This window comes from Cricetulus griseus, chromosome 2 (assembly GCF_003668045.3).
Source record: "Cricetulus griseus strain 17A/GY chromosome 2, alternate assembly CriGri-PICRH-1.0, whole genome shotgun sequence".
NCBI classification, from domain to species: domain Eukaryota; kingdom Metazoa; phylum Chordata; class Mammalia; order Rodentia; family Cricetidae; genus Cricetulus; species Cricetulus griseus.
In genome coordinates, this window is record NC_048595.1 from 33864210 (window position 1) to 34003574 (window position 139365).

General features: G+C 47.1%; 6 protein-coding genes across 17 annotated transcripts in view; 3 read left to right on the forward strand and 3 right to left on the reverse strand.

The window, feature by feature from the left end:
- Mpl (MPL proto-oncogene, thrombopoietin receptor) overlaps window positions 1-10215 on the forward strand; it is an 11371-nt gene extending 1156 nt beyond the window's left edge. Inside the window, exons 4-12 of one of the 3 annotated variants that reach the window (XM_027399055.2) lie at window positions 239-537; window positions 920-1082; window positions 1308-1434; window positions 3133-3317; window positions 3531-3673; window positions 5798-5957; window positions 6165-6261; window positions 8276-8363; window positions 8747-10215. In XM_027399055.2, the coding sequence (XP_027254856.1) occupies window positions 239-537; window positions 920-1082; window positions 1308-1434; window positions 3133-3317; window positions 3531-3673; window positions 5798-5957; window positions 6165-6261; window positions 8276-8363; window positions 8747-8998 (1514 nt within the window). In that variant the 3' untranslated portion in view covers window positions 8999-10215. Of the gene's footprint in view, window positions 1-238; window positions 538-919; window positions 1083-1307; window positions 1435-3132; window positions 3318-3530; window positions 3674-5797; window positions 5958-6164; window positions 6262-8275; window positions 8503-8746 lie in introns of those variants that run through there. The other 2 variants (XM_027399056.2, XM_035439672.1) reach the window with 2 other exon arrangements.
- Window positions 10216-14101: 3886 nt separating this feature from the next.
- On the forward strand, window positions 14102-17947 carry Cdc20 (cell division cycle 20). Of its 5 annotated transcripts, none has more exons than XM_027399046.2 (11): window positions 14102-14256; window positions 14384-14572; window positions 14648-14827; window positions 14917-15013; window positions 15121-15249; window positions 15350-15546; window positions 15665-15759; window positions 15896-16124; window positions 16270-16395; window positions 17300-17417; window positions 17704-17947. In XM_027399046.2, exons 2-11 carry the CDS (start codon window positions 14456-14458, stop codon window positions 17880-17882), a joined length of 1467 nt encoding a protein of 488 aa, XP_027254847.1. In that variant the 5' UTR covers window positions 14102-14256; window positions 14384-14455; the 3' UTR covers window positions 17883-17947. The 5 variants fall into 5 exon arrangements, with proteins under 5 accessions (XP_027254847.1, XP_027254844.1, XP_027254849.1 ...); XM_027399043.2 differs by having other exon boundaries at window positions 14679-14827; XM_027399045.2 differs by having other exon boundaries at window positions 14255-14270; window positions 14679-14827.
- Window positions 17948-18215: 268 nt separating this feature from the next.
- Window positions 18216-22790, reverse strand: Elovl1 (ELOVL fatty acid elongase 1). Of its 3 annotated transcripts, none has more exons than XM_027399049.2 (8): window positions 22642-22790; window positions 20289-20346; window positions 19920-20110; window positions 19675-19755; window positions 19489-19545; window positions 19304-19409; window positions 19084-19220; window positions 18216-18931 (listed from the first exon to the last, which is right to left on the reverse strand). In XM_027399049.2, the coding sequence occupies exons 1-8, from the start codon at window positions 22729-22731 to the stop codon at window positions 18710-18712; spliced, it is 942 nt and encodes a 313-aa protein (XP_027254850.1). In that variant the 5' UTR covers window positions 22732-22790; the 3' UTR covers window positions 18216-18709. The 3 variants fall into 3 exon arrangements, with proteins under 3 accessions (XP_027254850.1, XP_027254851.1, XP_027254852.1); XM_027399050.2 differs by lacking the exon at window positions 22642-22790 and adding an exon at window positions 21062-21207 and having other exon boundaries at window positions 18710-18931; XM_027399051.2 differs by lacking the exon at window positions 22642-22790 and adding an exon at window positions 21095-21188 and having other exon boundaries at window positions 18710-18931.
- A 2203-nt stretch (window positions 22791-24993) lies between these two features.
- Med8 (mediator complex subunit 8) lies at window positions 24994-42363 on the reverse strand. Of its 3 annotated transcripts, XM_035439675.1 has the most exons (8): window positions 41362-41409; window positions 40612-40730; window positions 39615-39759; window positions 38901-39041; window positions 38639-38720; window positions 37870-38118; window positions 37017-37107; window positions 24994-25207 (listed from the first exon to the last, which is right to left on the reverse strand). In XM_035439675.1, the coding sequence occupies exons 1-7, from the start codon at window positions 41392-41394 to the stop codon at window positions 37043-37045; spliced, it is 834 nt and encodes a 277-aa protein (XP_035295566.1). In that variant the 5' UTR covers window positions 41395-41409; the 3' UTR covers window positions 24994-25207; window positions 37017-37042. The 3 variants fall into 3 exon arrangements, with proteins under 3 accessions (XP_035295566.1, XP_027254854.1, XP_035295565.1); XM_027399053.2 differs by lacking the exons at window positions 24994-25207; window positions 41362-41409 and adding an exon at window positions 42238-42363 and having other exon boundaries at window positions 36046-37107; XM_035439674.1 differs by lacking the exon at window positions 24994-25207 and having other exon boundaries at window positions 36046-37107.
- On the forward strand, window positions 42337-87850 carry Szt2 (SZT2 subunit of KICSTOR complex). 2 transcript variants are annotated; one of them, XM_027399040.2, is made up of 72 exons: window positions 42337-42461; window positions 45993-46118; window positions 46798-46971; window positions 47206-47376; window positions 51163-51294; window positions 52087-52228; window positions 52604-52710; window positions 56165-56375; window positions 56568-56738; window positions 57163-57397; window positions 57562-57691; window positions 58434-58576; window positions 58753-58905; window positions 58992-59106; window positions 59325-59542; window positions 59629-59844; window positions 60181-60259; window positions 60448-60542; window positions 60782-60950; window positions 61088-61202; window positions 61294-61407; window positions 61609-61779; window positions 61942-62036; window positions 62256-62379; window positions 62484-62648; window positions 62736-62940; window positions 63190-63305; window positions 63430-63676; window positions 64656-64797; window positions 64954-65046; window positions 65186-65264; window positions 65358-65651; window positions 65819-65960; window positions 66072-66179; window positions 66265-66328; window positions 66543-66728; window positions 67056-67223; window positions 67300-67387; window positions 67507-67578; window positions 67768-67969; window positions 69034-69133; window positions 70239-70368; window positions 72941-73093; window positions 73174-73276; window positions 73366-73471; window positions 73559-73670; window positions 74621-74739; window positions 74843-75007; window positions 75194-75278; window positions 75427-75591; window positions 75686-75853; window positions 76252-76385; window positions 76797-76963; window positions 77150-77247; window positions 77331-77463; window positions 77649-77779; window positions 77892-77992; window positions 78069-78245; window positions 78417-78684; window positions 78796-78875; window positions 78961-79086; window positions 79191-79390; window positions 81329-81419; window positions 81620-81700; window positions 81780-81854; window positions 84067-84280; window positions 84621-84774; window positions 84929-85051; window positions 85162-85567; window positions 85691-85807; window positions 86829-86897; window positions 87047-87850. In XM_027399040.2, exons 1-72 carry the CDS (start codon window positions 42435-42437, stop codon window positions 87188-87190), a joined length of 10299 nt encoding a protein of 3432 aa, XP_027254841.1. In that variant the 5' UTR covers window positions 42337-42434; the 3' UTR covers window positions 87191-87850. The 2 variants fall into 2 exon arrangements, with proteins under 2 accessions (XP_027254841.1, XP_035295564.1); XM_035439673.1 differs by lacking the exons at window positions 84067-84280; window positions 84621-84774; window positions 84929-85051; ... (2 more) ...; window positions 86829-86897; window positions 87047-87850 and adding an exon at window positions 82361-84044.
- On the reverse strand, window positions 87845-90643 carry Hyi (hydroxypyruvate isomerase (putative)). The gene is made up of 8 exons (XM_027399052.2): window positions 90413-90643; window positions 90230-90341; window positions 88906-89020; window positions 88655-88733; window positions 88517-88566; window positions 88351-88420; window positions 88116-88250; window positions 87845-88007 (listed from the first exon to the last, which is right to left on the reverse strand). Exons 1-8 carry the CDS (start codon window positions 90609-90611, stop codon window positions 87934-87936), a joined length of 834 nt encoding a protein of 277 aa, XP_027254853.1. The 5' UTR covers window positions 90612-90643; the 3' UTR covers window positions 87845-87933.
- Window positions 90644-139365: the final 48722 nt, after the last annotated feature.

Consider the following 139365-nt stretch of genomic DNA (forward strand, 5'->3'; position numbering starts at 1 on the left):
GCTTATTAAGAAGCACAAATCTAACAACCATTACACCATAGTGGGCTCGTTGTTCTCAAGAGGGTAGGAGAACAGGACAGGCAGCCTCCCTCCCCAACCCTCCCCTCCATGGAATGAGAATCAGTGTCTTTTTAAATCCAGGGTTGCTCTATTCAGCCTTCAGCGTCCCTCTCTGCAGTCCATGGGTTGAACCATAGACTGGCACTCAGTGATTTGGTGTGCCTTGTCTTGCCCTCAGGCCTGCCAGCTCCCCCCAGTATCATCAAGGCCAGGGGTGGGAGCCAACCGGGGGAACTTCAGATCCACTGGAAGGCCCCCGCTCCTGAAATCAGTGATTTCCTGAGACATGAACTCCGCTATGGCCCCACGGACCCCAGCAACTCCTCTGGCCCCTCAATCATTCAGCTGCTCTCCACAGAAACCTGCTGCCCTACGTTGTGGATGCTGAATCCAGTTCCTGTTCTTGGCCAGCCTCCTTGTGTTCAGCCTACAGTGCCCCAACAGCGTGGACCAATGAGGACCTCCCCAACTGGAGAAGTATTTTACCTTTCTACTCCTCCTTCTATCTCCTACCCCAACATGGAAAAGAAAGGTCATACTTAGGGAATCCTGGTCTGGGTTGGTCTTTGAGGAGCCAGTGTAGATTCTGACTAGTTTGAGTCTAGCAGTGTAGACTCAGGAGCCCTATCTAGGGATCTCCCACAGGGGAACATTCACACTAACATAATTGAAGACTTTCAGACCTCGAAATTGAGACTTTATAAAAATCCCTAAACACAACCCCAAATTTGTCAATATAGCCCCTGCTCCATGTGTGTATCTACCTATCCAGCAAGGAGCCGAGTTTTGCACAGTGGTTCAAATATGAGGTATCTGGGCTATCTTAGCTGAGAAGCAAGCCTAGGATTTTTCTTCCCAGACTCCATCTCTGACAGTGAAGGGTGGAAGCTGTCTCATCTCGGGGCTCCAGCCTGGCATCTCCTACTGGCTCCAGCTACGCAGCCAACCAGATGGGGTCTCCCTTCGTGGCTCCTGGGGGCCCTGGTCCTTTCCTGTGACTGTGGACCTTCCAGGAGACGCAGGTGGGTCAGTAAAGGAATGAAGAGATGGGGAAGGAGTTAAGAAAGATATCCATGGAGGCTTAGTCTGGGAACCATGGTCATTCCTGATAACCTCAAACCTGTCATTGCACAGGACAACTATGTTCAGGAAGAGAAGAAAAAATAAGTGAGGATTCTGCTATGTGTGTAGAGACAATTTAGGGACTCTCCTGAATAAGCGCACATGGGCCTCTCCTTTGACTGCAGTGGCAATTGGACTTCAGTGTTTTACCTTGGATCTAAAGAAGGTTATCTGCCAGTGGCAGCATCAAGACCACACTAGCTCCAAAGGCTTCTTCCACCACAGCAGGACACGGTGCTGCCCCACGCACAGGTAAAACTGGAACCTGCTGGTTGAGTCTGAACCTGCATAAAGTCAGCGTCACTGATGGTTCTCTTCACATTATCCTCTCCAGGCACTGTCTCTTCTCCCATTCTCCAATGAGTGTTTTTACTGTCTCATCCTCTCTTCATTTCTGCAGAGAATGGCTTAATTTCATCAGACTTAATTACCTCATCTGGACTCTTGAGACAGCCTAGCAGGCATGTCCAACATAGATAGGGCCCAAAGGCCACATGTGGTCAAGGACAGCTATGACTGTGGCCCAACACAATATCGTAAACTTACTTTTATTAAAACATGCAGTTTTTGGTAACCCAGTTGTGTGGTGTTAAGTTTAAACTTTATATATAACAACATATATATATATATATATATATATAATCAAAAGGTTGGACACCCTTGGCAATTCTATCCACCTTCAGTTTGTTCCCTATGATGCTAACCTCCCACATTTGCAAGATATTTGTGAAACTGGTTGATCATGACATTCTACTACTTAAGTAGTAGAATGCCTTATGATCCCTGATCCTTTGTCCTTTCTGAATTCAGTCTGTTACATGTTTCTGGTTTTACACACTAAGTGTGCCTAGATCTGCCCAGAGTTGCGCCGCTGCCAGTGCCCTGTTACAATCCATCAGGTTGGGGAGATAAATTATTTGGTAAAGGGCTTGCCTGACATGCATAAGGCCATGGGTTCAATCCCCAGTATGGGAAGGTATCTCCCACTTGCTCTCTAAAAAAGAGTTCTTCACACAGGAACTGGAGAGATCTAGAAGTTTGGAAATGAACAGAACACCCCCTGCTTTAAAACCCTTGATAAGTTCCCACTGATCTTAACAAAGTCTACTGTAGTGTTGTAAGTCTTAGAATACCTGACTGTTACATGTGGCTTCACAGATTTTCATAATGTGGAGGTCTAATCCATGCGTGCTTAAAAGGTGACAAAATCAAATCCAAGCCAGGCTTAGAAATGCATGCCTTTAATTTCAGCACTGGGGAGGCAGAGGCAGGCAGATGCCTGGTCTACAGAATGAATTCCAGGACAGCCAAGGCTACACAGTGAACCCTGTCTCAAAAAACAAAAAATAAAAAATAATTTAAAAAAAAAACAAAAATAGAATTTTCCCCATAGCACAATACTCCATTTATGTCTGCACAGTATGTGCCTGTAATAAGTTGTCCATCTACCTAACCTATTTATAGCCACAGTGTAAACCCTATCTCTGCCAGGAAGCATTCCCTGACCCTTCCTCCCAGCTAGCTGCTCTGCTATGATCTCCCCAGTCAACCTGTGCTCAACACAGAAAAACATGGCTCTTGTTTTTTTGGACTTGCCCATTGATGTGAGGGCTCCTTCAAGATTTTGTTTTGTTTTGTTTTGTTTTTCAAGACAGGGTTTCTCTGTGTAACAGCTCTGGCTGTCCTAGAACTCGCTCTGTAGATCAGGCTGATCTCAAACTCACAGAGATTCGCCTGCCTCTGCCTCTACCTCCCAAGTGCCTGCCCTTTACTCAAGAGAAAGAAGCTAGACCTCATGGAATAAAGGCAGAGAGAGCCCTTGAGGCCCAAAGCAAAGAAGGAGGACTTCACTTACAATCCATGCAGGTCACCGTGCCTGTGTGTTGGGGAGGATGAGGAGTGGTATCTGGGGCAAGCCTGATTCAATGACTCTCTTGGGTTGATTTTTAGGGATCCTACCTGGGAGAAATGCGAAGAGGAAGAGGAAACAGACCCAGGATCACAGTCTGCTCTGTTCTCCCGATGCCACTTCAAGTCACAGAATGACAGTGTTATTCATGTCCTTGTGGAGGTGACCACAGCTCAAGGCGACATTCACAGCTACCTGGGCTCACCTTTCTGGATCCATCAGGCTGGTAAGAACCTTCCTTCCCCTATCTACATGATTCCCACCTTCACCAAATCTGACAGGCTGAGACTTGAACTCTACAAACTCCGTTCTTTCATCTTGGCTTGTGTCTTTGTTGTTCTTATTATATCATCTCTGACACTTCTGACCCATGGCCCTGATGGCATGATTCCTAATGCACAAAAGGGCTTAGCACAGTTCCTGTTGAAACCCCCTGCAGTGCTCCTTCCCACCCCGAGCCTGCACTGGAGAGAGGTCTCCAGCGGGAGGCTGGAATTGGAGTGGCAGCACCAGTCATCCTGGGCAGCTCAAGAGACCTGCTACCAGCTCCGATACACTGGAGAAGGCCATGAGGACTGGAAGGTACCAGAGCAACAGATGCCACTGCACATGGCATTCCCCATGCCAACACTGCCTCTGCCTCAGTATCTAGGCTTGTACATCTGTGCTTATCTGATTCAACTGGCGTCTAAATCCCTCTTGGGCATATGGCACCATGGGCTACTCCATTTGAACTGTTCTCTCCCCATGCTGGAGGTGTATCTCAGTGGCAAAGCGTGCAAGCAGCCCTAGTTCCATCCCAGAACCAATAAATTAAAAGGTGTTTTTTTTTCCTTTGCCTATGAGATGGAGGCCTCTCCTCTCCTACCTACCTCTCTAATTGAGTTTTATCTCTTCTTCCCTGCCTCCTCCTTCCCGACTTTCATGAGATGTTGTTCTTACTAGCACCCCATCCAAAACACTCTCTCCTAGATAAATATATCTGCTCTGCCTAGGTGAGTAACTCAGCCCTATGGTTTTAACGACTATACACATTAACAACCCCATTTTTTTCTTTCTTTCTTTCTTTCTTTTTTTTTTTTTTTTTTTTTTTTTTTTTTTTTTTTTTTTGGTTTTTCGAGACAGAGCTTCTCTGTGGCTTTGGCGCCTGTCCTGGAACTAGCTCTTGTAGACCAGGCTGGTCTCGAACTCACAAAGATCCTCCTGCCTCAGTCTCCCGAGTGCTGAGATTAAAGGCATGAGCCACCACTGCCCAGCAACAACCCCAATTTTATCATTCTAGAGCCCACATGAAAAGAGATTTAAGCACCACATGCAAATTACCTAAATTTTTGAAGTCTCCTCCTTAGTGAAATGAGAAGAAAGCCTCCTGCCTTAGAGTTGGGTAAAAATTAAATATAAGGGCTGGAGAGATAGCTCAGAAGTTTGCAGGACTTGTTTCTGCAGAGAACCCAGGGTCATGTCCCAGCACCCACACAGTGGTTTACAACCATCTGTAACTCCAATTTCTCCTCAGGGAATTTGAGAGCACCAGACACACATCTGATGCACATATGTACTGCAGACAAAACACTCATACACATAAACCTAAATTTTTAATATGTAAATTCCAGGCATATAGAAAAGTAACCCATACACAAACATTGTTTTTATTCTCACTTAACATATATATATATATATATATATATATATATATATATCAGACAACTCTGGTAAACAGCTTCAACCCCAGCAGATCAGATCCAATGTAGCTGAAGCTAAATTCATTTTCCTCCTCGGTTGTACTGCTTTTACCAGATATAGCTCATATACAATACTATATACAAACCTTAAGTATAGAATTAATTTTTCATGTACATGCCATACATTTAGCCAATTTGTCAGTTACCCAGATCTACATATAGCATATACAAAACTCCATTAGATCCCTGTGCCTCCTACAGTCACCCTGCATAGTAACCAAAACTGACCACTATCTTGGCATTACTCCTCTGGCTGTAGTTAAACTTTATAAAGTAGACCCATATGCTATTTTTATTTTCAAGCTTACTCCTTTCAACTGTTTGACAATGGCTCCACCTCTTACCCAAGACCTGAGCCTGGAAGCATCCTTTATTCCTCCTCTCACTTTCCCTTCCCCTATTTATCAACAAGTAATTTGAATAATGTTTTAAACACTCCTCACTCCCAGCTTTCCCTTTGACCACCCGTGCTCTTGGCACACTAAACTAGGCAGTATTAATTGTTTCATTGTGCTCCCATGGTGTCTTGCATTAATTGATTATCTGCCTAATTCTTCAGATGAAACTGTATTTCATTTACCTTTGTCTGTAGCGTCTGGCTCAATGCTTGACATATCCTAAGCAACTCAGATGTTTGCTAAGTGTATAATAGCATCCCTGCTTGCGCAAAATAGTGTTTGTGGCCCCAGCACCTAGCGCAAATCTGGCGTCCTCTGCGCTGTATAGTACTTGTGGTATGGTCCGTGTGGCTCTGAGCATGTCTGTAAGAGCATCCAAGGCCTGAACAGTAGGGGTGGTGAGCGCCTGTAGCCGGGTCCCCACATCTTGTGGCAGGATACACAGCTTTGTAAGTGCCAGGGTGTGTTCCCAGGCGTGATCTCAGGCAGGGCTTTCGATCCTGCACGCCTCTGCCGATGAGGCTCTTTGTGCCGATCCCCGACCCATCCATGCTTTCTCCTCGCAGGTGCTGGAGCCATCTATCGGGGCCCGGGGAGGGACCCTGGAGCTGCGCCCCCGAGCTCGCTACAGCTTACAGCTGCGCGCCAGGCTCAACGGCCCCACCTACCAAGGTCCCTGGAGCGCCTGGTCTCCTCCAGCTAGGGTGGACACGGGCTCGGAGACTGGTGAGGATGGGCGGGGCCGAAGCTGGTCAACGCTGCCTAAAGGGCGTGGTTATATTATGGGCGGGACGATGGGCGGGCCTCGGAGCTCCCTGAGTCTCAATGCAATGTTGGGTGTTTGGGAGACTAAGGGTGGAGCCAGGGCTGGGGCCGGCACGCCCCCGGGCGGGGCCGAGGATCTGCCGAGGTCTTAAGCTTTTTGTCCCCTAGCTTGGATCTCCTTGGTGACCGCTCTGTTCCTGGTGCTGTGCCTCAGTGTCCTCCTTGGCCTGCTGCTGCTGAAGTGGCAGTTTCCTGCGCACTACAGGTACCGCCCCTGCCAAGAGGGTGATGGGGTGTGGTCTCTGCAAGGCCAGTGGCCTCTGAACAAGTATTCCAGGGTCCACGGAACATCCACACCTACCACTTCAGCTGCTTCCTGCACTCCTCTGGGAGTGGCACCTTCTCCTTACACTCTAGCCTGCCCACTCGGTGGACACCCCTAACACGCCCACCTCCTGGATGCTCACTTAGTGACAGGGTTACTGTTCAACCTTGACCCAAATCAGCATTCTTCCGGTTCCCACCCCACCCAATTGGCCTTGAGGTCTGGTCATTCCACCTCAGGAAAGGATCGAACAATGCTTTCTTTCTCTGGCCCCCGCATATAACCTGACTCATTGAAATAGTGCCTCCTCTCTCCCCTTCCTCACAAACTTCTCTAAATGCATGAAAACCTATGGTGGTGACCTGCCTGACTCCTTCAGTAGCTCCCCAGGATAGAATCCAGCAGGGCTCTAAGTTGTGGGAATTCATTCCGCACCGTTTACGCTGTATAATAAGCCTTGCCGAAGTCCTGACTTAGCCACAGTCAGGCTGTTTTACTGCTCCATGCCTTTGCACAAAGTGTCCCTGCCGCCTGGAATATCCTCTTTGGCTGACTACCCATTCGTCTTTAAATAACTTTCTTCACTAACTCTTAACCTTTCCTGATCTCCCCTCATTGGCTGCTCCTTTGTGCCCCATAGCGTTTTCCTGCATTAATTATGTTTTTGGTGTAGGGAGTGTTGAACCCAGGGCTCACACCTGCCTAGCAGGTGCTTTGCCATGGTCCTACCCTCACAGCCCAGCATTTATTCCTTTACATGTCTTCTTCGCCATACCTTACTTGGTCATTTTTAAATCCTCAGCATGGTGCCTTGCCAAGTAGAAGGCCCTTAAATAAATGTAATAATGAATGACTCATTTATGTGAGGGCTGAGGAGAAATTATAAACCTAAAGATAAAATCCGCACCACTTCAGTCATTCGGTTGGTACTATCTGCTGATTCTTTTTACACTAGTTCAGAAGTCAAAGTGTAGAGTGTGCGTGTTTTGGTTATAGGTTAGGCCAGGTGCCCCTCTCCTGGATTCCATACCTCACTTTGAATGTGCTTTTTTAAAAAAAAAAAAAACAAAAAAAAAACAGGCTCTTACTTGTATCCCAGGCTGTCCTGGAGCTCACTGTATGGTCCAGGGCAACCTCAAGCTCATTGCAATCCTCAGCTCTCTCCCGACACCCTGCCCCACCCTGAGTCCTAGGATTACAGGCATGAGCCATCATGCTTGACTTTCTTTGAACTTTTAATCTGCCTTTGTGTAAGAGCAAACTGCAATGGAGCCTCTATTCAAGGTAGCCATATCTGACCTTCCCCCCCCCAAAAAAAAAAACATGGACAGAGAAGAGGAAGTAGTATTGCTAGCTAACAGGCATACAGGGGTCTTTTCTGAGAAGGGCCTTTTCAGATCGGAAAGCTAATTCTCCTCCCAGGAGATGGGGGTGAAGGTCATGGAAGAGTCAGACACCTTTGGCTGAAGCTCTTTAACATGAAAATCTAGGGCCAAGAAGTTGGACATTTCCCCAATGTACCTTAATTTGTACTCTTCCCAGACAATCTTCTGCAGTAACATAGTAAGAAGCTCTGTTTTTCTTCCTTCGTTCTTGCAATTTCTTAAGCACCAACTGTGGGTTCAAGGCTGAGGATAGAGAAGTAGAAGATAGACAGTCTTCAAGCTCTCACGAAGCTTGTGTTCTGGTGGAGTGATATAAAGACAAACCAACATAACAATACAACGAATATACAGTAAATTAAAAACAACAGACCATGACATACAGGGTGATGGGGAAGGAAGATGGCACTGGTTTGGGCAGTGCTCAGGGAAGGCCAACATGCTTTGACTATGCCCCTGTCTCTTCGAACTTACTTCCTGAATTCACTGCCTCCCCTACTGTCCCACTTTGGTGCCCTCATCACTCCCAATTCAATCCCAAGTCATATTCCTCTCTCTTCCTTCTCTGATAGAAGACTGAGGCATACTGTGTGGCCCTCCCTTCCAGACCTACACCGGGTCCTGGGCCAGTACCTCAGAGACACTGCAGCCCTAAGTCCTGTGAGTACACCCCACGCTCCCCTCCTCCAGTCATTCCACCACCAATGACTCTTGTTCCCACAATGCAACTTGTTCATAGTCTTCGCCTAGACATTTACTATTCCTAGGTGTTACTCCCTAGCCTATTGCTGTATAATCCAGCAACTCAGCTCTTCTTGTTTTGCTTTTTTGGTTTTTTGTTGTTGTTCTGTTCTGTTTTGTTGAGATAGAGTTCTCTCTGTGTGGTCCTGGGTCTCCCAGAAGTTGATATTTAGACCAGGCTGGCCTCAAACTCACAGATATCCTCCTGCCTCTGCCTCCAGCCTTCCCCTTTGTAAATGTGCTGGGATTAAAAGCATGCACCATGCTTGGCTAAGCTAGCTCCTGTTGCTCATCTCTCTCAGCCCAAGGCCACAGTTACTGATAGCTGTGAAGAAGTGGAACCCAGCCTCCTGGAAATCCTACCTAAGTCCTCAGAGAGGATGCCTTTGCCCTTGTGTTCCTCCCAGCCTCAGATGGACTACCGAGGACTGCAACCTTGCCTGAGAACCATGCCCCTGTCTGTGTGCCCACGCATGGCTGAGTCGGGGTCCTGCTGCACCACCCATATCGCCAACCATTCCTACCTACCACTAAGCTACTGGCAGCAGCCCTGAATGCAGCTCCTTGCTACCACAGATCTAGGGCTCCCTACATACTGCCTTATCCATCCGTATCCTCCACCATCCACTCTGTTTCCCCATCTCCTTGGGCTCTATAACTCTGATCTCTCCATGCTGCTGCTGATAAATCCAAAGCCCTTTTTCCACAGCCACTATATTAGGGTCCACTGGCTTTTTTTGAGACAGGGTTTTATTATATAGTCCTGATGGCCTATAAGTAGCTATATAGAAAAGACTGGCCTCAAACTCACAGAGATCTGCCTGCTGGAACTAAAATTTCTATGCCCTGTAATTCCTCTTTGGGGAAAAAGTCTCTACTTCCCCATCTCCTATTGACCCTTTACACTGCAAATGAAGCTGTGCAGGCTAAGTTCACTTCAAGCCTTTTAATTATGAGATCCATAGGGTCTTGTTAATCATCTATTTATTTGATCTGTCGGCATTTTCCTCCACCCTGATTTTGCTCCTGCCTCTCTGAGCATACCAGCAATAGAACCAACTCTGGAGTTAGATGGAGCCAGGTTGTATGCCTGTCTTTCACACCTGCTAGCTGTGCAAACTTAAGCAAATAGCTGAAAGCCTTTGAGCCCTTCCCTCTAATCTACAGAACATGAACAATAACAGAAACCCACAATGGCAAAGATATATGTTTAATGTACCTCAACTAGTGTCCTAGGTATTTCTTCTCCATCTATGCTGGCCTTTATTATATGATGACCATTAGAAAGTACACTTCTACTATAGCACCCATGTGGCTTTGTGTGACTTTTTACATGAGTGTTTCTTGCTACTGAATAGTGAGTCATGAGGGCAAGGATTTGTTCTTTTCCCCGGCACCTTGAGTACTGTTTGGGGCATGAAAGGTAATAGACCTTCAATAGATGTTATCTAAATTAATGAAATCTTTCTGAATGATATTCCCTTAATTCCATGCAAACTTCCTTCATATTTCAAGCCATTCCTATGCAATGGTAAATAAACTCAAACCACTCAAGAAGCTATGGATTCCTCTAAGCCATTCATTTCTCGATCAAATATTATCATGTTTGGGTCTTTCCTAGCTCCAAATATATCCATTTTGTTAGTCAGGATCTTAGCAGAGACAGATGGGACAAATTGGGTAATTTGACAAGCTTATTTAATTTTGGGGGTTTTTTTTTGTTTTATTTTGGTTTTTTCAAAACAGGGTTTCTCACTGGGCGTTGGTGGCACACCCCTTTAATCCCAGCACTAGGGAGGCAGAGGCAGGCGGATCTCTGTGAGTTCGAGGACAGCCTGGTCTCCAGAGCGAGTGCCAGGATAGGCTCCAAAGCTACACAGAGAAACCCTGTCTCGAAAAACCAAAACCAAAACCAAAAAAACAGGGTTTCTCTGTGTAGCTTTGGAGCCTATCCTGGAACTCTCTCTGTAGACCAGGCTGGCCTTGAAATCACATAGATCTGACTGCCTCTGCCTTCTGAGTGCTGGAATCAAAGGCATGCGCCACCACTGCCCAGATTTGCTTTTTGTTTTTGTGTGTGTGTGTGTGTGTGTTTTGTTGTTTTTGCTTTTGGGTTTTCAAGACAGGGTTTCTCTGTGTAACAACCCTGGCCGTCCTGGAACTTGATTTGTAGACCAGGCTGGAGTGGAGATCCACCTACCTCTCTCTCCCCAGTGCTGGGATTAAAGGTGTGTGCCACCACTCCCAGCCAATTTGACAAGCTTAATACCAGGTGCATTTCCAAAGGGGAAGGTGAGATTTTGGAAAACCATCAAGGAATAGTCCTTTGTACCATGGGGCTAATAACAAAGTTGGCACCAGCCCTAGGCATCAAGCAGAAATGGAGACATCAGATCTAGAGGGAATAACTACAAGACAGGTCTGCCTTCGGTAGGAGGAAGCAGAGGAATAAATAGTTCAAATGCTTCATTTTGAGTCTCTTGAAATAGAGATTCATTGTAAATGGCAGGGGGGATGAATTATGAATATACTGTATTCCATCTGTTTGCCACACTTCATCCTTCTCTACCTCAATCCACAGAGTTGTTTCACAGAGTATGTATCAGATGATTTCCCAGAGCTTAGGTTTCTGTCTGGGATCTATGGGAGGATATTGGTAAATTGTGTCCCCTGTCTCCAAAATCCAGATGTTGAAGTTTCAAACTCAAGTACCTCAAATGTGATTTTTTTCAAACATGCTTATTACACACAAAATTAGTCAAAAATGGATCAGTATAGTTGGTACTCTGGGTGAGGAGGAATTTAGACTTAGACAGTGGAATGAGTAAGCTAAAGAAGATGGCAAGGACTCCAAAACAACACCTTCAAACCACCAGAAACCAGGAGAAACACAAGACAGACTCCTCCAAAAAAACCATTCCTGCCAACATTTTGGCCTGGCACTTCTAACCTCAGAAGTGTGAGGCAATAAGTCATCTAAGACTTATTTGTGGTAATCTGTTATGGAAGTTTTAGCACACTCAGAGGCTGGGCTCATAGCTGAGCCTGCAGATGTCAGTCTGCCTTGCTTTCTGCAATCTCTTTTAAATGGACCCCAAGCACTCACTTCCCTTATCCTCTCCCCAGAATCTCCAGTGACTTGTTTCTGAAGTGGCCAGATCTTTCCCTCACCTAGTTTATATCATAATTGTAAGGTTCGTGGGTTTGGTTTTTTGTTTTGTTTTGTTTGGTTGGTTGGTTTGATTTTTCAAGATAGGCTCTCTCTGTGTAGTTCTGACTGTCCTAGAAGTCACCTGTAGACCAGGATGGCCTCCAACTCAGAGATCTGCCTGCCTCTGCCTCCTGAGTACTGGGATTAAAGGTGTGCACCACCAATGCCCAATTTAGGCTACCTTTTCTACATTTTTTGAGGTTCAGGAACTCACCACTTGGAACTTTGGGGCATTAAATCTCTAGTTTTTCCATGGTAATTAGAATGAGGAAAAACAAGTACTTCAGAGTACTTGACAACAGTAAGTTTAGACTAACAGCTGAATATTCTTCTGCCATCATCAGGGTGACCTTAGGCTAAGGACCAAACTCTGTCTTTTCTGACTTCTTCCTTAGGCAGCATGTTGCTGGAATTGCAAAGGGGTGTCTTTGTTAACATCTCTTACCTCATTCTCACCTAATTTCTTAACCTTTGGTTTTTGGAGACAGGGTCTCTCTATTACCTAACCCCTACCTGTCCTGGAACTCACAGAGAGCCACCTGCCTCTTCTTCCAAGTGCTGGGATTAACCTGTAAAAGGTATATGCCACCATACCTAACTCTCTGACCTAATTTTTTATATATAAAATGAAGACAGTTGATTTACCTGCCTTAAGAGCTCAGTGAATTTGCCAGATGTGGGGGCACATGCCTTTAATCCCAGTACTCCAGAGGCAGAGGCATCTGAATTTTATACCAGCCTGGTTTAGAGTGAGTTCCAGGACAGTCAGGGCTACACAGAAACCTTGTGTGGCGAGTGTTTAATGGGAGCTCAAAGTCATCCTTAACACATGGAGTTCAAGGCCAACCTGGGCTATATGAGAACATGGTTTCCAAAAAAAATATGTAAGCTGTTTTAATGCAATAGTTAGCAGATGCTCAATCAGTGGCATTCATTATTATTTTTATTAATGCTGTTTTACCTATGAGCATATCCATTCATTAGAGCCCTGAACTAAATGGGAGTCAGACTTGGATCCTGGATTTTTTGTTTGTTTGGTTTTCGAGACAGTGTTTCCTGTGTAGCTCTGTATGTCCTGGCACTTGCTCTGTAGACCAGACTGGCCTCCAACTCACAGAGATCTGCCTGCCTCTGCCTTGCTGGGATTAAAGGCGTGTTCCACCACTCCCTGGCCTGGATTTTTTAAATAAGTTCTTAAGTTATTACTGGAGGAAAGGGGTGCAGTATGTCATGGGTATGGAGATCCGAAGACTTTTTTTTTTTTTTTTAAATGTGCATAGGTGTTTTGCTTGCATGTTTGTTTGTGCATCTCATGCCTGCCTGGTGCTGGTGGAGGCCAGAAGAGGGCATTGGATCCCCTGGGACTAGAGTTATAGATGGTTGTGAACCGCTATATGGGTGCCAGGAACTGAAACCTGGAGTCCTCTGGAAGAGCATTCAGTGTTCTTAACAGCTAAGCCATCTCCTCCCCTTAAAAGATTTTATTTTTATGCATGCGTGTGTCTGCATGAGTATATGCCACCTGTGTGCTGGGTCCCTGTGGAGCCTACAAGAAGAGCGAGTTGGATGCTCAGGAGCTGGAATTACAGGAAGTTGTGTGCTGCCTGACAAACCAAATTCTGGTCCTATGGAAGGGCAGCATGTAGCTCTTAGCCACCGAACTCTCTCTCTAGGTCCCAGACCTGGATTCTTGCCAACTTCTCTTTATGGCCTTGGGCAAATTCCTTGCTTTGGGCCTTAGTTTTACCATCAACATAACCTGGTTCTGGACCGGGTGTGGTGGCACACGCCTTAAATCCAGGGTATCTGAGTTCCAGGCCTGGATTGCATAGGGAGACCCTCATCTCAAACAAACGAAATAGTTGTTGCTCACTGGCAGGTAGCATGCAACCCGAGTTAAGGCAGAATCTCTTAAAATTCTCAAGAATCCAAAGCCACAGGATGTCCCCAAGAGCAGCCTAACTTAATTTTCACGACAGAAAGGCTGGAATCCTGACACACACACACACACCCCACACACTTCCCCTCCGTCAGCCTCACTTTGTGTTTGTTAAGCAACACACACTCACCCTTCCTTCCTAGCAGGGTTGCTGGCTAGCGGGCTGCACGCCTACAAGCTCCCGCCCTCCCCATTCAGACTGCCACCTGCCCCAGGTCTCGAACCGTTGGGATCCTCGGGGTCGAGTTTACCCTTGTGTGTATAACCTAAGTACCACCCACACGCAGGCTTTCTCAAGACTCTCTGAGCCCCGACTGCTGGATCCCAGCGGGAGAGACGGATGCCGAGGAGTGACCGGCAGTGCGGGCCCCGCCCCGCCCCGGCCCGCCCCGCCCCCGCGCTCAGCTTCGGTCTAAGACTTGGGCTCCGGGAGGTGGGTTCGGGATTTACTCCAAACGCTGGGCCACCGGACTCTCGTGAGACTTGCCCCCGGAAGACTCGCCCCTTTCCAGCGTAGCGACCAATGGGCGAGGGCGACGGTTAAGACGGTTGAGTTTTGAAGGAGCCAATGATTGCTCGCAGCGGAGAGTTTAAGAATAACAGCCCGGCGTGCCTTTAGCTGGTCGGGGAAAGAAGGCGTTCGGCAGACTCACGCACCAACTGTGAGGAGCCGGGGGTTTGTGCCTGGGAAGGCCGCGTACCGGGAGGTGCCCGACTGGTGGGAGCTGTGGCCGGCGGAGCCCAGAAGCCCGGCGCAGTCCCGAACTCGGTCGCCTCTTGCCCCTGTAGGCACTGTCATGGCGCAGTTCGTGTTCGAGAGCGACTTGCACTCTCTCCTTAAACTGGACGCGCCCATCCCCAATGCACCCGTTGCGCGCTGGCAGCGCAAAGCGAAGGAAGCCACCGGCCCAGCTCCCTCGCCCATGCGGGCCGCCAACAGATCTCACAGCGCCGGCCGGACCCCGGGCCGAACTCCTGGTGAGTTGGGGGCCGGGAGTGGGAGATAGAATCTCTGAGAGTTGAACTCGGAGCTCCCTCCAGCAGCCTCGACAGACTGTCTTCTCTCTCTCTCCCCCTGCCCCAGGCAAATCTAATTCCAAGGTTCAGAGCACCCCTAGCAAACCTGGAGGTGACCGCTATATCCCCCATCGCAGTGCTTCTCAAATGGAGGTGGCCAGCTTCCTCTTGAGCAAGGAGAACCAGCCAGAAGACGGGGAGACGCCCACCAAGAAGGTATGATTCCACAGGGGTCATGAGGCATGAGGCCTTAATGTGTCCCTTGAACGATGGCGGTATGCCTCACCATCACCTCTCTATGCCAGGAGCATCAGAAAGCCTGGGCTCTGAACCTGAACGGTTTCGATGTAGAGGAAGCCAAGATCCTCAGGCTCAGTGGAAAACCTCAGAATGCCCCAGAAGGTTGGTGTCAGCCCCTCCTAAGGGAGACATGTGCCTGCTTCGCCCGAGTAAAGACGAGGGCATGGGTGCTATCAGTTTCAAGGTCTAGACCCACTCTGTTGCCACAGGCTACCAGAACAGACTGAAAGTGCTCTACAGCCAGAAAGCCACGCCTGGGTCCAGCCGGAAGACTTGCAGATATATTCCTTCGCTACCAGACAGGATACTTGATGCCCCTGAAATCCGAAATGACTACTGTAAGTGTTGCATCATTGTCTTTGTGGATGGAGAAAGATGGCCTGGGAACGGGCCAGTCCGACAAAGGACCTCATGTTCCTTTCTTTCTGCCTCTGGCAGACTTGAACCTTGTTGATTGGAGCTCTGGAAATGTACTGGCTGTGGCACTGGACAACAGTGTGTACTTATGGAATGCTGGTTCTGGTGACATCCTGCAGCTGTTGCAAATGGAGCAGCCTGGGGACTACATATCCTCTGTGGCCTGGATCAAAGAGGGCAACTACCTGGCTGTGGGCACCAGTAACGCTGAAGTGCAGGTGAGACTGGTACCTGTGTTGTGGCTCTGTTGTCATCAGCCCCAGGGAGGAGGTAGCCCAGCTGGAAGGATGTTGATGCCCAGCTCCAGTCTCTGATCCCATGGCCCTGCCTCTGCAGCTCTGGGATGTGCAGCAGCAGAAACGGCTTCGGAACATGGCCAGTCACTCGGCTCGAGTAAGCTCTCTAAGTTGGAACAGCTATATTCTGTCCAGGTCAGTGGTTTTTGCTAGTCCGTGGCCATCTGGTTTCTGTCTGCCTCTTACCACTGAGGGCACATCCAGAACTGAAGTGGCTCTGACTTGATTTTGTGCTGCCTCAGAACTCTAAATCTCTTTCCTTCTCTCTCAGTGGTTCACGTTCTGGCCACATTCACCACCATGATGTTCGGGTAGCAGAACACCATGTAGCCACACTGAGTGGCCATAGCCAGGAAGTATGTGGGTTGCGCTGGGCCCCAGATGGACGGCATCTGGCAAGCGGTGGCAATGATAACGTGGTCAATGTGTGGCCCAGTGGTCCTGGAGAAAGTGGCTGGGCTCCCCTGCAAACATTCACTCAACATCAAGGTGCTGTCAAGGTGAGAACTGCATTTAAACTGAGGTCTCTGAAGACCCTCAGCTATCAGCTAGGGACTGTGAAGGGGGAGATGACATGGTAGGGATAAACGGGTTTAACTGTGACATTTAAAGCTTCTTGACCCAGCCTTTGTCCATCCTGTCTAGGCTGTTGCATGGTGTCCCTGGCAGTCCAATATTCTGGCAACAGGAGGAGGCACCAGTGACCGACACATCCGAATTTGGAACGTCTGCTCTGGGGCCTGTCTGAGTGCTGTGGATGCCCATTCCCAGGTAGTTTTTGTGGTGACTGATGTTGTAACCTAGTCCAGCTTCTGTTTCTAGGTGTGTTCTATGTGACCTTTCTGAGCAACCAATTCCATTCCGTCTCTATACCCAATGATTTCTGAGTTTCTAACTCAGCCCTCATTCTCCAGTTACCATTTTCCAAGTTTGGCCTACCTCCAACTCTAGGTCCTCTAAGTATCACCTCCTCCATATGTGCCAAATTAAGCTTGTCACTTCACCTTGCCTTCCTGAAGAGTATTGTTGTTCAGAGTGGCAGATCCTACTTAGAACCTCCTAGTTCATTGTTCATCTTCATCAAGAGAATTGTTTTATCTTGGAATATCATTCATATCTGTCCCTCATCACTGGGTCTCATCATTTATTTTTTGAGACAGTCTTGCCCTGGCTGGCCTCAGACTTGCAGTGATCCTCCTGCTTCAGCATCCCAAGTGCTGAGATTATAAGTGCAACTACCATGCCCAGGCTCCCAAGCATTTCATTCTCTTCCAGTCTTCCCTCTCTATTTCTCAGTCTGAGTGGTATCTTACTGTTAAAACTGTGACTCCCACAACCTACAACATGACCCAAACCCATTAGAACATTTGAGGCTCTAGCTGTTGGTGTTTGCCTTGCTGTAAACACTCCAGTTTCCCCTCTGTTCATTTCCCTCACTGCAGGCATGGGCTCTAAAGTCAGATAGTTGGAGTAATTTTTGGGCAACTTATGAAACTTCCTACTGGTGGATTTATCTTCCATAAAATAGATATATTTATCTTAAGGGACTTCATTAATGACTGTGAACCATTAAGTTTGAATCTGTAGCACCTGGTAAAGTTCCTAATACTAGAATGAACTCAGTTCTGAGTAGCCCAGGCTATATGTCATGCCCACAACAACTCTTTTTCCACAGGTGTGTTCCATCCTCTGGTCTCCCCACTATAAGGAGCTTATCTCAGGCCATGGCTTTGCCCAGAACCAGCTGGTTATTTGGAAGTACCCAACCATGGCCAAGGTGGCTGAGCTCAAAGGTAGGTGGCTAAGGCAAGCCAGGCAGAAAGGCTACATAGTGTATGATTTTATTTATATGAAATGATGAGAATAGGTAAATGTGGATACAGGGTTTGCTAGTGGCTTTGGAGAGGATGGGAAGTATGATTTAGAATGTCATGATACTAGTTGCACAGCCTTATAAATACAGTAAAACCACAGAATTATTTAAGAGGATAAATTTACGGTATTCAAATTTTATTTCAAGGTGACTAACAAAATTAGAGGGCTGTGTGTCTCTCTACTCATGCACTGCTCTTACCCTAGGTCACACAGCCCGAGTCCTGAGTCTTACCATGAGTCCAGATGGGGCCACAGTGGCATCAGCAGCAGCTGATGAGACTCTACGGCTGTGGCGTTGCTTTGAGTTGGACCCTGCCCTGCGTAAGGAGAGGGAGAAAGCCAGTGTAGCTAAAAGTAGCCTTATCCACCAAGGAATCCGTTGAAAACAGACCCCTCTTGTTTTTTTGTTTTTGTTTTTTATTTTTCTAATAAAGCTATTTCTTCCTTTTTTGTGTCCCAAGCATCCTTCCAAGAGGCTGCCCCTACTCTAACTAGAGCTAGAAGTCTAAGGGAACATGTTGTTGTTGTTGTGATACTGGGGATTGAACCCAGAACCTTACCACTGAGCTTCATTTTTATTTTGAGACAGGGTCTAGGCTAACCTTAAGTTCGTGAGCTTCCTGCTTCAGCAACCCTCAACAACTAGAATTACTGCCTGCACCACTATCCCTTCTATAAGCTGTGTGCCCCACCTCCATTTATGCATACACACGATCTCAGTGGTTTCCTCTGTCACTTTAATTAAGACAAATGAGTACACAGCCTGTATTGTCAGGCCTGCTGCCCATCCTGACCTTTGGCCCAGAAGCTCATGCTTCAGTGTGGAGTGAAAAAGGGAGCCTGAGTCCATTGTGACAGATTATTGCTGACCTCTTCAGTGTGAGGAGAAAGGCCACAAGACCCTGATTGGGGCCAGCCCTGAGTGTTCCTCTCCCAAGTTTAAGGCAGGGAGGGGGAAGTAAGTGTCCAGCCCTTTCAGCCTCCAGTTCTGGTGGCAGACAGCAGTGAGGCCACATCCCTGGAGCTGGCTGGGAGAAGGGATGGGAACAGTGGTCCCTGTAGACCAGCTGTGGGAGGGGAGAGCCAGTCCTCCTACTCAGTCCTGACCACCTGAGCCCTGGTCATAGGTGTAGGTGGAGAGGACACTGGTGGATGCTGCCCAAGGTGCAGTCCTGAGGCACTTAGGTGGGCAATATCTAGGCCATGCTTCTCAGTTGGCCTTGACCTTGGTGATAGCTGGAGTTCCATTTTGCTGAACAGCACGGGGCAGCCGCTTTCCCTTAGTGTAAGAGTGATACCAGAAATTGGAGAAGAGCACAAAGAAGATGGTGCCATACATCCAGATGAGGTGGATAATGACGGGATACTGGTAGTTGCAGCTGGGCATGAAGTAGTATTGGCTGATGTGCAGTGAGACCAGGACAAACTGGATCTGGGATAGAAAAAGGAAAGGGTCATAAACAGGTTTGGGAGGGAGGGAGATTAGAAATAGGTAAAGGCTTTCAGGAAGGATAGGGTGAAACTGGTTGATCCAAAGACTAAGGAATATTGGGGGTTTGGTTTTAGGCCCACCAGGCCCCTCACCAGCTGGATGGCTGTCATATGTTTTTTCCACCAAAGGTAAGGCTGAGCCACAGGACCAAGGGCAGACAATCCATAGTACAGGTACATGACAACATGTACAGAGGAATTTATCATGGCATGGAAAGAGCCCATTCCTCCTAAGATGGAAAGAAAACTGCGTCAGGAGATAAGCCTCTGCCCCCAGTGGCCACCCTCCTCTCCACTGGCCCTGACTGCTCACCTGGAGCAATCTTTATCCCCCACCACCAGCTCCAGGGAAGCACTGAGTGATGGAAGACATGTAGGAAGGTCACCTGCCCGTCTTTCTTCCGGAGAATAAATATCACCTGAGAAAAGAGTGGAGGAAAGGTTGAGTGCCAGTGCCTTCCTTTCTACCCCCAAGTTCTAGGATCTGTAATTACTCACAGTGTCCATCAGCTCAATGACCTTGGAAAGCATGAAGAGCCAGGCCACTCGAACCATCTGTGAGAAGTTAGATCAGTCTTAATACTTTTTACACAGTACCCAAAGAGTCTGGCCAATCATACATAGGTCTTTTCTGACGGCTCCCTTATCTAGGTTGCTTATGACTTACCCTAAGGCCCTACTTACCCGAAGTGCCTCAGGACTATTGGAATAATCCACAGGGTCACAGCGCCAGGTGTAGGTACTCAGCCAACCAGACATTAAGAACTAAGAAAAAGAATGTGGCTTAGACCAGCGTTCCCCTCTCCCAGCAACCCCTCCCCTTCTCTAAACGAACCTCTGGAAAGTAGGCATGCCATACACTGTCCCATGCCCTATGCCCTAACTCTTATCCTGCAGTCAGAAACTACAACCTAGGCATTCCAGCCTACCTCATAGACAATGTAGAGGGAGAGTGTCACCAGTGAGAAATTGTAGACAATCATGAAGCCACGAAGTTGGAAGGGCTTCCGATTAGCCATGATTCGAGGCCCAAGTGAGAGGACAAAGTACACATAGGTCAGAAGGATGGATGTAATTAACAAGGGTGACCCCATCAGAGGGTAGTTCTGGATCCGGGGATCTGTGAATAGGAGGTCAAAGGAGTTAGGGTCACAGGGTTCAAGATGCCTTTCTAGGTCTAGCCATGAGATCAGGTCACAAAAGGGGTGAAGTAGTTCATAAAGACTTCATTAGGACATAACCCTAGATCCTGGGATCCCAGGGAAGTTGGGAAGGTATGGCTATGGAGGGCAGCTTACCTGCATGCTTCATCAATTCCTGATACAAGTTCGTAACAGCCTCCATCCTGGCTAAGGACTGAGGAGAGATGGAGAGTAGACATCAGATAGGGATCACTGCATGCCCCCATCCCACACTTGGCCCACAGAGACAAGATACAGAATCAAACAACTCTTGATGCCTCGCTGATAAATGGATAGGACTGTGAATATAGCTCAGTGCTAGAGAACTTTCCTAGTATGCACAAGACCCAACCATGGGGAGCCGGAGATATACTGGGAGAAAAGGCAGTCTGGATGGAGCATCTGCTCCCCAAGCATCCTGTCTGTCTAGAGAGAGCTGTCCCACCCTTCCTCTCCACTCCTTCCCCTCCTCTCTACTCCTGAGTTTTCCTTCCTGGCTCCCTCCCTTCCTCTATGCGGGAACTCTGAAACTCTGAAGGTAATGAGACCTCCTGGAGCCTTATCCTCACAGCACAGCTCATCTTCCCAGTGAACCGCCTCATGCTTCCTGGCAAGCAGTCCCATGTCGTCCCCCCCCCCCCCCCCCCCCGGCTGTGAGAGGTCACTCCTCTCCAGCGACTCTCCCTTCAGTCTCTCCACTCTTACTCCCCCTTCTCCCAAGTAAAGTCCTCTGGTTTCTTCCCAAGACTCCCATCTCCCCTCTGTCCCCTGCCAGGACTCCCACCTCCACGGTCTTTTCTGTTCCAGGACCTGGACAAACCTAGGGTTCCACTTCTCCCTTGCTAAATGTAAGTCTCCCAGGCGTCCCCTCTGCCTTCTGGGTCTCTCACCTCCAGCCTCCTCCTGCCGTCCAGTGCTCTCACCTCCAATGCTCTCTCCTCTCTCTCTTCCACTCCAGGAGCCTGGCTCTTTGAGACTCCTGCCCTGGCGGCTCCACCTGTCTGACTAGCTCTTGCAGCAGCCCCGCCCTCTGCCCGCCCCCGCTACTTTGGGCATGGGGTGGAGGGTGGGTCCAGGCCACAGGTCAATGCCTAGAGGAGCAGGACCCACCAGAATTGAGAAAGCCAAGAAAGGCCCCAGACTCGCCGCTTAGATAGGCCAGATAAGCTGTTGTAGGTTCTCCGGAAACTTCTAGGCAGGACTTTGGTCAGAGGAATTGCTAAAAATCCACACCCAGTATTCTCTCCCAAACCAGCCACGAATTCTTAGTTTGTCCTACTTGAGAATGGGCATCACCCTGCCCTTCCAGGGAGGGGTAAGGAGAGTGGTATGTGAGGAGGTGGGAGAGTGGGGGAGGTCTCAGGAACCCTCCCTCCTCTGGAAGGGATCCTCATGGGCTAGGCCACCTCCTCAAAGTTGGAAGGAATGTCAGAGGAAGGCTTACAGGGATACAGAAACAGCCTAGATCCAGGAAAGCCTAGGACTCTGTCCCTGAGGGATCAGGCAATTACCCAACAATCGAAGTGCTCCAGGTGCCCTCCATCACTCTTTCTCAGGGCTCACATCTGCACGCTCACACTTAGACACACTTGCCTCACACAGTTCTCAACCACCCCTGACACACACGCACTATACCAGGGGCTAGCACTAAGGGCTAGCAGACAGCCCATGCATATCTTGGGGACTACACAACCAAAACAAGCCTCCCAACTTTACAATGACATGCCAGGCTCCTAAATCTTACCCCTGGTGGGGACTGCACTCACAGTGGCACTCACACTTAACCAGGCATGGACACATGGAGGGGTGAGGGCACATTGCCTCACTCACCTCCCTCCTTCACAAGCTCTTGGTGAGCGACACTAATCATTTCTGCACACACAGTCACACTTTTGTTGGTGGCTTATGTTGTAATGGGGCCTAGCACTTAAGCATGTGCTCTCACACACAGTTCCTCTCTGACACATGTGAGCTTGCCAGTTCTTATCTCCCTCAACCACCTCCTCCAGTTTACTCCCCCCTCACCACCACATACACCGGTACCCTGGAGAACAGGAGGGAGTCAGACTTCTGGGAAGGATCTCTCCCTAGGCTTGAGGGAAACCCGGGTGTGTCGTGTGTCCCCCCCCCCCCCCCCGCGGTGGAACACGGCCAGTTCCTTTAAGGATGGAAATGAAAAAGGGCACCGGCAAAGGGAATGAAGGAAAAGGGAAAGGAGGGGGCATAGTGGGCACGGCCAGGAGGGACTGGAAAAGGTGTGAGCAAATGGGGGTCAGGGGCCAAGGTGTCGGGGGAGGGAGCATGCTGGGCTGGCCCGGCCCCAGTAGCTGGGACCTCCCACCCACTCGCCCTAAGAACAGCCTCGCCCACAGCCTGGGCAGGGCAGGGCGGGCTGGGCAGGGCAGGGCTAGCCCGGCCAGCCAGGTAGGGGGCGCTGGCACGTGGGGAGCCATGGAAGGTTCACACTCACCAGTGGGAACCAGGCGGGTAGCAGTGGAGGGTTCGGAGGGATCAGGGCCAGAGAGAAGTCCCCAGGGCCGCCTGCCGGCCACTTCCTCATCTGCTGGGCCGACTTTCTGTCACCAGAGGGGGAGGGGGCGGGTCGGGCGGGGGGCGCCTGCTGATTGGGCGGCTGGCCGAGGCAGGAGGGGCCGTCCAGCACCCGCCAGGCCGCCAGGGCGGGAGTAGGGGCGGATCGCCAGATCCCCGGGCAGGAAGCACACCCAGCCTCAGCTCTCCACCCCTTCCTTCGCATCTCTTAGCCTGCCCTGCTGATGACTGCCTTGGCCCGCACCCAGCTCCTTCTAGACGTCCAGCCTGCATGGTCGGTCTCATTCGCGGTGCTCTGTCCAGTCCAGCATTAGGACCCACTCATCTGCTGTCTGCGACAGGCGCGGCTTAAGACTTCAGGGAAATTCCAGGGTTCAACCATCCCCTCAAGGCTTCTCCAGCAGGGGCAGAGAAGGGCCAGCTGTGCCTGCTTAGTGCTGATTGGGGTGGCGGGAGGCCTTAGCGGGAAGCAGCAGCTTGCCACCTCCATGTCTCTCAGAGCCTATAAACTTGGATGAGTCCTGGCTTTAGGAGCCACAGAGAGGATTTCCTGGAATGGAGATGGGAGAATACAAGTGGCCCCAGGCAAAAACTATGAATCATTGTCTAAACTAGCCTTCAAGGTAGTGGGTGGGGGTGAGGGGAAGGCAAGTGAAATTGGATGTGGTTCAATATAGTAGATCCCGAAGGCCACATGAGGCTGACTTTTATTCTAGAAGCAGAAGAAAACAGGATTTTTGAAGCGGCTCATCTCAGACATTTACCTTCCGTCTACAGTGTGCAAAACCACATTAAGCTCTGGTTCTGGACTTAACATAATTTACAGTCCTGGTACAAGTAGAGAAACCAGGTGAGAGAAAACCTGGACCTGAACAGGAAACTGATGGGATTCAGAAAGACAGATGTGGGTGTTTCTATTTAGTTGTCAATTCAAAACTACCTGGCTCCTCACCCGGTAGCCCAAATTATAGGACCAGGTTTCAGTGATATGAAATCTCTATCTGTTTTGCTTATAATAATCCGATTACAGCCTGGACAACTGGATGCTGTACATACATATCGAGTCGGATTCAGAAGAGGCAGTGACTAAGAGGGATAATACGTTGATAACTGGTGGACATAGCTACCTAGGCAGGGTCATCTTAGAGTTTGGTAAGAGGCAAAAGCCAGAGTACAGTTTTGAGCATACCTTAGATTATCTGTTAGTGCCTACTCTTGACAAGAACAGCAAAGCATTTACTTCCAAATCCAGTCTCCTTAGCACTGTACCCTAAACCCCTAATCTCTCTGATCGTCTATGTCATTCTCAAGCCACAGCCTGCACTTCAGCCATCAAATAATGTCAGCATCCTTCCAGTCAACATCCATGATGGATCTTATCCAAAACTTTCCAGTGGAGCATTCAGGATGATGCTCTGCATGTATGCTTAGGAAAGACTTGATAAGTAAATGTTCACAAATTCACATACAAACATATATTGATCTATGGGCCTGCCTCCAACTCTCTGGCCTTTCCCTTGGCTCAGCACAACAAACAGTCGATCTCCAGGCAGCAAATCACTCCTGACTCTGGTTTATTATCATGCAGTTTTCTGTACCTCTCCCAACTCCAAGATCCTTTCAGCAGAAGCTCATATTTTAGTCATGTCTCTATCTCCATAAATGGACCCATTGCCTGTTATTCAGTTAGTTGCTCCTACACAGTGTGTTGATTGGATGTTAGAATGAACAGGAGAATGGAAGGGAAGAGGGAGAAACCAAGAGATCCAGAGTCAAGAGAGGAGGAATAGTAAGACTCCACATATTTACATTTCTCTGGAGAGCAGTATTGTTGAGTTAATATTCACTGAGGTCCTAATGTCTTTCGTGTTTACTTGAACAGCTTTGAGGCCATTCCTGACTCTGAAGCTGAGTTTAAATGTCCCAGTTAATATGTGTGTGATCATAGATATACAGTGGTGCCTCCTAAAATTGAGAACAAATAGTACCTAGCTGATAGGATTACCAGCTAGGTTAAAGGAGATAACCCATGTAAAGTGCTTATCACTGTATCTCGCCACTGATAGACAAGGTAAGAAGCAGTCCAACACAGCAGCCAAGCATGTGTTTGTATATGAATTGATGGGTGCTCCTTTAACAGGTCTTTCCTAAACAATGTACAAATACATAAGCTTCTCTGAAAGTCCTACTCAGAGATTTGGAACTACATATCCATTATGAAATTGCAATGGGAAGATGATGACGCTGTTCCAAAGTTAAACAAACAGGAAACTTCAAATATGTACGTATTTATTTGGGTCACATTGATAAATGAGTATGGTAATGTCTCAATAAATGTTGTCTGACTACATGAATGAATGAATTCAAAGACTCAGTTCTTAACCTGTTACTGACAGAAAGCGTCTTCCAATATCTGATGCAGTCCATGTCTACCAAATTACCAAATGGCATCTCCTTGACCAATGGATTCTTGCAAAGCCTCCAGCCTAGGAGAGCAGACATACATAAAAATGAACAACACATAGTGCCTTGTGAATCTTCCCAAAGAAAGAGACCCAGTGGCTTATGAAGGCTCTGGGGAAAGGGGAACATAGTCAAAGTGGGGGGTGGCAGTTCTTAAAGGCTTCTTGGAAATGACACCTGAGTTGAGCACTAAGGAACACTTACTAGCAGTCAGGGAGAGCCTTTGAGACACAGAGAAGCATGTAATGGCCTAGAAGCAAAAGATGCAGGTGTTGGAAACCCTTAAGTAGTTTGGTATGGCTCCAGCTCAGAGAGCCACCCCAGACTCCCCTATGCTACCCGCCCCCCCCCCCCCCCCGTGTGTGTGTGTGTGTGTGTGTGTGTGTGTGGTGTGTGTGTGTGTGTGTGTAGCTTCTAAATTGATGCTAATGGATATTTTTATTAGGAAAGGGCTGGAATTTGTTTATAGGCTGTATGGAAAGAGACAATGGGACCCACCAGGAACACACACACACATACACACACACACACACACACACACACACACACTGATTGGTCTTGGCTAAGAAAATCACCTCACAGATTGAAATGCAGACTGTCAGTAGTTGGGATGAAATTGAGGGAGTTTCTTTTTTTTTTTTTTTTTTTTTTTTTTTTTTTTTTTTTTGGTTTTTCAAGACAGGGTTTCTCTGTGGCTTTGGAGGCTGTCCAGGAACTAGCTGTTGTAGACCAGGCTGGTCTCAAACTCACAGAGATCCACCTGCCTCTGCCTCCCGAGTGCTGGGATTAAAGGCATGCGCCATCACCGCCCGGCAAATTGAGGGAGTTTCTTAAAGGAGCCTATCTTCCTTTCAGCAGAAGGCGAGGCATTCAGTGAGCACAAGTGGCAATAAGATTAGAGGTTTTGGGAAATGATAAAAAGTCTGATAAAACTGATGGCAGGCATTGGACAGGCTTCCTGGGCACAGATGATGACCCCACCCACTGGAGACCATGCATGGTCTACAGACTTAGGTTTAGGGTTTTTGTTTTGTTTCTTTTATAAAGGGGTGTATGTGTGTGTGTGTGTGTGTGTGTGTGTGTGTGTGTGTGTGTGTGTGTGTGGTGGGGTAATAACACCAATCTATTCCATTGGTGCTAGGAATCAAACTCAAGTCCTTTTGAGTGGCAAGCACTTTCTCAGCTGAGGCATCTTCCTAGCACTGCCCCTCTGCCCTTTAAAGGCAGGATCTTACTTTATAGTCTAGGTTTAGCTTGAAATTCTCTGTTTTCCTGCCTCAGCTTCCCGAGTGTTGAGACTGCAGGTGTCCATGAGCTCCCAGTGAACTTAGGAGGTTAGGAGAGTGGACATAAACAGGACAGGTTGGGATATGCAGGAAAGCTACACACAAGACCTTGGAGGTGAGAGGGAAAGAAAACCAAACCACAGTAGGTTGACAAACTGGAGGAAGTGAACTCACAAGATAGATAGGAAGGAAATCCCAACAGAGTGGGGAAGCCTGCCCAGTCCAATAGCTACAGTACCTTCTCCTCAAAGGAGTCTTTCCAACACCCGGGAAGGGAAATGACAGCTTCCCTCTCCATCCCACCCTAATAGACTCACTCCTTACTCACTGTTCTTGAAGGGAATGTTCTCTGTTCTCTTTCCCTAAAGCAGTGGTTCTTAACCTGTGTGTCATTACCCCTTTGGGGGTCACATATCATATATTTACATTATGATTCATAAGAGTAGCAAAATTACAGTTCTAAAGTCCCAACAAAATAATTTTCTGCTTGGGGGTCACCACAGCATGAGGAAGTGTATTGAAGGGTCACAGCTTTAGGAAGGTTGGGAACCAATGCCCTAAAGGGGAAAAAGAAAACCAATAATGTTTTCCTTATGGTTCAGCCTGAAAGCCAACCAACTGTATGAATTCTACCAACTCTAATATGTGATTGAAGCTGTTTGGGCACAAAAATAAAACCCAACAAAGATCAGAGAAGCAGGAATGACAGTGCTGAACAGGAAAAGGTATACCATATGTTTATGAGTGAGTGTAACAGTGGAGGAAGACTGTGTGGGATTCATGTCTCTAAGGCAGCCTCTTGAGAACTATGTCAAGCTCCTACCTACCCCATCTTGTGAAAGACAAAGGGCACTTCAGACAGAGAAGCAGAGAGGGGTTGCACATGTGAGGACATGGGTACAAAGATATGGGTGAAGGTTGTTTCAGTTAATCATTCTGCAGGCCCCCTGGGCCACAGCCAGATTTCTGGTTCCTTCTAGAGGAAACTAGAATGGTGGTTAAGGTGGCTGAGACTAGAATGACATCTGGATGACAAAAGGGAGAGACTGCACGAAAACACTCATCTTCACCTATAATCTGAAAGCATTCTTGAGGCCCTGAGGTCAGGGATGAGGTCTGATCTCTAGATGGGCAGCCAGTGACATGCACTATGGGTATCATTCAGTGTCCATGGAATTGAAGAGACTGAGGAGAAAGGAGAGGCTTTTTATTAGGGAGCAAACCAAGCAGGCTATTAGGATGGAAGAAAAAGAATTAGCAAGATTTGTGAGAAGGATCCAGAATGGCAAAGAGAAATTCCCTTTTTATGCAGTGGTTTCTCTGGACAGCCCGAGGCCAGGTGCCTTTCCTGTGCACCTGTGGTTGATTTCCTGTAATGTTGGCACTGCCATCTGCTCTTAGATGGAAATGGGGAATTAGAAAGGCTGAAGACATAGCTCAAGGTTGTGTAGTAAGCAAGGCAGGGGAAACCTTCCAGACAAAGGAATGGACCTAGGAAAGCATAGGACAAGCATAGGGGCTGCAAAGGACACCCTTTGTCTAAAAGATGGTGAGTAAAAGGTCTTCATATGACATAATTTAGAAAGGAGGTTGGCCTGAAGTCATGAAGTGACTGGGATTTAAAATAATAAAATGAAGACTTATTTGTGTAGAGATGCCCTTGAAGATTTTTGAGTAGAAGGCTGACATGATCCATCTAGTACTTGGATGGATACCCTGCCACAGTAAGTGTGTTATTAAAAAGAAAGCAGAAGAAGGGAGACCAGACAGGGACCCATTCAAAGGCACAGATGTGGCACATGTCTGACCTACATCAGTGGTGGAGAGAACAGAGAGAACCCAGGCCTGATGCAAGCTCTATAACATGGGTGGGGTGGATGGAACATGAATGCAGTTTGGGACATTCCAAGGCTGAGGTGAAAAAACATACAGCTCAGGCAATCTGAAGCCCAGTACTGTGAATTCAAAAGAACAAGGTCCAAGGATTTCTCTACAGAGGTGGCACCGCACGGAGCAAACAATGGCAGCTCTAGTTTGGGGCTGTCCCTTCTCTCAAGGCATTCCTCACCTACTACTTCTATGTCTTCCCTGACCAAGCCCAGATCCAAGCTCCTAATAGCATTCAATCCAGCAAACCCAGAATTTTTCCATGAGAGGAATCCTAATGAAACAGAATGGAGAGTCGCAGAGGCAGAGAACAAACTGGGAGACCCTAAGCCCATCTAAAAACCACACACAGCCCGAGTACAGGTGGGTCTCCTTTCTTTTCTTTTTGTGGATTTGTGTGCACACATGTGTATGCACATATGTGGGTGCATGGTCCTATGGGTGTACATGTGGAGGCAAGAGGTCAAGGACTGGTATGGCTATTTTTTAATTTTTTTTTTTTTACTGTGTGTGTTGCTTGCACATATGTATGTGCACCATGTACAGATCCCTGAGACTGAGTTACAGACAGTTGTGAGATGCTTTATGGGTACCAGGAATTCAACCCAGGTCCTCTGCAAAAGCAACAAGTGCTCTTAACCACTGAGCCAACTCTTTAGTCCTCTACCTTACTTTTTGGGAAGGGTATCTCACTGAACCCGGAGCTCACTGAATGACTAAACTGGCTCACTAGCAAGCTCCAGGGACCTTCTTATGTTCACCTCACAACCTTGATATTACATATGACTCAGGACATTGGAAATCCAAGCTCATATCCTCATGTTTGCACAGTTAGCACTCTGCCCACTTTATCCACCGAGTTATGCCCCCACCTCTCTCTTTTTCTTAAGTTAAAATAGCTTAATTGAAATGTTGTAATCAAAAATTGTCTAATTAGGTAAAATTGACTTCTTAGAAGAGAGAATAAGAGAATAATAGCATTTGAGTGCTATTTGCCTTAAGGAGTTTGTATGCACTTGTAAGAAGCTTGGCCTGTATCCTGTTGAAAATTATAGCTACTTAAAGGGTTAACTTAAATATGCTTGGCTGAAAAAGTATCCTTTGAAATCAGCTCCTTTCTACAGAGGTGGCAACTGAAGTTCTTCAAAATGAAATAACTTGTCTAAGATTATACAAGGGGCAAGTGTCTAGGCCAGGATTTGAACTTAAAAGAATAAACTGTATTAAAATAAAAACTGTTCTCGGCTGGGCATTGGTGGTGCACGTCTTTAATCCCAGCACTTGGGAAGCAGAGGCAGGCGATCTCTGTGAGTTCGAGGCCAGCATGGTCTCCAGAGCGAGTGCCAGGATAGGCTCCAAAGCTACACAGAGAAACCCTGTCTTGAAAAAAACTGCTCTCATGGAATTGTGTAGAGGATACAGGAGAGGCTGCTTAAGGATGGTCAGATGTTCAGGGAGGACACACTAAAAACTTTCAGGACTGGTGACACTTGAACTGCAAGGATGAATTGCTCACTGGCAGGAAGGAGGATGGCATTCTGAATGGGCAGAGCACGTTAAGTCATGGCTACAGCGCCCATCCCGGGTGTCTGGATGGCTGCAGCTGGGAGCATTTACAGCGAAGTGAGGAGGCATGAACTGAAGTCTGAAGAACAGTGTGCTCTGGCTCTGATACAGAGTAACTCACGTCAGCCCAACCTGTGTTCAGAAGCACACAACTGAAGCAGGGGCTTGTCTCAGCTGCACCGAGAGTAATCTGAGAGGTGACAGCCCTCTTTAGGGGCAGGAGACTGAAACTGAGTTGTTAGCTGGTTAGGACAGGGAGGAGACATTATTGAGAAACCATGAAAAAGGACATCTTAGGTGAGAGAGCTTTTCCAATGATACAATTAAGACCAAATTGGAGCTTAGGGCATAAGCAACAGGTAAGTGGGAGAAATAAGTAACACAAAACAAGATACAAAATTGATTCACATTATCAGGCAACTCAGTGTAAAAAAAAAAAAGTTCCTAGCTCTGTAGAGTTGCTAAGGAGACCCTGGGAATGAAATTCATCCAACTCTCAGCTCTCCAAGCATACACATCGGGAGTGGCAGGAGGAAGAGTTTATGGCCTCTTAGAGGGATTGGTCAATCATTTATTCAAGTAACTTCAGGGAGCAGATTTCTAGCTAGGAACAGCTAACATGTATCAAGGTTCTCCTATTGTCAGGCACTGTTTTAAACAACCCTCTAGAGTGTATACCAGGAATAAGGAAATGGAGCACAAATATTCTGATGTCCCAGCACCATATAGCTAGTAAGCAACTAGGCTAGGATTAAATCCAAGCAACATGACATTACAAATATATACACATGCACAAATATATATATATATATATATATATATATATATATATATATATGTAGTTCTTATTTGTTTGTTTAAAACAGTCTTGTTATGTAGCTCTGCCTGGTCTACAATTTACAGCAATCCTCCTGCCTCTGCCTCCCAAGTGCTATAATTATTGGCATGCACCCCAAAGTTATTTCATATCACCACTCCAAAAAACGAATAAAAATAATAGCAACACTTCTGTAGGTAGTGTTTATGATGGGTCACAGGCTATGGGATACCAGAAATACATTATCTTCCCAAAGACCACACATTCTCACATGGAAAAAACTGTGACTCAAACTCTGACAAATTCAGGGTGCTTGAACTTGAAGGGCAATAAAGTGAAGCAGGAGCCGGAAGACATTTGTACAAGATACAGACATAGAGCAGAAAAGAGTAGGCAGCTGGCCTTTCTTGATGGGAATGGCACTGAATTGTGGACAGGCTGGGATGCTGGAAGGCCTCACGGAGCAGTAACATGGGAGCTCAGTTTTTAAAATTGATTGGGAGTAAGAGGAGAAGAGGAGGGTAGAGGAGGACATGAGAGAGCAGGAAGATTTAGTCAGGGGAAGAATAGAGGAGAGCAAGAAAAGAGATTCCATAATAAAGGGAGCCATTATAGGTTTAAAGAGAATTCTGACACTAGGGAAATGTCCAGAGACCTACAAGTTTGACCCCTACTAACAATCTAAGCTACCTTAAATGCCCTTCTCCGATAATGATATTGATGACTATATGCTATCCTAAAGCCTTCATTCAGTAGCTGATGGAAGCCGAAGCAGACACCCACAGCTAAACCCTGAACACAACCCCTGGAATCCAGTTGCAGAGAGGGAGGAGTGATGAGCAAAGGGGTCAAGACCAGGCTGGAGAAACCCACAGAAACAGCTGACCTGAACAAGGGGTTGCTCACGGACCCCAGACTGATGTCCGGGAAACCAGCATAGGACTGTTCCAGGCCCCCTGAACGAGGATGTCAATTTGGAGGTCTGGGCAATCCATGGGGCCTCTGGTAGTGGATCAGTATTTATCCCTAGTACACGAATGGACTTTGGGAGCCCACTCCACATAGAGGGATACTCTCTCAGCCTAGATACACAGGGGAAGGTCTAGGCCCTGCTCCAAATATGACAGACTTTGAAGATCTCCCATGGAAGGCCTCACCCTTCCTGGGGAGCAGATAGGGGTTAGGATGTGGGGGCAGGGGAGGAGGGGAGAGAGAGGAAACTGAGATTGACATATAAAAGAAGCTTGTTTCAAATATATAAATACATATATATTTGATTGGGAGTCTGGCATGGTGATTAGAGGGCTGATGCAGGACTGCTAAGAGTTCTAAACCAGCCTAGATTAGATGAGAACCTGTTTAACCCCCTCCTCCAAAAGAAATATGGTTGACTTTTTATCAGACAGGATGATAAAGCAAAGTAGTAGGAAAAAATGGAGGCCTGAAAGAACTATTTAAAAGGGGCTCATATTTTATGGAAAGGCAAGTAAGTCTTTGACCTAGTTGCCTGTCTTCTGGCTTATCTTGTTGAATTGCTACCTACTTAATCTAAAAAGAGGGCTGAGAGCTGAGTGGTAGTGGTAGCAGCGGCGGCAGCAGCACACACCTTTAATACCAGCACTCTGGAGGCAGAGGCAGGCAGATCTCTGTGAGTTCGAGGCCAGCCTGGTCTACAAAGCAAGTGCCAGTATAGGCTCCAAAGCTACACAGAGAAACCCTGTCTCCAAAAAGAGGGCTGTAAATGTAAATCATCACAGAACACTTGCCTATTATGCGTGAGGCACTGGGCTCAATTTCTAGTGTTTTTTGTCTGTCTGTCTGTCTGTCTCTCTCTCTCTCTCTACTCTCTCTATCACACACACACACACACACACACACACACACACACACACACACACACACACACACGTGTACTGGATTTGCATTTCATTTTCAATCACCCTCAAGTAAAATGAAAATCCCAGGTTGATTTTATCCTATGGCTTTTATGCCTGGAACACTGTCCCTACCAACTCGCTAGTGACTCCCACTTTGAGAAATATAAGAAGTGAACTGTCAAAAAGATTTTGAGCAAGGGAGTAATAGGATCAGATCTGCAGTCTAGAAAGATCTGGCAGCTTTGGGAAGAGAAGCTGGAGTTTCCAGATGTAGATGTAGGGATACTGTCTGAATAATATTTTCACTGAGGGTGGCCAAAAGTGCAACTTAGTGCAGATGGGTTAGGTGTTGGGGAGACACACTAACAGAGCTTGGCAGTGATACAGGGGAGGTAGCTGGGAACATATAAGAAAAATAGTTAGGATGCTCCCATATTCCTGGCTTAGATTATTTCCAGGAAAACCAGAGAACAGGTATGAAGGGAAGGATGACTGGGTTTAGACATCCAGAAGCTGTAGTAACTATGGGCCACATAGGCAGGGATTTCAGAGTTACACAAAGTATAATTTTCTGGACCGGAAAAATCTTTCCATACATTTATCTTGTTCAAAGGAGACAGATGTTTGAGAGTGGGAGGTAACTTCAAATCCACAGCTACTTCACCACCTCCTTTTTGTTTGATTGTCTGTTCCAAGCCAGGGTCTCACTATGTAGCTCTGGCTATCCTAGAACTTACTATGTAGACCAGGCTGGACTCAAGTCATAGAGAGCCACCTGCCTAGGATTAAAGGCATGTGCTAACAATCGGCTACCTCACACCTCTTTGATTCATCTTCATGAGAAAGGCACAGAAGCTAGGAAACAGTGCCGGGGCATAGTCTAGAGCAGCAGTTCTCAACCCCTGGCGGGTCAAGACCCCTTTGAGAGTCAAACAAGTCTTCCACAGGGATCACTTAAGATCATTAGAAAACAGTATTTACATGATTCTTAACACTAGCAAAATTACAGTTACAAAGTAGCAACAAAAATATTTTGATGGTTGGAGTCACCACAACATGAGGGACTGTATTAAAGGGTCACTGTATTAAGAAGGTTGGGAACTGCTACTCTAGAAGGCTCATGACAGAGAATGTTAGGAAGAGCTGTTAGAGGTTTGAGGAATTTAGGAAATTGGCCCTATTCAAGTAACAAAGCTATGCAGCAAGGAAAAAAAAAAAAAAAAAAAGACAAAGCCCATACAGGTGGCCTTGGGAGTCAACATCAGACTGCCAGACTAGAAAGATCACTGGGATCATTCAGGTGAGGTAAGGGAGGCCCAAGGAACTCAACAGCCTTGGTCTATGCCATACTCAGGAAGTGTAAGTGTCCAAGTAGTGGCTCACATTCTGAGTGTATGAGAGTCATAACAAGAGACATTAGAGGAACCCAGGGTCTGCCTCAGTGACACCTGGGAGACAGGAACAAGAGAGACATACTGTTAAAGAAATTTGTCCTGTGGGATAGAGTACATGTCGCTGTCCAAGTGGCACGATGGAGCACCATGGCCTGCCAGGCAAGTCACCTGGGGTCCTATCAGTTTCTAAATGCTAGCCTCTGCACATTCCAGACTTTGAGGAAAGATTCACATCAAACCTTTCTCTACAAGTTGGTGCTTAACACTCAGGGCACAATTCTTGGTCATTCTACTGGCCAGTGACAAGCCACAAAAGGCTCTGCTGCAGCTCCAATCTGGAGCACACAGGAAAAATGTCCAACCCTTAGTAGTTCCACTGGACATCAATCAGGAGCTGAGCAGGGTGGGCGTTTGGAAGACTTCAGCCTCCGTCCTGCCTAGTGCTGGGATCAGCACACACGGCTCCTGTGTCCACAGGACACAGAGAATACATTGTCCATAAGGAGGATTATTCTGTACAAGAAACTCAGACAAAGGGAGAGGTTGTTTCCAGCTGCTTGGGGGAGGTTTGGAGGGGGGTGGAAAAGAGCTCGGCCTCACATCGGGGCATTCCTGCTGAGTTCAGCTTCTTCCTTTCAGCAGCAGGGTCAGAGGTGGACAACCACATCCTCTCTAGCCTGTACCTAGCTAGTGTTGGCTCTCTACAGAGCTACAAGGAACATTTGCCTACAACCTACCTAGCTTAGCTATCTTAGCATAGTTGAGCATGGTGAAGCAGTTAAATAGGACAGCAATTCACACTGGAAGAAGAGAAAGAACAGGTGACCAGGGCAATCAGCAATGGCTGAATCCCAGCCTCAGGGCAGAACTAGAGAGAGAGGTCTTAGGCAACCTCCTTGGGCTTAACATTGATTCCATAAGCTTCCACCTTCAGTGGGATGAACTGCTGTGGGAAGACTTGACGTTTCACGCCTGCTGCTGCTTTCTCCATCCCAGAACAAACCTGGGAGACAATGGAGCAGACCTTTGTCCATCTGATCCCCTTGTCCAAGGGCCCCAAATGCAGCAGAAAGTACATTCCCCAAGCAGAAGACAATGGTCAGAAATAGGAATGCTAGAGTAGTGCAAGTCATCTACAAAACCCAAGTCTGAGCAAGTAAATAGTTTTGCCTTTTTCATGGGCAACTCCATATACACTCCTGAGAGACCAAGTAGTAGGGGTTCCATACTTTCCATTGTGGGGGAACTGGCATATGAGCCCCAAAGTGGGAGATCAGCAGGTCTGTATGCTGAGATGTCTGGAGCTTTGAGGAGAGGAGGTGGTGGAAATGACAGCAAATAACAGAAGTGTGGGTGCCTCTACCACCAAAGTGTTTGCTTAAGAGATGTAGGTGAGACCTGAATGTTCCTCCTGCAGCAGGAAGATATTGCTGTTCTTGGAGGACAAGACAGTCGTTTCAATAGTATGGTGGGAATGAAGTCAGTTCAGCTGGTACAATGAAGACGCCCAGGGTTGGTTACAGGTGGAGTAAAGGCTAGCAGTAACCAAAAGATACTCTGAGAGTCTGGAAATGTCCAGCTAAATTCTATTCAATACCCCAGTTAGCTTTGATGTTTAGTGGGAAGGGAAAAGATGAGAAAATAAACAACACCTGGACGGGCTAATGGGCCAGCCAACTTAAGTGGGGAAAAGATTTGGCATTGCTCAGAGCAGTTAACAGGATTCTCCTGGTGTAGTGTGTTGTGGTCAATTAGCTTTGTCAACACCACCTATGTCTCCACAGACCAGCAACAGAGGACCACTTTTCCAGGCCTTTGCTGCCACAGCCTGGTAGAATGCTGTTTAACAAAGACCAAAGACCAGAGCGCTAGTGTGTGACAGAACAGAACACAAATAGTGCAGCTGGAAGGAAGTCTTTGTGTTTTTAAATACAAGAAAAATTAAAAATAAGGGAATACTTTAAGGAGAACAAATTAGAATTGCCTGGTAGATCATTCATAAATTTCAGTCAGACAACCCTGAGCCAGTGAACATTAATTTAAATAACTTTATTGAACGAAGAAACCTTTTGGTCCACTTCTGCTGACTCAATCTTTGCCCTTGCCCACAAAAGAACGCTGAGGAAGGCAACATGGCTGCCTGTTCAGTTCAACTCTACAAAAGCAGGCAAGGTGAATGGGGCTGTTGCCCTTCCCACTTTCAATCTGGATCTTATCTGAGCCACATGTTTAGTGAAATGGAAGAGGACAGAAACAGGGAGTAGTTGTTACTGTGAGGACAAACAAACCCTGATAAATGACAGTGTTAAGCCCAATTCCTTTCAAAGGCGGAAGACGGTATTTTATGTGTGTTATTGCCTGACAGGGCCATCTCCTAGGAAATCTCCCACCTATTGGTCCCTAGACATCTTCATAAGCAGAGCAGGGTAAAAGATGGGCACTTTTATCCATTTCCCAGATAAAAACTGAACTGGTTTCATCAGATCTGTAGGTGGACAGTGTCCCAGCCCAGAAACCTCTTTGCATGCAGCCTGGATGGAGCCAGCAGGATGGAACCTAGGCAGGAGAGCCTACAGAAATAATACACCTCCAAAACATGCAGGCTACCCTGGTTCCTGGATTACTTGATCCTGCATCCATTAGCTCGCCAATGTCATGGAGCTGTGTAAATCACAGCAAGTTCTGTTTGCAGGACAGAGAATAGCAGGGTGGAAAAGTAAGAAACTATCATTTATTCAAGGCCCAGTAATTCATATACCATGCTAAGTGTTTTACATTCATTTTCTCATTTTAATCCTCACAACAACCCTATGAGGTAGGTATTATCACCATTTACAAATGAGAACACAGGCTCAGAAAAATTAGGTCACTTTCCCCAGGTCGCATAGCTATTCACAGTGGAGCTGAGATTTGTCTCTTGCTGAAAGCCTGTGTTCTTTTTATTGTACCCATCTAGGTAAGTCTGAGCAAAAGATAATTTCATTCCTCAACTCAGCACAGATCACCTGAGAGTGGAGGCTGCTGTCCACATTCACCGCTGATAGGGATGCATTGAAGCTGACTTGATGTTCGTTTTTATTCCACTTGGCATTTTCCCTAAAATTAACACAAAGAAAGGCATCTGAAACAAGGTAAACTTTCACAATAAATCAGAAATGCAGCCTCTCAGATTCCTGTCAACTCCTATATCTCAGAATCTCTGCAGCCTCTGATTCTGGATGGCAGAGATTATAGGCTGTGGCTCTTCAGCCAGGTCCCTCACTGAAGATATCTAGAAGGAAAGGGGTGATCTGAAAGAAGACAGAAGGGGTCTGAAGAGTCCCTTCTCCCCTCCTCCCATGGGCTTCTGCTCATCTACTTCTGGAAAAGACAGGCATGTGGCCTATGTGGCCCCTGTTTAGTGTCACAGGTAAAGAGTACTGTGTTCTCTGTTATTTTAGTTGTCCTTTTCTCTAGACAGCCTGCAGAGACACCTTTGCAGCTGCTCCTGCGCAGCCCTCCAGACTGCTCTCACAGTAAGTAAAAATGTGTGTGAGCAATGCTAGGAAGTCAAGACCAAGGGACAGGATGCAAGGAAAAAAATCCCAGGAAACTGCCAGGTGTTGATTCTTGATTAAGGTCTGGTCACTTATTTCTCTATCTAAGAGAAACATACTAACATCCAGAATAAACAGGACAGTTGAGACAAAAATCTGAGATGGAAGTAAAGGTCCTTCTTCACTCTCTGGTACCCGTTGCAGAGCTTCTAACTGTCTTCTGAGTGGCAATGGAAGGAGGAAAATCTCCAAGGCTGGAGTTGAAGGAGGCTTAATCTAGCTCATTCCCACACTGCTGCACAGTTAGCCCACATCACCCTACCTGGTTGACCTGCTTGAGCCATCTGGACTCCACTGAGCATTGTCTGCTGCTGGTTCGGAGCACCTGCCATCTGAACTTGCTGTAATCCTGAGGCTCCTGCAAGGATTGTACCAGCTCCTGGCTGGCCGGGTTGGCCAGGACCACTGCTACCTGAAGGTCTCCAATTAGACAGCCCCTTCCCAAAGGCAACAGCTGCCACTAAGGCATTGGTGTCTGCAGGGTTGAAAGTCTGCTTGTTTGGCCGGAGACCTTAAAAAAAAAAAAAAAAACAAGAACCCTGAAGTGTGTGTTCCACTCTCAACCAAACCCAGCAGCTGTGAGGCCAATGATGACCACCAGGGCTTACAGTTGTGACTGCAGAAACACCTGGAATCAATCCCTCCAGCCCATCAAAGAGCTCAAAATCCCCAAACCTATCTTTAATTTTCACTTTGTCCATTTCTTTCATTTGCTTTAAGGCTAGTCTTAAACACAAAACACTAACAGGGTACAGACCCTTTCCTTGCCAGTTCATTCTTCTGTTTTAAAATTGGATTTACTTATTTTGTGTGTGGTGGTCAGGGGACAATTTGCTGGTTCTTGCCTCTACCATACAGATCCCAGGCATTAAACTTAGGTCAAGCTGGCAACTGGTGCATTTGCCTACTGAGCCATCTTGCCAGCCCAGCAGTTCATTCTTATGTCCTCACTTCACTATTACACAGACTATCATTCCTATCATAGTGGTCGTATACAGTTCTCACTCTGTTCTGCCAACCAGCCTCCTTACCTCCACTCTCTGATTCTCGTTCCTCTTTGCTAATTTTCTCCAAAAGGTTTGAGCACATTTTATTCAAGCTCTGGATCTGCTTCTGCAACACACAGGAATTGATGTAGTGATTAGAAATGACTCTGGGAAAGCATCTTCCTTGTGCTCTTCCAAAGGCAGCCTAGCTGTAACCAACCACAGACTCCTACTACCCAGGCTTGGTAAAGTCTTGCTTCTTATGAAGGGATGGGGATGGGGCAGCAGGGCAGTGACTCAGTCCAACCTGAGCTGCATCAGCACCAATTCTGGCAGCATCTGTTGTCAGCTGCTTCTCCTGCTCTTCAACTTCAGGGTCAGGCTTGGTTCTCAAATGGTCAGGGACGACCTCATGGCTGAAAACAGGCACTCGTCCTTCAGTCTGACGCTGTAACACAGATTGTATTGATCCTATTGTGCTATCCAAGTAAGCCGATTCTAACCCAGTTTCTCTTCCGTGGGAAACTGCATTTTTAGAGACAACACAACCTGAGACACAAATGTAGCTTTCTGTGGCTTTGTCTTTTCACATACACTCTATCAGAACTAGGACAAAATAAATTCCACCCTCCACAACCGCACTGTAATTTTCTTTTTGTTGTTGTTTCTATTTTGTTTTGGTCTTTCGTGATTCCCCACCCCCATTCTGGGGACCAAACCAGGACTTTTTTCTACCACTGAGCTAAATTCCTAACCCCACATTTTAAAGACTGATTGGACAAAGTTACAGGCAAGCAGAACAGACTTTTTTTTGGAAAAGAAAGGTCATGGACTTAGTTGACATGGCCTTGGCTTTCACAACATTATTTAAGAGTGACTCCTGACTCCAGAAGGACAAAAAAGCAAGTCTTCCAGATAGCAGCCCCTACTTTTCATTGCTATACAGAGGGTCCAATCAACAACTGTGCTCCAGACTTTCATTTAAGGACCTGATTTCCCTGGTTCAATCCTTTCTTCTTACCATGAGGTCTTCATCTCGATCTGGGGACAGCACCAAAGGGATGATGACCTGGTTACGGAACAGTGGTGTCTTCTCATGCTTTAAGACCTTGTTCAGAGTGTTCAACTGTCCAGAGAGCAATGCAAAGCTATCCAGGACAGAGGGCCTGCGGGTGGTAGGAAGTCATCAGAACTACTTTTCCCTATAAAGTAATCTCTAAAGTTCTAATGCTGGAACACCCAGACTCACCCCCAGAAGACTCACAGCCCTATGACTAGCCTAGGCAAGAACCAGATTTTCTAGCAGAGATGATGGAGTTGGGAAAGAGGAGCACACTGTCAATTTCCAACACGGACACACAGACGTAGAAAAAAAGCAACTCTTTTCCTTTTGGGGGGGTGAGGGGGCAGGGTTTCTCTGTGTAGCCCTGGATGTCCTGGAACTCACTCTGTAGACCAGAATGGCCTCAAAATCACAGAAATCCACCTGCCTTTGCCTCCTGAGTGCTGGAATTAAAGGTGTGTGCCACCACTGCCAGTCGTAACTCATTGTTTGAATGGGATTGGAGGTAGTGGAAAACAGAAACTGTGGTTACACTGTGGTAACTAAAAATTCTTTAAGTGGATAAAAGCCTCCTTTCTAGCCTAGTTAACAGAATCCATCATTCCAGAGTAGGGTGGATCTCAGATTCAGCCACATCTGTGGAAGGAGATCCAGCATGAATATAGCTTTAATGGTTCCCCACTGGGGGAACACCTCCTCACCAAAGAAGTCAAAGCGTAAGAATTAAAACCTCGAAACAGCCTACGTTGGGAAACTGGGCATTTCTCTACTTCCTTGCCATGGAGGCTTTAAGCCAAACTATACTTGTCAATGTTGGGCAACCTAGTTCTTGCCAAATCAAAAAGGATATTTGCAAACTGATAAATAGTTACATCATTGGAGATGTCCTGTCAGCCCGGGGGCTTGGCCCCACCACCCATGGATTCCCTCCCCGGCTTGCCCTGGCAATCCTTACCAAGTCAGCCGGTCATACTCGTTTTCCAACTTGTAAATGAAACTCCCCAGTGAATTCTTCAGATCGGCCACTTGATTCAGCAGTGCATCTAAGGATGCCTCAAGCTGCTTCTCCTCCCTCTGCATCAACAGTATGCTTGGTTACTCAGATACGAGCGATCGTGGCACATACAGAAAAGCTAAATTGGTTTCTATCTTGGTATTTGGGTTACAGACAGCATCAACCCTTAGACCTTTCAACCTGTTCACCTGGCCTGAAGTCCTCTTACCAATTGATTCCTTCTATCAACCTCCTACACTATGGCCCTTCAAAAGGAACATTACACCAGACCTAATTCCCTTCTGCTTATGACCTCACCATTTTGTCTTCATAACAAAACTGGCTTAGAACTGTTTATCACTTAGCCCTTCATCTTTTCACTTCGATTCTCTTCTCCTCCCAGCTCAAAAGACTGCCTCTCTTAAAAGCCAACATTCTCTTAATCTGCAGATGCTCAAGCCAAAGCACAATCTTCTTTGTTAAGTCTAGCCTTTTCTGGAAAACAGTCTGCCTACCACGCAGCTGCTTGATGTCCTAACTCTGCTTTCCTTGGGCATATAGAGAATCCTTGTATTGTGTCATTCTGTGGAGTTGGTATTGCCACATTTCTTTCAGAAAGTTCAGTACATGTTAGAAAGGTTTGCCAAGGTAACAGGGGTGCTGTCGGCATATAAGGCCAGAAGGCACACCTGAGGTTCATTATCTCATTACCTCATGGGTGCCTCTATAGTACATGCAAGCCATTATCCTCTGCCCTGTGAGTGCAGCTACTCTCAACACAATCTGGAGAATCTCACATTTTGCCCGTATCTGAGGCTGTCTCTGAACACCAGCTCTGCAGCTCCCCTCCCCAACTGGTCCTTTGCTGAGTCAATGTGTACTCCTGCATCTCTGTGCCAGTATTCCAGTGTCTCTTTCGTAAACTCGGGTGACCCATAAACAGTCACTGTAGGAATACCAGGTGCAACAAACTGAGTAATGGAAGACAAAGGCGAGGAAACCAACACATTCTTTCTGGACGTTAGACAATTTTAAATGCTGTGTTGGCAGAGGGTTTCCGTTTGACCATCTGTGGTCTATTTACTCCACTTCTGCGCCCTAAGCAACGGGGTACAAGGCGGGAAGAATGACACAAAGCTGATTTGCAAACCCGAGAATGTGAAGGATGAGGTTGGATACTAGGTTCCACCCACAGCCTCGGATTACAAACTGCTTAGTTTTCGTCCTTGGCGGCCCACAATCCCTTCAGCCTTCTGAAGCCTTGTTGCGCCTGTGCCCAACAGTCGAGGTCGAGGGCTGTCCCAGCCCACTTCTTTCTCTAGCCTTCCCAAATGCCAATTCGATCCTTTCACACAGTCAAGCAAGTCGGCCGTGCCTTTCCCCCTAACCCACGCCTCTGACCCTCTGGCGTTAGCGCGCTAAATCCCCGCGCCCCCCGCAGCTGTCCTCGTCCCTTCCGGCTTCGCCGCCTTTCCCCAAACAGCCGAGGCCTCTGCCCTATCCTCACAGCTCCAACTTCCCAGAGTCCTCGGCCCGCCCACCCTCCAGCCGGTGGCTAGCGGCTGGGAGGCCCAACCGGCTTCTCACCTGCATTGCCACGGCCCGGTTGGCGCAACCACTTCCTCTTCCGGTTTCTCGCGCCGCCGTCTGTGCCCACCAATCAAAAAACTCAGAACGCGGCCATCCCTACGACTTCCGGTTCCTGCCCGGTACCGAGCTAGCTGGGTCAGAGGTCAGGAGTGGAGCATCCTCCCTGGCCCGGGCCGGCGCGGGAGGGCTGTGTGATGGCCTCGGAGCGCCCGGAGCCAGAGGTGAGGGGCGGGCGGGCGCGGGACCGAGGCCCAGAGGGCAGGCGCGTAGCAGCCTCCACCCTCCGGAGCCTCGAGGAGGCCGTAGCTGTTTTGTTTACTCAGATGTCATCCTGATCCTCATCTCCCACCCACAGATCTAGAGATGGTTGTAATGACAAAACTTCGTGTTTGGGGTATTAGTTGCGATTTTCATTGGGCCACGCTGAAGCTGACCGACTTTGCGGGTTTTTGTAGCTCATCAACTGGAATGTAATCAATAGCATGAGTTGATTTCGCTTTAGCGTCCATGCTTTTTGGAAAAGCCCTGCAACCGTCACAGCAGTCTTAACTTCCCAGATCCTGTCTCCTTCTTTATAAAAATGTTTGTTCTGGCCGGGCGGTGGTGGCCCACGCCTTTAACCCCAGCACTTGGGAGGCAGAGGCACTCGGATCTCTGTGAGTTCGAGACCAGCCTGGTCTACAAGAGCTAGTTCCAGGACAGCCTCCAAAGCCACAGAGAAACCCTGTCTCTGAAAAAAAAAATGTTCTGTGGTGTGGCTTGGGGATCACTAAGTGAGATGAGGCACCTCTTAGATGTGAAGAACTCGTGTAGGGAATCTGGCAGTATTTAATTCTCGTGCGCAGAGCAGAAAACTGAAAAGTCCAGCAGGCGAGGTGCCTTATGCTAAGATACCTTCCGAATTCGAGGGTCTGAGAAGGAAACAAGACTTTTGGTTTGGCTGGAATGTCCAGGACCACACAGGAAAACTTAGGAGGGAAGGGTGACGGACTGGACATGTATAAGGATACAAATAGGAATGGCCGCTTGCTGAGTTCTCCCGGCATGCCAGCCACCATTCTGAGCAAATAGCTGTTACCAGTGTTTTCAACCCTATAAGGTAAACACCATTATCACCCCCCTTTTCAGGAAACTGGGGTGCAGCTATTAAAAGAAACACAGTTGCACAGCTAGTATTAGGGCTAGAACTCCCAGATGGGTAACTAGCCCTAGACATACAGGTTGTCCTCTGTGTTCGTACACTCACAAAGTACATATATATGTATACATGTGTATGAGTACACAATGTGTATGTCTGGATGTGAATGTGATAAATTACGCATGTGAAAACTCAGCGAGTAGTGTAGAAACAATACCAAGAATAAAAAAGTGATGTTTGGAGATGTTAGGCTCCCAACAGAGAAAAATGAGTGCTGCTCTGGGCCCAAAGTTGTGCCGCACATTACGGTGGGTGCAGAGTGTAAGGCTGACACACTCCTTAGCTTTGAGGGATAAGCGGACGTTGGGTTATAATAGGTGCAGACGAGCAAATGAGGATATTTAAGGTTTAGTGGGACATTTAACTTTCTTCTTCCATAAGCTGTTACGTGGAACTCGGGAAGTTTAAGTTCTCTGAGTATCTAGTGCAGGTACAATCCTCATGAAATAGCCACTCTTGTTATCCCTGTTCACAAATGAAGAAACTCACAGAGCCAGCCTTTGGTCCACGGTGTTCTTAACACTCAAATGCCTGCTTTTACTGTAGTGGTGGGTGAGGGGGCTGAGCCTGGGGAGAGAGACGGTTCAACATGAGGTCATACTAGAAGTTCAGGTTTATAATGGTGAGGGGCTTCAGACAGAAGGGGTGATATCTACAGTATTTTGTAGTTTAGAAAAGGCTCAGAGAATAATTTGGCCCTTAATCTGAAAGACCCGAGAACAAAACCCAGAAAAAAAGGAAGCGCAGTGCCTGGCAGCACTTTATTCAGCTTGGCATAAATGGTATGTAGGCCTTGATGAATATCTTAAACAATGATAGCCTTCCTCTGCCATTGTACCTGCCTCCCTTGTTTAACTCCAATAACCCTACAAAGATACCCGTATCTTCCTTTTACAATAAAGAGATTGATGTCTGGAACAAAACTTCAGTAACCTGTAAGATCACAAGGGTAACCTATAATGGAACACATTAGAATCTGGGTCTCTGACTTCAAAAGCCTGCTTTGTCTTGTTTATCAGACTGCTTCAAAAGTTAGGCACATCAGACTCAAGGGAAGTTAGGATTAAGGTCTTGAAGCTCCATATGAATGTGCATGCTATGAAACGTAATTAATTAAAAAATCTTCAAACAGTAATATGGAAAAATCCCCAGGGGAGCTAGTTAGGATGTAAATTCTTGATCTCTGTCAGCTCTTCATCCATTTGGTTTCTGATGGTACCCAGGAATCAAATGCGCATTTTAATAACTCAGGTGATTCTGATGCAGCTGTTGCTTGAATCCCACCTTGAAAAACATTCCAGCTGCTTAAAATATATTAAACCAGCCTTCTGGTTCTGATAAAGTACATCTGGAATGTAATGCAACTTAGGAGGTTTAGAAAATGTTTGAATCAGACAATCACAGATAAAGGGGAGTTTTTCCCAGAAAGCTAGGCAAACATTCCTGGTTTCAAGATGATTCTGTAAGAACTGACGGGTGAGCCAGACTTCAGTTTGGCCTTGGAGAAATCAGTCATTCAAAATGGCATTGAAACCAAGAGAAAGGGAAAGAAATGGAAGCTGTACATTGTGAAACTGGATTCTCAAATGTAGGCCTTCAGTAATGCAGTGGCTGGTCTCTACCCTCTGTCTGGGTCATCTCATGTATGAAGGCTCTGCTGGGTCTTCATGACGGCATCCTCCTAAGACCCGAGACAGGACCAGGCTACTTTGTCCCTGCTGTCATAAAACCACATTCTTACCCATTAGCATGTATATTCGGTTTGTAATGACATAATAACTAGGGTAATTATTCAGTTTTTGTGAAAGGTAAGTTGGTCTGTTGGGAACACAGGCTTGGGGTGGTGGTGGCAAAACCTGGGGAAAATCAGAAAAGCTGCTAACCCAGAAGTCAAGCCTGTTAAGACTTACCGCTTTTACAAAATGGCAGGTTTCTTCCTGTGAAAGTACAGTTGCCATCATATTTGTGTGGACAGATAATATGTCCTGAGACATCTTTGGCCCGGGTTTGTATAGAATAATGAGGATGCTATTGAACTGACCACCTCTGAAGGGTCAGGGAAAAGAACTAAAGCATCGGACAGTTGATAGACTCATGAGTGGAGAATGTGACCCAAGGAGCTTGATATAATATCTAGGAGGCTTCATTCACTCAGGACCCTTAAACGCACTCAACGAAGGTTTCTTTAATATCTTCTGTGGGTAAGGCGGAGGCAGTTACTGGCAAGTGTTCATGTAACAGATTGGATACTTACTGGGTCTCTTGTAAATCAGTTTGCCATGCACAAGGGCACAAAAGCAGAACAAAGCCCCTCTCCTACCTTTGGAAGCTTATTGTTTTTAAGATAAACTCTTGTGGAAACACACCATAAGAAGATAAGTTCCCTTCATCTATGTGGGGGTCTGTGTTGGGAGCAGTTTTCATAATACAAAGTTAGATGTCACCTCTGCTACCTTTTCTCACTGTCCTGGCTCCTTGGGCAAGCCTCTTGCATGGGATGTGTATGTACTGGGATCTCAGTGTCTTCTCCCCTCCCCCCCTTTTATCTCATTAGGTAGAAGAAGCTGGGCAGGTGTTCCTGTTAATGAAAAAAGATTATCGAATCTCCCGAAATGTTCGCCTGGCTTGGTTCCTTAATCATCTACATCAAACTGTTCAGGCCACACCCCAAGAGTTCTTGGTATGTCCTAGTGACAGGTGGGAGGTGGGGCCATGGCCCAGAAGGATCTCCCCCCCCTCTCTCTTTCTCTCTCTCTCTCTCTCTCTCAAGATCTCTAACTCTGGGAGGAATAGTGACTCTACCTGCAAAGTGTTTCCTTATGGGAAATTTGCTCATCCTTTTCCTAGCTAGTGAGGCAAAGGATGTGTGGTTGGTTTATTGAAGTTGGGCCAGTGGAGGGTCACATTGGATATAGGGGGCAGGTCTAGGGAGTACTTCATATTCAGGATTCCCTTGGACTGCACGGCAGCACTTCAGGTTGGTGTTCCTTTTACAGGTGAGGACACTGATGCTAAAGAGATTGAATGCTTTTTCTGCAGCCTCACAGCTATGACCTGGCTAAACTGGGATTCAGAGAAGAAAGAAAACTCTTCTCAACTTTCTTCTTTTAACTTTTTTCTAATGTGTCCATGTGTGTGTCACGTGTGTATCTCTGTGTGTGTGTGTGAGTGTATGTCACATGTGTGTCTATGTGTGAGTATGTGTCACATATGTGTAGATGCCCACAGAGGGCAGAAGAGGGCATCGGGTGCCCTGGAGATGGAGTTACAGTTGCTCTCTCTGAGAGCAAAAGCTTTCTTAAGCACTGAGCCATCAGATCTCCTGCCCATGACCCTTTCTTTCTCTTCCATCTTGTCAGCTTCAGTCTGAGCAAGAGTTGGAAGTCCTCAGTGTTTTGCCCCCTGGTTGGCAGCCAGATGAACCAGTGGCCCCAAGGCCATTCCTTCTTGTCCCTTCCACCCGGGTCACCTTCCTGGCTTGGCAGTATCGTTTTGTTATTGAGCTGGACCTCAGCCCATCTACTGGCATTGTGGTAAGTGATTTGAGGGAATGACACAGATAGATGGGAATAAGGAGGAGAGAGAGCTGGGAAAAAAGACAAGGGAATGAGTGAATGCTGTGCATTCAGAAGCAGCCTGTTTGTGTCCATGGCACAGTCAACCATAAGAAAGAGGTCCTGCTGGCCCCAGAAACCTGCTTGTTTCTGTACTCTGCTTAGAGCTTTGCTTTGGACACCTTGTCAGATCTCTCTCTTCCTTGCCCTCAGGATGATTCCACAGGGGAGATCTTGTTCGATGAAGTTTTCCATGCTCTGTCCCGTTGTCTGGGTGGGCTGCTTCGGCCCTTCCGAGTGCCTGGATCCTGCATCAACTTCCAGCCTGAGATCTATGTAACAATCCAGGCCTATTCCTCCATTATTGGCCTGCAGTCCCACCAGGTAGTGTATCTTTTCTCCAAGCTTGTACCTGCAGTCTGAATTTCTGGCAGCCCATTAAAACAAAGCCCTTATCCTGTCTCTACTGTTTGTACCCAGGTACCAGGTCTTCAGTGTTTCTGTCTTCTCTCTCTCTCTCTCCTTCTCATTACATTTAGTGTGTCTGTGTCTGTGTGTCTGTGTGACTACACCTTGCTGGTGAAAGTCAAGACAGCTTGTGGGAGTCAGTTCTCTCCTACCATGTGAGTTCCAGGGATGGAACTCAGGTCATCAGACTTGGTAGCAAGCATCTACCTTCTGAGCCATCTCGATGTCTGTGTCTCCCACTCCCTAACCCCTTGACAGAGTTCCATGCCACTCAAACTGACCTTGAGTTTGCTGTGTAGCCAAAGATGACCTTGAACTTCTTCTACTTCTCAAAAGCTGAGATTACAGGTGTGAGCCACTCAGGGCTTCATGCATGCTCAGATGTACTTTATCAGTAGAGCTCCACCTCCAGCCTCTTCTGGCTTCATGAGCATGCATCATATCTACTCCTGCAAGTCTCTCCCCTAGATTTGTTGCTTGGTCTTGGAAGAGCTTTTCTCTGGTTAGTTGACATTGGTTAGGCCATGCTTCTCTACCCATCCTGTAAATGTCTTTGGTATCTGGTCCTTGATTATTTTCTTTGCCTTTACCCCCTACACACACACACACACACACACACACACACACACACACACACACCTGGTGAGGATCCGAACCCTCACCCACACACAACTCCTTTAGTTCTGTGATGTGATTTCTGTTGTGCTGACTCCTGTCAGTAGCCCAGGACACAATCTTTTAGGATACTTTTGTGACTTGTGAGCTATTACAATCCCCAGAAACATAATTTATTTTAACGACAGAGAGGGGTCATTTTCTGAGGACTCTGTGCACTGCTGCAGGTACACAGTCAGGTGCAATGCTGACTGCACAATTAATTAAAGGTTTCTCCACCAGCAGAGCAGCCTATCACAAAGCACTCCTTTTGGAAAATGTTCAAGTCTGTTACTGAAATACTTGGTTTTGGCTTAGATAAACATTGGCCAAGTTTCCCCTCATCTACTCTTAACCACCCTCAACTCACTAAAACTGTCCCTCATGGGTATAGTGTCACCCTCCACAGTCAGATTTTCTTTGAGAGTCAGATGCCAAGAATAGCACCTAAAGGTCTGAAGCACTAACAGAACAGTTGATACTTGCCAGGTCTCAAGGCAGGAGTGCCAGCCCTCTGCCCGAGTTTCAGGTGTCTTCTAACATGGCCGTTAACTGGTGGTTGTAGGTCGTATCTCCAGATAGAGGCCTGCAAAGCCAGGTGATCACTCAAATACTATTCCTCTTAGTAAATACTGACTAGAGAGCTTGAGCTACGCCATGTCCAGGCTAAGTCCTAGGGGCACAGATAAACCAGATACTGTCTCTGTCCTAATGGAGTAATTAAGAGTTAGGAGGGGAGACAGATATTAAATGAGACAATTTCAGCTGAGTATGGTAAGGGCATTGATAGGTTTTGACATAGATACTATGAGAACATCAATAGAGAATGTCCAATAAAACCCATTTAAACTGTCTTTTTTTTTTTTTTTTTTTTTTTTTGAGACGACCTGGCTGGCCTGGGACTCTTATTTTCTGCCTCAGCTTTCCACATACTAAGATTACAGACATGTGCCACCATACCTGGCTCATATGTATTTACGATCCTGCTTTGAAGTGGTTCTATACCTCTCACCTCGTGTACAATCCTACTTCTACCTCAGTCTTCCAAATGCCTAGGACTGTAAGCCTGCACCACTAGTCCTGGAGCATGAACTGAGGCAGGAGGGAAAAATAAAGTTAATGATTCAAACAAGGAGAAGAGGGCTTTTCAGTCAGAGGGACCAGTAGTTAAAACGGTTAGCCATAGGTAGAAGGGAACCACAAAAGTTTTGGTTTGTACTAAAGGAAAAGTCACTTGTTGTGGCCAGTATAGAAGACAGATTGGGGGAGAGCCTGAAAGAGGGGAGAACAGGCTGTGGAGATAGCTGAAGTGTGGGAAAGAGGGCAAGGCTTGAACAGAGACAGCAACTGTAGGCAAGGAGAGGATTTTTCTCTCTCTAGTTGCTGCAAACAGTATCCTGATACCCCAAAAGAAAAAATCATTAAGGACCAATAAGGTAGCTCTGGTTAAATGATCCTTGCCACTGTGCCTGAAGACCTTACTTTCATCCCCAGGACCTATAGGCTAGGAGAGAGCCAGCTTCTGTGACTCCACCTCCCAAAAAGATTAAATACATAAAATTTTTTTAAAAAAGTTAGATCACATTTCTAATGTGTCCTCTGAAGGTGATTTGAAAGTTACCAAAAAAAAAAAAAAGTTACTTTAAGAGGAATAACAAAACCTAGCCGTAATATAATACTCAAAAGGTATTGTTAATGTTTTATAGACTTCTTTTGTGGTCTGAGTGGGTTAATCCTCCCTCCCCATATCTCTTCATCCAGAAGAGGAGGAAAAACCATCATGTTCCTTCAAAATAGATGGCTCGTGTCCTATGTTGTATAATAAGAACATTATTCCATGTTTAAAAAAAATAGGATTTTTAATGACAACTTTATTTTGAGGGGGTATCTTTTGAGCAAGATCTCAGCCCAAGGTGGCCCAGTGCTCAGCACCTAGCCCAGGCTGGCCTCAAACTCTTGATCAGGTTGCCTTGTCTTCCTGCTGGGATTATAGGTGTATACAACTTTTTCCAGCTGTGAAAACATACTATTTTATCAAGATGTCTTTCAGTCTCATATTTCTATGGTTCCAGGTTCTGACATTTCTCCTTCTGTTTGCTAACTCACAGACCTGGAGAACTGTCATCCCTAGTCCCTTACCCAGTCAAGAACAGGGAACAAAGAAGTAGAAGTAGTTATTTGACAGGAGGGCAAGGAAGGATGAGGGCAAAGGTATGCTGAGGGCCACCTTAGGGACTGCAGGCCATATGCAAGAGACGGCTACTCATGGTTCAACTAGGAACAGAGGAGCCACAGAGAGTGAGTGAGACATAAAAGGTTCGAGGTAGGGGCTTGGAGGGGAAAGGAGAAGGAAGAGGAAGTTTCTCTTCAGGGCCTTAAGGAAGAAAGAGCAAGGGCATGGGCAGGTGTACACAGTGACTGTCCAAAGTGACTGTCCAAAGTGACTGTCCAAAGTGACTGTCAGAGGTGTGGAGAGTAGCACGTCCTCTATAGTGGGAGTTCCTAGTGGCTGACTTCCTTTCTTCCTACAGAAGAGTGGGAATTATCTGCTAAGGGTAAAAGGAAGGAAAGGATTTTCATTTGAAGGGATTTCAAATAAGGATTTTGAACTTTAAGCAGAGAAAGGGTCCAGAATAGCTTGTGTGGGAAGTAAGTCCAAGAAGAAAAAGGAATAGGAGGGCATGGATTGAAACAAGACTTTGCCAGGCAGAGAAGTAGAAGTTTACAGATAGCATTCTGTAGCCAAACATGGGGCTGGCTTAAAGGAAGGGGTGGGGGGTAAGATCCCCAGAGTATAGGACTATAGACAGAGGGACATTGTGACCCTAAATTAAGGTGGATAGTGACCTGAGCTCCTGAGCAGGAGTGCAGTGTTCCTGGGTTCAGGGTATTAAAGAGGACTGAGGAGGTGGATCTGGATGTGAAGTTAGATTTGGGGTGCCTGTTGAGTGAGAAGTCAGAACTCCCTGAAGGGAGATGTGCAAAAGAATAGAGGTATAGTGCCCCGCTCCCTGCCCACCCCGTCAGCCTGTCCCTTGTGTTTCTCAGGTTCTGGTACAGGGCTGCCTTTTGGACCCTTCTCAGCGGGAGGCCTTTCTGCAGCAGGTATATGAGCAGCTCTGCCTCTTTGAGGATAAGGTGGCCACCATGCTGCAGCAGCAGTATGAGCCCCAGAGCCAGGTAAGTGGGAAAGAACAGAGGGCAAGGAGGAGCCATAAGCCCACTAGACGGGAGAGAGCAGAAAAGGGTGAAGAACAAAGGCTAGAGCACTGGTGAACAGTCAAGACCGGCTTCTTGCTGAACAAAGGCAGCTCAGATACAATGCCCACACCACAAATCCATGCTGGGAGAAAGGCTGAAGGTCATTTGCCTGTAGAGTTTTGTTTGTTTGCCTTTTTTTGTTTGTTTTCTCCAGTCCTGAATCTGGACATTATCATGGGCAGCTTAGGTCTCTCTTTAGTGTTTTACACAATCAGGGTAAAGCTGTTTGGCTTGCGGGGGTGTTCTGCCTCATTACTTTGGAGACGTAGAAGTGGCTGTGAAAATAGTGTCTGATGACTGCTGTGTATGTGGCTGGTTATGAAATACTTGTGAACAGTGATGGGGAAATATGGAAGGGGGCCTTTCTTGGTGAAAGGTAGAGAGACTGCCTCAGTAGAGTCTGGCACTTGATTGGGTGCTTTGCTCCCTTCCCATCTGAGGGTCTACATTTTAGCATATGCTGGGCATGAGGACACAGCAGAGCTTAGCTGAAGAGTCTAGAACTTGGGGTACTTAGGATTGATTATCTGTCTCACTTGGGTGGTCCTGGGCTCTGAGTTCCAGTTTGAGGGCTGGCACATGTGAAGCCCCAGGTTCAGTCTCCTGCACCAAACACGAGAGACAGAGGGAAATCTGACTTTGCTGTAGTGCCATCCACAGGGGCAGCAGGGCCATCTCTCCCATTCCTTCTTTTCTGTACTTTTGGGCCAGGCAGAAGACCAGTCCCCAGAATCAGGGGAGTCCTTGGGCCGGAAGGTAGGAGTCTCCATGGTGACAGCTGATCTTGGGCTGGTCAGTATGATTCGTCAGGGCATCTTGGCGCTGCAGTTACTGCCCTCAAATTCTAGTGCAGGTTAGTAGAAGACACGTTGGTGTAAGTGGGAAATGTGTTCAGAAAGGGTAGAGGGTTGTTGACAAAGATTGAGGTTTCCCCAGAACTAATGAACCCCAGACTTTGTTTCCTTGTTTGCAAACTGCAAGTCCTTACTAATGTGTATTCCCAGTACCCTCAACACCAATAGAGACCTGGTAGGAAGGACACCATCCAGGAAATCTGTGAAGTAGGAGCACCTAAGGGAGGGCAGGAGGACAGGGGAAGAATAAAGGTTCTTGGAGTTTGTAAACTGTGCTGGTGGGCGAACACTGAGGTCTTCAGGGCACTGTCGTTTGGGCCTCCCTTTGATTAGTATAGCCATTGTCTTCAGGGCTGACTTATTTCCTGTCTCAGGTATCATCGTGATCACAGACGGGGTTACCAGTGTCCCTGATGTTGCTGTGTGTGAGACACTACTGAACCAGCTCCGCAGTGGCACTGTGGCTTGTTCCTTTGTGCAGGTGAGGACTCTCTAGGAAGGAGGAGTGGGAAACAGGGTATCTCACAAAGTCAGGAATGGCCGGTTACTTTTTTACAGGCGAGATTACCCAAGTGAAGATGATGACATGGTTTCCTGGGGAGAAGGTGCCAGGTCTAGAGCAGGGTAGGTGACAGTGGTGGGAGAGGACTCTCGTTGTTGTCGGGTTTCCTCAGGATTTGTCCCCTTTTCTTACCATTGTGGGAAAAAGAATGGAAACTTGGAAATCTGTGACAAGTGTAATTCCATCTGCCCACTTAGTTATTGCTTTAGTTGCACGGGTCAGAAAACCCAGCTTAGACTAGCTTAACCAAAGTAGGAAGGGAAGGCCTATTCAGGACACTACCACTAATTTGGATGGATGGACTTGCAGGGCAGGGAACAAGAGCTATGAGAAGCAAGGCCTGAGGGTAGGCATAACCAGGGTGTGAAAAACTGATTCTGTTATGTAAAGAAGTTAAAGTATAATTCACTGAGTGATGAAGGTATGTGGAAGGAAAGTTGGGCTTATGTTTTACAAGGATATTTTACTGCTCGGTTGATTAAAGACAAGATGACCAATTCAGACTTGTGCATGTAATTCAGTACTGTATGGCAGTGAGGTACTTTGCCAGGTTGAACCTTGGCATTGCTTATTAGCTCTGTGACATTGGGCATGGCTTTCTGTTTCGGTGGGATTCATCTGTGAAAGGAGAGTACCTATCCCATGGGCGAGATGATGCATTCAAAGTGCATGAGGCACACATACTTGGTACTGAAAGGCTGCTCTTCATGGCCATAGACAGTTGGGGACACAGATCCTGGTACTGAGGAAATAGCAGGAGTTAAGAGGTAGAGTTTAGATTTGTCAGGCTGCAGATGCTAATTGAGAAGAGAGGAGGGTCTCAGAAGAGCACCAGGGAACACCAGCAAGGAACGAAGGGCCGAGCGATGTCAGAGAAGTCAGGTTTGGAAGGAAGGGGTTAGTTAACTTAGGAATGAAAAGTGCCCTTTGTACTTGTTGATTCGGAAGTCACATGGAACGTTCTAGAGCCATTTCAGTGAAGAGGTGGTGCGGGAAGTGTGGATTGCAGTGGGCAGGAGAGAAGGAGGTGAAGACAAATGTTGACGTGAGAAATTTGGCTGAAGTGAGGAACAAGAGTGAATAGCAGTCAAAAAGAATTGGAAGGTGGAAGAAGGGTGTTTTCTCTGTTTGGTTTAGTTTGCTTTTTAAGGTAGACACTTACAGATCTTTCATCTAACTGGCATATGTTCATTGCATCATGATAGGTTTCATAGACGTTGTCATTCAGGCAGATATTCCATATGCCTTGGCTATATTCACTCCTGTACCCTCACCTTTCTCCTACCTCTCACTTATCCTTTGTTTCCCCAGTGTCATTTCTCCTTGATGTTATCATAGAGATATGCAAATGATTTCATTTACCTGCATAGAATCTAGGATCCACACATGAGGGAATTGAAATATTTGTCTTTCTGAGTCTGGCTTTTATTTCACTTACTGTAGATCAGTGTACCTTCAGGTAGATCAGTGTTCCTCCTACAAGCAACATAATTTAGTTCTTTATCTCTGAATAAAGCTCCATTGTGGGGACTGGAGAGATGGCTCAGTGGTTAAGAGGACCCAGGTTTGATTCCCAGCATCCAATGGCAACTCACAACTTTCCGTAACTCCAGTTCCAGGGGATCTGATACCCTCCCACAGACGTAACTGCCAGCAAACACCAATGCATGCTAAACAAACAAACATCCCGTTGTGTGTACAGGCCACATTTTTTATTCATGTTTCATCGGGCACCTAGGCTGATCATCTGACTTGGCTTTTGTGAATATGGCTGCGGTGATCATAGTTACACAGGCATCTCTGGTGTGCTGACTTACAGTTCTTGGGGAACATACCCTGTAGTTGTCAAGCTGGGTCATATGGAAGTGTTTTGAAGACTTTCCATGCTGATTTCCATAGTGTATAAGGGCTCCTTCTCTCAAGGTCCTTACTGGGATTTGAGATTTTCTAAACAATAGCCTTTCTAACTGGGAAAGAGAAAATTTCCCTGTATTTTAATTAGCTTTTTTGTTTGCTTGTTCATAGTTGTAAGGGATCATGGTGTCTGTGAAGGATTTAAGAATTAGGGAGAGAACAGAAAAAGGATCTGACAGTCTAAAGTCCCTAAACTGACAGGGAAACATTTGCTCTAGAAACAGATGGGATGATTCTTTATGAACAAGTGTCATTTTTCGCTTTGAGACTGAAGCTTAGAAGTTAAAGTGCAGACAAATTCTGCTTCCTCTCAGAAATAGAAGGTGACAATAAATACATCAGGAGGGGAAGCCAGCCTTGGGAAGAAGGGACTGTTTTGAGGACAGCCCTGAAGAAGTAGCTGGGTGGTGTGTTGTGTTTTGATATGGAGCAGCCTACACAGTTTCCTTCACTAAGGCATCAGTGTAGACATTGTGATCCTGGTTGGGGTTCTGAGGTAGGAACAGAAGAAAATAGAGGGTCAGATATTTGACAGTGATGTTTTCAGAGTTGTTTGATTATAGGGCCCAGGCTGGGTTGGGAAATGAGGGTCGGGATGGTGTTGATAAACTTGCAGACAGTAGAGGCCAAAGACCTGGCAGACAATCACAATGAGGTCAAAGCACAGCAGGAAGAGGGTGGAAGGAAGCTAAAGGAGTATTGTACCATGTGGCAATTTACAATTGCAAAGATGAATTCATTCCAAGTGAAGCCAAGGGCCAGTGTGTAGACAGCTGACAGGTGCGTGGAATAGAGATGAAGGTTGGGAACTGAATGGCCAGGGAATTAAATGAGTCATGTAGAGCAGGTCTGTAAGCATTTTCTACAGAGCTCAGGCAGTAAATGTTTAAGCTTTGTGGGCCCTCTGTTCCATAGCTCCATTGGCTTTGCTGTAGTAGTGTGAAAGTGGCCACAGACAAAATGCAAAGTGAATAGGCATGGCTGTTCACAAATCCTCATTACAAAAATAGGTTGACTTGGCCTATAGATTAGAGGTGGTTTGACCTACAGCTATGTTGTTGGTATTACCAAAAGCTTACTTTCAGTGCAGGCTCTCAGGCCTCACACCAGACATGCTTTAACAAAATCCCAAAGGGTGATTTATGCACCTTAAAGTTTAAGAAGCACTTTGTTAGAAGTATACTGACAGAAAGCCAGAGAACAGTTGCCAAAATGTGTAGAGAAGGGAGAAGAAGAGTGTTTGGCCTGGAGGAAGGAGGGCAGAGGATGGTCTGGCCATCTGGCATGGGTTTAGTTAGAAGGACTAAAGGAGAGGTGCAGGTTTGGTGGTCTATCCTGGGAGTACTGTGGCCCACTGCCTCTCAGTGTCTGGGATGCAGGAGCAGTAGTTTCCTCCCCTCTGTTTGCCCTTTCCTGGTCCTCTGGTGGAATAGGGTCTTCACTTGCTCACTCTCTCCAGGTCGGAGGAGTTTACTCTTACGATTGTAGTTTTGGCCATGTGCCCAATGTGGAATTGATGAAGTTCATTGCAATGGCAACATTTGGCTCCTACCTGTCCACTTGTCCTGAGCCTGAGCCAGGCAACCTGGGTCTGACTGTCTACCACCGGGCATTTCTGCTCTACTCCTTTCTGCGCAGTGGTGAAGCCCTGAACCCTGAATACTACTGCGGTAAGAGGCAGGCCTGTGGGTTTGGGAAGGGGTATATATAGAATGGCCTTGGAGATGGTATGGCCTTGACTCTGGGAAGACTGGGGCTGGCTTCTCTGGGACTTTCTCTCATAGTGATTTCAGTGTAGCACCCACCCCCATATATCCATCAGCTGACAGATCACCACTTTCTCCTTCCCCATCTTCATCCAGGCTCTCAGCACCGCTTGTTTAATGAGCACCTGGTCTCTGCAAGCAGCAACCCTGCCCTGGCCTTGCGCAGAAAGAAGCACACTGAGAAAGAAGTGCCGGCTGACTTGGTCAGCACTGTGTCTGTACGCCTTCGAGAGGGCTACAGTGTCCGAGAGGTTACGCTAGCCAAAGGTAAGAGTCACTAGACCCTGCTACAGTTTCACAGATTTCTGGTCACTTATGTGTGTGCAGACCTGCCAGGTAGGGACACCTGCCTACCACTCATTTAAGTGTCCCCATGAGATACTCTGCTGGTCAAGAAAGACAAGGGCCTCTGAGGTGCTTTCAGGCTGAGTTCTCTTAGCATGGAGTCCCTGGCTCCATCTCCTGCCCAGGGTAGACAGCTGAGGGCATACGGTGTCCTGGGCTTGGTTCTCACATTCCTTCTGCAAACTTTCCTCTGCATTGGTTGTCAGGCTGTGGCTCTGAAATGGATAGAATTGTGTTTGGAACTTTGGCCAGGCTCGAGTTCCATGAGAGAGGTGAGGCTTTGAATAGGACTCGGGCCTAGAGTCCTGCTCCTTCTAACCCACACTTGCCCTCCTGCCCCCTGCAGGAGGGTCCCAGCTGGAGGTGAAGCTTGTGCTGCTGTGGAAACACAATATGCGCATTGAGTATGTGGCGATGGCACCCTGGCCCCTAGAGCCCGAGGGCCCTCGAGTGACACGGGTAGAAGTGACGATGGAAGGCGGCTATGACATTTTGCATGATGTGTCCTGTGCACTAAGACAACCTATTCGTTCACTGTATCGTACTCATGTTATCCGCCGTTTTTGGAACACGCTACAGAGGTAAGTAAGGTTACCCCTTAATGAGTAATACCCCACTTGTGTGGAAGGACACATTTGTGGGTCTGGGAGCTGTGGGGAGGGACCCAGTGGACTGAATTCCTGTCCAGGGTTCTCTGAAGCCCCCAGCAGTTTGCTGTAGCTCAGGCTTGTTGCTTGTTCTTCAGCATTAACCAGACAGATCAGATGCTTGCCCACCTTCAGTCCTTCTCCTCAGTGCCGGAACACTTCACACTTCCAGACAGCACCAAGAGTGGGGTGCCACTCTTTTACATTCCTCCTGGCTCCACCACCCCGGTGAGTAGTCCTGAAACTCTAGACCCTTTCATGCCTTCTAGACTGGAGGCCAGAACCACCCCTGTTCCTTCTCTCTCAAGTCTGAGCTACCCAAACCAGCTTTAGCCTTGAAAGCATCTCTCCTCTTCCTGCATCCTAAGTCCCTAGAAAAACTAATAGAAAAAGAGGACCTGAACAGACCATCCTAGCAGATCGACATTCTGCAGGATGTTTAGGTGATGATACCCTAGCAAGCTGCCATCGTCCTTGCCCATGTCCATGTGGCATACTTGGCCCTCCCCCATCTACCCATTACCTCTTTTTCAACCACCACCAGCCATGAGATCTGGGTACTTCCTGAAGACCACAACTTCAGTTCTGGGCTCTCTCCACTTAGCCTACAGCTGATAGCCTGGTACAGTGAACACATGGACCATGGGAGTGTGCAGTGGCCTCATCATTAGATCTTGCCAGCTCTCAGCAGTTTTCCTCTAAAGTCAGCAATATAAGTGAGGCAGGTTCCATCCTCCTGCTGGGTCAGCTTTTAAAGAGCTATACAGTCCATTCCCGGCTCAGTCATCCTAACATAAGCCTTCATGCTGAAAACCAGTTTTTGCCTTTGTCTCAGGCTGGCCTATGTCCCTTAACCACAATTCAATGCTGACTCCCCCCTGAGCTGAGTTTACTGTAACTATTTGCTTCTTAGAGGTTGTATTCTGCTTCTCTACAAACGTTTTCCAAGGGCTGGCCTTTCTGTCCCCAGGTGCTTTCCCTTCAGCATAGTGGTTCCGACTCATCCCATGCCCAGTTTGCTGCCTACTGGAAGCCAGTGCTTTCCATGGATGCTAATTCATGGCAGAGATGGCTACACATGCATCGCCTGGTGCTAATCCTGGAGCATGACACGTGGGTACCCTCAGACCCAGGCCATGACTCTGATGGAGGAAGAAGATGGGGAGTGGGGCTGATGGGTGGAGGGCCAACTGTGGCCAAGCCTTCCCACTCATCAGCTTCCATGGCCTCAGGGTCTGGAAGAGATCGGGGCTGGCAGGGCTGACCTCACTCTCCCGCCCTGCCCCTAGGCCACTGCCTAAGCACTTGCACACACCAGGCAGCAATGGGCGCTATAGCACTATCCAGTGCAGAATCTCACACTCCTCACTGACCTCTCTGCTTCGAGACTGGAGCAGCTTTGTGCTGGTCGAGGGCTATTCCTATGTCAAGCTGCTCTCCAGGTGGGCAAAGTGGTATTTTCTCACCCTTCTCCACACCTCATCTACTGCCAGCTCAGGACTGCTCACTTGGTTCCGTCTCTCCCCAGCGGCCCAGACCAGCCCCCATCCTCCTTCTACATGGTCCGCATCATTTCCAAGACCCCGTGCATGGTTCTCCGTCTGGGGTTTCCAATTGGCACACCAGCCCAGGCCCGGCACAAGGTAATCTAGGCTCTGACTGCCCCGTTTGACTTTCTGACTGAGTTCTGGGGTGTTGATGAACTGTTTTCTTGGCCCTCCTGGCTCAGTAAGGAGAGGCACCCCCAGACCAAGTAAGGCTTGAGGAATGTGAAATGGAAGGTTCTCTCCTTGACTGTGGATCCCTTCTCCCAGACCTGAGGGGTTGGGAGTAAAGGAGTCTGACTACATTTCCCCCACAGATTGTGTCAGACCTGCAGGAAGAGATCCTGCGCCTTCGTTTCCCTCACCGTGTGCAAAGTAAGGAGCCGACACCCAAGGTGAAACGAAAAGGGCTAGGGGGCATTGGTGGGGGCAACTCTCCCTCCAAGTCACCCCCCACACTGGGGCCACAGCAGGCCCTGTCTGACAGGCCCTGCCTTGTGGTCCTTCATAAACCACTGGACAAGCTCCTCATCAGGTCAGTATAGAGGATAGGGAGGCGGCCTGGGGTCACAAGAGAAGGCTGTGAGCAGAAATCCACTAGGAAGCTGCCCTGTTTCTCAGGTATGAGAAGCTACCCCTGGACTACAGGGCACCCTTCTTGCTGACACTGGAACCACCAGGACCATTGCCCCTGGTGTCAGGCCGTTCAGCCTCATCTAGCCTCGCATCGCTGTCACGCTACCTCTATCATCATCGTTGGCTGTGGAGTGTCCCATCAGGCCTGGCCCCAACCCTGCCACTCAGCGCCATCGCCCAGCTCCTCTCTGTTCTCACTGAGTATGTCTCTAAACCAGCAGGGTGGCTAGGGCAGGGAGATAACAAGTGTAGGCTCTGGGTTTGAATAGTGGCCTAAGCCAGACCCTTCCCATCTGCAAGCACCATTGTGAATACAGAGTTGATGCTATTGCCTTCCTACTCTGTACTCCCACAGCTCTGCTAAGTTTGGCTTCTGGTCCTACTTAGACCTGTACACTCTAGGGAACTGCTAATCTGCCCAGGCCTCCAGTAGACTAGGTCACATGACAGTTCCTAGGAGGTGGGCAGTTGGAGCACAGAACTAAATTTTTCTTTCCTCACCTTTCTGGTTCTGTTCTGTCTTTTGGGGGGCTTCAGGGTCCGGCTGTCTGAAGGGTTCCACTTTGCCTGTAGTGGGGAAGGAATCATCAATATGGTTTTGGAGCTTCCAGTTCAGGTATGTGCCATCTGAAGTAACCCCACGGGCATTCAGAACCTTGGGACTCTTGCCTCTCCGCTGGGTGGTGTCTGCTAGAAACTGGCTCACCCGATCAAGGGACCAAGGCCTCAGGCCAGAGTCAATGGGAAGCAAGCCAGACCTCTTCACTGGCAGGGTGTTGCCCAGGATCTCCCATTTACCCACAGAATGAACCACTGGGGCAGGCTGCAGCGGAAGAGAAGCACACATGTGTTGTCCAGTATATCCTCTTCCCCCCACACTCCACCTCCACTAAAGACAGGTGAGGACCAGACCTCTGGGAACCACCTCTGCACAGTCCCTTCCCCCAGGTCACCTCAATGTCTGGCTACCATACTCTAATATGATCTCTATCCCAAACGAGAGCAAAGAGCTGTTGGTTTTAGGTGGTCCATGCTGAGTACATGCTTGTCTGCATAGGCCATGTGGCTATCTTCATGCCTGCCTTCTCATCCCTCCTGCCACCAGCTGTCATTGGACTTAGAACCCCTCCTCTTCCAGCTTCTCAACAGATGATGACAATGATGTGGAGGTGGAGGCCCTAGAGGGGGACTCGGAGCTCAATCTGGTCACCGAGGTGTGGGTGGAGCCTCAGTATGGACGAGTGGGACCTGGCCCTGAAAGCTGGAAACACCTGCAGGACTTGACCTACTCTGAGATCCCTCAAGCAGTGAGTGACCCCAGAGCTGTCCTCTGCCTCCTACCAGATTATACCTTGCTTGGAGACTGTAGCCTATGCACTTCCTTGGGGACCAGAGGTAGAAGCTGGAATAGAATGACTCCTGTCATCTGGTTTTTCTCCCCTAGCTCCACCCCCGGGATGCTGCCTGCATAGGCTCCCTGCTGACCTTTGAATACCTGATACAGCTGTGCCAGAGCAAGGAGTGGGGTCCTGTGCCCCCAGAGCCTCGGGTCTCAGATGGTCAGTGCAGAGGGTGCAGTGGGGTCATAAGATTGAAGAAGACAGCCACAGGTAGGGGATCTGGCTCTCACTGTGTCCTATTCTTTCCTAGGACTAGCCCAAGGAGGAGACGCCTGTGTGCATGAGATCCCTTTCCGTTTTGACCTGCTAGGATTGTTGCCACAGTGCCAGCAGCTACAGATGTTCTTTCTTCTGCTCTCCAGAGGTGGGTACGCTTGGGGCCTAATCACCCTCACCTCAGGGGTCAGCAGACCTGGCTGGGCACCTCAGAGGATAGAAAGCAGGTCAACCAGCACAGTGAGCAAGCGATAGGGCAGCTGAGGCTGAGGCTGCAAGAAGGGCTTTGCTGGTCAGGGTGGAGCCGGGGACACTGGCAGCATTGCTGAGCAGAGTGTGTGTCGGGCAGAGCCGGAGGGTGTGCCTCTCGCCGAGGGGCCCTGTCCCACCAACGACATGGTGCTGTGCCTGCTGCACAGCTGCCTGGGGCAGGAGCTAAGTGACCGGGAGATCCCACTGACCCCCGCTGACCAGGCTGCTTTCTTGAATGAGGTCCTGCGGCGGAGCTGCCGTGATCCAGGTGAGCTTGCTATCACTTTCCTAATACCACACTTCAGCCCTGCCTTTCCCTCCTCCAGGGTAGCTCCCATCTTTGAGTTCTAGCCTTCTTCCCCACCCTTCACCTCAGAGCCCTGCCTCTGTGCTGGTCCTGCCCTTTCCCACCATCTCTACCCCATTGTAGGTCTGGAAGGTCCTCTAGTGGGGGGCCACACGGTCCCAAAGGATCAAGCAGGCAACAGCACCCAGGCCACTGGAGACTCCACCCTTCCTACCCTGGTCAGCACTACTGTTTTTCCCTGAGCGCTTACCGTACTTACACCCTCCCATCGCCACACACCTTTGCCCGGTTTCCTGTCACCCTTGACAGTGCTGTCATTCCCCTTTGATCTGGACCTGTCACACTAAACCTGAGGAACCGGGTCAGGGTGGCAGAAGGGAATGGGACTTGAAATAGTCCCTTGTAAATTGCTCTTATTTTCTATTTGTCTCTTACAGAGTGTAGGCATTCCTGGAATTCTCAGGCCTTCCACTTCTGCCCAGCCCCCTCAGTGGCACTGCTATGCTAGGCTTCTGAACCCCCAGCATGTGTTTCTGACTTTTCTCCCAGCCACCTTCTCAGGTACCAATGGCTAACCTTCCTCACTGATTCCACTGATAAAACCCTTGAGCTTCCTCCGAAGCCTGCCAGAGAGCACTGACAGGTGCCCCTCTTTTCCTCTTCAGATGTCCAACATCTGACTGCTTATGGCCTGGAGGGTTCTTTTCAAGAAGAAACAAAACCTAAATCAGGAGATTGTAGCGGAGCTCCCAGCCTGAAAGACCTAGGAGGAACTGGGCCTAAGGCTACACAATCCCAAGTCCCCATCCTCAGTGTAACACTTGCTAGTGGTAAGGCTGCCGCCCGGAGTCGATTAAATAGGTTGGGGTTGGGAAGCCAGTAGAGGATGTGAAGACCACCAACACCTCTTCTCACAGACAGTGCCCAAGACCCAGGAGAGTCAAGCTCACCCTCCTGTCGAGACTTACCAGCTTACGGTGGGCGCCAGGTTCCCCATACAGAGTGTACAGATGGGCCCCGGACTCGGTGCCCTGTCTACATCTATAGCTGTTCCCTGGAAGCACTGAGGGAACAAATGGTTGGCTTGCAGCCTCCTCAAGCACCACGAGATCTCGTATTCCGGTGAGTGTACTCCATTGTGACTCTTGGCTTCCTCCAGCCAAGGTTTGGTACACACTCAGGTATGGACAGACAGGCCGTTGGTCAGTGAGGAACTCAGCTTCTTAGCCGTATCCTCCAGCAAATCATCAGACCATTCCCAATCATGCATTTGCTAAGAGTCTCTACGTTACTCTGGAGTTCAAATGGCCGATGAGGCCAGGGTGTCACTTGGGGGAGTCTGCCAAGTTCTGTTTTTCCTCATGTTCCTAGGACTCAGTACCTGGACCACCCCTCTGCGTCCTCAGCCTGGATGGAGCCCAGATATAAAGAGGCAGCCACCCATTGTGCCTTGCTGCAGGAACATGCACAACGATGCTATGTCCGTGGTGAGCAGGAATATCATACAAGCAAGGAATGTGGCTCTGAGGGTGGCACTATGGGGGTTACAGGGTCGGGGACTGGAAGGACAGTGACAGAGCTGACCCTTGTGGCCCATTCCACTTCCATTAGGGCTGTTCCGAAGCTTACAACAAGCACAGAGCGTGACCTGCCAGGATTTGCTGACAGCTGTAGATGCCTGTGAGGAGATACTACAAGAAATAGACATCACTGCTTTTCTGCTTGCACTGTGTGGCCATACTTGGGGTTTGCCTCATGCACCCCCAAGCCCTGGTCCTCTCAGTCCAGGGCCCTTCAGCAGTAGCATCGAAGAAGGACCAGAGCCCCGGGAACGAGCTATTCTAGTTTCTGAGTCCAGGTTAGGATTATTCTTGAAGGTTGTTGAGCAGGGCTGTAGGAGACCCATTGATCAAGTCCCCACAAGCCAGACCTTCCTATAACGAGAGTGGAGGTGATCCATAGTCCGTAAGGTTAAGATATCTTTATTCAGATAAACACCGGCCAAGCATAAGCCAGAGTGTGCCCAGAGGCAGCAGGCTAGGGAGGCCAGAGAGAAGGGTCCCCACGTGTCTGCTGCCCCCTTAAGAACTTCCCACGAGTCATCCTGAACCTCCCCTGACCACACCCTGACAGGCGTAGTCAAGCACACCTGTAGCTAGCTCCTAGGAGGCGGGGCTACAGTGTCTCCCTGCACCTTCCAGTCCAGAGAAGTGCACCCTAGAAGTAGTGGTGTCTTGTCACTGGCTTCGTTTCCAGTGCATCTGCTTTGTCCTACTTGGCTTTGACATCAGTCTCCCTCTCAAGCATATCCCATCTCTGCTAATTTAGTGTGTTCTGATTAGCTGTGTTAGGGCTAACCCCTTCCCAGAAGTGATGTCTTCCATATTAATCATAATGATTTCCCCAACTAATGTGAGTGTATTAGTTTGGCACAAAACTGCATGTTGGTTACTGAGTCTCCACAGTAGGTCCTTGCTGAGGGAAAGCTAGAGGGAATTCCAGACAAAGGCAGGAAAGAACAACTAGAATAGTAAGGGTACCAAGGACTCCACCCCAATGAGTGCTCTGGAGCCCTAGGCCCCCACTTTCCATGACCCCCTCTAAGTGAACACTTGCTTCCAACAAGCTTTGCTTCTCTCTTCTCCACTTGTGCTCAATGATACCACCCTCCTACCCAGTGATGCAGGTCAGAAAGGGGCGAGCGCCCTTACTCTAAGAGGGTCGATTCCCCACATCACTTCCCAAACCATTGTTCTAACACCCTATTGAGAGAGACAGGTGTGTGCTGCTCTAACACTTGGTGGTTCTTAACAATGGCATGCTCCTTCCAACCCCAGCATAGAGACTGAGGACCTAAGTGAGCCTGAGTTTCAGAGCACCCGTGTCCCTGGGAATCCAGACCCTGGCCCGGAGATTTCTCTGACGGATGTCTGCCAGCTTCGAGGAGAGGCACACGATGCCCTTCATGGCCTTATCCAGGTGGGAGCGTGGGAGAGAGCAGAAGCAGGTCAAGTCCTGCTTCCGCAGCCCTCAGATGCATCCCTGGGTTGAGGATGGTCATGTATCCTGGCCTAATGAAGAGAGTAGTGTCCTATAAGGGGTGTCTGACATAGCCTCCTTCTAAACCCACAACAGGAGAAGTTCCTGGAGATCAGTCGTCTCCACTTCCGCACAGTGCCCTCCAATCCTCACTACTTCTTCTATTGCCCTCCATCTAGTCGGAGAGAGGTGAGATGCTTTCTTCCTTTCCTTCCTCAGGCCCCAACCGGAGCCCCAAAGGAACCCCCAGCCCATCTGAGTCCTTTTGAATCTTGGTTCCCTGACACCTGATGTCCTGCTTTGATTACCTTCCTTTTCCCTTCCCCAGGATGAGGGACCCCGAGACACTGTCGACAGAAAAGTCAGTGACCTGGAGTTTTCAGAGGCTGAGCTTGTGGGAGAGGAAGGTATGTGGCCAGAGTAGGATGGCTGTTTCGAGCCAGGATTCAGTGGTCCCCACTGCTATCCTCTCCTGTTGACCACATGTCTTGTGTTGCTAGGGGACACATCTGCCTGCTGTGTGGTCACTGAAAGCGATCCGGAACTGGAGGTGGAATACCGTGAGAGCCGCGAACCAGACCTGGGGCCTGCTGGGCTGGACTCCACATCACTGTCAGATGCAGACACTGTGAACCCCGATGAAGACTCCTTCAGTATCTTAGGGGGTGATTCACCCACCGGGCCTGACAGCCTCATGCATGACCTGCCACCCCTCTTCCTACATCTCACATGCTCCGTGCGGTTGCGTGGGCAGCACAGCTCAGTGCCTGTGTGCAGCCTGCCCACCTGCCTGGGTGAGTTTGGAGGAGCCAAGAGGAAGGCCAAAGGTCCCCATATGGCTTGTTTGCCTTGAAGACAGGGAAGATAGAGAACCTAGGAGAATGACTTGGTATCACTTAGAACTTTGGAATCTATATTTTTCTGGGACACCCAGGAACCCCTAATTTTATCTCCCTTATAGGCCAGGTGCTTGCCAGTCTAGAGGGACCCCCAATTGGAGGCCGAGTCCCCTTGAGGGACCTCAGTATCACTCTCGATGTCTTTGTGTTGACCTTGCCCCTGGAAGTGGAACTCCCCCCAGCCTCGGACCCTCAGCACCACAGGTACGGCTGCAAGCTTGGCAGGTTGTGGGGCTTCAGGGAGTGAGGAGACCTTGGGAAACCCTAGGAGGATAGGAGTTCCTGATCTTTGACTTTTGCTCCCACCCTGTTTAGGTCAACATCTGAGAGCAGTGCTTCATTCCCACGGTCCCCAGGGCAGCCATCATCTTTAAGGTCAGATGATGGCCTAGGGCCCCCACTACCACCCCCAGAAGAAGAGAGGTACATCCTTATCTCCCTCTCAGTTTCTCACTCCCCCTCAGTTTCATTCTTTGGAAACTAGTTTATAAACCTTTCTTCCACTTAGGCACCCAGGACTGTCCAATTTGGCCACACCCCACAGACTGGCTATCGAGAGCACAATGAATGAGGTGAGAGCCTTCTCTCCTTCAGTGTAAGTGGTAGCCCTCCAGTGCTGTACCTGACACCCTTTCAGTCAGGTCAAAGAGATGAGGTGCTGCTTTATGCTAGGACTAAGGCAGGCTTCTCTCAGTCTATAAGGCAAACTACCTTCGAGTATCTTTTGGTTTGGGGTCGACGTGATGTCCCAATAAGCAAGGGCTTGCACCTGCATCCTGTCTGTAGATCCGCTGGCTGTTAGAAGATGAGATGGTAGGGGCACTCCGAAGAGGGGGCATCCCCCAGAGCCGTGCCCTGCACCGAGCAGCCACCCACATTCATAGCTCTTCGGGACGCTCTACCTGCCTTCGTCAAGCTCCTCCTCTGAGTTTTGTGTTTGGGCCAGAACGCTCCCTTACACAGTTCAAGGAGGTAAGTCATCTGAGAACACTTGATGGTCCCCTGGGGGCTCATCCTTCCTTGAGCCCCAGAAAGAAAGGCCCTTTCTTAATTTGAATCCACAGAATTTCCCCTCCTATATCTCCTTGCTGTATCTTCTGCTCCTCCCCCATTTGCCTGATAGCCCAGCTCCATGGACAGTAACCAACTTTCCACCTTGTTATTGGACCTGCTGAATTTGGTCAAGTCACTTTAATCTTTTCTTACCTCAGCAGCGCTGATGCTACCTCTGCTTCTGTGGTAGTCAAAAGTGTCAAATGAGAAATCTTGTCTAAACTGTGATCTTGGCTTCTTCCCTAGGAGTTCCGACGCCTTCACCTCCCTGGCCATGTTCTCCTTGAGGATCCTGACAGTGGCTTCTTCTTTGTGGCAGCTGGCCAACAGCCAGGTGGACTCCATGGGGATCCCCCTCCAGCAGCCTGGGCTTGGCACAGCCGCGAAGACAAGGCTGAAGATGCTGAAGGGGAGGTAAGTTTGACCTGAAGACCAACAGGTGTGGCAGTTGGCATGTCACTGTGTCTCAGTTCTGATTTCTATTCTTCAGGTCCTGGTAGCCAGCCCCCAAGTCCCTGGCTCCCTAGAGGATTCCGAAGGCGCCCCCCTCGTCAGCCTGCCCAGCTTGTCACAGGGAGGTAAGAAGATGGGCAGCATAGTCTAGGGGCCATAGCTGTCTCTCCCACCTTCATCTCTACTGGCAGTAGATCCTCCGCAGGATCCAGAAATACACCAGGCATTTCTCCTCTCTATACAGGAAGTCAGCCTGGGCCTACCCGGGGACTAAGCCTTATGTCCAGTCAAGGCAGCGTGGACTCAGACCACCTAGGTAAGCTCAGAGTGGGGGTGGAGGAGCCCAAGTTGATGGCAGCTGAGCTTAGGGCTGCACAGGGAAAGGTCTAGGTAAGGGCATCAGGGGGACTTACTTAAAAGAGTGTCAAGTGTGATGCTCAGTGTCAAGATTCAGATGGCTCAGGCTCAGATAAGGATGGGATGAATGTGAGCACATTTGACACAGGTTATGATGGTGGCAGCAGTGGCTCAGACAGTGAGGGTCCCAGTGAGACCCTTGGTGAGAAAGCCCCCTTCACACTTCGGACTCCACCTGGACCAGTACCTCCACAGCCTTCACACTCAGGCCTGCCTGGGCCCTCCCTGCCTGACTTCTGGCTCATTGTCAGGATCCTGCAGGACCGTGTGGAAGTGTACGCACATGCACGGTATGTAGAAGCCATGGGTGCACCTGGTGCTCTCAGCCTCTTGTACATATTCACACAGTACCTCTCTCCAGGGTTAGTCAAAGTCCCTAAGATCAATCCCAGCACTGGAAAGACAGAGTTAGGAAGAGCTCTATGAGTTTGAGGTCAGTCTGGTCTACATGGTATGTTTCAGGTCACCAGGGCTACAGTGGAACCCTGTCTGGGTTTGGGGCAGGAATCTTGAGAGCTTTGGGGGATCTTCTGAGGCCCACTCCTGATCTTCGCACATCTTCTAGGAAAAGTGCATCTCTCTTACATTTATATTATTTATTTATTCACTTATTTTTAAGATAGAACTGACCTGGAACCTATTATGTAGACCATGCTGGTTTCAAATTCATAGAGATCTGCCTGCCTCTGCCTCCTGAGTGCTGGGAATAGAGGTGTGTGCCACCATGTCCGGCACTCTTGACTTTCTCAGTGGGGTTGAAAAGCTGCTGGGTATCATGACTTCTCCCTGAGCCTTACAAGCATCTACAGTTCATAAAGTTTCCAGAAGTTGATGTTTGAAAAACAGAGTGATGGCTGATAATTAACAAGTGTGCGTAACATGTAAGTGCCTGTCTCTCGCATGTGCAGGGATCAGCTTGTCCAACCTACAGAAGAATTCTGCATAGTATTGTACCAATAGCGTGGGTGAGGAAACTCAGTACAGAAAACTGAATACTTGCCCGAGTTATAGTAGGTGACAGCCAGGACTCATTAAAATACAGCATCTGCTTAAATACGTTCTCAGAGGGAGCACAAGAGAAGGCCACCATTTTGACCAAGCTTTGAGGAGAAGCAAGGGGCACGCTGGAGGTGGGAGCTTCAGTGTAGTTCCATGAGGGCACTGGCAAGGCAAGCATAGAGTCTAGGCCTCCAGAACTGCTAGAAATGTCCATGATTCCCCTTTCCCACAAATTCACTTCCTTTGTCCATTTTTACCTCCTTTGGCCCCCAGCACTATGACTTTCCCTCCCACTTAGAACAGCTAAACCTTCCTCCCGCTGCAATTTTCTGTCATACCCATCCTCCCTGCATAGGGGCCTGATTCGCGAGGACAGTGGGCCTGGCACTGAGTGTCGCCACCTGCAGCAACTCCTGGTGAGGCGCATTGGGGAGATCTGCAGAGAGGTCAACCAGGTAAGTCAGCCGGGGGCAGGATTCAGGCACAGGCAGAGCAGAAGAGGAAGGAGTTTCTAGGAACCAAACTTTTAGAAACTGGTAGTCTGTGTCAGACTTAGCAATGACAGAGACCTTTTCTTTGACACCCTAAGTTCTGGAAAACTGTTCAATTTCCTACAAACTGGAAGGTTCTCGTTCCCTGCCAGTGACTCCTGAGATGTTTCCTGTCCTTACACTGTGCTAGCATTAGGAAGTCAATGAGAACCAGACACAGGGACTCTGACTCTGTGGTGCTTGTGTACAAGAGGCCAGACTGAACAACTAAAGTACATGGATGATTTCCGTGTCAGCTGTGAAGAATCTGTAGCGGAAAAGCAGAGGCTGCTAGGAGAGCACATTGACGGGGCTGTGACCCTGGGGTACCTGGGAAGACTTCTTGGAGAAAGCAGTTTTAAGTTGAGAACTGACTGATGGTAACCAGATTCTCGTGAGCGACAGCTGCTCCCTGAGTTTGCTGTCAGAGCCCTGAGCTCTGTTACAGCAGGACACTATTCTTTCATTACTGCTGCTCTCATGGTACCCTCATCACTGGTACCCTTCATTGGTGGCTTTTTGTTTTGGGGGGGGTTGGTTTTGGGATTTTTTTATTTTTTGAGTGCTTCATTCTTATTTTGTTTTGGTTTTTTCCGCTTTTAGAAATTCAAAATTGTATTTCTGACTCCCCAAATTGCCTGTATCACCTTTTTCTCCATGTAAATTGAACAGTGTCTGAAACCATGGGCTCTGTGCTCCTTGATGAGAAACCTGTTCCTTGGCTTTCACTTCATAGTGCCTAGAAATAACCTTTCATAGTAGCAACATAGGCTGTTCTCCATCCAGGTTGCAGCATGCAAGGCTGATGCAGTATCAAAGCAGACTGTCCTTGGCTGCCTCCTAGTCCTCAGTACATCACTTTTGTTTTTGATACAGTGTATTAGAGGTAGTCCAGGCTGGGCTCTTGATGCTCTTTCTGACCTTGGACCTCCGTAATAGTAGTTATTGTCTGTGGCCTTTCATCACCCCTGACCGTCACCCACTTAGTAGAAGGTATTTCGGTTTTCTGACACCTTGCTCCTTCTCCTAGCGACTGCTCCTTCAGGACCTTCATGACAGTCATGTTTGTAACTCCCTTCTGGTGGCCGAGAGTGAAGAAGATCTATGGCGCAGTGAGACACCTTTCCATTCCCGTCAGCGGGCACCCCTGCCCAGTGATGGTATGATCACAGCCAGGAGCCTCCCTCACAAAGTAGCGTCTCTTCCCTTCCTTTTACCCATCCCTCGTGTGAGAAGCAAGACTAGAAAGACAGGGACCCTGCATTTGGCTACTGCAAGGTCGTCATTGACTTTAAAGAAAGCAGATTCAGTGGAGAGATGGAATGGAAGCCAGATGAAAAGGCAGAGTGAAGATAGATAGTTGAAGCAGAGAGCAACTGCTCTTTCAATAGGTCAGCAGAGAAAATGGATATAGAGACTGAAGGAAGGAAGAGGCAAGCAAAGACCTTCAAAATGAGGTACAGAATTGAGCTTGCTACTGTTCAGTCGGGGGAAAGCCATGCTTGAAGAATGTTGGATTAAAAAGATGGTTAGCTCCAGGCTGTGACCTCATTTCATAATGGCATTCCTTTGCCTGGCTTTGCCTTGATACCCAAAATATTCATCTTAACCTGTAGTTGTTTTGTTTTTTTGTTTGTTTGTTTGTTTTGTTTTTTTCTACTCTTTGGGGGCCTGCCACCCAGCTCCAAAATAAATACGTGGACACTTACTTTATGAATGTCCGGCCTTAGCTTGGCTTGATTCTAGTCAGCTTTTCTAACTTAAATTATTCCATTTCTCTTTAACTACCTTTTGTCTCTGGGCTTTTTACCTTTCTTTTTTCTATATATCTTTCTTTCCTTCTCACTCCATGACTGGATATGTGGCTGGGTGACTGGCCCCTCATGTCTCTACTCCTTTTCTTGATCTTCCCTTTCTTCCTTGGATTTCCCCTCCTATTTATTCTCTCTGCCCTCACTCCTACCTGTTTCTCTCTCCTGTCTAGGTGTTAGCCTTTTCAACGGGTGTTTTAGGCAGGCAAAGTTACACAGCTTTTTTTGTTTGTTTGTTTTTTTTTTTTTTTTTTTTTTTTTTTTTTTTTTGAGAGACAAGGGTTTCTCTGTGTAGCTTTGGAGCCTATCCTGGCACTCGCTCTGGAGACCAGGCTGGCCTTGAACTCACAGAGATCCGCCTGCCTCTGCCTCCCAAGTGCTGGGATTAAAGGTGTGTGCCACCAACACCCAGCAACACAGCTTTTTTTTTTTTTTAAGATTTATTTATTATGTATACAGTGTTCTGCCTGCCTGTGTGACTGCGTGCCAGAAGAGGGCACCAGATCTCATTATAGATGGTTGTGAGCTACCATGTGGTTGCTGGAAATTGAACTCAGGACCTCTAGAAGAACAGTCAATGCTCTTAACCTCTGAGCCATCTCTCCAGACCCAGAGTAACACAGCTTTGCAGAGTTAAACAGATGCAACATAAAAGAATGCAACACATCTTTGCACCATTAAACAAATATTCTACAACATAAATGAATGTAATACATCTTAAACTAATATTCTACATTAACCCAGCAAGGGAATAGACGGTGAAGAGTGTGAGGGAGTAAGAAGTTGGCAGCCAGTTAGTTCTACAGGGTGGAGACAGAGGGGAGGAGTCTGAGACGCTATAGCAAAGTTAGTCTTGTGATTGGCTGTCCTTCCAGACAGGCAGACCCCAGGTTTCCTGGGGTTTCTGGTCATGGGAAGGAAACATACTAATCTAATGGGAGTAGTAATTAAAGTCTCAACACTTGGGCTTCCTTGTCTTGCACCCCATGAGTGCTCATGCCAGCCCACAGAAGAAAAGCCTAATCATGACCTCTGCAATTTTCCCTTCTGGTGTGAGATGCCTTATTTTTAATATTCTCGACCCTTTTGACCACTGTTAGAGGAGTATTCCTCTTAGCATATCCTGGAATGTTTCCCTGTATAGAAGTAGAAACCCCATAATTAGCAGACTGCTGTGGTTTTGAGGGCAGTTTCTGCACATTGAGTCTGAGCCAAGACAACCAAACACTGCAACATCAGGACTCTCAGCAGTCTGACATGTGAGGCCAGTCAGAAGCTAGGCACAGCTCTTCCTTGTTTCAATCTCCATATATTCTCTGAAGCCCTTAGGAGCTGCGTTCTGGGCCAGAGAACCTGAATTCTCATGGGTAGCCTGTATGTTGCTGACCCCTGACAGTAGTGTTTCTGGGGAATTGAACTGCTCCTTCAGCCTTAAGAAAGTTCCTCGTTCCCCTGGAAGCATAAGGATTAAATGGCATTGGGTTATGCCTGTGGCCCTTGATTACTACTATACCAGCTGTTGGGGTGCCTTTCCTTCAAAGCACAGGAGTGCTGCCCCCACTCTGCAGCTAGTGTGCACAGGCATCCATAGCTTGTTTCTTTTACTGCTACAGCTTTTGGTGAAGACAGTAGCTTACGGGGCCACTGTCATGTGCTATGATAAGCCAGGATCCTTTGGCATCGCCTTTAGATTCTTGGATGCCCCTCCTTAACTCCTTCCAGTCTCCTGAAGTCAGTCCCAGAAGCCTCTGTACCATAGCCTGACCTCCTCGGGATGTGCCTGTGCCTAGCTCATCCTTGGTCCCCATGTTCACCTTTCCTTAGGAGAATGTCAGGGGTGAGGGATGTGAGTGAGAAGCCTGGGGTAAGGAGACTGAGGCTTGGATATCCTGTTTGTCACCCATGCTGCCCCTGTCTGCAGATTACGCTGCTGATGAGAGCTGTGCTCCCCGAGGATACCTAGCAGCCACCATGCAATTTGTCCCAGGCCATTTCTCCTGTGATGTTGTATGGGGAACTGTGATCCGAGTCCATTCACGCCTCAAGATGGGACCCAGCATGGGGGTCTCTCGGGGTATGTGATTGGCGTGAGAGGGCAGGTGGGAGTGGGAGCTCTAGGGAAAGAAGTCTCCTCACCCTGTGTTATTACTCCAGCTATCCAGGCCCTGCGCTCCGTGCTCAATGCCTTCTCTGTAGTGAACCGAAAAAATATGTTTGTTTATCAAGAGCGAGCAACGAAGGCCGTGTACTACCTTCGGTATGTGAACCCTGAGGACATGGGTTAAAGACTGAGTCAGGGATGGCATGGGAGGAGATGTGCCCAAAGACCTCGCCTTTCTTTTCTAGGCTTCTGGAGACATCCTGCAGTGACCGACCATGGGAAGGGGATTCTCTGCCCCCGTCCCTAGCTCTGTCCAGAAGCCAAGAACCCATCTGCTCTGAGGATGCCTTGGCACGTGTCATTCCGCTACCTGCTGCTCCCACGCACCCCTCATACTCTGCTTCTTGGAGCTAGACCTGACCATTGTTGTCCCTGTAGGGTCCTCGTTCTCCCCTGGACATGGCTTCCAGCCGCAGTCCTGATGCTGTTCGCCCTGTGGGCCAAGTAGACAGACACATCCAGCTGCTGGTACACGGTGTAGGACAGGCAGGTAAGGATTCTGAGAAGTATTTATCTTTGCAGCCATGTAGTCTACCCTGGGGTCTCTCCTCCGGTGCTTGCTATGCTCTGAGCTTGCCTTGAGTAGGAACCAGGTGAGACAAAACAGCCCGATTGAGGAGTAGTGTGGGAAGAACAGCCAGACTATTGCAGAATAGCTGCTGGGTCCCCTGGCCCGAGACCAGAGATGGACTAGGTGAAGATGATAGGATCAGTTGGGGCTGCATTGAACCTGAGGTGTCCAGGTGATGTCGACCAGATCTTAGGCTAAAATTGTCACATATGGCCCTAGTTTCATTCTACTGCTGTGAAAAACACAAACCAAAAGCAACTTAGGAGTTTGTCTCCGCTTACGGGTTACATCATCAATGGAAATCAAGGCAGGAGCTCAGCAGTAACTTAAAGCTGAAACCATGGAGGCACGCTGGTGCTGGCTCACTTCCTGACCCATGCTTAACTAGCATTCTCCCCCCACCTCCCTCAGTGACCACCTTCCCAGAGGATGGTGCTGGCAAAGTGTCCTGGGTCCTCCTGTGCTAATTACTAATCAAGACAATCTCCCACAGATAAGTCTACACTCCAATCTGATCCGGGCAGTCCCTCAGTTGAGACTTCATTCTCAGATGACTCTAGGCTGTATCAACTTGTCAGTTAAAGCTAACTAGGACACTTCTTTTTTAGTAGTTGTAACACAACTGTAGCATTGGTGTTATTAAAATTACCATTTTTTTGGATAAGAACTTTGAAGATCCTAGGCAAAATTTATGTGTCCAAAATCATGTTGAGTAGCCCAACAAACAAGAACTTTTGTGCTAGTTCCCTTTTAGCTGGCATGCATAGCTTTATCCATTCCCATCACGTGGTCAGGGACTTAAGGCCTGCACTCCGGATGGCTGAATGCTCTAACAGTATCCCCCACCCTTCTAAAATGGCTCCGTCAAGGTCCTGAAATCACAGATGAATTGGTGAGGGTTCTGCGTCGGCGCCTGGATGAGGCCACCCTGGATGTCATCACAGTCATGCTGGTTCGGAACTGCAAGTTGACCCCAGCTGATGTAGAGGTCAGCTGCCCCTCTGACACCAACCTCACTTTTGCATCCAGCCATGGGTGCTGGGGACATCTAGTCTAGAATCCGTGCCTTCAGCTCTGTTCTTGTAATGCAGTTCATCCAGCCTCCTGGAAGTCTCCCCTCAGAAGTGCTGCACCTAGCCTTGCCCCCATCCTGTAGACCCTGGCTTCCCGCCCTGGCCTGGTACCTCCGTCAGAACTTACTCACCTTCCTGCACTCGCCCAAGTACACAGACAGCAATAGCCGGAACCACTTCCAAGTGAGACTGCCCTTGCCTGCCCTCACTCAGTACCCTGTCCCCTGCACCCAGACTGTAACTTTTCTACGGATACTTCACCTGTGGTTTTGCCCACCTGCCTGTGTCTTCCTGAGCTCCCATGCATACGCGTACCCTCTTCCCCTCCATGGGCCTCCATCTTAGTGCTCATGGCTGTTCCCTCCCCAGCATCCGCTCCCACCGCAAGGTGGCCTCCCCGACTTGGATATCTACTTGTATAACAAACCTGGTGGACAGGGCACCGGTGGCAAAGGTAAATTGCTGGGCTCAGGCCTTGTACTATACCAAGTGTAAGACAGGCTTTTTCACCTTCAGGCTGGGGGGCCTTGCTGCTGCGGAGGGGACTGGGAGGGGCTGTGTGCATGTGCTAGACCTGAGCCTTCCTATGGGTCTCTGCACAGGAGTTGCCTGCATCACTCTAGCCTTTGTGGAAGAAGGAGGAGCACCCATCTCACTAGCAGTGTGGCCCCCTTCGTCTCCGGGGCCTCCAGACCCGCTACAAGAGGAGGAATTTGAGCAACTGACTCAGGTCATTCGCTGCCCAAACATGCTGGACAGTTCTTCAGGTAAGACCGCCTGCTGGGGTGGAGTGTTCTGTGAAGACAAAAGTGGTGATTAGGATGGAATGCCACCACAGGTGACCTCCATTTTCCCCTCCAGCTCAGGATGGGTCCCCAAGGCTGCGACTGGATGTGTGGGAAAAGGGGAACATTAGCATTGTACAGCTGGAGGAGAAGCTCCGGGCTGCAGCTCGCCAGGCCCTGGCTGACGCCATCATGGAGCTGCGGCTGCTGCCAGCTTCACTGTGTATAGAAGACACACCTCCAGGTATACAAATCACGAACCCAACTCTTATACCGGATCCATAGAGAGTCAGAAATCACAGCAGGATCACGTGGTGGGCAAGGGCCTGCGCAGACATGAGGTTCAGAGAAAGAAGCAGAAGCCCCATCAGAAATACACAGCCAGTTGCCCATCCCGGTGTCTGCACACCCTCAGGGTGAGGCGGTGACAGAGGTGTAGACACTCAGCTGCCCCAGCCCTACCCCAGCACGCACCTGAGGAGGGAGATACCCTCAGGAACTCATCTCACAGCATGTGCAGCTACGACCATGACTGTGGTACTCACCATCGGAGTAGGTGTTGAGACCCTCGTGCCAGGGTTGGGGTGAGCTTCTCCGTAAAGGGAGTCAGTGATGGGAGCCTGCGATGTTTGGTGTCCACAGGAAGTCTCAGGAGCGGGTCCTTGGAAACTAAGAGCCCTGCCTGCAGAGCCAGCACCTTTCCTTCTAACCCTGTCTCCGGGGAGCCTGTGACTCCTCCCAGCAAAGCTGGCCGCCGTAGCTTCTGGGATATGCTGGTAATGGAAAGAAGTGGTGAAGCTGGCTTCTCTCTAACTGACTGCTTCCTAGCTGCTCCAACCCTCTTCCCCCACAGCCCTTGTCACTTGTCTTTTGAGATAAAACTGCTCTGTCCTTTGGATTGGAGTTTGCAAAACATGGCAAGCTCTTCTTGCTATAGAGTCCCAGCTTACCAGCTGCCTTCATGCTTCTAAATGGGAGCCCTCTAAAATAGCACTTTTGCCCACAAGGAGGACGAAAGTCAGGAAAGTTAAGTAGCTGACCCAGGCTGGTTGGTTAGCCTCCAGGACTGAGCCATCAGGGCCCTAGTCAGGCCTCTGAGCCCTCTAGGCTCATGTCTGCTACACAGTGCTTCCATCTCCGCTCTCCTCTTCCTAATGGCACATCCTCATTCCCTGCATTGCTGCTAGAGTAAAACAGAAGGTGGAGACTTGGGTTCCCCCAAAACAACTGATGATATTGTCCTCGACCGGCCAGAAGATACTCGGGGACGGAGGCGTCATAAAACTGAGAACGTTCGGACCCCAGGTGGATCTGAGCGGGCACCAGGCCCAGATTCTGGAGCCCAGAGACAAAGGTATGGGTGTGGTTGGTGTGGTGTGGTGTGGTCTGTGTGGTGTGGTGTGGTGTGGTGTGGTGTGGTGTGGTGTGGTGTGGTCTGTGTGGTGAGGTGTTAGGCATGACCAGGTGTGAAGTCCCTGCGTGGTGCTTGGTATCTGTGTGTCCTGTGAGTGTAGCATTCTAACTCCTACTCTGTCTTTAGACGCCGGACAGCACAGCTGGAGGAAGGTGAGGTGGGGACTCTGCACCCTGTGTTTGCTCGTGTCATTCAGCGCTGGATGGGATTCATGGTTCAGATTGGTGAGACCCTGGTCCCTCTCCCATTCCTCAGCCCATGACCTGCTTTCTATCCTGCAGCTATGCAGTGACTTCTGTGTCTCCAGGTTGTGCCTCCGTGTCCAGAAGCTCCACTCATATGGTGTCCCGGTTCCTCCTTCCGTCCATCCTGTCAGAGTTCACCAGTCTAGTCATCTCCATGGCTGGAGACACCAGTGTCCGTGTCTTTGAGCAGCATTTGTGAGTTTGAGACCTGGTAGGATTGAAATGGCCTTCCTTCCCCAGAGTCCCAGAAGCTGGCAACTACAGTAAGCCAAACCAGTAGGGACTGGGTTAGCAGAGGTGGGCACAAGGCCTCAGGAGGTACAGGCTGGGCCAGAGAATGGGGCCAGGAATTGTTCTTACCCACTCCTTCCTCCTAACAGAGGTTCTGAGCCAGATATCTTCAGCCCTTGTTCCCCAGGGCAGCTGGGCCCAGCACCCCGTCCAGCAGCAGAGCGGCACCTACTTCTTCTAGGAAGGAACTTTGCACAGTGGAGGAGACCAACCCAGCAAGGTGAGGAAATGGTGGACTCGAGTGACTGCTGGGTAGTCGCTGGCCCTGTAGGGAGAAGGTGGGATCTGGGGCTCTGCCCACAGCTCCCATTGCCCTCCTCTCTTCCCTGTAGCGGCCAAAGCTGTGCAGCGCTTTGAGTCAGGAGGAGACGGAAGCCCAGGGAGAAGTGCTCCCCGGCAAAGGCTCTTGCTGCTAGAGGTCATAGACAAGAAGGTAAGTGTGTGTGGTCAAGGGCTGGGGTGGGGAGGAGGAATTCTGTGACTTCACTGACCCTGACCCCTATCTCTAGCTACAGCTGCTGACTTACAACTGGGCTCCAGACCTGGGTGCAGCATTGGGCCGAGCTCTGATCCGCCTTGTACAGTGGCAGAACGCACGAGCCCATCTCATCTTCTGCCTGCTCAGCCAGAAGCTTGGGCTCTTCCATCACTGTGGCCAGTTGGACTTTCCTATGCGAGATGGAAAGGTACTACTGCCTAGCTCCCACTGCTCGTTCTGGCCACTGAGTGCCAGTTAAAAGAAGCAGGGACAGGAGACAGACCGGGGACAGAGGTGATAGGAGAGGAACCCCTCATGTGGGGGGAAGGGTTCAAGGTCAAAAGGGCTTGAGCCAGATGTGATCCTCCATCCCTCTCAGGAGCCAAACCCATTCTTGCTGCCAACCATGGAAGTGGAGACCCTCATCCGGAATGCAAGCCCGCCACTGAGTCGCGAACAGGGGCGGCTTAGTGGGTCCTCTCGTGGTGGAGGTCCCCTCTCCTTGGATACATTTCCCTTTGATGAAGCCCTAAGGGACATCACAGCTGCTCGCCCCAGCTCCACTGCTGGTCCTGTGCCCAGACCTCCAGATCCTGTCACCTACCATGGGCATCAGTTCTTAGAGATCAAGATGACAGAGCGAAAAGGTAAGGAATGTGGACAAGGCTGCGGGCCAGACAGTGGGGAAGTAAAATTCTGGGGAGGCTGGCAGGGAGTGGGCAGCTGAGAAGGCTTCTACTGATGCCTTCCACCCCCAGAGCTGGAGCGCCAGATGAAGATGGAGAACCTGTTTGTAAGCTGGCAGCAGCGTTCTGCGCCAGCCAGCATGCCTATCAGTGTGAGTCGCCCCTTCTGCATCCTCCACAAAGATCTCTGGCCCTTCCTTGGCCACTGTTCCAGTGTGCACTGTCCTGTGTCCCCAGGCTGGGGAGCTGGAGACCCTGAAGCAGTCATCCCGACTGGTGCATTACTGCGCAACTGCTCTGCTCTTTGACCCAGCTGCCTGGCTGCATGGACCCCCAGAGACTTCTGTACCCTCTGAGGGGCAGGTGAGCCTTAGCTCTCTCCTCAGAGACCTGTCCCCAACAGTGGCCTGCACTTCATCCCCACGGCATTGTCAGTGGATAAGAACCTTAATTTTTCACCCCTGCAGCGGCGACAACGTCCCGAGTCAGGATCTGGAGGTCGAGAGGTTCCCACAAGCTGCGAATCCTTGGAGGTGCCTCCTCCAGGAGCCCGAGAAGAGCCATGGCTGAAGGAGTTGAGCTTGGCCTTCCTGCAGCAGTATGTGCAGTATCTACAGAGCATTGGCTTTGTGCTGGTTCCGCTTCGGCCCCCATCACCCACCCGCAGGTGAATCTGGACCTCCTTCCCTGACCATTTATCCACCACGAGTGAGGCCCTACAGCCTTGCTTTCTCCATATGGCTCCTGCTTTGACAGCTCAGGCATGGTACATGTTCATCTTAGCTCACCACACTGGCGCACATATATGAAGATCTTAGACACGTTTCGTGTGGCCCTCCTGCATGTCCTACAAACCTCATGCAGTTTGTAGAATTCACAAGGACATACCCAGTCTGCATGTTCTCACCAAGCTGTGCCTACCCACACCTCATTTGTTTACATGCCTGCATATGTCCATTCATGCAGATCTCACATATACTCCTAAGCTTTTGAATGTGGGTCTTATGGATCCCTGTCTTGGTCTTTGTATTAACTGCTTTACCTTGGTCCATTTTCACCAAGGTGTTCTCTACTGGCCCTACCCCTGACCATGGCCTGTTCTTAGTCACACTCAACTCTCTGCCTAGTACTAACAGCCTGAGTCCTGGAAGAAGCCAGTTCTCTCTAACACCCATCAACCCTAAACCCAGCAATTCTATAACAACCTTTCTTGTCTTAGGCCAGATTCAGAGCCTGTATTTTTGGTTTTAATTACATTTTTGTGTGTGTGTGTGTGTGTGTGTGTGTGTGTGTGTGTGTGTGTACAAAGACTAGCATGACATTTTTGTACTGTGTAGACCTTGATAATACATTCAAGGGCGCTTAGTTCACTTTAATGAGCTGTTATCCTTGAGTGCTGACAGAAACACTGACCACACACATTCAGCTGGTATTTTCAGATGAGACCATAGCAGTTTGAGTAGACAGCAAGAGTGAGGACCCTGATGGAACTTACATGAGTGACTTTAGTACAGCTACTTGTGACCTGTCTTGCTTTCAGATAGCCAATGAGAAAGTATGATGCTAGTTTTTTTTAAAATGTTTCTAGAACATAATTTAAAGTTAAGCATCCCTTTCTCACCAGTTTTAGTGTTTGATAAGTCTAACAGCACTTCCTTGAGGATTAAATGGAACATTTCTTCTATCAGAAAGCCACTTCCATGGTGAAGATACTCTAAGCAGTACCCGCTGCAGGTAGTAGATAGTAACTGAATTGCCAGTGTTCTGAGTGCTCTACTGAGTTTACTGATCCCAGATGACACCATTAAGGTCAGGAACCTAAAGCAATCGCCCCCCCAAAATGGTTCGAGGCTGGTGAGCCCCTAACATGTGCCCCCTTTGCTTTCTTCAAGCATTGGCACTCCCATTACCACCTACCAGCACAAGTCTGGCATCTCAGCTCCTTCAGACTTTTCAAAGTCCTCCCCTGCTTCCCATTCTCCTTGGCTCTGTATTAACTAGAAGGGGTTGAAGAGATGGCTCAGTGGTTAGGAGTTTTTGCTGCCTTCCACAGGACCCAGGGTAGTTCCCAGTACTACAACTTCAGACAACTTCCAGCCACCTGTGATTCCAGCTCTAGGGCATCTGATGCCCTCCTCTGGCCTTCACAAGCAGGTGCAGACAGGTCACATAGTCACACATACACACAAACACATAAGTAAAAAACAAAAAAACAAAAATTAAAAGATCAAGAACAGAACAGTGGGGCTGCCATTCCCCAGGGCATCCAGCATTTCCTAATATGATTTCAAACATGCCTCGTCTTCTCCTTCCTCTCTGTAGACCTCTCTTCCAGGTAACAAACAAAGATGCCTGGTCTACTGCCACCCCTACGCCACCCTGAACACAGCTTTCCTGCCAGACAGTAGCTAGACCTGGACTCTAGACCTGCAGTCTAGACCTGGACTCTAGCCCCAAACGTGCTAACTGGGGAACCCTGAGCAAACTCATCCTTCCTCAGGCCTGACTCCTGCCTGTAAAGCAAGTCCATGTGAAATGGCCTGATGCCAGAACCTTCAGCCCCTGGCCTGCTTCATTCAACCTCTTCTCTCTTCCTTCTGTACAGCACCAGCCGGCTACGGGCTATGGCTATCCTTGGAACAGAGGGTCGTGGCTCCTTTTCCTGCCCTAAAGCCAAGACTGAGGGGAGCCCTAAGGTAACTCATTGTCACATAATGGTGAAGTCAGCAATGACCTGAGTCATGTTCCCATCCATACCCAATGCCAGTGACCCTGACTAACGTGCTGATTGGCCGATCCTCGACTACCAGTACTAAAGCCAGGAACCCAAGGGACGCTGCTGTGTTGGTCTGAGGCAGCTGGGCCTTCAGCACATGTCCCCTTTTCCTTTCTTCAGAGCACTGGCACCCCAGTCACTACCTACCACCTGCAGCGGGCACTGCCTGGGGGCATCATCCTCATGGAGCTGACATTCCAGGTAAGAACAGGGAGCACTGAGTGGGAGGAGCTCCTCCTTCCTCTCCTGCCCCCCTCACCTCATCTCACCCTCTCTTCAGGGCTGTTACTTCTGTGTCAAACAGTTTGCTCTGGAATGTTCCCGAATCCCCATGGGGCAGGCTGTCAACTCTCAGGTATGTCATGGGGCCAGAGTAATATGGAGGGACAGAGAGCTCAGGTATACTCGTTGCCACACCATTTTATGGGGGGGCATGATAGCTTCATGACCCACAGAGTGGGTGGGCACAGTGGGCATAGAGGTGATGGATCAAGTGCTGACTCGACCATTCTCCTGTCTGACCCTGGGAAATTCAAAGCTACATTCAGCTGTAGTACAAAGGCAACAGAGGCCTACAGGACCACAGAGATGGTCCTGCCCTGTGCCAGCACAGTGTGTAATGTGACAGACACATCAGGTCAGTGCCATGCAAGACCTAGTCTGCTGCAAACTGGGGACAGTTGACACTGTCGGTGGCGTAGTCACCACCACTGGCACTTGATCATTATCTTCCCATCTGTCTGCCTCAAGGCAGGCCCTTGATACCCTGGAGGGCCAAGCAATCAGGAGCGGGCAGCGTCAGTCAAGGAGCAAGTAAGGTCAGCAACCTGAAGCCCTGACTTGCTTGCTTTGCCTCTTCAGGTTGCCAGAAATGTCACAACAGGGCCTATCCCTTGTTGTAAGTTCACATCTACCTCTGGAAGATTAGGATCTAGTGGGACCCAGTGCTGCCAAAACCGCTTCCTCTCCATTGTGGGGACCTCCATGCCCGGGTGATTCAAACCTAGCCCCAGATGATTGCCTTTGCTTTGAACATTGAGCATAAATACCTGGCCACAGTAGGTCACAGGATAATACAACCTAGAAAAGCATAGTGGCTTCATGTGCAGGAACCTACTTGAACCAGAGCTCTCACAGGGAAGCTGTGATTAGGCAGGTCCCCACTCATGCTTTTCTGTAGGATTGGAGGTCTTCTTCCCAGCTTTCTCTGACTGCCTGTTACCTGACTTCCAGAATTGCCTGGCCTCTCTCTATCCCTCCTTCACTAATCTCTAACCCTACTCAGGCTTCTCTTTTGTTTTTTGAGAAAGGTCTTACATAGCCCAGGCTGTCCTGGACTCATTATATAGCCAGAAATGACTCTGTACTCCTTACCCTCCTATCTCCACCTCCCAACTGCTAGGACTCACAGGCCGTGAGGTAGGGAAGAGCTGACCCTGTGCAAGTGTCTAGGCTGCTTTAGGATGCCATTGAATGCCCACTCCAGGCAGGAGAGAAGTAGTTTACTCCTAGGCAGGTGGTGAGCCTGAAGGTCACAGAAATTAAGTACTTTTGTCCTGGAACACACAGCTTAGTCAGTGGAAGACTTGGTTGAAATCTAGGTTTCTGTGTGCATTGATCTCACTGTCTGTTCATCTCGTCACACTGCCCCTGACTGAGGTCTGTACATTATCTTCAAGGTAAGTCAGGAAGCTGAAGCCTAGAGAGACTGGTTTACCAAGGCCATTGCAGTAGTCTGGCTCCTTCTAACATTTGTTTGCTTTTCTGTCAACCCCTGATGCTCCCAAGTTTGTCCAGATGGAGCCTGCCATCCCAGCAGCACACACCTGTTGTTAACACTGTCGGTAGAAAGTTCCATCAAGAAAGGGCTTATTCCTTATCTCTGCCTCTTTCCCTCACTCTCTTCCTCCTACCACCAGTTCATTCAACCAGGTAGTCACACAGACTCAATCAGAGGAGGCCTACCCTGGCCTGGCCCTGAGTGTTCAGGAGGAAGCTTTACAGTAAAGAGTTAAGAGTTATGCTTGGTGTCAGGTAGATGAGCATTCCAGGCAGAGAGCTCTAAGTATGAAGTGCAGAGGAGCATACTGTCCTTGGGAAAGGCAAGCGAAAGTTTCCTGATAGATGGACACCTTGACCTGACGTTCCACGTCAGTAACTTCTACTGCTTTATAATTATTCATTCCACATATTGTCTGTTGTCACATATCCAACTACTAGACTGTAAACTTCTTGAAGGCAAGGGATTGTGTCTGTTCCCTCCTTCCCCCCGCACTTAGAATGGTTCCTGGTAAATACATGGTAGACCATCAGTTAGCCTTTGCCGCATTGCTAACTCTGTGCCAGACTTGAATGCCCAGATGGCCCCAGTTCCATATAAATATGGAGGCAAAACACAGCATTACAAAGTATAACAGGAAGGCTCCCCATGGAAGCTGTGCTGGCTGAGGAAGTTCTGCTGGGCCCATAGCAACAAGAAGTGCTGCCAAATGTCCTCGATGCCCAGGGGGGAGGAATGGATTGGACAGCCTATGTTCCTAACCCCGCCTCCTCCTCTTCCTCCCCAGCTGTCCATGCTGTTCACAGAGGAGTGTGACAAGGTCCGTGATCTGATGCATGTGCACTCCTTCAGCTATGATTTCCATCTGCGCCTTGTGCACCAGCATGTGCTCGGTGCACACCTGGTACTGCGGCATGGCTACCACCTCACCACCTTCCTGCAGCATTTCCTAGCCCACCACCCTGATGGCCCTCACTTTGGCCGCAATCACATTTACCAAGGTCAGTGCCCAAGGGCAAGCCAGTGAAGCTAAAATAGAGCAGCCACATGGCCAGGCCTGGCCTGATAGGACCACGAGTCACTCATTTCCCTTGAACCATGTTCATACTTTCGGTCTTTGTCTTAGGTTTCTCACAGTTGATTTCATACCCGAATTAAGGCCTGTGTCCTGTGTTACCCTGCCCTCTCTCTGTTCTGAGCACTTTATCCCATCTCAACAACATTCCACAGGAGCTTGGGCGCTCCCCAGGGAAGCAAAACCTTAGTATTCGCATCCCCTGTCCCAGCCCAGGTTGCTTGTCCCAGACTTAGTGTCTGTTTTGCCTATAACTTGTGTCATAGGGACACTGGAGCTCCCCACCCCACTCATTGCTGCCCACCAGCTGTACAACTATGTGGCCGACCACGCCAGTTCTTATCACATGAAGCCATTGCGAATGGCCCGGCCCGGTGGCCCAGAACATAATGAATATGCCCTGGTGTCAGCATGGCACAGGTAAGGCGAGGAGGCAGCTTCCAGGACACACCTACTAGGGCTGAGGTTGGGGCCACACTTGGAATAGGAAGATGTATGTTTTCTTGGGTATGCAGGTTGGGACTGGTTTCTTTAGAGCCTTGGAATTGACATCTCTCCCACCCCAACTACACAGCTCTGGCTCCTATCTGGACTCTGAGGGGCTTCGCCATCAGGATGACTTTGATGTGTCTCTGCTTGTCTGTCACTCTGCTGCACCCTTTGAGGAGCAAGGAGAGGCTGAGCGACATGTTCTGAGGTCAGATCTCTTACCGCAAATGTACCCATTTTTTCAGAATGCCCTCTACTCCTACCCGTGAGTCTATTGGTGTGACACTCTGCCACTCTCCTGCCCCTTCCCTTCCCTAGGCTTCAGTTCTTTGTGGTGCTTACCAGCCAAAGAGAACTCTTCCCAAGACTCACTGCTGACATGCGCAGATTCCGGAAACCATCCAGGCTTCCCCCTGAGCCAGAGGTTCCTGGGAGCTTGGTTGGTAGCCCCGGGGAGGCATCAGGAATTATGCTGGCCCCAGGGCCAGCTCCTCTGTTCCCACCACTAGCCACAGAAGTGGGTATGGCCCGGGCCCGGCTTGCTCAGCTGGTTAGGTTGGCTGGTGGGCACTGCCGGCGGGATACCCTCTGGAAACGCCTCTTCTTGCTGGAGCCACCAGGGCCTGACCGTCTAAGGCTAGGGGGGCGCCTGGCCCTGGCAGAGCTGGAGGAGCTCCTAGAGGCAGTCCACGCCAAGTCCATTGCCGACATTGACCCCCAGCTGGTAAGAGACCTGACTCCACAAGGGCCAGCATTGCTTCCAGAAGTTCCATAGCTGGCTGAGTGGGAGGGAAGGCATCTTGGGTGACTCTGGAGTGGTAGGCTCAGGGCTGTGGCTCCTCCCCAGGACTGCTTCCTGTCCATGACTGTCTCCTGGTATCAGAGCCTCATCAAGGTTCTCCTGAGCCGATTCCCCCAAAGTTGCCGCCATTTTCAGAGCCCGGACTTGGGAACCCAGTACCTGGTGAGTCCCATTGGCCCCACTCTACATCACCCAATACCTGGTGAGTCCCATTGGCGGAACTCTACATCTGACATCACAGAACCATTCAGGGAGCTCAGGCTTAGCAAAAAAGCTCTGCCTGACACTATCGTCTTGCTGGAGTTGGACCACAATGATAGCCTAAAAAACTTTGAGCAGTGGGTAATGATCCTGAGTGCATGATTCCTGGGAAGTGGCACATCTTGGCTTGATGCCTACTGCAAGTGAGGCACTCAGCCTGCTGGAGGCAGGTGCTCACCTCCACCACTGTCTGGGGATCCGTGTCTCAGCAATATCCCCAGAAGGTCTGTGCACACTGGCGTGAAGACACAGCTGTGAAGGACAGGAAGAGAGAAAGCTACACTATGTGCATGGGAAACTAAAGAGACAGCTGTGGTCAGGAAGATCATGAGGGAGAGAGTAACAGTGGTGAGGCTGGAACAGGATTTGTCTCTGATATACCACAGGTCATCCAGAGAAGCCCAGGCTACCGTAGGGCAGGCAAGGGGGCATTTGGGGTGCCAGTGATGGGAGCACTAAAGCTGGATTGGGACAGAGGAAGTGTTTAGTTCTTGGGGCAAGTTGAGTCTGTCATCCTTGAGATATGTGGACATCGGGATCAAGAGGGATATAGGCCACAGTCACATTAGTAGATAGTACAGAAGCCCCGAGGAGAAACAACCCAGTCCCAGAGCTGAGAATAGGGAGCAGGGGACATTAAGAGGCAATAGGAGACCTAGAACTGGCTGGAGGGGGTCCCGCAAAGGGTCTAGAACTATCCTTTACTGATTAGCTTCCCTAGAAGCTTCTGACAGGGCTCCGACAGACAGATTGAGGCCCAGTGTGGCAACACTATCCTTAGTGACCCAGGCTCGCAGATAGGATCAGACATATGACAAAAGGAGGCCTCACCCTCCTGCCTCTGTAAGAAGCCCTGCAGGAGGGTTTACACCCACTCGGGTGAGACAAGTCTCACTCTCTTCTGCTGTATCTGTTGCTTCAGGTTGTGCTGAATCAGAAGTTCACCGACTGTTTTGTGTTAGTGTTTCTGGACTCCCACTTGGGAAAGACGGTGAGAACAAAGGGCAAGGGACTTCATGGAGGCTGTTCCCCAATTACTCCTCTCAGCCTTCTAAGAGTGGGCTGCCTGTCCTTCTGCAGCCAGCTGTCTGTCCTTTCTACACGCCCTCTCACATTGCACCTCTATCGTGTTCCCCACAGTCTCTGACGGTGGTGTTCCGAGAGCCCTTCCCAGTGCAGCCCCAGGACAGTGAGAGCCCCCCTGCCCAGCTGGTCTCTACATACCACCACTTGGAGTCTGTCATCAACACAGCCTGTTTCACCCTCTGGACTCGCCTCCTCTGAGAAAGTGGACCACTGGCTTCATTGGTTGAATTATGGATCTATAAGCTTGCCCATCTGAGGCAGGACTGTCGGGCACTTATGATCCCCAAGTCCTCAGACACAAAGTGACACCAAGGATTGTGAATACGTCTGGGGAACTGCTGCTATGCTCTGGACACCGGGACTACCCTCCCTAGCTGCTAAACATCCTGGACTACTTTAGGCCCCTGGGCCCATCCAGAAGAGGCCTCCTTCCTGCCCACCTGATGGAGTCCCAGGCTTCCTGTGAACTGGCAAACCACTCACCCCTTAGAGCTCTGCTAGTGACCCGACTCACAGCTTGTCACTGTCTGCTACCTGCATCCTTGGCCCTCTGATCTTTGTTCCCACTTGGCCATCACTGTTGGACATTTACTCTTTCGGTAAGACACTGGTTCTAATCTTGGCCCTGCCTCTCAAGCGACCAGTGTTTGCCTCCCTCACCCCCACTGGACCTGTGGTTCCTCGTCTGTAGATAAGGAGAGTTAAGAAGCTCTCTGTATCCACAGCAACCCTGGCACCAACCGGAGGATGTGAGCTTGATCTGTGTGTCCCTTCTCAGTAGGAGGGAATTAACCCAGAGACATTGAAGCATTAGACACTATGTGTCCCCCATCCCTGTAATATACACATATGAAAATATTCAGTGTGTCTTTAATTCAGAGGAGGGGCCTCAGGACCCTTGCCCGCTGCCCCAGAGCAGCATGCAGGTACTGTGTAGAACCTTACTGGCCTGTCTGTGGGTGGCCCCGTCTGTCCCAGTATGAACGTAGCCAGCTCAGACCCTCCACCGTGTCTCCTGCAGTAAAAGAGAGGCAATGCCATCTCAACCCATAAGGGAAAGGACAGCCCCTGTCCAACACCCATCCCTCCAATGTCCCCTGCCCCAAACTACCAGGAGTCTCACCTCGAGGCCGATACTCGCAGCCCACAAATCCTTGGTAGCCTTCATCTTCTAGCAGCTGGAACAGGTAAGAAAAGTCCAGCTCTCCAGAACTGCCTGGCTCCCCTCGGTCTGGGACCTGTGCCACTTGCACATGCCCTGGGGACAGATGCAGAGAGATGGGACAAGGAATGAAAAGGGAGGCAAGCATAAGAGCCAGCATGAGACCAGGAGGAACTTGGGGAGGGGGAGCCCTCACCAACAATGGGCAGGAACTCCCTGATGTTTGCTGTCAGATTACCACCCATGATCTGCCAGTGGAATATGTCCTGGGGGAGAGAATGTCAGTCAGAACCCTCGGGTGTCCCTCCAATCTTCCCCAGACCGGAAGACATGACCTGAAGAAGCACCCATCTTTCACTCACCATTTGCAGTTGAAGATTGGGTCTCCCAACCTTCTGCAAGATGGCTGCCGCTGGGGGGAAAGCCAGGGGAAAAGCCATGAGGCTTTGCAACATGTGATTTAAAGAGGAATTGGAGGTGGCATAGAACTGGAGTCCTACCCTGCTGGGGTGTATCCAGGAAGTACTGGGGGTCCGTGATTCGAGTGTTAATGGGCTCCAGCAGTCCCACGAGGTTCTCCTAGACCATGATGGAGGCTGTCAAGGGTTCCTCCCTCAGCTGTCCCAGGTCAGCAGCTTCCTCTGTTCCTCTGACCCGTGCTCTTGCTCAGTTTTGTGCCTCTGTCCCCACTGTCCCCACTGTGTACTCCCTCTACTCCCCAGTACGTTAGCTATGTGTTTCCACATCTTACCTGAGCCAAAACCCCAGCTGCATATTTCAGGTTCTCCAGAAAAACTGTCTCCATCTCACCTTGGATTGCAGCTCGGTCAGCCCCTTGGGGCACTCGGCCAGCCATCAGGTGGATCCTGTAGAGAAGGTGGTAGGGAGGGGCTCCTGCCCTCAATTTCCTATGCATCTTCTAGATGCCCTCTGGCTATACCAGCCTCACTCCATCTCCCAGGGTCTACTGTCCAGACCATCTAAGGCATGACACCCAAGTATCCCAGCAGCCTCCCACATTTGTGTCAGCCAAGGCAAGTCACCCATGCCCTCTTCAATCAACCCATCAGGGCCTCTTCCTAACACTCCCTCCCTCCTGGACTCATAACCTCCCCTTTCCCAGGTTCCTTCTCAGCTCATAAGCACGCTTGAGGCTCACCTTTTTTTTTTCTTCAGATTTTTAAAATTTGTGTATGAGTGTTTTGCTTGCATGTATCTATGTGTACCATGTGTGTGCCTGGTGCCCTTGGGGGTCAGAAGGGTGTTGGATACCCTGTTACTGGATTTACAAATGTTTATGAGCTGTCATGTGGGAACTGGCAACCCAGCCCAGGTCCTCTGCAAGAGCAACAAGTGCTCTGAACTGCTGAGCCATCTCTCCAGCCCTGAGGCTCACCTTTTAAGAATGATCTTGACCCTTGCCCTTTTAGACAGTCCCCGTTGGTTAACCCTGCTTCACATCTTAGCCTCTTCCCAAATGCCTTCTGCCCCTACTGCTGACCGACAAGGAGCCTCTTACCACCAGGTGCTTCCCAGCATTTCTTGATCTGGGATTTGACATCTATCCCCTTAAGACCCACTATGAGGCTGCATCACATCACATCCAAATTCCCACGGCCTCCAGTTCAAGCCCTTGGAAGTCAGTATTCATCACCTCCAGCCTCATTAACTACTCAGCTGGACACGGCAAACCCCTCCTCTGGCTCCGGACAGCCTCCTTGCCTGAATAGCGTACTCTCTCCCTATAAAGTGGATGCGTGAGCCTGCCAGATTCAGTTCCTGTATCACTATCGGCAAGCAGCTTTCTTCAAGTCAGGGTTAGGTGCCCAACCCCACCCTCCCGCCCCCAGGTTTCTCGTCCTGGTTAAACTCCCCCATCAGATCCCAGCACCCAGAATGGGATCCCGGGATGAGGTGAGCCTGAAAGTGTAGCATACAGAATGACACTAACAGATGAGATACAAAAAGCAGGCTGCAAAGGCCCTAGTTCACAATGGGGTGTCTCCGCTCAGAGCTTCCCCGCCCCCCCCCCCCACGACACGGCCCCGTGGTCAAGGGAGGGCAGGGCAGGGTACCTGGGGCAGCCCAGAGCCTTGGCGTACAGCACAGCCTGCTCCAGCCCCTCTCGGAAGGCCGCCTGTCTCCCGGGGACAGCCCCAAGCCCCATCTCCCCCTTCTCTTGGTTTCCTGCGGAGAGAACCAGCGTCAGTGCGGGCTTGGCTCCCCGCAACCCTGCCGCTCCCCGCCCCTGTGCGCACCCCGCGGCGTGTTGATGAGCACCAGCCGCAGCCCCGCGGCCCGCGCAGCGCTCGCCAGCGCCTGGGGCGGCTCGGCGTACGGCCAGGCCACCTCGGCCGCCTCGAAGCCCGCACGGCCCGCGGCCTGCAGCCGCTCGGGGAGCCCGGGGAGCTCCGGGAACAGCCAGGACACGTTGGCCGAGAAGCGCAGCGGAGCCATGTGGGCGGAAGACGGAGGCGAGGGCGCGGCCTTGGGTCAGGAAGCAAGGCAGCCGGCGAGGGGCGGAGCGCACTTGGAAGCCGCAGCCCCAGCCCAGTTCCAATAAAGCGAGGTGACCTCTGAACGAATCTCCTGGTAAAAAGGAGGTAGCTTTTCATTAAGTAACGCCCGAAAGCTGTGAGCAAATAGCTTTATCTGAGTCCCACAATGTCACATATGCTGGCCCAGGATTCCCACCTCCGTCTTTCTGCCTCAGCCTCTTTATATGGGATTATAAGCCTGCCCCCTCCACACTCGGATCTTTATGCCAGCAGCTATCACACCGCCAGCCCGTTGGTTTTCCCTTACAGACTAAACACCAAATGAGCAATTTTTTTTCACAGAAAATTCGGATCATGTTGTTCATAGTTTTATAGCCTATACCTTTTCAAAGGACAGTCTATTAGCATTCCCTCGTGTTCTTCAATACTCTTCAAAGTCATGCCAATCGCCGCTTATTGTTGCATTGCACACTTAGACAACCCATAATTATCACCACGTCGCTGTGGATGGGGTGTGTGTGTGCGTGCACGCGCGCGCGCGGACTGTAGCAGTACTTTAAAGCGCCTCTGGGTCCCCATCTTCTTCTTATATTCCCCTTTTAACGATGTCCATCTCAGTGCTTGCCAGTCCTGGATGTTTACCCTGCCTTAGCAGGGTAACGGCCGTAAGTGGCTGGGGGCGGGGCGGTCTCCGCCTCCGCTGATTGGGTCATGGGAGGATAGCCAAGGGCAGTCAACCTGGCCAGTAAAGATTCCCTGATCAGGACTTGGGTTTTCCCGATGACTGGGCACGTGGAAACTTAATCATCATCATCTAAAGTAAAACAAAGGTAGAGCTCAGAAGAGTGTAACGGTAAAGGCATCTGGAAAACCCGCTGTCCCGGGGCAGCTGCTCCACAGCTGGAAACTTACTTGCAAAACCTCCTGTGTTTCTTGAAACAATCGGAACAAATCTTTCATCCACAAAACTACATAGAATTATATACTTCATAAGTGGAAACATGCTTAAATTATTTTTTAAAATTTATTTTATATATGTGGGTGTTTTTTCTACTTGTTTGTTCACTACATTCGTGCAGTACCGACGACAGCCAGAAGAGGGCATCGGATCTCCTGGAATTAGCTGCTAAGTAGGTGCTGGGAACTAGACTTGGGTCCCGGGGAAGAGCACATCTTCCCCAGCCCCCTTATATTCTTTCTTTTTTTAAATATTTATTTATTAGGTATACGGTGTTCCCGTAAAGTCAAAAGAGATCTCATTACAGATGGTATGAGCCACCATGTGGTTGCTGGGAATTAAACTCAGGACCTCTGGAGGAGCAGTCAGTTCTCTTAACCTCTGAGCCATCTCTCCAGCCCCCACTTAAATTCTTGATAGTTCTGCTAGAGTGCTTTCTGAAAGGGTAAATTTATAAGGATCGTGTGTACCTAGAATCCCCAGTACTTAGGAGACTGGTACAGGGGGCACTGTGAGTTCAAAGCCAGCCTGAGCAGCATAGCAACACCTTGTCTGAGTGAAAGAAAGGAGTTTTAAAAAGGAAACTTATACCGCACAACCCCACATCTCAACCTCCTTTCTGAGAGCTCCAAGTGCACCCAGCCAGCTCCCACGGTTGTGCTCAGCCTCATCTCAAGGCTAGCCTACACAGACACCCGGTCCAGTCTCATCCCATCCTTAAGCCACGTACTTGGAGGTTCCACTCCTGCAGTTCTGCCTCTCCTGCAGGACAGAGCCCCCCCCCCCCCCCCCCCCCCCCCCCGCCCAGCTCACCTGACTTCTTGCCATTTGCAGTTGAATTATCTTTGACTTGTTCTGGAGCTTGCTTCTTGGCTGGACTCTGATGAGGTTGTGGTCCCTTAACTTAGCTTAACTTTTTAATCAATCAGCAGGTTTACAATCCAGAGTGACACCTAAGGGAAGAGATTCCTTTATGAACTCTTCACTGTAAATCCCTCGCCTGTACCGAGGTAATTCTACTTAAATTCTATTACCACCGCTACACCCCAAGTTCTGAATCAGGGGTGCTTGGACCCACAGTAAGCCACACTCTTTCTCATAGTCCTTCATATGGCAGAGGTCATACGAACTAGATGGACACAACTCCCTTTTCCTCCTAATTCCCTTATAACATTCACTAAAATAAATACTTAAGGAGCACAATGTCCATGAAAATCACCCCCCCCCCATATTTTTCCCCATGCCAGGCACTGAGCCTGGGCGGCTGTCCATGGAAATATGCTTTTTCACTGAACTACATCCCAGCCTACAAATTATTTTCTTCACTCATAACTTGGTCATCTATAATTTCCAGCACTCTGCAACATGGGGATTATACTAAATTATTATCCCAAGTTTCAACTGTGTCTAACTTTTACCCAGAGAATTTGCACAGCAGTGATGTTTCATTATGGTATCAACAACCTGTAAATGTTAATGGATGACAGCTAAAACTTGAATGTAGAGTTCAGAGTTCAGAGTCTCATCTGGTCATGTGATAGTGTCTGCCAGTGTGGTATTGAGACATTGACAAGCCTGTGTACAATACAAATCAAACCTACAGTGAAATTCCATTTGATACCATCCAGACTGGCAAAAATGAAAGTCAGTATCAAACATCCAACAGGGTTTAAAACAACTGGAATGCTTCCTCACTGTTGGTAGGAATGTAAATCACTTTAACCTCTTTGGAAAACAATTTGGCATGATCTTTTAGAGCCGATGTGCCCTTGATCCAACAGTTCCTCTTCCAGGTGTATTCCCTGAAGAACCATTTGCACCAGTGTGGCAGGAACAAGCCCCATGATGTTCATAGCAGCACAGTTTACACAGCAAAAGAATGAAATGAGCCAAACATCCATCAAGACTCATGTAGATGAGTTGTAGCACAGTCCCACAGTGTTGTACAGAGAGGAGATGACAAAGCTGGTTGCTCAAATGAAAAATTGAGTTTGCTCTTGTAGTGAAGCAACGTGAAGTTTGGTGGAGCTGAGGAGTTGAAGTTTGGATCAAATTGAAAGCCTTGTGAGAGCATAAAAATCTCAGAAACATAATTTTGAGAGAAGTATGTACAGTATGCTTCTGGTTTTATTCTTCTTTTAAAGATTTGATTTGATTTATGTGTATGTGTCAGTGTGTAGTTGTGTGCATGTAAATGTGTGTGTGTGAGTGTGTGTGAGTGTGTGTGCATGTGGGTGTGGGTGTGTGCATGTGAGTGTGTGTATGTGTGTGTCAGTGTAAGTATGGGTGTGGAAGTGTGTGTGTGTGAGGGGGTGTCTGTGTGAGTGTGTGCATGTGAGTGTGTGCATGTGAGTGTGTGCATGTGAGTGTGTGCATGTTTGTGTCAGTGTGAGTATGGGTGTGTGAGTGTGTGTATGTGTGTGTCAGTGTGAGTATGGGTGTGTCAGTGTGTGTGAGGGGTGTGTCTGTGTGAGTGTGTGCATGTGAGTGTGTGTGTTTGTGTCAGTGTGAGTATGGATGTGTGTGAGTGTGTGCATGTGAGTGTGTGTGTCAGTGTGTGTAAGCGCGTGTGAGTGAGTATGGGTGTGTGTGAGTGTGTATGTGTGTGTCAGTGTGAGTATGGGTGTATGAGTGTGTATATGTGTGTCAATGTGAGTATGGGTGTGTGTGAGTGTGTGTATGTGTGTCAGTGTGACTATGGGTATGTGAGTGAGTGTGTGTGTGTGTGTGTGTGTGTCAATGTGAGTATGGGTGTGTGTGAGTGTGTGTATGTGTGTCAGTGTGACTATGGGTATGTGAGTGAGTGTGTGTGTGTGTGTGTGTCAATGTGAGTATGGGTGTGTGTGAGTGTGTGTATGTGAGTCAGTGTGACTATGGGTGTGTGTGTGTGTGTCAGTGTGAGTATGGGTTTGTGTGTGAGTGTGTGTATGTGTGTCAGTGTGGCTATGGGTGTGTGTGTGTGTGTGTGTGTGTGTGTGTGTGTGTGTGGTGTGAGTATGGGTGTGTGAATACAGTGTCTGCTGTGTCAATTTCCCTGGAACAGGACATGGGTGCTGGAAACCAAACTTGATTCTCTTCTTTTATCTTGGGATCCTGGTGTTGAACTTAGGTCACTCGGGTTAGAGCAGCAAGCACCTTAACCACTAAGTCATCTCACCAGCCCTGCTTCATTTATACAAGGCAGGAAAAAACTAGTGTCACATGAGAAGATTTCTGCTTTAAAAAAAAAAGTGAATAGCGATCACAAAACACAGCATGATTGTGCTGGGAGGGGGGAGAAATAGAAGCTACTGGAGACCTCAAAAGTCCTTTTCTTCCTTCCCTTAGACTGGGTGGTACAACCATGTATGCTAATTATATCACGATTCTTTATCACGTACATATGTTTTATAGGCACCCATTCTGTGTATCAGCTTCATATTTAATAAAAACAGAGCGTTAAGACCTTCTGCATGCATGCCTACCACCTGCTAGCACGTTCTATGTTAACATTTTCATTGTGGGATCATCAGAATCTTAAGGTTTTGCTACAGTCTCAGCTTCCTTGCAACATTTGTATAGTTTGGGCTGTGATTATGGTTTTTGAGATTGCCACTGCTCAGTATGGTGGCTTTTTAGTGTATTATCTGCTCAAATGCTACAGTGAGCATCCTACAGCACAGTACCCAGTGATCTATGCCTACTGGTATCCAGATGTCTGGATACTCCTTTCCCCTTGAGTATGTGACTCATTTCCAAAAAATTAGATGGTGAAAGGTACCTCAGAGAGTGACTTGGGTGTCTTGCTCACCTGCTCTGAGGAAGGTGCCATGTTTAAAGTGCCCTGAAGAAAAACCTACATGTTAGAAACTCCAACATCTGTAGTTATTATGACAAAGATGACACCCTCACCCTTTCACATGTCAAAGTTCTGAGTCAAACAGACATTTTATCAATGTGACAAACACCTGAGAAAAACAATAGAAAGGAGACAAGATTTATTTAGTCTCATGGCTTCAAAAGTTTCAATCCAAAATTAACTGGACTCATTGCTTTGGGCTAGAAGCAAGGCAGGGATATGACAACAGGAGCATAGAACCAAAGGCTGCTCACCTCACAGAAGCCAAGAAGCAGAGAGGCTTAAGAAGGGGAGAAAAGTGTGTGTGTGTGTGTGTGTGTGTGTGTGTGTGTGTGTGTGTGTGTGTGTGTGAGATAAACCTTTAATCCCAGCACTTGATAGGCAGATGCAGGCAGATCTTTGTGAGTTCGAGGCCAGCCTGGTCTACAGAGCTGGTTCCAGGACAGACAGGGTTACATAGAGAAACCCCGTCTTAGAATAGACAAATAAATGAAGGAGTGAGGCTTTGTGTATCCTTCAAACCCACAGCCCAGTAGCCTGCTTCCTCTAATTAGGCCCCACCTCTCTCGGTTCATATTCAAGGTTAGAGTCCATCCTTGGATTAAGCCTCGTGACCTAATCACTCTGGAAATGCCCTGGAAGACACACCCAGAAGTGTGTTTTGCTGATGACCTATGTATCATAGCTCAGCGTGATCAAGTTGATAACTAAGATTAACCATCACAAACTCTTACTTCCAACAGGATGGGATTTAGAACTGGGCCTTTGTGTGATAGTTAGATGTAGATAAGACTGTGAAAATAAGATGCCATGAGTATCCTTATAAAAAGAGGTGCTGAGGGACCAGAGCGGCTTTCTGTGTCTGCATCAAATGAGTCCGCCATCTGCAAGGCAACAAGAGAGTCCTTCCTGGTAGCCTGGGTCTCTGACTTGCCAGACTGCAGAACTGTAAGAAATAAATACCTGTTGTTAGAGCCACTGAAGCTACACTAATTTAGTTCATCAGTCCGAGTTAGCTTTCCTTACCTGAGGTAACCAGCTGACATAGAAAAAGATAGTGTGGTGCCACATGTCTTTAATCCCAGCACTGGGGGGCAGAGGCAGGAGGATCTCTGTGGATTTGAGGCTAGCCTGGTCTACAGAGTGAGTTCCAGGACAACCAGAACTACACAGTAAGACCCTGTCTCAAAAATAGAACACACACACACACACACACACACACACACACACACACACACACACACACACGCACGCACGCACACACGCACACAAGACTTATTTGGGTTCATGATTTCAGAGGCTTTGGTCCATGATTAATAGTTAGGGCTTGTGGCAAAGCTGCACATTTGGTAGACACTCATGACAGAACAAAGCTGCTCACTTCACAGGCAGCAAGTGAAAAAGACAGGATGAGTTGGGGTCCTACACTCCCAATGTCTGGAGACCTCACACAAGGCCCCACCTCTTAAAGAGTGCCCTGCCTTCTAATAGAGCCAACCTGGTACCAAGTATGTTCTGTTGTGGGAATTCATCCCACCAGTAGACATGGAGTCCCGGACAGAGTTTCTTGTCTGCCAACATGACCCCTTTAAAGGAAAGAGGGGAAATCTCTCTCTCTCTCTCTCTCTCTCTCTCTCTCCTCTCTCCTCTCTCTCCTCTCTCTCTCTCTCTCTCTCTCTCTCTCTCTCTCTCTCTCTCTCTCTCTCTCCTCTCTCTCTCTCTCTCTCTCTCTCTCTCTCTCTCTCTCTCTCTCAGGTTGGAGATCCAACTGACGGTTCCATTCTCCTCCCCTGGTCAGGACAGACGACCACAGAGGCTATCTACCTTATTGTGTATTTGTCAGTGTATTCTTATAAATCCTAAATACTCCCTTAAACAAGCTCTTGTGGATTCGCCTACATTTGCCTACAATGTACCACATGGGCCTTAGGGAGACACATAAATATAAATCATGACACAGTCCAAATTGATGCACTGGCCCAAAGCTAGCAAGGGTCTAACACTGGCCAAGAGCCACCAGATGAGCACAGAAGCAGGTCCTCCTCCAGTGGCTAACAGCCAGGGTAGAGCCTTGTAAGAGACCCAGTGGGAGAAAGCCAGCTAAAACCAAACCTGGTTTCCTGACCCTGAGAAGCTCTTTGGCTCTGAGTTTGGGGATAATTTGTTAGCAGCAATTGCTAACTAGCAGAGGAACTTTCATCTTTTCTTCACCCAAAGGCTTCAATGGGTGTTACAGTAATTAGTATCCTGACCCTGGCTGGACCAGTATATCCGTTATAGATGTAGGTTGCCCATGCAAAATCTGTTCCCTCCCTTCTCCTTCTTAGTAAAATCACACTCACAGAAACAGTCAGCCCGGGACACTAACTATCGTCAGACAGCAGAGCAGAGGCAAAAACAAAGAAGTTCTGTATCTGTTGCAGAGCCTCTGTTAGGGAATCAACCAGGCTACCTGTCTTGTTTTCTCTTAACTCTTTCCAAAAATCAAGATTTCCCAGAACTAATCTGATGTTTCCCCTCTCAGCCTATGCACACTTAAATAAATATTTGAGTCTCTCCGTAAAAAGCAATATTATGTGGTGGCTCTCATAGATTCACATATCTGAATACTTGGTCCTCAGTTGGTGGAACTGTTTGGGAGGTATGGCCTTGTTGGAGGAGGTGTATCACTGGGGACTGGCTTTGAGGCTTCAGAAGATCCAAGCCATTGCTAGTGTCCTTCTGTCTGCTCTAAACTTGTGGATCAAGGTGTGAGCTCTCAGCTACTGCTCCAGCGCCATGCCTGTCTGCCTGCTGCCATGCTCCTCACTATGATGGCCATGAACTCGCCCTCTGAAACTGTAAGCCTGATAAACTCTTTCTTCTATATGTCGCCTGGTCATGGTGTCTTATTACAGCAATAGGAAAACAACCTCAACAATGTAAAGATCTAACCTTGGGGCACTGGGATTACATATCTACATCATTTCATGAATCTGTATAATTCACATAACTAGCTGTGGAAGGCTGGGTAACCCAAGAGCAATGTAAAAATTCCCATGTCTAACAGGAAATCTTTGTCTTTCAAAGACATAGTTTATGCCAGTGTTTTTAGTTTGCTCTCCTCATTAAGCTCTTTATTATCTTGCCTTGTACAAGAACATTTTCATTTCTCTTCAACTTTCTATTTCTGAACTGTTAGTTTCCTATCATTTTTATACAATATGCTCAAATCAGAGCCCATACATCACACTATATATTTCCATACCCGGCCATGTATTCAGTTATAGCTGCCTCCATTTAGGAATATCTCCATTCAAGTGTCACTCTGCTATTATTTTTTTTTTTTTGAGCCATTGAGCCTTACATTTCTAACTCTTCGGAATTTAACTTTCTGACTATACTCAATTTTACCAGTAATAGTCCATATCACACGATACATGACAGCTTGTTACAGCGTCAAAAAGGAGTGGAAATCTTGGGTAAAATTCTTCTTTCAGAGCCTCCTATTGTACCCAAGCATTTATACAGGAATATCCATGATACATCTACATTTGGGACCCTGTAACTAAAATGTCAGCACATTTAAACAGAATAATCTCACATGCACCATACATTGAATAATAGCATCATTATACAAAACAGAATTGAATCACTTTACAAAATTTGCACTTGCATAAGCAATTATCTATATTCTCGGAAGAATATTACAATATTTGCTATTCCCTGTTACACGCGTTCCTCTTTCAAAGGGGGTTCCTGTAACTGGTCCTTTATCCTTTCTTTCTAACCTGTTACTGGGTGGCTGGATCACATCCAGAAACCCTTCTTTCCTCCTCGTGCATATGCATACTTAATAACAAAGGTTCTTGGCAGCCTAATGGAATGTTAACTAATTGCGTGCCATCGTGCAAACTCTAAACTCAGCAATACTCCTCATGCACATATGTTTTAAAATAGGATACAGGTATAATGTTTTGAAGTCAGTTTGGTTTTTTGTTTGTTTGGTGTTTTTGAGATGGAATTTCTCTGTGTAGCCCAGGCTATCCTGGAGCTACTCTGTAGACAAGGCTGGCCTCGAACTTAGAGATCCATCTGCCTCTGCCTCCTGTGTGCTGGGATTAAAGGGGCATGTGCCAACATGCCCAGCTTGTTAGTCTTCTATTAAATTATTTTAATTTTGTGTGTATGGGTGTTTTGCCCACAGGTATTATGTGCACCACTTGCATGCCTGACTAGATTCCCTGTAACTAGATTACAGATGGTTGTCAGCTGTCACATGAGGAATCAAACCTGATCCTCTGGAAGAGCAGCCAGTGCTCTTAACCACTGAGTCACCTCTCCAGCCCCTCCATCTTATATTTTGAGACATAGTCTCTCACTAAACCGGTATCTCATAGATTCTACTAAACTAACTGGCTCCCAGGCCCCAGGGATCTTCCTGTCTCCATCTCCCAAGCCCTGGGACTCTAGACACTAACTGTTATGTGGATGATGGGGAATGTTCTACTGTGTATATGTTTGTCTTAATGGTTGATGAATAAAGCACTGATTGGCCAGGCAGGATGATAGGTAGGACTAGGAGACAAGGAGGATTCTGGGAAGTGTAGGCAGAGAGGAGTCATCATGTGATCCCAGGAAGTGATGTAGCTGGGCAGAAACTACCACTAGCTAACCATAGAGGTCTGGGGGTCTGTACAGACAGGCAGGAAGTGACATAGCTGGGCAGAAACAAGATATAAGCAGGGACAAACAGGAGATCACTCTCTTCTCTTGTCTTCGGAGACGCTGAACAGTCGCAATGTAGCAGGCAAAGGAGTTGCAGGTCCTACATTCCCGGTAAGCCAAGATCACATGGAAATACATAGATTAGTAGTTATGGGTTAATAATTAAGACAGAGCTAGCCAATAAGAAGCCATAGCCACCGGCCAACAGTTTCATAATTAATATATCATCTGTGTGCTTCTTTGGGACAGAGAAGGGCGGTGGGACCTGCCGGGCCAAGAACCCTCACTTACATGTGGATGCTGGGCATCCAAGCTCACTTTACTGACTGAGCCAGCTCCTCCCACCCCCAGAAACTTCTTTTTAAGTCAGATCTTTGATTGTTACTGGAGTTAAATAACTGCATCATTCCACTTTTTAAAAGCCATTAGTGTTTTTATTTTCATGGCTGGTGTGTAGAGCTTAACATGTGTAAGACCCTGGGTTTGAGTTCCAGCATTACAAAACAAAACAAAACAAAACAAAAACCTGAACTCCTTTTATGTAAAATATTTTTGTAGTTTTTGTCTACTTTTCAGTGGGATTCTTAGTGTTTTAATTAAGCAATTTATGGCTCTAAATGATGAAAAATCTGAATATTTAAGAGCCCTTTGCTTGTTTTTGCTTTCTCTAATACACACCTCTTTGTTTTCTGACACAGAGTCTTGTTATATTACCCAAGCTAGTCTTGCACTCCTAAACTCAAGTGATCTCCTACCTCAGCTTTCCACATGCTGGAACTATATTTGAACACCACCATGGTAGGCTCCTCTTATTAAAATGTCATTCACTGTTCAAGATGCTGGTGCTGTACACCACAACCAAAAGCAATTGAGGGAAGAAAAGGTTTATTGGGCTTACACGTCCACATCATACTCCATCATTGAAGGAAGTTAGGACAGGAACTCAGGCAAGGCAGGAACCTGGAGGCAGAAGCTGATGCAGAGGCCATGGAGGAGTGTTGCTTACTAGCTTGCTCACCATGGCTTGTTCAGCCTGCTTTCTTTCAGAACCCAAGATCACCAGTCCAGGAATGGCACCACCCACAATGAGCTGAGTCTCTCCTCAGCAATCACTAATTAAGAAAATGCCCTACGGGCTTGCCTACAGCACAATCTTATGGATGCATTTCCTCAACGGAGGGTCTCTCCTCTCCAGTGACTCTAGCTTATGTCAAGTTGACATAAAACTACTCAGCTCAGAGTCCAGCAAAATTAAGTCTTTGGCCCCTTGGCTCCTCTCCTTGGTCTTGCCTTGGGGCTGAGACTGATTGAACCAGCTGCTGGTGCTTGGCATAGAGTTGCAGGGCTGAAGCTGTGTCTCAGTGCTTGAGAGTACTTGGTTGTTCTTGCTGAAGACCCGATTCATTCTCAGCACCCCCATAGTGGCTCACAACTGTCTGGATCCCATGCCCTTTTCTGGCCTCCGTGGGCACCAAACCCAAGTGGAGTGCACATACGTACATACAGGCCAAACACATACACGTAAAATAAACACATCTTTTCAAAGAATGGAGTTTCTCCCACAGTGAGAAATGTGAATCCTGTCATTTCTTCACACCACAGGTGTCACAGGAACAAGGCCTCTCAGGGCTGACCTTGGAGTGACGTGTTAGCAAACATGCTTACTACCAGACCTAAGCCATATTGTCCAGTATCGGTTTTGATGGTAAAATAAGGAATATTTGCACCTCCGTCTGCCGTGGCCCTGTGTCTATCTCCTAATAGGTTCTTGAAGCAGTCAGAGCCCAAACAGAAAACAGATGGCATATTCAAATTAGGATCCTTCCCAAGGTTTCATAATGGGACTATTTGGGAAGGTGTGGGCAGGAGCAGAGGAGTATACATGAGATACTGTAGCAAGCTAGGGCCTCTGGGCCCTAAGAGGTGCCAAAGGCAGTGAAGAAATCCAGAAGGAAAAACCCTGTATGTATAGCTAAGAGGACAAGAGGCCCTCAGGCTAAGGGCACAGGCAGCTAGAGGCAAGCCTACAGAGAGGAAGCCTGGACAAGGAAAGTAGGAAAGAATGGTTCTGGCCTGGGCTGATGAGTCCTGTCAGTTAAAGGGAAAGTGTGTTGCTGCTGAACAATAGGTGCCAAGGAGGACCGTGTTTTCGAACATCCTGGTCAGTGGGAAACTGACAGCCCAGTAAAGTCAAGACCACCAAGCCTCAGGCCCTTCAAGTGCAAACCCACTTCCTCCCAGTTAGATACCTCAATAGAACAAAGGTTAAGAAAACCTCTTGATGGGGGTTGGGAGAGCACTTTCTGGTCTTGCCTAGGACCTGAGTTGTTATTTATTTATTTATTTATTTTTAGCACCGATGGTGGGTCCCTCGCAATCACCTCTAACTCCAGCTCCAGGGGATCAGGCACCCTTTTCTAGATTCTGTGGGCACCTGCATTCACACGTGTTCATACACACAGGAACAGACATATACACATAATTTTTAAAGAAAGAAAACTCATTGATGGTACGAACTCAGAAACATGTCTTTGGACAGAGAGGGGCATGGGACCTAGCAGAATGTGTTAGTCAGAGTTCTGTTCTCAATCTGGCAGAACCACTCCTAAAACCTCATGTGGAAACACTTGTTCCTCAAATGAAGAAGTGAGGAGAGATGTGACAAATAGGACTCTGAGAGGTCTTCCCCCAGTCTCTTCCCCAGAACGGCTGTACCTTCTCTCAGCTGCTCAGTCAAGCACTACACAGGTGGCCTCAGTGAAGGGACTTTTGCCCACATAAGAAAGGTCCCTCATGTTCTCCTCCCCACTTCCCTTCTTCCCTTCACACTCCCCTACTACTCTCCTCCTCCCCTCATGCTCCCAGTTTACTCAGGAGATCTTGTCCATTTCCCCTTCCCAGGGGGAATGCATGTATGACTCTCTTAGGGTCCTTGTTTCTTGGCTTCCCTGGGGTTGTGGATTGTAGCTGGTTATCTTTGCTGTATGTCTAATATCCACTTATGAGTGAGTACATACCATGTGACTGGGTCACCTCACTCAGGATGGTTTCTTCTAGTTCCATCCATTTGCCTGCGAATTTCAAGATGTCGTTGTTTTTTACTGCTGAGTAGTACTCCACTGTATATGTACCACACTTTCTTTATCCATTCTTCAGTTGAGGGGCATCTAGGTTGCTTCCAGGTTCTGGTTATTAGAAATAGTGCTGCTATGAACATAGCTGAACAGATGTCCTTGTGGTATGAATGTGTATCCTTTGGGTATATGCCCAAGAGTGGTAGTGCGCGGTGTTGTGGTAGATTGATTCCCAGCTTTCTGAGAAACCACCATACTGATTTCCAAAGTGGCTGTATAAATTTGCACTCCCACCACCATCATTGGAGGAGTGTTCCCCTTACTCTACATCCTCTCCAGCATAAGCTCTCATTAGTGTTTTTGATCTTAGCCATTCTGACAGGTGTAAGATGGTATCTCAGAGAGCATGAGGGATCTGGAAGATTGAGTTGGGGGAAGGACGAAGAGGGAGAGCGAGGAAAGAGAGACTTTGATAGAGGGAGCCATTGTGGGGTTAACGAGAAACTTAGCACTAGGGACATACCCAGGAATCCCCAAGGATGACCTCAGCTAAGAATCTAAGCAATAGTGGAGAGGGTACTTGAATTGCCCTTCCCCTATAATCAGATTGATGACCACCTCAATTGCCATCATAGAGCCTTCATCCAGTAACTGATGGAAGCAGATGCAGACATCTACAGCTAAGCACTGGGCTGAACTTATGGAGTCCAGTTGTAGAAAGGGAGGAGCAATAATATGAGTAAAGGAGTCAAGACCATCTTGGGAAAACCCACAGAAACTGCTGCCCTAAGCAAGTAGGACCTCACTGACTCCAGACTGACAGCTGGGGAACCTGAATAAGACTGAACTAGGCCCCCTGAATGTGGGGCTTGGGAAGTTTATGGGGCCTCTGGCAGTAGAATCAGTATTTAACCCTAGTGCATGAACTGACTTTTTTGGAGCCCATTCCCCATGGAGGGATACCTTGCTCAGGCTAGATACAGGGGGGAGGGTCTTCGTCCTACCCCAAATAATATGACAGACTTTGACGATTCCCCATGGGGAGGCCTGACCCTCTCTGAGTAGATGGGGTGGGGAGTGGGAGAGCAGGAGGGATAAGAAACTAGGATTGTTATGTAAAATATGATTGTTATAAAAATAAGGTTCCGGCCGGGCGTTGGTGGTGCACGCCTTTAATCCTAGCATTCGGGAGGCAGAGGCAGGCGGATCTCTGTGAGTTCGAGACCAGCCTGGTCTACAAGAGCTAGTTCCAGGACAGCCTCCAAAGCCACAGAGAAACCCTGTCTCGAAAAACAAAACAAAATAAAAAAATAAGGTCCCAAGTCAGTCATAGGAAGATGAACCCGGTAGTCCCAAGATAAGCAGCTAAATCCTCCACAAAACTGGGATCTTCCTGGAGAGAGGGATTTGAAGCAGGGATACATGAACAATTCTCCATTGGTGGTTATGAAAATGGAGGAGCCAGGTGGCAAGGAACGTGGGCAGAGTCTAAGAGCTGTCTGATGACTGCAAAGCCGGCAGGAACTCAGCCTCCTAGGCACAGGGAATTGAATTCTGCCACACCATTTGAGCTTGGAAGAAGACTCTGAGCTCTGGCTGGGATTACAGCTCATCTAAAACCTTGGTTGGTTGGTTGGTTGGTTGGTTGGTTGGTTGGTTGGTTGGTTGATTGATTGATTGATTGATCAGTCTTTTGAGACCCTGAGCAGAGAATCCAGATATACATGACGTACTATGGTGTCTGGCCTACAGAACTGTAAGATAACAGGCACCTGTTGCTGAAAGGTGCTAAATGGATGATTATTTGTTAGACAGCATAGGGACAAATACAAGAGGCAGGCAACTATCCCTGTTCTATAGCTGGTAACAGGACCCAAGTTGGTGACCAACCCTGAATCCTAGGAATTTTCCATCTGTATTTCAAACAGCACCTTCACTGGCTACTTAACAGCTACCTTTGTGAAGGGATCACCCATGCCTTCCTACAGGCTGTGGTTAGAGAGATGTAGTAGGTTTACCCAGCACAGCGGCTCCAAAAGGTGCTGATTCTAATGTGCTAAAGCTGGCAAACCACTGCAACAGGGCAGGGCTCTTCCAACTGCAGGGCATGCTTGGATCACCTGGCAAGATTATAAATGCAGATTTGTTCAGCAAGCCCGGGATGGGCCCAAGATTCTGCATTTTCTAGTCAGTTCTAATGATGTCAATCTTTCTGATGGAGGGCCACTGCGCTTAGTATGACAGTAAAGAGGTGCTGTCTAAAGGCTCAAGAAAATGGAAGCAACCACTTTATCATGTCTATGCTTCTCAAATTTTGGTATGAACCAGATCACCTGTAAGGTTTGTTAAAATGTAAATTTCTGGGCAGCAACCCCTCAATTTTAGATGCCATAGAACTGATGGAAGCCTGAGACTCAGCATGTCTAAAAAAAATCGTAGGTGACGTTTGTTAGATTTTTTTAAAGATTTTATTTATTTATTATGTATACAACATTCTGCTTCCATGTATATCTGCACACCAGAAGAGGACACCAGATCTCATAATGGATGGTTGTGAGCCACCATGTGGTTGCTGGGAATTGAACTCAGCACCTCTGGAAGAGCAGGCAGTGCTCTTAACCTCTGAGCCATCTCTCCAGCCCCCACTTGTTAGGTTTTTGTTTAAATTAGAAATAAAAGAAAAGGAGGCACAAGATGAGATACAAGATGAGACATATTAGACATATTAACCAGTTTATTACAGGCCCGGCAAAGTAGGGAGACTAAAAGAGAAGAGGAACATGGTTAATGGCTGACCGCCATGGCTGGTCGCCATAGAGAGGGAGAGAAAAGAGAAGCAGAAGCAGACAGAGAAGTGGAGAAGAGTAGAGAGAGCGTAAATGGGCAGGGGTCTGTCTTTTAAAGGGGTCCATTGCACCTGTGTGCAGACTTAGTTCCCATGGAACCCTGGGCTGACCAGGGTACTACTGCCTGTTCGGCCAGGTAACAAGGGCAGGCCAGCAAAATACCTGAACTTTTCAATCCCACCTTTACTTATTATTAAAAAGGTGGGGTGTTAGACATGGCAGATTTAGGAATAAGGGCATTGAATTCTCAAGGCTGCTTCCTGCTGACGTGGGGGGCGTTGACCATCTTTGGGGGACCTGAGAAGATTGGGGTGCTGTCACATCCTGGGGTAGCTGGTTGTTTCATCGCAGTCTAGGCTGTATGGAACTCCCTGGTGCCTCTTAGACCTAGCAAGATGTTGGCAGAGCAGAGGACAAGGTTAAGTTTAGAAAAAAAATTTTTTCTTAGGTCCTGTCACTTGAGGGGAAGCCCCTGCCCATTTACTCTCTCTCTCTCTCTCTCTCTCTCTCTCTCTCTCTCTCTCTCTCTCTCTCTCTCTCTCTCTGGCAACCGGCCATGGCGGACAGCCATTAACCCTGTTTCTCTTCTCTCTCAGTCTCTCTACTCTTCTGGGCCTATGATAAACTCGTTAATATGTCTAATATGTCTCATCTTGTGCCTCCTTTTCTTTTATTTCTAATTTAAACAAAAATCTAACAATACTGCCACTGTTGGTCCAGGGCCCACACCTGGAGAGCCAGCTGAAGGCAGGGTTTAAATGAGTTCACCAGACCCAAGATAAATGATAAATAGGTGTTTATTAGGGAAGGACTTACACAGATAAGAGTAAATAGCTGATGCAGTCTCTGCTCTTCTGATGTTCTCTGCAACTCAAGAGAGCTCGAGCCAGCCCCTCCTCTGCCTTATAATGGGTTACGGCTGCACCTAAAACCACACCCAAAAGGTGTGGCCACCACTACAAGTTCACCAGCAAGGCAAGAGGCCACTACAGCCAGCTGTCAAGCATCACAAAGACATTTTGCCCTAGGTACTTGATGATACACCTGGGGAAGTTTTGGTGTGTGTGTGTGTGTGTGTGTGTGTGTGTGTGTGTGTGTGTGTGTGTGTTGTGTGTTGTGTGTGTGTTTGCTTGTGTGTGCAAGCACACATTCAGGTGTGTGCACATGCATGTGAAGACCAGCGGGCAATGTTGGCTGTCTTCCTCAATCACTCTCCATAGTATTTATTACTATTACTATTATTACATTTATTTACGTATGTACTTATTTAGAGGAGGGGTGCATGCCATGGTTTGTATTTGGAGATTGGAAGAAAACATACAGGAATTGGTTCTCTTCTTCCACCACTTGGGGTCCAGGAATCAGACTCAGGTCATCGAGCTTGGATGAAAGCATTTTAAGCTGCTGAGTCATCTCGCTGACCCTCTCCACCTTATTTTTGAAACAAGGTCCCTCACTGAACCCTGGAGCATGTCTATTCAGACAACTGGCTGGCCAATAAGCTGCTGGAATCTGTCTGTCTCTGTCCCCAAAGTCCTGGGGATGACACACAAACTGAACTAGCATGGGTAGCGGAAAGCCAAACTCAGGTCCTCATGCTATGTGCAGGCACTTAACCAACGGAGGCATCTCCTCTGCCCAGGTTTGAACACTTTTAAGTAGATTACTGGTCTCTTTCCGGAGCACACCCTGTACTTCCACACATGGTTCTCAGCGTGGTCCTGATAGTGACAAGAGATAACGGGGTGGGACCTGAGAAGTAGCCTCAGCTTGTTAGGCAACTGCCATCCAGTACCATTATCCTCTGGCTTTTATCCAGAGGAGAACTGGTTCCATCAAAAGAAGTTTAAAATCTTCAGCCCCATTACATCTTCACATCTTTTTGGGGAGCATCCTGTATTCCCTCCCTACATCCCAGAATCTCACTCTTCCCACCAACAATCTTGTCTTGATGTAAGGGGCTTGGTGGGGGCTATTTATTTACTAGATGCTACAAGTCCACAGCCCCAACAATCAGGCCCTACCCTTGGTTTACAGGCATATTTATCTACCCTGCAATCTCCAGAAATCAAGGCGCCCTTTAAAGCTGCTGCCACGAAGAATTCTGGTCTTTACTCTTCCCCTCCCTCCCGTGGCAACTTTCCTGTGTAAACTTCATAGGGTGGTAAGAGGAAGTCTTTGGGTTCTACCGTCTGTACCCACACTGGTTACCAGAGCAGGTTGATGCTGCTCACCATACTGAGGCCCTCTCCCTCAGCTGCATTTCGTCACATGCCCCCACCACCACTAAGCAGAGGTCTGACAGTGTGCTAACACATGCTACACAAGCAGAGGACCCATTCCTAATTGTTCCCCAGCAGTAGGACTGCCTTCCTCAAATACATCAGCTGGAATCCCATCTTGAAGGACTGTTTCCAGATTCCACAATTATTACATCAGTCTGAGTCCAAACAGGGAAAAAAGATGATACAACATGGAAATTACTACAACTCATGGAAGGCTTTACGAAGAGGCTTGCACAGGGTACAGGGAACCCACAGGGGACTGTGCAGTTATTCAGAGCTAATAACCACAGCATTATTAATTCTCCTAGGCCTGAAGGGATGAAGAGAGTGAACAGTTTTCAAAATCCACATGGAAATATCTGTAGAGCCAACCAATTAGAAAGAAGCAGTGCTTTTGGCCAGCCCACGTGGACTCTGTGAGTGAATCTGTCCTGCTGAGCCAAGAGACGAGTCATAGACAAGAAATGGAATGCTTTGGCCCAGTCCGCACAGGTCAGCTCCCGCAGGCAGAGGGTAGGAAAGTGTAGAGGGTAGAACAGGATGGAGAAGGGAGAGGGTAGACTCGGAGTGTTGACCGTCCTAGTTTCTTCTGACACACTTATTCTTCATTCCCTTTACATTTATGTCTACCACCACCTCGCTCTTTGCTTTCTATTTGTCTTGCCCAGTTTTGCTAGTTTTTATCCCATTGTTTCTCTATCCCTGTCTTCGTTGGGACGAGTTGTTTTTCATTATTCCACTATTCCTCTCTATTGTGCTTGTTACACTTTTTACTCGAGTGACAAAAAAAAAAAAAAAAAAAAAAAAAAAAACCTGAGGGGAAAATGGCCTACAAGAGAAAGTTTATTTTGGCTCACGAGCTTATGTAGTTTAGTAGCTGGTCAGGTTGCGACACTCTGGGCCTGGGATGAAACTGAATATCATGGAAGGGAGGACGTGGTGAAGCCGGCCAGCTTACCTTGTGGTGGACAGAAGGCAGAGAGAGAGTATGCCTGTGCTGGGGCTGCCGGGTCTTTTACCTTTGCCCTGTCCTGGCCCCCACGCTACTGGGTCAGCACTGACCACATTCAGGACTGACTATTCCCTCTCAGTTGCTGCCCAGCATGGCGAGTTCCTTTGGGTCTGCCCTCACAGATGCACCCAGAAGTGTGATTTAACCTCTTAGGCATTTCTTTTTTGTTTGTTTGTTTTTTAATTATTCATTTATTTTGTATAGTCTTTCGTCTGCATGCCAGCAGAGGGCACCAGATTTAAGGTGGTTGTGAGCCACCACGTGGTTGCTGGGAATTGAACTCAGGACCTCTGGAAGAACAGTCAGTGCTCTTACCCACTGAGCCATCTCTCCAGCCCCCCTCTTAGGCATTTCTAAATCAAATCCAGTTATCAATCAAAATGAACTACCAAACCCATCATTTTTACATTCTTTCCTTATTCAGTGGTTTCCACAGACATAGATGACTATATGTAGAAATACATATAAATACATATACCTGACATGCATTCATATGTGTGTGTGCATAGGCTAAAGTACATACATACTTTTTTCTTATTCTGCCAACTAAAAGTCTAGAAGAAATGACACATTAATGTTAGTGCCCACATCTAATGCAATTCTCAAAGAAAACAAGGTTCCTTGAAGAATGGATGACACATGAGACCCTGTCTCCAAAAATCAAAAGAACAGCAGGTAAACAAACAAGAAAAGCCACTGTGGACGTGGTGGTGCCTACTACTTTTCTATAGTACATTACAGAAAAGAAAGCCTTAAGACGAAGCCAGGCATGGTGGCACACACCTTTAATCCTGCACTCGGGAGGCAGAGGCAGGCAGATCATGGTTCTCCATGCCTATCATCTCAATACTTAGAACCCTGAGGTAAAAGGCTGGCCAGCCTGGGATGCACAGTTATAAACCAAGGTATAAAAGAAATCATTATGATAGAAACGAATAAGTAAAATGATCAAATGGGAAAGGAAAAGTCTCTCTTGCACACCAGTTCTGAATGACTCGTGCAGATGCTGTGCCCCCAAGGAGGCACAACGCAATTCTACTCATCTAAGTATGGCCCGACCACCATGACTCTTTCAAAAGAATGCCATGAGGGAAAGAGGAAGAGGAAGAATTTCATAGTGAAGCACCTGGCAAATTCTACCTCAGACCACGTGAGCGTCAACAGAGACAGGGGGGTGTTCCCCTTCGTGCTCCGTGATGAAATCAGAACTTTAACACTCTGATCTTCCCCTCAGACACAGATCATCTGTGCATGCAGGGGGGAAATCCATATGATTCCACATCTAGTCTTCACAAAAATATCAGACAAATCTGGACTGAGGGACAGCCTACAAAACATGCCACCAATGCCCTTCAGGACTTCTAAGGATGTAAAAATAAGGAAAGCCAGCCGGGCGTTGGTGGCGCACGCCTTTAATCCCAGCACTTGGGAGGTAGAGGCAGGTGGATCTCTTCGAGTTTGAGGCCAGCCTGGTCTGCAGAGTGAGTTCCAGGACAGGCTCCAAAACAATACAGAGAAACCCAGTCTCGGAAAAAAAAAAAAAAAAAAAAAAAGATAAGAGAGAGACAGAGAGAGAGAGAGACAGAGAGAGACAAAGAGACAGAGAGAGAGAGAGAGAAGAGAAGAGAAGAGAAGAGAAGAGAAGAGAAGAGAAGAGAAGAGAAGAGAAGAGAAGAGGAAAGAAGAGAAAGAGGAAAGCTGGGCTGGAGAGATGACTCAGAGGTTAAGAACACTGGCTGCTCTTCCAGAGGACCTGGGTTCAATTCCCAGCACCCGCATAGCAGTTCACAACTATCTGTAACTCTGGTTTCAGGGGATCTGACACCTTCATACCAATGTAAATAAAATAAAGTTAATGTTGTGCCCAGAGACTACCAAGGAGAAAGACTCACCAAACTGCAAATGCAAACCTTTATTGTTTAATCCTACCGATAGGGACTCCCATCTAGCAGGCTGACACAGCAGCCTCCAGAGGGAGCGAAGTCCCTTGTCTATTGCCAGAATTTAAAGGAAAAACAAAACAAAACACAGAATTACATCAGTAGGTATGGGTCAGATCCTGATTGGTAGACATTTGGGGGATAACTAGGGAAATTTTCCAGAGTCTGTTAGTATTTTTCATTGGTTGGCTACAGATGGGAGCATCAGTGATTCCTCCGGCTTTGTCTGTTACTTGCAGGTAGCCTGTTCTCATTGGTTGGTGCTGGGAGGGAGCATTCAGTGGTTTCTATGTCTCTTGGAGGTGGTTTGTTGTCAAGCACAGCATCCAAGTACTTACTAAGTCTAAGAGGAAGGTTGTCTTGGAGTTTTGTTCACAACACATGAACTAGAAGTTAGGGGACTGGATTTGTTTTGAAGGCTTTTCCATAACCTTTATATTTATATAGTTTCTCTCTAGTATGAATAATAAGAGCTGAATTGGAAATTAAGGCTTTGCCACATTTATACAATTTCTCCCCAGTGTGATTTATTAGAAGTGAAGCCTTAGAGTTTAGTTTTCCTTTTTCAGTTAAATAAATTATTTTTTAAAAAAATGAGGAAAGCTTAAAAAGCTGCCATGGCCAAAAGAAGCCTAAGGAGACACAAATAAATGTGCTAGAGTATCTTAGGTCAGATCCTCAACGGGAAAAGATGTTAGGTAAGAATTAAACAAATAAAAAGTAAATATTTTTTCTGCAGATTTTTTTTATTTGAATTGGAAACAAGATTGTTTTACATGTCAATCCCAGTTCCCTCTCCCTCTCCTCCTCCCCTACCACCCTCCCCAACTAAAACCCTACCTATCACATATCCTTTCTGCTCCCCGTGGATGGTGAGGCCTTCAATAGGGTATCATCAGAGTCTAATGCATCCTTTGGGATAGGGCCTAGGCCCACCCCCATGTGTCTTGGCTCAGGGAGTATTCCTCTATGTGGAATGGGCCCCCAAAGTCCACACCTATGCTAGAGATAAGTACTGAACTACTACAGGAGGTCCTGAGGTTTCCTCACTGAAACCCATGTTCCTGGGGTCTGGATCAGTCCCAGGCTGGTATCCCAGCTAACAGTCTAAGGACCAAGAGCTCCCCAGTGTTCAGGTCAGCTGTTTCTGTGGGTTTCACCAGCCAGGTCTGGACCCCTTTGCTCTTCACTCGTCCTTCTCTGCAACTGGATTCCAGTTCAGTTCAGTGATTAGTTGTGGGTGTCTGCTTCTACTTCCACCAGTTGCATAAAGTAAATCTTTAGTTAACAGTGTATCAGTGCCTGCAACCACAATATGAGGGAGGTGGGGGAGGAATATCAGTAATTGAAAGTCATTCTCAGTGACATGACCAGACTGGGAAACATAATGCCTTGTCACACAAACAAGCAAACAAACAAAGGGGGCTAAGGAGATCAATGGTTAAGGACACTTGCTGATCTTGCCCAGGACCCAGGTTCAACTCCTAACATCTATCTATGTCAGCCGATGCTTCAGGGGATCTGATGCCTCTGACCTCCAAGAGTGTAGGTACTCATGTACACATGCTCACACATATACAAATAAATAAAAATAAGCCAGGTGGTAGTGACATGACGCACGCCTTCAATCCAAGCATTCAGTGGGCAGAGGCAGGTGGATCTCTGTGAGTTTGAGGCCAGCCTGGTCTACAGAGAAAGTTCCAGGACAGCCAGAACTATATAGTCAGATCCTGTCTCAGAAGAAAAAGTGTCAACGTCGATTCATTAGTCACAACAGAAGTGCTGTAAAATGCAAGATGTTGATGGAGGAAAACTTGTGGGAGCCGTGGGAGCTCTCCACGCTGTCCCCTCGGCTTCTCTGCAATTCTAAAACTATTCCGCAATTAAAATAATATTTTAAAGAATATATGACTGCTGGACTCACTGCCTTAGATTAGCATTTTTATTACATCTCAAACAACAAAGGGCTTGACAGTCGTTTACTTCCAGTTCCCTCCCTTCTGCTCTCTGTGTAATTCTTGTCATCTATTTTATGTCTACATCTATTTTAAATTCCATAAAGCACTATGTATTGATTTATTTGTTTTTTTTTTCATTTTTGGATATTACTATTGTGGGTGAAGGTGTGCATGTGAAGGTCAGGAGACAACTCTCCTTTCTTTACGTGGGCTCCGAGGATTGAACTCAGGGTGCCAGGCTTGCACAGCCAGCACATTTACTGACTGAGTGGCCTTGTCAGCCCTGATATAGATGTTTTCTGAGATTTTTCTCATGATGTAGCCCTGGCTGGCCTGGAACTCCCTATGTAGGCCAAGCTTGTGATCCTCATGCCTCTGCCTCCTGAGTGCGGCGGTTACAGGTGGCCATCACCACAGCCAGCTTGGTCCTGGTTGCTTTGAGTTTTCAAGACAGGGTTTTAAGTATCCCAAGTTGACCTTGAACTTCTGATTCTTCTGATTCCCCCACCTCTACCTCCTGAGTCCTAGGATTATAGTCACTCACCATGACAACAGTTTAAGCCCTATTGGAAATCAGACTCAGGGCCTCATACCTATCAGGAGAGTACTCTGTCAACTAAACTACATCCTCGGCCCTGGCTTTCTGTATTTAAACACACACACACACACACACACACACACACACACACACACACACACACACCCTAAATAAGTGCATAAACATATATATATATATATATACATATATATATGTATATCCATATATATGTGATAAGTGTAATGGTAGGTATCTCTATATATATGTGTGTGTGATTAAGTGTAAGAGTCGATATCTGTATGCATTTCTCCTCATCCCACCTAGTCCTTTACATTTTTTCCAGCACCATCATGCTTTAGTCTAGAATTCTTTTTACTTTACCCTAACCCTCCCTTCTTTCCTCCCTCTCTCTCCCTCTCTGTCTCTCCTTGGTCTCTCTGTGTGTCTCTCTGTCTCTCTCTGCCACTGTACCTCTCTGTCTCCCCCACCCCCACCCACTTCCTTCTCCTCTCACTATATGTTTCAGTGTGTTGCCTAAACAGGTCTTGAATTCCTGAGCTCAAGCAATCCTCCTGCCTCAAGCCCCTGAGTAGCATGGGAAGGCAGACATGTGCCGCCATGCCCAGATTGAAACTTCCCTTAATCGTTTTGTGGGAAAGCTCATAATGACAAGTTCGCTAAGCTTTTGTTTGTTGGGAAATTGCCTCTATTTCACCTTAGTTTCTCAAGTGTGGTTACACTGGATTTAGATTTTGGAATGGCAGCTTTCAGTTGTCTCTGCCATACACGGTTTCTGTTGAAGAATCAGTCATGAGCCTCGATATTGCCACGTGACAGTCACATGTCCCTTCCCTTCTTCAGCCTTTAGGAAGACACCTTTCTTTCCTTTTGAAGATTTTATTTTTATTTATGTGTATGTCGTGTGTGTGTGTGTGTGTGTGTGTGTGTGTGTGTGTGTGCGTGCGTGCGTGCGCGCTCGCGCGTACCATGTATGGCCGGTGCCCACAGAGTTCAGAAGAGGGCAGGCATGGGATCCCCCAGTGCTAGAGTCACAAGCAGATATGATCAAATTGATCTGGGTTCTGTGAACTGAACCCCAGTCCTCTGCCTCTAGAAGAGCAGCAAGTGCTCCTAACCGCTGGTCCATCCCTCAGTCCCTGGAAGAGATTTTTTTTTTAATTCTTTTTTTTTTTTTTTTTTTTTTTTTTTTTGGTTCTCATCAGTTTGATGTGCCTAAGCATGGCCTGTTCTGTTACACACACATACACACACACACACACACACACACACACACACACACACATAAATAAATGTACAAAAATATTTTAAATGTGCATCCTGTAACTATGGTTACCTACCTGTACAAGACCTGCACAAAACCAACGTCTTAAGCATTCCTTCATAGATGGGGGTGGGAGGCGGTGTTATGAGGCCCCACCCCTCCCTGAGGAGCTTAGTTGATGGTTGCTAGGGTAAGGGAAGCCATTTTTTTCAGGGCTGTAGCCATTGTTAGGCTAGCCCATGATCCAATAAACAGCCCCCTACCCATACTCATATAAGCAACTCTAATTAAACTTAGTGGGTCCAAAAGGAAAAGAAAAGATGTAGAAAGGGACTGGTTAGGAAGAGTGGGGTCAGAAGGAGTGGGGGTGGTGATGAGAGGGGGATAGGGCGAATCATGGCACATAGTGTATGTGTACAAAAATGTCAAAAAGGATGCTCAATTCAAAAACTTAACTGAGTAAAAATTGTTTTAAAATGTCATCGCTTATGCTGACCGCTTAAAAAAATAAACAGACATTTTTTCAATGTGCATGAACTCATATTCTTTGGAAGTTTGTCAGTGGGAACCTAGGTCTCTATGAAAAAGAAGTTCTTCTGTGGAAAATCTGTTTTATTTTGCTGGCAATTGGGGGCACTACAAACCCAGAATCATGTTAAATTTTAGGCTTAAGACATTACAAAAGCGCAGTAATAAGACTTCATTTGCAAGTGAGTGCAGGCCTGTGGCTGGGAGACAGGATCTGCGATGCCTTTTCTGCTGTTGGGACTTCTCTAGCCCCCTCACTTCTTTGGTTTATCCTCAACCAGCTTCTTGAATGAGTTCCAACCCAAGCTCCCTACCCCGTTAGGACTCAAATTTCAACTCTGTTCTCTGCATTTTGCTTGGCCACAGGGACTGGCAGGTGTCACTTGGCAACTCCAGCTCCAGCTGGAATTTTCCTGGTATAGAACTCTCTCCTTGTTTCTGATAATTTCCCTTCCCTTCCTGACAACATTGCCATGCCTTTAAAAAGAAAGATGCTTTTTGTATTTCATCCAGAATTTTAAGTACTCTATACTGGGAGAGGTTCTACAGACAGCTATCGCTGGAAATAGACTACAGTCAGCCTTCGTGAGGGATTGGCTCCGAGATCACCTAAGGGTGCCAAAATCCACGGATGCTCAAGCCCCTTATATAAATGGCATAGTATTTGCATATAACCTACACATACTTTAATTCATCTCCAAATTACTTATAATCCCTATTACAATGTAAGTGCTGCATGAACAGTTGTTATAAAATACTGTTTAGAGAGCAAAGACAAGAAGAGATGTTGGGGCAGGCATATCTCCTTCCTAAGTATTGTAATCTCAGAGTGTTTGAAGCCATACATGCAGTTTGGGAGGGCTAACTATATTCGTGTGTTGCTGCTGTAGCTTTAACCTACTTGGGATTTGTGTGTGTGTGTGTGTGTGTGTGTGTGTGTGTGTGTGTGTGTGTGTGTGTCTATGTCTGTCTGTCTGAGTGGATGCATTGATGTCACCAGGTACATACGGAGATCAAAGGATAACTTTCAGGAGAAGTTTTCTTCATCACCTATTTCCTATTGTTTCGATATTTTTGTTTGTTTTGTTTTGTTTTTGTTTTTGAGGGGGGGGCTTTGCTTGTTTTGTTTTTAGATTTTTTAATTTTATGTGTGTAAGTGTTTTTGCCTGCATGCCTGGTGCTAGAGGAGGCCAGAAGAGGACATTGAATCTCCCAGAACTAGAGTTACAGTTGGTTGTGAAGCACCATGTGGGCGCTGGGTATCAAGCCCTGGTCCTCTGCAAGAGCAACTCTAAACTACTGAGCCATCTCTCCAGCCCTGTTGTCTCTTGCTATTTCTGCCATCCTATGTACTTAAGGCAGCGGGCTAGCAAGCTTTCTATTCTCCTGCCTCCTTCTCCCATTTCATCATAGGAGGGCTGGGATTACAGCGCAGATTAAGTGAGGGGAGCTCAGGTCATCAGGCAAGCACTTTTACCCACATGTTGCTAGCCTGGAATTTGTTTTTATTTACTTACTGTCTTAGTTAGGGCTTCTATTGCTGTGAAGAGACACTATGGCTATGGCAATTTTATAAAGGAAAACATTTGATTGGGGCTGACTTACTGTTCAGGGGTTTAGTTCGTTTGTCATCATGGCAGGAAGCGTGGTGGCACATAGTCAGACATGGTGCTGGAGAAGAAGCCAAGAGTTCTGCATCTGGATCAGCAGGAGCAGGAAGAAAGAATGCCACCGGGCCTGGTTTGAGCACCTGAAGTGTCAAAGCCTGCCCCAGTGACACACTTCCTCCAGTAAGACCAGACCTATCCCAAGAAGTCCACACCTAATAGTACCACTTCCTATGAGCCTATGGGGGCCATTTTCATTCAAACCACAACACTTACTATTTATTTAGATTATTAAGTATTTGTGGAGAGGCATGTGCACAAGAAGAGAGCAGTTACCTGAGAAATCCAAAAGGGTCAGATTTCCCTGGAGCTGAAGTTACAGGCGGTTGTAAGCCACCCAACATGCACACTGGGAACTGAATTCAGGTCCTCTATCAGAGCAACAGAAGCTCTTAACCAAGGAGACTTCTCCCCAGCACCTGGAATTTGTCTGTAATGTGTGAGGCAGAGGCCTCAGAGGCCCGCTACTATTTTTTATTCCTTCCTTTTCCTCAGAAGTGACTAAGTCAGCTTTTAAAATATTTTCCCTGTCTTAGTCAGGGTTTCTATTGCTGCAACGAAACACCATGACCGAAAAGCAAGTTGGAGAAGAAAGGGTTTACTTAGCTTATACTTCCAGACTGTAGTCCATCATTGAAGGAAGTCAGGACAAGAACTCAAACAGGGCTGGATCCTGGAGGCAGGAGGCTCCTGATGCAGAGGCTATGGAGTGTGCTGCCTACTGGCTTGCTTCCCATGGCTTTCTTACAGAACCCAGGACCACTAGCCCAGGGGTGGTACCACCCACCACGGGCTGAGCCCTCCCTTATCAATCACTGAGAAAATGCCTTATAGCTGCATCCCATGGAGGCATTTCCTCAACTGAGGCTCCTTCCTCTCTGATGACTCCAGCTTGTGCCAAGTCGACACACAAAACCAGCCAGTACATCCCTCTATGTTTTTCCACCCTTATTGCCAGCTGGATATCTAAAAGAATAACAAAACTTGCTTGGAAATGAAATATCCCTAAAATAATATTTCACCAGTTTGGTAACTCGTAGTTCTTTATTTTTCTATGTTGCTTTATAACTCGATTAATAAGCACTCAAAACCTGTACAGCAAAGTTCCTTTTCTAGAGATGCCATTTGGTCAGAGGCAGAAGGGAACAAGGTATCTCCTGATCTACACACGGGCAAACATAGGCAACAGCATTTTGCATTAAACTTTGGGAGAAGAAAGAATCCACAGCTTTGGGTTCATGTGTGTGTGTGTGTGTGTGTGTGTGTGTGTGTGTGTGTGTGTGTGTGTGTGTGTGAAGAGAGAGGTCAGCATCAGGTGTCTTCTCTATCACTGTCCACCTTACCACCTTATTTTTTGAGTCAGTCTGTCGTTGAACTTGGAACCCACTGATTCAATAGGACCTGCCGGCCAATGATCTTCAGGGACCCTCCTTTCTCAGCTTCCCCAGCTCTAGGATTATAGACATGCACCACAACTCCCAGCTGTTTATGGTGATCTCAGCTCAGGTCCTCAGATACACACAGCAATCACTTTACACCTCCCCAGCCTTGCATAACTTTGGATTCTTAAAACCTAAAGTCATACTGGCCCAGAGCATAGGAACAATTTAAGAACCAAGTCAACTGTCCATCAACCAAATTCACACTGAAAGAATTTTTTGCTTGTTGCAAAAGCAATTCACCATGAGTTTTTTCAAAAATTTTAGTATAGAGTGAATTATATATACTGCTCAGCCCTATTCAGATACAGATAGACAAACGCTGAAAGGAAACATCTGTTGTGATTTTTCCTAACATAAATTTATATTTTCAATCATGTTAAATTGTTACTTGGAAAGCACGATCAGGGAAACAATAATTTCCAAAGCCCTATAAATTCTGGTTGTTATTTGATTAGCTCTCAATCAAGCTAAAAATACCAAAGAAGACCCCGAGAAGTAAACTCTTTATCCAACAGATCAATCTCACCCAGAGGGAAAGCTATGGGAAAAACTAAACCATATTTTTAAAGGTAATTTATTTTAACTTTAATCAGTGAATTAAACTCTCAAGGGAAAAGACTTTCCAGTTCTTCTTTTATGGTAAAATTTATAGACAATAGAGTATTTAAACTTTAATGAGCTTGACAAAAACATACAGTCTAGTGATTGTCATAACATATTAGCTGGATGTGGTGGCGCATACCTTTGATCTCAGCACCGGGAGGCAGAAGCAAGTAGATCTCTGTAAGTTCAGTGCCAACGTGATACACATGGAGCTCCAGGACTATGTAGTAAAACCTTGTCTCGTTTTTTTAAATTTTTAAATATTTCTACCACACAAGAAAGTTTGCTCATGCTCTGTCCTAGACACTCCTCATCCCTGCAACTAACTAGCAGTGACCATGACTGACGTCCAACACCCAGCCTGGCTTCATCTAGCTTTTACACTGCAACTCAAGGAAGGGCATTAGTAAATATTTCAGATCTCTGAGGCCAGGCAAAGTTAGTTACTCTCACTTCCCCTCCCCCTTTTCCTTCTCCTCTTTCACAGTCCTTAAAAATGAGAAAAATTTGGGAAGCAGTGGCAGGCAGATCTCTGTAAGTTCCAGGTCAGCCTGGACTACATAGCAAGTTCCAGGACAGCAGGCATCCAGGGTTATGGAATAGAGAGATCTTGCCTAGAAATAATAATAATAACAATAACATAATAATGATAATAATAATAGATGCCCTCTTCTGATCTTCTTGGGCAACAGCATATAGGCAACAAACTCATACACATAAAAAAATTTTTTAACTGAAAATTAATTTATTTACTTTTAACAGGCAGTTCTTTTTCATTTTTATTTACTTTTACTGTACGTGTATGGATGTTTGCATGTATATCTTTTTTCTTTTAAAGATTTTATTTATTATATATACAGTGTTCTGCCTGCAGATGTGCCTCCAAGCCAGAAGAGGGCACCAAATCTCATAACAGATGGTTGTGAGCCACCATGTGGTTGCTGGGAATTGAACTCAGGACCTCTGGAAGAGCAGCCAGTGCTCTTAACTCCTGAGCCATCTCTCCAGCCCTTGCATGTACATCTATGCATCACATACATGCATTGTCTGTGAAGGCCAGAAGATGGTGTTGGATCCCCTGGAATTGGAGTCACAATACTTATGAGCTGCTATGTGGGTGCTGGAATTGAACCTGTGTCCTCTGGAAGAGCAGCCAGTGCTCTTAACCACTGAGTCATCTCTCCAGTTCCTATTTTGTTGTTGTTGTTCTTGTTGTTGAATCTGAGGCTCAAGGTATAGCTGAGGGATACAGGACTTGTCCAGCATATTTGAAGCCCTGTGCTAGGTCTAACCATTCTTACTTGACTGAGTGTCATACGAAAGCAGGCACTGGTGCTAAGGAGATGCGGTGCCTGACATACAAGCGTGAGGACAGGAGTTTGAATCCCCCGCCATTACCTCCTGGATCCTATTGTTTCTGATGAGAAGCTGATTAAAATTCTTACCTTATCCTCTTATATACAGTATGCCTTTTTCTCTCACTCCCTTTAAGATGTTTCTTTACTTGGGAAGTCCAGCAGTTTTTGTTTGTTTGTTTGTTTGCTAGTTTTTAAGACAGGGTCTCACTATGTAGCTCTGTCTGTCTTAGAATTCACCATATAGACCAGGCAAGCCCAAAACTCACAGAGATCCATCTGTCTCTGCCTCCAGAGTACTAGAATTAAAAGCATGCACTGCCACTGTCTGGCTCCCCAGTTTGACTTTCCTGTACACAGATATGATTATCTTTGTATTTATCCAGCTTGAAATTTTCTGACGTGAGTAGATCTGGGGCTGGTGTAAAATTAAAATCAAATTTGGAACATTTTCCAGGCATAGCTTCTTTAAATAGGATTCAGATGTCTTCTGTCCCGTTTTGTTTCTCTTTTCCTATGGGGTTCTAGCTACAAGGTTGTCACCTCTTGACCTTAGCATACACGTGACTGGTGGACTGATGGACCGTTACCTCTGTTTTTTCTTTCTTCTGCCCTCCCTCCTTCAGTTTAGATCAGATGAGTGTTTATATGTTCCGTAATCTTTTATTTGAATGCATCTAATAATACTTAATTTTCATACTAATTCTAATAGATTCATAGCAATTGGACATATTTGTGAAGTTCACTTAGCATTTGAATACATGCATTCAACATGTAATGATCAGATCAGGGTGTTTGATCTATTTCCTCAAGGACTTGTCATTTATTTGTTAAGAACACTTGAAATCTAACCATTTGTCCATCATAGTGATTCTAATGTGCTTTAGGATGTTGGATATTTTTCTTCTTATCCACCTGTGTCCCTGTGCTCATTAACCAGCATCTCTCCATGCCCCTCCTGTAGCATGAATAATAAAAACCCAGAGACAGATAGTAGGGGGGAAAGCTGAAAGATCAGAGAAGCAAAGAAGTCAGCCATTAGAGAGTTCTTAACTCTACCAAGGATCAGACTAAAATGGGCGATCCTGTGCTCGGTGTGACTGCAGACTGAATACATTGCCCTCCTGTCTCCACCCACCTTATCTTCCTCTCTAGTGCTGGAATTAAAGGCATGTGCCACCACTGCCTAGTCTTTATGGCTGACTAGTGTGGCTAGCCTTGCACTCTGGTCTTCAAGCAAGTTTTATTTGTTAGATCATAAATAAAATATCACCACACCCTCCCACATCCTATTCCAAGGCTCTGGTAACTGCTACCCATCTGGTGTGTGTGTGTGTGTGTGTGTGTGTGTGTGTGTGTGTGTGTGTGTGTGTGTGTCTATGTCTGTGTCGTGTTTGCCTGCATGTATGTCTATGTGCTGTTTACATGCCTAGTGCCCTTGGAAACCAGGATTAGGGTATCCGATGCCCTGGAACTGGAGTTACAGATGGTTGCAAGCTATCATGTGGGTACTGGGAATCAAATCCTGCACCTTTGGAAGAGCAGCCAGTGCTCTTAACTGATAAACCAACTCGCCAGACCCTATTTTGTCTTGTTTTTGAGACAGGGTGTCCTGTAGCCCGGGCTGGCCTGAAGCTATGTGTCAAAGTCAAAGATAACCTTAGACTACTAATCCTCTGCCTCTGTCTTCTAGATGCTGACTACAGTCATGTACGTCCAGGTTAATTTGTTTGTTCTTAATAGTTCACAGACTATAATATTTACCTTTTCTAAAGTGCAAAGTCCAGTTATCAACAGTATTTTGTTAAAACTGAAACAGCCATCTTTGTGTACCTCCAGGGCATCCACCATCTAGAAGCCACAGCCCTTAGTAGTCATTTTCTTTCTTTTTTTTTTTTAAAGACTTTATTTATTATGTATACAACATTCTGCTTCCATGAATATCTGCGCACCAGAAGAGGGCACCAGATCTCATAATGGATGGTTGTGAGCCACCATGTGGTTGCTGGGAATTGAACTCAGGACCTCTGGAAGAGCAGTCAGTGCTCTTAACCTCTGAGCCATCTCTCCTAGTAGTCATTTTCAACCTGCTTTCCGTCACCCCCAAAACTTTTTTTTTTTTTATTTTGTAGCAGCTACATCATCGTTTTCCCTTCCCCATCAGCATTGCACAACAGCAACAGCAGCTCCTCCATGGCTGCTTTTATGGGGCCAGAGGGGTAAGTGTGATGCATGGGGTGAGATGCACACATGGAAGTCAAAGGAGGATGTTGGGTGTCTGCTCTATAGATGGGACCTCTGGTGAACCTGGAGCTAGGCTGGAGGCCCACAAGTTACTGAGGTCCTCCTGTCCACACCCCTTATAGCTCTGGAGTTGCTCGCATGCACACATCCAACTTTTTATTTCCTTTATTTTTATGTTATGTGCATGCGGGTTTTGCCTGCATGTATGTTAGTGCACCATATTCATGAAATGGCCAAGGAACTCAGAACAAGTCATGCGACCTCTGGGACTGGACTTACAAACATTTGTGAGCCACTATGTGGGTGCTGGGAACCAAACCCAGGTCATCTGTAATAGTAGCCAGTGTTCTAACCACTGAGTAGTCTCTCTAGGCCCTCTATCAGACTCTCACTGACCTGGGCTTATCATCTCAGCTAGACTGCCAGCCAGCAAGTCTCTGGGATCTGCCTGTCCTTTGCCACTACCCTGAAACCCATCAGTGCTGGGATTATAGGTGCTATACTACCCCATCTGCCTTTTACATAGGTTCTGGGGACTCCAGCTCAGGTCTCTGTGTTTATATGGCAAATGCTTTACCCAATAAAACATATCCCCAGTCCAAATCTTATAATTTGGTGGTTGCTTTTGTTTTAGATGTTATATCTAATAAGCTCTGGTTTAACCCAAGGTCATAAAGACTTACTTCTATATTTTCTTCTAAATATTCTATAGCTTTAGTTCTTACATTAAAATCTTTGGTCCATTTTCAGTTTATTTTTGTTCAAGGTGTGCAACGGAAGGTCTCAATTCATTTCTTTGCAGGAATTGCCCACCACTGTTTGTCAAAAAGACTATTCTTTCCCCTTACTAAATAGTCTTATCATCTTTGCTGAAAAATCAATTGACCAGAGACCCTCCATTTTATTCTATCATTTATCTGATTGCCTCTGTACTGGTGCCATACTGTGTCAGTTACTATAGCTTTCTAGTATATTTTGGTTTTCTTTTTTTTTAACACAGCTTGTTATACAACTATTTAATAAATTCTGACACTATGAAAGGACACAAATATGCTAACGACATAGCTCAATAACAATACTTGCCCAGGGGAAATCTCTATAAAGAGTTAAATAACACGGTTGACGTACGTGTAGAAAAGAGCTGTGAAACAAACACATGTGGGAGAATAACCAGCAGCCTCCACTCTAAGGCTTGTTTTACACACCGGAAAGGCAGCTCTGCAGAGATGGACACAGATGACCTTGGAAAGGGCCATCTTGACATCTGTGTGGTTCAGTCTCTCTTTTCCTCACCTCATTCACTGCCTCATTTCCCTTCAGTGAAGGGGTCGGATCAGCTCTCTCTGGTCTAAAGTCCTATGATTCCATTGTGTTGCTCAAAGTGACACAGCTGGCCCAAGGCAAAGCGAGAGCCAGGAATGTGTGACAGCTAAACATTTTACTGTTTCCGAGAAGATGAAGCATAAAATAGACAGACCACAGTATTAACCACAACAAAACCCTTGGGCCAAGAAACAGGGCATGGAAATGCTCACATGTCATGTTTACAGATCAGAGCTAACATTTCCAGTAGAACAGCTCTCAGCCCAAGATCCTTCTTAGCCCAAGATTGTTGTTTACCCCGAGATCGCTTGCTTCTTAGCCTAAAGGCTACTGGAATCCTGGGAAAGCTTCTCCCTGAAGGTGCAGGGACTGACAAGCTGCTCCAGAAGCAGAGCAAAGACAAACTGTGTCTGATAGCACAAAAGAACTTCAGTCCTGCACGTCCAATGGTAGGAACAAGATGACCCAAGACTGGAGAGCCACAGAGCCACCCTTATGCTGCTTCTGGTCCATAGAGCTGTAGATGTGGCCAAGGAAAGGCAGGGGCTAGACCGCTACAGATGAGTTCCTTTGTCTTTGTTTTTATTTTTGTTTTATTTTATTTGTTTTGTGTGTGTGTGTGTGTGTGTGTGTGAGAGAGAGAGAGAGAGAGAGAGAGAGAGAGAGAGAGAGAGAGAGAGAGAGAGAGCGAGAGAGAGCACCCCCGCAGGCATGTGCTTTTGGGATTCTTACATCACAAGTCCCAGGCATCTGAACTTTAGTCAATGGGCTTCAGGGCTTCAGAGCACCTTTGCTGGCTGAACCATCTGGCTTTCCCTAACTGGGTGTTTTTTATGGCAAAGGATGTACGTACCTCACTATTTCACATACCTCTATAAGTCCTCAATATTGCAATAGCTTGAATGTCTACAGTTTGATTCTCACAACCTCCTACCACACAGGGAAGGCAGCCAGGACCCAGCATGATGAAGGACTCCCCTGTAGAGATTGTTAGAAAAGCTCAACCTGAGGTGTGATGAGGGAATCTGGCTACACAGCCTAAATGACACTGCCTTCATGGTCTCTGCTGGTAGACACCAGTTTTCGAAGGTACAGAGGTCATACAGAATCCTGACACACACACCCAAATGTTCTTGTTTCTGTTGTGTCCTTTCCAGTTCTCATGGCAGAGGGGAGAAGAGGCCAAGTTACAGTCAACTCTGAAACATTCCTGGAAATGCTCTTCTTGGGGCACTCCAGTCTCAAGGGACCCAGTTTTCTACAGGAAAGTGAGAGGAGAGGACCATTGGCTCCGTTTGTCTGTCTGCTGGGTCTTCTTACAGTAACAGGAAAAAGAGCACCCCCTCCCCCGGCCATCAACACACTGGAATAAAGAACCAGAATTCCCAGAGGTCCTGGCATATGGCCTCTTAGAGACCTTTGCCACTTTAGAGCAAAACAATCTTGAGAATCAATGAAAGAGGGCTGGGGTCTTAGCTCAGTGGTAGAGCACTTGGCCAGGTTGCATGAGACCCTGGGTTTAATTGCTGGTACAACAAAGGAGGGACAGAGGAATGGAGGGAGGGAAGGAGGGAGGGAGGGAGGGAAATTAAATATGCAAAGGAAAGTTGTCAGTCTCTTGTTTCTGTCTGCAGTTGCTGGCTCCATTGCTTTGGACCTGAGGCAAGGCTGACTACCAGGACTCTGAGAACATGTGTACATGTGTGTGGCAAAGCAGCTTAGTTCAGGGTGGCCAGGAAGCCCACAGAGAGCTTTTGCAGAAATCAGAAAGTGGAAACCCTCCAACTTGGTTCTTCTCCAAGATGATTGTTATTGGGATCCATTGGATTTCCATATAAATTTTAGGATAACCTTGTCAATTTTTGCAGAAGAGATGCTTAGAATTTTGATAGGGACTGAATGTATTAAGTTTAGAGACCAGTGAAATATTAATATTGGGTATTTCTGACCATAGAAGCAGGATATCATCCCAAAGATTTGGATGTCTTTCAACAAAATTTTGTCAACATAGAAGTCTCATATGTCTTTTATGTGAATTTTCCAGGTGGTGGTGGTTCATCCTTTAATCCCAGCACTTGGAAGGCAGAGGCAGGTGGAGCTCTGAGTTCAAGGCTAGCCTGGTCTACAGAGAAAGTTCCAGGATAGTCAGAGGTACACAGAAAAGCCCTGTTTTGAAAAACAAAACAATTATATGAATTGTATTTACTTTGATGCTACTGCAAATATAAAGTTTTGCTATTTAAAGATGTGTTTATTTTGATATATGTTTTATGTGTATAGGGTATTTTTACCTTCTTGTATGTATGTGCACCACATGTGTGCCTAGTGCCCACAGAGCCTGGGAAAAGATTTCAGACTCCCTGGAACTGGAGTTACAAATGGTTGTGAGCCACCATGTGGTTCTGGGATCAAACCAAGGTCCTCAAGTGCCCTTAACCACTGAGCTATCTATCCAACCCCTAGAAGTTTTTTAATTTAATTTTCAGAATTCATTGATGATATATAGAAAGAGTTGATTTGGAGTTGAAGTGATGCCTCAGAGGTTAAGAGCACTTACTGCTCTTGCAGGGAACTCATTGAGTTCCTAGCATCCATGTGACAGCTCACAACTCCAGTTCCAAGGGATCTGATGGCCTCAGTAGGCACTGCACACATGTCAGTAAAATCTCAAGAAAGAAACAGTATATGACAGAATTTACCAGTCAAGCCACCTGGGTGTGAGCTTTCCTTCTTCCCTCCCTTCCTTTCTCTCCCTCTTGGGGAAGTACTCACTCTCTTCCTGAGCTACACACCCAGAATAGAGCATCACATTTGTGGAGATACAATTGTTCATAGAATTCCATTATCATCTTTTCACTTCTGCTCATTATACTTTCATACCCAATTTTAGTAATTTGAATTGGTTTTCTTTTTTTTTAATTGATGGATTGATTGATTGACTGATTGATACTATGTTCTGGCTGCATGTATGCCTGCAAGCCAAAAGAGGGCACCAGATCTCATAACAGATGGTTGTGAGCCACCATGTGGTTGCTGGGAATTGAACCCAGGACCTCTGTAAGAGCAGCCAGTGCTCTTAACTGCTGAGCCATCTCTCCAGCCTCTTTCTTTCTTTCTTTCTTTCTTTCTTTCTTTCTTTCTTTCTTTCTTTCTTTCTTTCTTCCTTCCTTCCTTCCTTCCTTCCTGGCTCAATTTTATTGCTCTTTTTATCTTTAATTTTAAATTATTTGTTTGTTGGGGGTTAGATTATTTTATATGTATGGGTCTTTTGCCTATATATCTTGTCTGTGTGCCATATGTGTGCCTAATGCCGAAGGGGATCAGAAGAAGCCATCAGATCCCCTAGAACTGGAATTACAGAGCTGCCATTCGGGTGTTGGGAATAAAATCTGGTTCTCTTCAAGAGCATTAAGTGCTCTTAGCTGTGGAGCCAACTCTCCAGCCCCCAAATTATATATGTATTTATTGTTTATTTATTTAGTGCATGTGTGTTGTTTTCTGCTCTAATTTTTATGATTTTTTTCTCTAGCTTTAGGTTTAATTTTATCTTTTTTTACAGATTTTTTTTTAAGGGTAGAGGTTTGGGATATTGATTTCTGATCTTTCTTCTTATTTAATATATGCTTTTTTGTTTTCTTGAGACAGGGTTTAATATATGCTTTTAAATGATAAATTTTACACTCAGGAGGCAGAGGAAGGCAGATCTCTAGGCAGACCTGGTCTAATAGGGAGTTCTAGACTAGCCAGGTATACAAAATGAAAGCTTGTCTCAAGAAAAAAAACTTAGAAGGGGGCTGGAGAGGTGGCTCAGCAGTTAAGAGCACTGGCTGGTTTTACACAGCACCTGGGTTCAATTCCCAGCACCCACATGGTAGCTCAAAGCTGTCTGTAACTCCAGTTTCAGGGAATCTGACACCCTCACATAGACATACATGGAGGCAAAGCACATAAAATAAAAATCAACCAAAAAATTTAAACTGGGTGTAATCCTGCATTCGTGAGGCAGAGGCAGGTGCATCTCTGTGAGTTCAAGGCCAACATGGTCTATAGAGAGAGTTCCAGGACAGCCAAAGCTGCTACACAGAGAAACCCTGTCTTGAAAAACAAAAACAAACAAACAAAAATTTAAAAAAGAAATGAAAAAGGAAAAAATCTCCAGTGGAGATTGTTTTCTTTCTTTAATATAAAGGCCTGTTTTTTAAAGATTTATTTGTTTTTATTTCATCCATGGGTCCTCTGCGAGAGCAGCCCATGCTCTGGGCACATGTACCACCTCTAGCCAAGACTGTTTTCCTTCTAATCCTTACATTGTTGTTGACATTGTTGTTGTTGTCACTGCTGTTTTTCATTTCCCATAAAGCAATTTACAGCTTCCCCTTTGATTTTTTTCTTTGGTCCCTTGGTTAGCTATGAGCATGTCCTTCACGCTCCATGCGTGTGAACACCCACATCCCTTCTCTTCACGATTTCTAACTCCATCTCTGTGGTCATAGAACATCCATGGTGTGAACGCAATCCTTGCAAACTTATTAAGACTTGTTTTATTGCCTGACATATGGTCTAGGCTGAGGTCTAGCCTGAGTCCATGTACACTCAAAGAATGTGTTGTGTTGGGTGGAGTGTTCGAAAGACATCTATTAGGTCAAGTCTGTTTATAGCATTGTTTAATCCATTTCTTTACTGATTTTCCATCTAATTGTCAGTTTTTCTGTTTGAGTTTGAAACTGTCTTCAGTGTCACTAGCTATTTCTTCTGCTAAGTTTCTCATTTGTGTCCTCTAGTGAATTTTTATTCAGATTGTTATATTTTTTAGTTTGAGAATTTAGTGGGGTTTTACACAAATGTCTACTTCTTTATTGATGTTCTACAGATGACAATGCAACATTTCACACTTTCCTTTAGTTTCTATATGTGGCTTCTTTGAATAATACTTTAAATCAACGATTTAAAGTCTTTGCCTAGCAAACCCATCATCTGGGCTTCCTCAGAGACGATTTCTATTTATTCCTTTATTTTGACAAATACTTTCTCATTTCTTTGCTTCTCTCATAATTTTGGGGTGAAAAATAGACTTTTTTTATACTATTATGTGGTAATCTAGAAATTAGATTCCTTCTCTCTTGCTGCTGTCAGAGTTACTGCTGTTTACCAGTCAATTATTTAGTTTCTCTGAACTAATTGTCTAAAATCTGAATTCATTATCATGATGTCTCTACTCAGTTATTTCAATGGTCAGCTAATGTTTGGTCAGAAGTTCCCTTAAATAACTAGAACCTAGAAACTCTACTTTTGCCAAAGATTAGCTGACCACCAAAATACTGAGACTTCACTTATTTTTATGTATATGAGTGTTATGCCTACATATATGTATATATACCATATGCATGCCTGATGCTCTAAGAAGGCTTCAGGTTCCCTGGAGCTGAAGTTCCAGGGAATTGTGAGCCACCCTCTGGTGCTGAGACCTAAAGCCAGGTCCTCTGAAAGAGCAGCAAGCACTCCCAATCACTGAATCATCTCTCCTGTCCCAGGTCTTTCTTTTTTTCTTTCTTTCTTAAGATGTTATTTTTAACCATGTGTATGTGTGTCTGTGTGGGTGGATGTCACATTTGTGGGTACCTATGGAAGCTAGATGTTAAGTCCCCTGGAGCTTGAGTTACAGGCAGCGATGGGATGCCTGACATGGGCACTGGGAATTGAACCCAAGTCCTTTCAAAGAACAACATGCATTCTGAGCCTCTCCCCAGCCCCCAGCCTGTTTCTTTCTTAATGGAGTCAGCTGTCTATCCCTGAACACAGTACCACCTGAGAGAAGACACCGTTTTCCCTATGATCCAGGCTTTTCTTTCCTTCCTGGCTCTCTGTTCACTGGAAACCATAGTATGTTTCTTGCCAGCAGCTCCACATCTGAATCAGGAGTCCTGGAACTTCAAGGAAGTAGGGTTAAGATGACCATCCCTTTCCTCCCAGCAGGCCTTGGGCTTCTTTGCAAGTCAGTTCACCTTCTGCTCAAAGACCAAGCCTCCTCATCAAAGACATATGTAAGAGTCTTTGCTTTTATGAAGCCACAAAGCTTCCTTTTCACCCTTCTCTTAGGACAAGGGACGCCTACCTAACAACAACTGCCATAAATAATGGATAGCACCGGCCTTGCCCTTCCTGAGTGGAGGAGGGCAGCTTCAAGGGGAAATATTAAATACACCCAAGCAGAGACAGAGGCAGCTCCTCAGCGTTCTGCATATGGATGCGCTGTAATTTAATTGATTGTTCCTCCACTTTGGGATATTTGTTTCCCTCCTTTTTTATTATTATAAATAATTCTGCAGCGAAAGCCTTGGCATGGGTACAAGATATTTCTGTAGAAGAGATTCTTGAAAGCAGAATGGTTGGGTCAAAAAACATATGCATTTGAATGTAAAACATCTCCAAATTGCCTTCCAAAAATGCTTTCCTGAATTTTATTCCCTTGAGAATGTCCGCTTCCTCACTCTGTCACCATCACTAAATATTAAGAATCATTTTTTCACTTGATATTAATATCATTTCAGTTTCCACACCCCTGATTGCAAGCAAGGTTGAACACGTTTTTATGTTTATTGGTTGTTTTTCTTCTCCTGTGAGCTGATGATTCATAATCCTTGCTTGTTTTTCTATTGGGTAGTTTGTCACGTCCTTATTCCACATGTGTTGGTTTAAGTTTATGCCGAGGTATTTGGATGTTGTTGTAAACGGATTACTGCAGACAAATAGAAAAGCTATTGATTTTAGGAAGTTGGTCTCATTCCTGGCACCATTTGTCATGATTTTAATAGTTTTACAGTTGATTATCTTTCTTTCTTAGAAGAGCCAACTCTTCGTTTGCAGATAATGTTTTATTGTGATTACTGATGTGTTTGGACTTATTCCTACTGCCTTGCTTCATAGCTCTGCTGACCACTGTTCTAGTTTCTCTTCTGTGGCTGTGACAAACACCATGACCAAAACTAACCTTGGGAGGAAAGTGTTTATTTTCATTTTCCAGGTCTTGGCCCAGCATTGAAGGAAGTTGAGATCAGAACTCATGTAACAATCTGAAGCAGAAATCCTGCAGAATGCTCCTTCCATTTATTTTGCCTTCTCGGACAGCTCCAGACCACCTGCCAGGGAACGGCACCTTCACTCACCGATAGTGGGCTGGGTCTTCCTACACCAATTAATAATCAAGACAATCCCTCACAGGCATGCCCACAGACCAATCTGATAGACAATTACTTGATTGTAACATGAAAATTAAATGACCCAGAGACTGATAGTGGTGTTCCAGCTTCAAGCTGAAGATCAGAAAAGCAAAGTAGCTGGGCACCAGCTCTCAGTCTACCTTAGACTGAAATGGCTGACCCACCTGCTCTCCCATACCTCAGACTGAAGCCTCTCCTCAGTATGGCTAGAGAATCCTGAGACTTCAATGTCTTCCTATCCTCAATGTGGCTGGAGAATGAATGCCTGATACTGACTACTGAAGACCCTCTAGTGCTTGTGATCCCAGATGCTGAGATCATCTTTGTGTGAGCTGTTTCTCTTTAGGACTGGATCACTCTTGTGTAGATCTGGGTGGCCTTAGACTCAGAGATCAGTCTACTTCTTAATCCTGACTGCTGGGATTAAAGGTGTGTATCACCACTGCCTGATCTCTGTAGCCTGAGGCTAGCTTTGCTTTTTGAATCCTCAGGCAAGCTTCGATAAATCATAAATAATATATCACCACAGTTGATTGACACTTTGCTTTTAGTTTTTTTCAAGACAGGGTTTCTCTGTGTAGCCCTGGCTGTCCTGGCACTCACTCTGTAGACCAGGCTGGCCTCAAACTCACAGAGATCCTCCTGCCTCGCCTTCTGAGTGCTGGGATTAAAGGCGTGCGCCACCACCGTCTGGCTGATAGACACATCTTGTTCTGGTGACTGAAGGCTGTGTGAAGTTGAAAGTTAATGCCAACTGACTGGGACAGGTGCTTTCTGGTTTCTTTTTATCACCTTTCCTCTTGTTACTTGATAATATTTCTCTCTTTTCCTCCCCCCTTCCTAGTCTGTTGTTGTAGCATCTCAAAGCTGTGCCATGTGCTCTAACCCTGACCTGCATGTCTAGTCCCTTTTTTGTTCTTCTATGGTTCTGTGTTTCAGTCCTAGGCTTCTGATGGCTAGCCGTACATATTTTGTTAAATATTAAAAGCTATTATTTCTGTCAATGCCAAGAATCAAGTCAATTTATCACCCCCCCCAAACAATATCACATCCTTAATACACATTTGAACGCCACTCCATATACCTCATTTCCCTAGTTTAATTGAAATTACTTGGGAGTTTGGACTCAGTTTTTGAAAAAAAAAAATTCACAGTGCATGTCTATCACGGAGCGATCCTTTATTCTCTGCCCTTTGCTGTGTCTAACGTTCTGGGTTTTTTTTTTTTTTTTCCATCACTCATGTTTTAAAAGATAGTGATGCTGTTTTTAATTTTGCTACTGATGGACTTTTGTATTTCCCAAACCTAAACTTAAAACCTTATTTCTCTTAAACCTCTATTTCTCTGATGGTGGAGGTTAGGACTGGTCAATAGCTGCCAGCTCCCTTGCTTATGTCTTCCATCTGTCGGATGAGGGCTTTTCGTCCCCCTTCCCCAGGCTCGCCCCCTCCTCACACATTCTCAGTCGTTTTAAATGTTCTGTGGATTTATAAATTCAACTTACATTTCAATCACAGACCTGTTTTTCAAAGCATAGGTTTTTTTTTGGTTCAATTCCTACAATATATTTAGTCGGTCCCTGTGCCTGCCACCAGTCTTTTCTATTATAATATTCCTATTCCAAGTTCTTAATTTTAATTCATCTCTTGAACAGCTGAAGTCTGTCTACAAGCTGTTTGCTTAGGGAAAACTCATGGGGGGGTACATTTTCTACACCCTTCTCTGTAAATATGGAATATATTTCTGTTGTTTTCCCACATGAGTGACAACTTGTTGGGCAAGATATTCTTCTGTTGACATCTGTCTCACTCTCAGAAGGGTAGCCATTGCTCCTTCACTCTTGATTGTTAGAAATGTCATGGCAACTGGAAATGGTGGTGCACACCTTTAATCCCAACACTTGAAAGGCAGAGGCGGGCAGATCTCTGAGTTCAAAGCCAGCCTGGTCTATAGATCAAGTTCCAGAACAGCCAAGGCTACACAGAGAAACCCTGTCTTGAAAAAACAGAAACAAACAAACAAACAAATAAGTAAAATAAAATGCCAAGGCAAAGCCTTAGGCTTCCTGTTATAATCTAATTTAACATGTAGATCCAGATAACATTTTCCCTTCAGTTCACAAAACAAACACTTATTTCATTGGTAAACTATGTCTCCATTTCTTTGACAAATGTCTTTTTTGTTTTGTTTTGTTGAGACAGGGTTTCTCTGTGTTGCCCTGGCTGTCCTGGAACTCACTTTGTAGACCAGGTTGGTCTTGAACTCACAGAGATCCACCTGCCTCTGCCTCTCAAGGGCCAGGATTAAATTACAATCTATTTGACTAGATTGTTTCTGCCTTCAAATTGTTTCTGTGTCCTCACTCGGTCTCTTTCCTTGCATTCGTTACTTCTGTTTGTGGCTCTTAGGGGCCTGCCTGTGTCTTTACTGATGTGAGCATTGACCTTTCATTGCTCTGTGTGACCCAGGCTCCTTCGTGTGTCACCAAAGCCTCAGTAGTATCCCTACTTCCAGCTTCATCTACCACTGTATTCCCCCTAGTTCTTGATGATCCAGCCACACTGGCCACCCCTCACAGATTCTTCTAGGCCACCTCACTCTTGCTTTCTGCGGCCTGGGCAACTCCCCTGGATTCTTCAGATCTCGGCTTAACTATTGCTCCTCAAGGAAGCCTGATGCTCCATTATGGCATGTTCTAGCTCCCAAATTATTTTATTTTTTTACTTACTTTTTTGTTTGTTTGTTTGCTTGTTTGAGACAGGGTCTCACTATGTAGTTCTGGCTGTTCTGGAACTCACTATATAGACCAGGCAGACCTAGAACTCACAGAGAGTCTGCCTCTGCCTCCTGAGTGCTAGGATTAAAGGCATGTGCCACCATACCTGGTAACTTTTTTTTTTCCACTTATAAGATTTATTTTTAGGGGGCTGGAGAGTTGGTTTAGTAGTTAAGGGCATTTGTTGGTCTTGCAAAGGACTTGGATTTGATTCCCCATGGTGACTCATAACCACCACCTGTAATCCAACACCCTCTTCTGAAGGGCATCTAGTATATGCCTGGTCTATACAGCATGTTCCAGACCTACTTGGTCTACACAGCCAGGGCTGCAAAGTGAGACTGTCTCAAAAAGCAACATATAGAAAGATTTCTTTTTAGGTGTGTGTGTGTGTGTGTGTGTGTGTGTGTGTGTGTGTGTGTGTGTGTATGTGAGTGTGTTGGGGGGATATATGCCCATGAGTGTGTTGGAGGAAATATGTGCCCATGTGTGTGTTGGGGGGGTGGTATATGCCCATGAATGTGTTGGGGGCAAATATGTGCCCATGAGTGCAGGTTCATGAAGAGGCTAGAGCTGTAGTTACCTGCTGTCAGCACCTGCTGTTGGCATCTAAGAACTTCACTTAGGTCCTCTGCTATAGAGCAACATGTGCGCTAAACACCTGGGCCATCTCTCCAACCCCAGCCCTAAATGTTTCTCTTCCACTCATTGTTTACAATGGATATTTAATTATTGAGTGGTTACTAAGTGCCAGGCACTGTTCCAGACATCAAGGGTCTGTCAACAAAAACGACTAAGATTTCTGCCCTCCTAGAAGTACATTTTACAGAAAGTCCTTCATAGCACTTAGAATTACTAGTCAAATAGATTGTGAAATGATTTTTCACTCTGATTCCCCCTGTGACAGGAAGGACCAAATCCATTTGTTTACTTTTTTTTTTTTCTTTTGCAATGCTACTTATGGAACCCAGGACCTCATGCAAGATAGTCAAGTGCTCCACCACTGAGCCACACCATCAGATGTCTGTTTACTCTTGCAATTCTAGCATGTAAGTCAATGTCTGGTAGATAGTGCACACTTGATGCATGCTTGATGGGCAGATTAATGCTTTTTGTAGAAACCAATACTTTTCTTTCAAATTGTAATCCATCTCAAACAAGCTCCAGCCGTAAGTAAGTAAGTAAATAAATAAATAAATAAATAAAAGTGGAGTGGATTATGAGCTGACTGGCTGGGTAGCCCATGGGCAAGCATCATGCACAGTTGGATCCAGAGTCTTACTCGATGCTGACAGAGCTACCGCTGCTCCCCTCCGAGTGTTGATCTTATTCTTTCCAGCTCTAGATGGATTTCCTCCATGTTGCCAGGGGAGATAGGTACTGACAATTCCAAATGCGCATAGTCTCAGCTTAGCAACGCCAGGAGAAAAAGCACTCATTTCTCTCGACATCTGTACATCTATACTCAAAGCCCAGACAACTGGGGACTTGTCCCTCTCAGGTCTCCTGTCCCTACCACTTAGCCAAGAGATGAGGTAGTTTGATTGGCCAAGGCTTGGGTCCGCCTCTCCCTGAGGGTCTGGGGCAATCTGCTAGGGAGGGCACTGCAATGACCTTTATTCCAGCACATTTCCCTAGAGGAATAGCAGGTGTTGCCAACAGGAAGGAGGAGATGTTATCATGAGGACAAACACTGTGTGAAGGATTTCTTGCATTCTTCACTTCCCACAGCGGGTGGCTTTGTATGTCTGTCTCCCTCCCTCTGTCTTGTTCTGAGTAGCTGTGTTTCTAGAAGAGTTGTCTTTGTGCTGAGGGCAGTGATGGAGGAGTTGGGGCACTTTGCACTTGCTCCACACAAAGCTTGGAGGACAGTAGTCTCAGATGGCTCTTTTGTTTGGGGAGCTCTGCCTTGCAGTAATGATATGCTGGGGAGTTTCTCAGACTCAGTCAGTCACAGCACACCATTTACCTCCTGCCATTCCAAAGGTCAGAGCTTCCTCCACCCTCAATCTGATTCGAGGTTGAGGAGTAATCATTTTGTCTAGAGGGGAACTGGGCACACCCTCAGTTCCCTAGCTGTGTCTGAGGGCCTTAGGAGAGTGCTCTGTCAATGAGCAATACCCTCGACCTCTTGTGCCTGGCACAAGCTAGAGCTGCTTTTGAACACATGGGGTGCCTCTGACATCACTTGCTGACTCCTCCTCCTCCTCCTCCTCTCTCTCTCTCTCTCTCTCTCTCTCTCTCTCTCTCTCTCTCTCTCTCTTTGAGACAGTGTCTCTCTATGCAACTGGGGTCTTGAAGTTGCTATGCAGCTCAGGCTGGCCTCGAGCTCCTGATCCTCCTGACTCTACTTCTCAAGTGCTGGGATTACTAGCATGTGTTCCCACAGGCCACCTCATTTTAGAGGCTGTAGCTCCCAGGGTCACATTGTTCTGATGGCAGGGCACACTGTTATATAACAATATAACACAAAGTTAGGATGGAGCTTTGGATTGTGATAAACCTGTTTCTTCACGTGCATATAAGTCCAGTGGAATATTCCAAAACCGGGCAGGATGTAGGACAATTCTTCACTGCACAGAACTGCCCTATGCAGGACCCCCAGCCTCCCTGATACCTAACCATGAGCTGCCAACGCCATCAAGGCAACACAAAAAGTCAACACAGATTTTCTATGCACACAGGGAACTGTCTACACACAGCTTCTCATCTTGTGAAGACTTTGAACCTGGGTTTATCATTCCCCATACCTACATCCTGAGTTCTTCCATGCCCACACGTATAGAGCCTCCAGGAAGACAGTGACCACAGTGCAGATCGAGGAAACACTGACCTTTTACTTAAAATGGCCCTAGTAGTTTCGCGCCATCAAGAGATTAAGAGAGAAGTCAGTCCTCAAGACCACACCAATGGCTCATGGTGTCTCAGTATGTGTAGCAGCTTGGCTTCAGTGAATTTACATTCACATACACACATGACTCATCCACTGTGTCTCTGATTCTGAGCATTAACATTCGAAGGCACATGTCTACTATCAGATGCCATTTTCCCTTTATTTCTTCTTTATCTCACCGTTGGGACTTTATTTGGATTTGTTTATGGGAGATTTTATTTTGGTTTATAGTTTAAGACCAGGGCCGTTAGAGAGATGGCCCAGTAGTTAAGAGTACTTGTTCTTGCAGAGGACCTGGGTTTGGATTCCAGCACCCACATGCTGGCTCACAACCATCTGTAGGTACAAATATGGGGAACATACATACATGCAGGCAAAACACTCATACGCATAAAATAAAATAAGTAAATCTTTAAAAATTTTTTTAAATAACAGATACAGTCCATAGTGATAGGGAAGGCTTGGTAGCAAGTGTGAGGCCACCAGTCACACTGTGTCTACAATCAGGAAGTGGAGACTCTTTGGGTATTTTGACATTTGAATAAGTTAAACATTCAAAATTGTGTGTGTGTGTGTGTGTGTGTGTGTGGTTGTATTATTTATTTATAAGATTATATAGAGTAAGCAACATTATTTATGCATTTATTTCAAGATAGAGGAGGGGACGTTGTGAAAGACTTGTTATAAATGTGTATTGGGTGTGATGAGTTGAGAACACTAAGCGGAGGAGTCTGGCAGATGTCAACAACAAGCAGGAATTTGTTGTTGAGGACTCTCTGACTGATGGACACCTCATCACATGCCTGTCATCCCAGCCACTCAGGGGTTCTGAGGCAAGAGGATCTTGAGTTCAAGGTGGGCCTGGGCAACTTAAACCTACATTAAAAGTCTTCAAAAGATGAGAAGTGAGATTCTACTTATGTTATAAATAAATAAAGGAGGCTAGTTCTGTAATCCCAGCACTCAGGAGGTAGAGAGAGACAGATCAGTTCAAGACAACCCTCAGCTTCAAGATGAGTTTGAAGTCAGTCTATGTCATCTCAACAGATAAGTGAATAAATAAATGAATATAAGTTTAAGAAGGGTGGAGACTGTTAGCTCAGCATTATAGCACTCACCTAGCATTTGTGAGTCTTTGGGTTTGATTCCAAATATATATATATAGAGAGAGAGAGAGAGACAGAGACAGAGAGAGAGACAGAGAGACAGAGAGACAGAGAGAGAGATCTCACATTCCTTAATAATAGATCCGTAGGGCTGGAGAAGACTCCATGGGTAATGTACTTATCAAGCAAGCATGAAGACCTGAGTTAGAATCTACACAACCCACAAAGAGCCAGACCTGGTAGTGTATGCCTGTAATCTAAGTGCTCCTGGTGGGCTGGGGGGGGGGAGGCAGAGCCAGAAGAATCTCTGGAATTCTGCCAGACCAGTATATAATGGCAAACAACAAAGAGAACTCCTGAGTGGCTGGGATGACAGGCATGTGATGAGGTGTCCATCAGTCAGAGAGTCCTCAACAACAAATTCCTCCTAATTTCAAATAGGATGGAAGGCAAGGACAAGCATGTGAGACTGTCCTCTGATTTCCATGTGTGTACTGTGGCAAGTGCATACCCTCAGGCATACAATGAATACACACACACACACACACACACACACACACACACACACACATGCTTACACATATTACACACGCACACGCACACACACCAATAACAACAATGGGGGCCATCAGGATGGCTCAGCTAGTAAAAACACTTGCTGAGCCATTGAATTCCATCCAGGGAACCCACAATAAGGGAGAGAATCGACTCCCAAAAGTTGTCCTCTGACAAACGCACACTGTGGCACACATGTACCCACACTCTCTCACACACAGATAACAACAATAATGAAATGACAGTTAATAGTAATAACATTAGACCCATAGTAAAGGTATGTGACTGCCTTTCACCTGGCTTGCCAACCTCAGCCTGGGGTCCTAAAAGCAGGTAAATTTCAGCTTTCTCCACCTGTTTCCTCACAGGTATCAGTCACACCTAGACCTGACTGCTACCTAGTCGGACAGCCTTGGAGATGGAGACTGCTGGCAGTGACAGACTCCCACAGGCTTAGGGAGATGCCTTCTCCCCTCAGCAATGGCCTTTTAATTTCATTGACCACAACTTCTGTCTGAGTATCACTGAGGCTTCCTCTTTTTTTTTTTTTTCTGATGCCCTTATAC

What these genes read in the sequence shown, in the direction of transcription:
- Cdc20 (XM_027399043.2), top strand. Translation starts at nt 14,392, where the DNA reads ATGGCGCAGTTCGTGTTCGAGAGCGACTTGCACTCTCTCCTTAAACTG. An exon ending in GGGAGACGCCCACCAAGAAG is followed by an intron (nt 14,828 to 14,916) that starts GTATGATTCCAC and finishes TCTCTATGCCAG; the next exon opens with GAGCATCAGAAAGCCTGGGC. An exon ending in AACAGCTATATTCTGTCCAG is followed by an intron (nt 15,760 to 15,895) that starts GTCAGTGGTTTT and finishes CTTCTCTCTCAG; the next exon opens with TGGTTCACGTTCTGGCCACA.
- Szt2 (XM_027399040.2), top strand. Translation starts at nt 42,435, where the DNA reads ATGGCCTCGGAGCGCCCGGAGCCAGAG. An exon ending in TCGAGAGCACAATGAATGAG is followed by an intron (nt 66,329 to 66,542) that starts GTGAGAGCCTTC and finishes TCCTGTCTGTAG; the next exon opens with ATCCGCTGGCTGTTAGAAGA. An exon ending in ACAGGGCACCGGTGGCAAAG is followed by an intron (nt 75,279 to 75,426) that starts GTAAATTGCTGG and finishes GTCTCTGCACAG; the next exon opens with GAGTTGCCTGCATCACTCTA.
- Med8 (XM_035439675.1), bottom strand. Translation starts at nt 41,394, where the DNA reads ATGGCTTGCATGTACTATAGAGGCACCCATGAG. An exon ending in ACTATAGAGGCACCCATGAG is followed by an intron (nt 40,731 to 41,361) that starts GTAATGAGATAA and finishes CTGTTGATGCAG; the next exon opens with AGGGAGGAGAAGCAGCTTGA. An exon ending in TTGGTGCTGATGCAGCTCAG is followed by an intron (nt 38,721 to 38,900) that starts GTTGGACTGAGT and finishes TGTGTGTTGCAG; the next exon opens with AAGCAGATCCAGAGCTTGAA.
- Hyi (XM_027399052.2), bottom strand. Translation starts at nt 90,611, where the DNA reads ATGGCTCCGCTGCGCTTCTCGGCCAACGTGTCCTGGCTGTTCCCGGAG. An exon ending in GCTCATCAACACGCCGCGGG is followed by an intron (nt 90,342 to 90,412) that starts GTGCGCACAGGG and finishes TTCTCTCCGCAG; the next exon opens with GAAACCAAGAGAAGGGGGAG. An exon ending in CTGCGAGTATCGGCCTCGAG is followed by an intron (nt 88,008 to 88,115) that starts GTGAGACTCCTG and finishes CTTTTACTGCAG; the next exon opens with GAGACACGGTGGAGGGTCTG.
- Elovl1 (XM_027399049.2), bottom strand. Translation starts at nt 22,731, where the DNA reads ATGAGGAAGTGGCCGGCAGGCGGCCCTGGGGACTTCTCTCTGGCCCTG. An exon ending in TACCCGCCTGGTTCCCACTG is followed by an intron (nt 20,347 to 22,641) that starts GTGAGTGTGAAC and finishes ATCTCTCCTCAG; the next exon opens with TCCTTAGCCAGGATGGAGGC. An exon ending in CCCTCTACATTGTCTATGAG is followed by an intron (nt 19,756 to 19,919) that starts GTAGGCTGGAAT and finishes TCTTTTTCTTAG; the next exon opens with TTCTTAATGTCTGGTTGGCT.